Source organism: Engraulis encrasicolus, chromosome 11 (assembly GCF_034702125.1).
Source record: "Engraulis encrasicolus isolate BLACKSEA-1 chromosome 11, IST_EnEncr_1.0, whole genome shotgun sequence".
In the NCBI taxonomy this organism is placed as follows: Eukaryota; Metazoa; Chordata; class Actinopteri; order Clupeiformes; family Engraulidae; genus Engraulis; species Engraulis encrasicolus.
In genome coordinates, this window is record NC_085867.1 from 17,472,825 (window position 1) to 17,617,003 (window position 144,179).

The 144,179-nt window shown below is 43.3% G+C and overlaps 6 protein-coding genes and 2 long non-coding RNA genes across 11 annotated transcripts in view; 4 read left to right on the forward strand and 4 right to left on the reverse strand.

Annotated features, from left to right (window-relative positions):
• tprn (taperin) overlaps positions 1–7,881 on the reverse strand; it is a 52,052-nt gene extending 44,171 nt beyond the window's left edge. The window contains exon 1 of the mRNA XM_063211224.1: positions 5,482–7,881. Within this exon, the coding sequence (XP_063067294.1) occupies positions 5,482–7,791 (2,310 nt within the window). The 5' untranslated portion in view covers positions 7,792–7,881. The remainder of the gene's footprint in view (positions 1–5,481) is intronic.
• Positions 7,882–9,451: 1,570 nt separating this feature from the next.
• Positions 9,452–12,798, reverse strand: tmem203 (transmembrane protein 203). Its single transcript, XM_063210071.1, has 2 exons — positions 12,775–12,798; positions 9,452–12,125 (listed from the first exon to the last, which is right to left on the reverse strand). Exon 2 carries the CDS (start codon positions 11,840–11,842, stop codon positions 11,429–11,431), a length of 414 nt encoding a protein of 137 aa, XP_063066141.1. The 5' UTR covers positions 11,843–12,125; positions 12,775–12,798; the 3' UTR covers positions 9,452–11,428.
• A 53-nt stretch (positions 12,799–12,851) lies between these two features.
• Positions 12,852–23,700, forward strand: alad (aminolevulinate dehydratase). Its single transcript, XM_063210070.1, has 12 exons — positions 12,852–12,943; positions 13,804–13,929; positions 14,242–14,292; positions 14,940–15,036; positions 15,146–15,281; positions 16,794–16,877; positions 17,553–17,641; positions 17,791–17,846; positions 19,610–19,697; positions 20,849–20,935; positions 21,619–21,748; positions 22,937–23,700. The coding sequence occupies exons 1-12, from the start codon at positions 12,867–12,869 to the stop codon at positions 22,993–22,995; spliced, it is 1,080 nt and encodes a 359-aa protein (XP_063066140.1). The 5' UTR covers positions 12,852–12,866; the 3' UTR covers positions 22,996–23,700.
• Positions 23,701–56,759: 33,059 nt separating this feature from the next.
• On the reverse strand, positions 56,760–57,840 carry LOC134458823 (uncharacterized). Its single transcript, XR_010036652.1, has 3 exons — positions 57,658–57,840; positions 57,214–57,297; positions 56,760–57,017 (listed from the first exon to the last, which is right to left on the reverse strand). It is a non-coding gene; the product is annotated as an uncharacterized LOC134458823 (long non-coding RNA).
• A 2,701-nt stretch (positions 57,841–60,541) lies between these two features.
• Positions 60,542–81,351, forward strand: fbxw5 (F-box and WD repeat domain containing 5). 2 transcript variants are annotated; one of them, XM_063210073.1, is made up of 10 exons: positions 60,542–60,671; positions 62,201–62,396; positions 63,213–63,370; positions 66,867–67,050; positions 67,970–68,118; positions 69,911–70,243; positions 70,533–70,716; positions 71,025–71,172; positions 77,189–77,401; positions 77,964–81,351. In XM_063210073.1, exons 2-10 carry the CDS (start codon positions 62,210–62,212, stop codon positions 78,259–78,261), a joined length of 1,854 nt encoding a protein of 617 aa, XP_063066143.1. In that variant the 5' UTR covers positions 60,542–60,671; positions 62,201–62,209; the 3' UTR covers positions 78,262–81,351. The 2 variants fall into 2 exon arrangements, with proteins under 2 accessions (XP_063066143.1, XP_063066142.1); XM_063210072.1 differs by lacking the exon at positions 60,542–60,671 and having other exon boundaries at positions 62,017–62,396.
• A 3,052-nt stretch (positions 81,352–84,403) lies between these two features.
• On the reverse strand, positions 84,404–106,344 carry traf2b (Tnf receptor-associated factor 2b). Of its 2 annotated transcripts, XM_063210074.1 has the most exons (11): positions 106,272–106,344; positions 102,516–102,726; positions 99,413–99,491; positions 99,084–99,182; positions 92,910–93,071; positions 92,298–92,372; positions 91,579–91,653; positions 89,203–89,715; positions 87,399–87,576; positions 86,945–87,093; positions 84,404–86,555 (listed from the first exon to the last, which is right to left on the reverse strand). In XM_063210074.1, exons 2-11 carry the CDS (start codon positions 102,695–102,697, stop codon positions 86,334–86,336), a joined length of 1,734 nt encoding a protein of 577 aa, XP_063066144.1. In that variant the 5' UTR covers positions 102,698–102,726; positions 106,272–106,344; the 3' UTR covers positions 84,404–86,333. The 2 variants fall into 2 exon arrangements, with proteins under 2 accessions (XP_063066144.1, XP_063066145.1); XM_063210075.1 differs by lacking the exons at positions 99,413–99,491; positions 106,272–106,344 and having other exon boundaries at positions 102,516–102,650.
• coq4 (coenzyme Q4 homolog (S. cerevisiae)) lies at positions 89,904–119,468 on the forward strand. Of its 2 annotated transcripts, XM_063210076.1 has the most exons (8): positions 89,904–90,331; positions 95,259–95,323; positions 109,829–109,978; positions 110,698–110,794; positions 111,731–111,833; positions 113,058–113,187; positions 115,005–115,098; positions 118,468–119,468. In XM_063210076.1, exons 1-8 carry the CDS (start codon positions 90,141–90,143, stop codon positions 118,661–118,663), a joined length of 1,026 nt encoding a protein of 341 aa, XP_063066146.1. In that variant the 5' UTR covers positions 89,904–90,140; the 3' UTR covers positions 118,664–119,468. The 2 variants fall into 2 exon arrangements, with proteins under 2 accessions (XP_063066146.1, XP_063066147.1); XM_063210077.1 differs by lacking the exons at positions 89,904–90,331; positions 95,259–95,323 and adding an exon at positions 106,378–106,552.
• A 2,877-nt stretch (positions 119,469–122,345) lies between these two features.
• On the forward strand, positions 122,346–126,249 carry LOC134458824 (uncharacterized). Its single transcript, XR_010036653.1, has 3 exons — positions 122,346–122,814; positions 124,032–124,112; positions 126,066–126,249. It is a non-coding gene; the product is annotated as an uncharacterized LOC134458824 (long non-coding RNA).
• The last annotated feature ends 17,930 nt before the right edge of the window (positions 126,250–144,179 follow it).

Consider the following 144,179-nt stretch of genomic DNA (forward strand, 5'->3'; position numbering starts at 1 on the left):
ATTAGCTCACATTGCAGTGGGAACAACACATGTACAACAAGACTGGGCAATATAATAAAAGCAATCGTAAAGCTGCATTTTTCATCTTTGGGCACCATGCAGGTTGGAAGCGGACACTGCTCTTTATAATGTCTCCTTTGATCTGAAGATCAGAGTGGCTAACCTCTGAAGATCAGAGTGGCTAACTTCTGAAGATCAGAGTGGCTAACTTCTGTAAACCTCATAGCCCAACAGAGTGCTGCAAAGCGACTTCAGAAGTACCCCTGTTATGAGCTGATGAACCACTAAAAAAGACAGGAAACATTACTTTTTTTAACATTTTACTTTATGTTGATTTTCAAGTCTATGGCTTTAAGTAGGAATAAGGGGATCCGAACTGGGAATTTAGAGCCCAGTGCAGACAGTGGCTGGCTGCAACGTTCCCGTCTGGGCCCTGGAATTCCATGGAAAAAGAAAACTCCCCCTTGTAACCTTGCTGGCCAGTCTCAGGAACTCCGTCAGAAGTGGAGAGGCAGGGCTGGCCCACAAACATGCAAGAACGTCAGAAACGAGGGCAAGAGAGAGAAAGAGCAGAAAGTTTAAAAAAGGAAAGAGGGAGACAGGGAAAGGTCAAAATGTTTAAAAAGGAGGGGAGAGAGAGGAAGAGAACAGAACGCTTGGAAAAGAAGCAGAGAGGAAAAGGACAGAAAGAGGGAGGGATGCAAAGAGCAAGACTGATGGATGGATATACCTTACACTAGACCACAGATATGGGAAGGGGAAACATAGAATCGAGAGAGAGAGAGAGAGAGAGAGAGAGAGAGAGAGAGAGAGAGAGAGAGAGAGAGATGAGAAAATAGGCAGGCTACAGAGAAAAGCCGGATGGCAGAGAGGGACAGAAAGACAGCGATGCCGGAAAGAGAGAAAGATATGATTGGAGAGGATGGAAAGAAAGACAGCAAATGAGAGGGAGAGAGGAAGGGAGAAAGAGAAACCGATTAGAAGTGTGAAAAGGGCAGTAGTACGGCACTGTGTCGAAACAATGGAAACCCTGCGTGCATATTTCTCCAGCTGGGTATGCATACAGTGTGTGTGTGTGTGTGTGTGTGTGTGTGTGTGTGTGTGTGTGTGTGTGTGTGTGTGTGTGTGTGTGTGTGTGTGTGTCTGTTGTGCCATGTGCGCAGCCTCTGTGTCACACTGTGTAGGCAAATTCCCCGAAATCCCCCAACACCAGCCTTCTCCCTAAACATCCGTCTTTTGGCAACCCACAAACGCGCATTACACACATCCTGGAGACAGACACACACACACACTTAACAACTACATCCACTCCACCCAAGTCGATGCAGGACTTAAATTCCACACAAATTGCCCTTGATGCTTCACCAAGCCCAGTCCAACCTTTGCCACTGGGGCTGAGAAGAGAAGAGAAGAGAAGAGAAAACAAGTCTGTCTGGAATGCAAGAGCACAATAGGATATATAGCAGCTTCTTAACCAATTGTAAACGTGTTATTAATCCGAGTAATGATGCTAGAGTACTGAAAACACAATACACACAAAAGAAAAAGAAAACACTCACATTCTCTGTCCCTCACACACTCACACACACACACACACACACACACACACACACACACACACACACACACAAAAGGGCAAGAGTGTGCACGTACACACACACGATACCAGGTCTAGCTGGCGTGTGGGAGGGCAGCTCGCATGAATGCCACTATGTGTTACGCTGGCAGAAGCATCCTTCTTCTCCCCTTAGTATGTGACAAGGGCACTGCCACCGTCACTGGCTGAGGAGGGAGGGAGGGAGGACAGAGGTAGTGGCCCTTTGCAGTTGGTTTTGAGAACAGAGGGTTGCAGATTTGAATCCCAAACCTGTAGTAAGGATGTCTGTTCTGCACCATGGCTCATCCATGGCAAAAGTGCCCAAGAACAAATGCAACCCACATTTCTGCAGCGACTTTTCTCTGTATCTGTAAACAAGTTACTTTGGACAAAACCGCCAGTGATCAGAGGCAATTCTGCGGTCAGTTGGGGCCTCAAGTGAGAATTGGAAGGAATTACTCGTCAAAAGTTTGGCACTACTGAGTGGAAAACTCGAGGTTTTGTTCACCATATAGTAGTGGCTGGGTGACAAGATGTGTTGCTGGGTGCAAGTGTGATGCAAATTCTGGGTTATTATACGGCCAGGGGGTGGCACGGGCGTGAGCATGGGTGAGTGAGATATAGAGAGAGGCCCTGTAATGCCCAGAGGCTTTGGGGCACAGGGGATTAGGCTGAGAAAGTGTGCCAACGCTGCTGGCCTTCTGTCCCCACAGCCACAGGTCACCCAAACCGACCGGTTGTTGATCAGCACTGCACACTGAAAAACAGTTCAGTGAGTCGGGCAATGGTTTGCCTCAATATGTATTACCATAAACAGCCGCTTTCACCGCACAAGGAACACAATGGTCACCATTACATGGTGTTTACAGTCTAATGTGTAAGGTTATTAAAGGTCCAATGTTTAAGCTTTTCCTTCCAGCATGTGGCGAAGTGAAAATATTGTTTATGCAGCTTGTTTATGAATAAACAAGTTGATCTTGTTTGTGTGCATCAAAAAAGAAATTCAGAACCACGAGTCCCTCAACGGGTGACTGGAGTTCAAGATACGTGAATATGGAGAGTTCATCACCCTCCATGTGCGAGAGATGTCTGAGCTGGCCCAGACCTGGGATAGACTCTAAGGCGCGCGCGTGTGTGTGTGTGTGTGTGTGTGTGTGTGTGTGTGTGTGTGTGTGTGTGTGTGTGTGTGTGTGTGTGTGTGTGTGTGGCATACGAGTGTGTGTGTGTGTGTGTGTGTGTGTGTCAGTGTGTGTGGTTGACCTGGCCCTGACCCAGGGGCAGACTCCCATACATATGTGTGCGTGGCGTGTGTGTGTGTCTGCTGTAATGTCTGCTCTGTTAATGTTTATTGTCTTAAATTATGTACACTACCTGTATTATGTCTAAGCTACTTGACGTCTGAATTTCACCATGGGGATCAATAAAGTAACTCCACTCACTCTACATGAAAAATGAAAGCAAATACCTGAAGCTGATGGCGGTGGAAAGCCTTGCTGAAAAAGGAGCTAGTGAATGGGACAAAACAAACAGCCTAAAAATGCTACACAATGGAGGCGTTAAAGTGTCAGACATTCTGTGACTGTGACAGAGATTTGACTCAGGCCGTGGAGATGCTGAGTGTGTGGTGTTCCTCCCCCCTTCACCTCACGGAGAGAGGAACTGATACAAGTCCACTGTGACACAACTTGAAGTTTCGCATCCCATCCCGCCATGCCTGACCAAAACAGGGCACAGAGTTTAAAAACAGCACTTCCCCTCAGCTAGCTCTCGAAATAACTCACTTCTCTTGTCCTTCCAGACTTGCTTTGTGTCACCGACGTCAGGCAGCTACAGTACACACACCTATGTACAGCAGCTCTGCACAAAAGGCCACCAAAGCCACACTCCTGTGTGTGTGTGTGTGTGTGTGCACTCTCGCGCTTGTGTGTGTGTGTGTACGCTAGTGCTTGTGCGTGTGTGTACTCTCGTGCTTGTGTGCATGTGCGCGCGCTCGTGCGTGCGTGCGTGCGTGCGTGCGTGCGTGCGTGCGTGCGTGCGTGCGTGCGTGCGTGCGTGTCTGTCTGTGTGTGTGTGTGTTTGTGTGTGTGTGTGTGTGTGTGTGTGTGTACTCTTGTGCTTGTGGCTGTGTGTGTGTACTCTTGTGCTTTTCTGTGTGTGTGTGTGTGTGTATTTGTGTGTGTGTACGCTTGTGTGTGCGTGTGCGTTGTTATTGTTGTTGTTGGTCATGTGTTAGCCTTTGGAACCACTCCTTGCTGTGCTCAGTTGTTGTAACCACGTTAGGACTACTTAACGAGCGAGCGAACGCATGATTCTACTGTAATTGCCTCCACACCTTTCCTGTGTCACCTGAGCGCACCAGCTGCACACCTGGCTTCTGACCAGTGGAGAGAGAAAAAATTATATAACTCAAGAGAATGACTGTCTGTGGAATGTCAAATAGCCACAATGCAAACAGCAGAGGAAAAAAGGTCAACAAAAGACAGCATGTCAACTTGGCAGTTTAAACACCCGCAGACCACAATGACATTTTTTAAGGTCCGGTGTGTAATATGGTATTCGTCATCCACGTTCATGTTGCCCATTCATGAGGGTATCCTTTTTCATTAATATTCTTACCAACCTTTACATTTTTAAGTTGCTGTGAAAAGGGGTCCAGCCTCCATGTTCATGCTTGACCTATCTTGCCTTGAGAGGGACACAGGCCTATGCCCCCCAAAAATCCTTTATTTTTCTTGTTGTAATAGGATAAACAGCTATGAGTATTGTTTAGCTGCAACACATTTGAAGAGCAGCAATGGAAAAGTTACAGATTGGATTTGAAATAGAGCTGGCAGCTGCCCTCCTTCTCGGTCCCTCTGCAGTTGTGGTGGGCTTTAAGCCCTCATCAGCTAAACATGTTGTTTGGCTTATCAAGCCACTTAAAGGCATGCTACTACGGGAGACGTGGGTAAGCGGCCGAGGGACGCCGTTAAGCCCTTTAAACTCTCATGCTGACTGGACAAAATCAACCAAAACATGGGATGATGCAAACTGGCCCTGTTGCCCCGCAATAAGTCAGATTTTCACAGGTTTCCCCGCTACCTCACATCTCCCCAAAACACCCCCCCGCCCCACCATGGCCCAAAGAAAGACTCTTCGAACAAAACCAGTATGATCTGGTAACTGTTTGATGGGATTGCTTGGTCAGTAAGCCACCAGTATAGTCTAACCCAATAAGGTACAACACCACAACCACCACCAAAGACCATGCTTCATAGCGGGATACTGGTCTCACCACACACACACACAGACACACAGACACACACACACACACACAAACAAGGCACCGTCTCCACCTCCGCAGAGATAATCTAATGAGCCCCAACACAGTCAGTCTGGTGCCGGTCTCAATGCCACACGTGAGCCACACAGCTCAGCTTAGCTTCTTAGCCGTGTACGCAGCAGGCTTGGCACTCTCATCGGCATGCCAACCAAGCATGGCATGGCAGGCTGTACTGCACTTGAACCCATGGCTGGGACATGAGGTTTACCTGGTGACATTGCAGCAATTGGACAGGGGATGGTGTGAGAGTAGCTTGAAGGAGGTCACGTGTTTGCCTTGTGCGTTTTGAATTTATCAGTGGTTAAAGCATACGTTTTGTAGGCCTACTTTTTGATTGTGATGCACTCTGAACTCTGAATTTCACAGAAGATGTGAAAAATGGCTGAAGCGATAAAGAATGGCACTTGTATGTGTGTTTGTGCCAACACAACTGTCTGCGCTTCTGCCATTGTGAGTGTCGGTGTCAAGTGTAGGCATATTGATGTAATATATTACAGGTATATGTGTGCATATGTGTCATAACATGTTGTTATGTCGTTGTACAGCCCCAAGGCCACTTTACCTTCTTGCCTGTGGAGCTTGTCTTGGACAGGCAGGAGCGGCCCAGGGACAGGTAGCCCCCGATCACCTCGATCTCGTCCACCGCGGGGTAGCGCTTCTTCAGCAGGGTACCCAGCTGGGCGTAGGGCGCCTGGCCGCCAGCCCCTGCCCCCGTGACAGGAGACCCTGCAGCAGAGTCCTGGGCCTCTGGCGAGGCGGGCTGGGGCTCCGGCTTGCGAATGGGCACCACCGTGATGGTGTTGGTGGTGCGTCTCTGCATCAGCGCTGTGGGCGTGGACACCTCCACGTCATCAATGTTGGTGATGGGCAGGCGGTCTGCGGCTGACAGTGTGGGCCTCTCCGCGGGCTCGGTCTTGGACTGCGTCGGTGCCACGGGCGAGGCGGAGGGCGCGGTGGCGGCATGAGCAGGGCTGCTGGGCACGGTGGGCTGACTGGACAAGGGGGGCACCTCCTTTTTGGCAGGTCGGGGTGCCCTCTCTCCCTCCAGCTTCTTGGAGACGGGTGGCGTGGGGGGCGGCACCACCCGAGGAGTGGTGGTTGGCACTGCAGCTGCTGCTGGAGGTGAAGGCAGGGACGGAGGAGAGACTGGCTCGGACACGGGCGGAGAGGGTTGCGGCGGCGTGATGACCAGGCCAGAGGGTGGCACAGTTTTGACCGGCGATGAGGAGGCGGCAGGGGAGGGAGAGGAGGCCGCAGAGCCCTGGAGCGCCCTCTTGGGCACCACCGTGAAGGAGTTGCGAGACTGGAGGCGCAGGTTGGCGAGGGCGCGTGCCTGGACGTCGCCGTCGGGCACCAGGGAGAGGTCGGGCTTGGGGGCGGCACGGATCTCGAAGGTGGGCGAGCCGGGCGGCTGGGGGCTGCCCACGCTGGGGAGGTAGGCACGCGCACTGGAGTGTCTCTCTGGAGAGCATGGCACCTTGGCAGGCTTGGACGAGCCGTCCGTGGCGTCCCATTCACGCTCGCGGATGGGCTTGGACGAGCCGACGCGCTCGGCCTCCTCTTTAGGGTTGATTTTGATGCGCCGACCACTACGGCTGGCCTCCAAGCTGCGGAAGACCGGAGACATGGGCTGTGGGGAGGCTGGTAGGCTCTCTCCATCGGCCCGTGGAGGCAGTGCTGTGTTGCTGGAAGACTGCGGAGGCTCTGGGACCTGTGTGGTGGTCGGCACTGGTGGCTTGACGTCTGAGGCGAGAACGGGTGACAGTGGCTGCAGGGGAGAGGCTCTTGTCTTTGGCACCAGATCTGGCTTTGGTGAACGCCAGGGTCTTGGCCTCGCGGAAGCGGAATCCAAGTCCAGGAGGTTCTCTGTGCTGCGTGACTTGGGTTGCAGTTTACCATAGTTACGGTCGAATTTCTGAAGCATACGACTTACTCGGCCATGGCCATCGGCGAGGTCGACCAGGTCCGAACCTGCGTGACCCACAGTGCTTAGATTCTCCTCGCTTCTGCTGAGCGCAGAATCATAAATAACCACCTCCTTTGCGCGTATCTCAGTTACTCCACTACTCCTCCTATCTAACAGATCGTTTAGAGAACTATAGCTACTTACGCCGTTGTGGTGGAGGTTAGATGCATGTTTTATGTCGCTGCCCTCTGGAAAGTAATCGGGATCCGATTCTATGATAATGATGTTTTCTGCGCGAATAGTCCGGATACCGGGCACGCCACCATACAATTCCAAAATGTGTTGCACTGGGCGCGAGGTATCCCGATCCAGTCGCCTCTTTCGCTCTTTCTCCAATTTGATAAAAGGGTTCTCCTGTAATGGACCTAGGCTCTCCTGTAACACTAGGCTCTCATGAGCCCCTGTGTCCTTATCCCTGCCTTCCGCTGATTTCGGCTCGTAAGATTCTATGGCCGTCCACAGATCTTTTGTTTTCACCGGTGAGAGGTCCGGGGATTTGGGGGTGCTACTGCCACCACGCTTGCTACCGAAAAGCTGGCTGGCAGGGGTGATGGTGTAGCTCCCGTTAGGATTAACAATGCTGGCATCGTCCTTATGTTTTGTTCCGTTATTTCCTGTTACCTCGCCATTAAGACGCGATGTAGCTGCGCTCGAAGAAGACTCGCCGCCACCTGCACCACCAGACCCACTGCCTTTTGCTTTCCTCCGCTCGAGGATCTCTCGTTTCCAGGCCGGCATCCCCGAGCTCTCCTGCCCGGATTCTTGGAGGAGCACACGAACGTCGCCGCCCGACATTGCGGGAGAAGAAGGGGTATCTCCAGGACCCGAGGTTTTGACGTTCCAGGGGGGGCTGGAACCAAATGCGCTTTCTGCTGCCTTTCGCTGTACCCGCAGCACCGTTACCATACACGCGCACACATCTTTCAGTCGCCTTCTGTATTCTCTGCTATGTCGCCCTATCTACGGACGCTACCCCGCCCTCTGCACCTGTAAGCCACCGACGTCACCCCTGAGTCGGAAGATCTGAGCCCCAGGAAGGCACCTCATTTGGTCACAGGCGTCTGAGAAACACCCCTCTCCGCATCTCATTCCACCCAGCCACAAAAGACACTCCCATTTTCTATTGTGACCAGCGAAGAAAGACATGCCAATCAAATTACCCAAGCTCAACCCTCTTTATATCAGTTAACTATTGCAGTACTGACTGAATGTCTTGGAATACTATTTTGGTCCTAGCCTTGTTGTTAGATGCCATGAATCACTCTGTTATGAAAAGCAAAAAGGTCTGAGACATTAAGGCATTTGTCTAATGTTAAGCCATGTAGGCATACTATTTATCAAAGAAAATTGGTTTATAGCTTGTGAAGAGAAAATATGTTGCCCATTTGAATCAGAAATGTAGGCTAGTGTAGGCTATAGAGCGCTCTGTGACATTTTACGCGCCGTGGCAATGGCCACATTAATATAGTAGCCTACAATATCAGACTGCTGAAATAGGATGCCCTTATTATTGGATTTGACCCGCCTGGCTATTTATTTGCATGAAAGGCAATCTATAGCGTGAGTGGCGTCATAATAATTCCTAATGAGATTACAGCATCAGTATAAATACATATTGCGTTTCCTGTCAGCAGCAGGAAGAGGGCTTACAGCTGCTGCCTGCTTCTTCATGAAAGATTTATGACGAAGTCGTTTCTCACGAGCTGTGAATTCAAATGAAGCACGTTATACAGGCTGTTTGCTAGAGGTAGTCGAGGAAGCAGTTTCTCTACACCCAGTCGTGGCTCGAATGAGGATGGAATTTGGATTTTTTAAAATTCAATGATGCAATGGGACTAGGGATTTATTATCGGTAGACATTCTTCCTTATTGCAGCAATACAAGTGTGTGTTATTGTAGAAAACTCATAAAGATGTTGTTCCACCCGCCTTTCCATTCCTGACCTAGCCTACGTAATGCACCACAACACATCATGACATGAACAACTTGGAGATAGACATCTCAATTTCTAGTCAGGAAGAGGGCGAGACTGGACGCCATAAGGTGCGCTCAGTTCAAAGTTCAACATCCATAAAAGCAGAACAGTCCAGCCAAGCTTCAACAACTTTCTGATGTTCTTAGAATAGACCTACTGTGGGCCTACATGTTGGAGTAAGACCTATTTAGGCCTACAAGAAATGCACTCAAAGCTCTTATTACAATATTGATATGGTAGTGTAGCCTACATAAAGCACTGTTAAATAAACTTCACATTCATATAATGCCCAACCACATTTGTAAACACTAGGAAGACATCTATTAAGATTAATCAATCTTCAAGTCTGAAGCTCGTGACGTTAATGTAAATGGCCTTTTCTTTAACTCAATTAACGACGCCACAGCGACATCATGTGGTTCAAAGAAAAAAAAGCAGCAGTCAAATACATCATGATAAAGAGGACATTTCGTTTAATAATTAAATTATAGGTCAGTCATCGCAATTCAATGATGCGTGTACACATCAGATGAATAAACAGTAATGCAAATGAAAAAAAATATAGAAATAGCACAAGCACTACATAAAACAAAGGCTTAAATGTCTCATTTATTTACAATTTATACAAACATTCAGGCAAGCACTTCATGAGAAGCACAATTAAATAACAAACCAACAAGAACAGCCCAGAAAAGACTTCTGAATCCCACTTGAGAGTACAACAAAAGGACAAAAAACAAGAAATGTTTAGAGCAAACCAATTGCACAATAAAAATACAATATCCAGCTCATACAGAGACACAACACATGCATACATCTGTCCCATTCTTAACTTAAAATACCTTTCGTGTCATCCATACCACTAAGCCCTACCTCTCACAGTCAACTCATACTCTCTGCCCATGAAAACCCAGGAGTCTGAGTGGACTGCGTGTCTTCAGGACGAGGCCTATAGCTCCACATGTGGTCGGGTTAATAGTAAGTAGTGCAGACAGGGCAAAGTGGGTAGAGGTGGGAGATAGCATGAGGGTCCTTCTCACTCCATGGGTGCATCCCAATATGTGACCTTGCCTCCTCCACTTGCCTCCTCCACTTGCTTCTCGTCATGATGACATCACTGACAACAGCATTATATTTCAATATCTTGCAAAAGCTCAATTGTAAAGTCTTTTTCTCATTTGCAATTGGGATGGTGAATGAAAAACAGTCCCTCAAAAGTTGTTGTGGTGAGGCTGACAGCTGGGAAACTTTATCGTTTTCTCCACGGAGGAGGGGCCAGGAGGTGGGACGAGGAGACAAGCGCAAGTGGAGGAGGCAAGGACACATATTGGGATGCACCCTATGGCTCTGAGAGCCGTCGTTATGCATTCCCTTGCGTTGCAATGCATTACCTGACTTCTCATCAGTACCTCAAAATGGAGTGTGCATGGGCAAAGGAGAGGAAGGTGGCCAAAGACAGTCGGACTCGTAACTCATAACTGGTTTTCTAGCTGGCAAAAGTGGGCGTCGGAAAATGGCGGCCCCCAAAAGCTGCCAGGGGGAAAGAGTGGCTGATTGGTGGCTGAGAAAACTGGCCGGGGGTAAGGGGTGGGGGTGTTGTCCCTGGCTGGCCCTTGCTGGTGCCTAGTAGTTGACACAGGTGATAGCGAGGGACTACAGTAGTAGAGAGCTAGTTGGTATATAGCCGTCTGGTGCGGAGCCTAGTTGACCCAGCAGGCATTAGCAGGGGGACCACCAGAGAGGTTGTTGGTGTCTAATCATCATACCAGAGAGGTCGTTGGTGTCTACTCGCCATGCCCAGTCAACCACTATAAGCTCGCATGGCAAGCGATGACGGGAGACTGCCACTGGGCTTGTTGATGTCTAGGGGGTTGTCTGGTCTGTGTCGATGCCTAGTTGCACTGTGTGTGATGGTGGGGGACTAGTAGAGAGCTCATTGGTGTCTAGCTGTCCGGCCCGGACGGTGCTGCCTAGCCTAGTTGACACAGCAGGCTAGGAGAGGGGGGCTTGTTGGTGTATAGTTCTGTTGTCAGGGGTTGTCCTGTGCTAGGCCCAGGCCAGCCGGCAACTAGCCTAGATGCACAGTGGGTGATGGGGCATTATCAGAAAGCTTGTTGGTGTCCAGTTGACATGGGCCCATGTCCTGGTGCCTAGTTGATGTGGCAGGTGAATGGGTGGGGCAAGGGCGTTTAGGGGGCTCGTTGATGTCTTATTATCAGGGGTTGACCAAATGGTGTCTAGTCAACACAACATGTGATGGTGCGGGGCTACTAGAAAGCTCGTCAGCGCCTAGTTGACGCAGCAGGGACTGCCACAGGGTTTGTTGGTGTGTAGTTGTCAGGGGGTTGTTCTTTGTTGGGCCTGGTCGGCGCCTGGTGCAAAATGTAGTTAATGCAGAGAGTGATGGCGGACAAAGGGGGGGGGGGGTGCTATTAGAGTCAGCATGAGTTGTTGTCCCTTGCTGGCCCGGCCTGGTCAGTCGGCGACCTACCGGTTGACATGTCAAGCAATGGCGGGCGGGAGAGTGTTAAGAGAGCTGGTTGCTGCCTCGTCAGCGCCCCCTGGTGTCTAGTTGACGCGGCAGGCGCGGATCATGAGCAGCTGCAGCAGGATGAAGACGGGCGAGACGATGAGGCCGAACCAGAGCTCGCGCGCCTGCTCCTGGCCCTCCAGCTTCTGGCACAGCAGCACCTCGCACACCAGCTTCAAGCTGAGCACCGTCAGCACCCACAGCAGGCGCAGCACGGCCAGACGCCGGTCGCCCTCCTGGTACAGCCGGATGGAGACGATGGTGGTGAAGTAGGTGCTCAGGCCGTCGGCGGCGAACAGCGGCACAAAGACCAGCCACCAGCTCAGCGCCACCAGCACGTCCACGCGCAGGGCCACCAGCACACTGAAGACCAGCAGCGCGCCCAGGTGAAGGAAGAGCTCGAAGGTGGCGAAGCCCAGCCATTGGACCAGCTCTCGCAGGGAGAAGAGCATGGCGGCGAGGGGTCAGGGTGGAGGTGTCAAACTGGAGCTCGTTGCCAGTGCTGCCACTGGACTTCAGTGGTGAGGGGGCGTCAGTGTGCAGACTGGAGGGGTGGTCGGTCCGTCGCGGTCTTGGTTGTTGTGGACTCTGTGACCATCACTCAGTGGGTGTGGTGCTGAGAGGTGCTAGCTACCACAAGTGGAATCATGACTTCCCAGAGGGCCTGTCTTCCTCTGTGGTGTTGATGTCTCGGTTAGGCAACCGAGACGACCAACAACGGTTTTCAGCCCCCGGCTGAAATGAGAAGAAAACATTCAAATTTTAGAATGACAGAATTCACACACTGCACAAAAATGTTTGATGCTTGCTGTGCTTGCGCCCTCTGTTTTAGCACTGGGCCTACTTTAACATTCCTACGCCGTAACCACCTTCAACCTCTTTTACGTAAATCCATCCAAGCCCCGTGGAAACGCATAATGACATTACACATGTAAATCAAAGGATTGAAGTCCTTTAGAATGTTAAATGGCAGATGATCATAGGTTAGCACATGTCACGCATTAACATCTCCAAGACGCCAAACCGACACGGACAAAAGTTCAAACCATTAATGCCATGTCAAATGTGTTTTGTAACTCCTCACCATATTCTACCTTGTGAGGATGTGTGTCTTTATCTGTCAGAAGCTAACATCTTTTGACTGAATTGATGAAGCCTACAAATGAAAGCTTACGTCAAATAACTACACGACTAGCTAACCAGTTAGCAAGACACTTCAGTCAGAATGTAACGAAACAGACGTGTAATTTGGCATTACCAAATCGGTTTGGGGGCGATATAAGATTAACACAACTCTCAATATGAATCCAAAACTGACACAATAGTACTGCGATCGATGAAAAACAACGTATTTTGGCAGTAGCTAGCCTCATATCATATTTACCTTCTGTCAGTCACCAGTCGCTACCAGAATCACTTACCGCGAGACAAAAGCAAACGAGATTCAGATTTCTACGGTGGCCGCGATGAAAAGCCATGCTGTTCAAGTGTTCATTCGAAACACTTGAACTCAAGGGTAGCACCAGGGGAAAGGGGACAGACTTACGCCGAGGGTAAGATTGTTGCACATCTTCATTGAACAGAACTCAATCGTAGCTGTTGTCTTGTCTACTTGTAACAAACATCGTCCGACCGTGACATTGTCAGGGCTTATTCATGATTCTGCTATCAAGTTAATTCAAGAGCCTGAGCGTTACCTGTGATTAGCCAAGAGATCAAATTCTTCGCCAGATGACTTCTCTGACGTTAGCAGACTTGCTAACTGTAACTTGCAACTGGATAACTTTGTAACTAAGTTGTAACCTATTTGTAATGCCATGCTTGTAACAAACTTGCCTAACTGCACACCCACGATCAGTTTTTTGTGCAAGCGAAACAGTGCAGTCTTGCATGAAGTGGTACTATTGTCAGCATTATTATATCAGTTATGTGACGCTGTTGAGTCTGAGAGTATGTTTTATTAATTAAGCATACCTTTTGCAAACCCATGTTTGTTTTGTTTTCCTGTCTTTCATTCTGTTTGCGAAGGTCACTAGAAGCTGTCTCTAATTGTATTGGTCGAAACACGAGGCGGCAACATTTTGTTGATTTTTACGCATGCTTGCTTTCATTCAGAGACAGGATTTCTGACCAGACAGAGCTCATGTTGTCAGAGCAATTTCCCAACTTGCTTTTGATAAGGGGGTTGTATTATTAACGGTCCGGAGCTGCACTTCTCATGGAGTATCAAAACACGTCAAACCATCAGAACTTTTAAAGCAGAAATCTCACTATTTAAGACAAACACGGAACTCTCAGGTTTTTAAAAAGGTGTGTGCGGTTTTTTAAATATCAGGAATGAGGAACTGGGGAGAGAACATCCGCACAGGAGATAATAGCCATTGTCTTGTCATTTTTCTTGTCCTGTCAACAGGACAATGATGCAGCAGCCAGCAGATTCTCTCCTCCACAGTGGATACTTCCATCCCACGCTCAGATACTGGCAAACATGTGCCGCGGACCTCAGACCAGACAACCTCATCTACCCCATCTTTATCACGTAGGTTTATTCCTCTCTTCATAAACGTAGGGGCTTAGTACTATAATGACTTCAGCAACATATAGCTGTATGCAGAGACGCTGCCAGTTTTTGCTGGGCCTGGACAAAGTAAACGGAAAGGTCACCCATCAAATCATATGATGTAATAAGGACCTCATTCTGGGTCCGCATTCTCTCTGAGCCCTGGACAACTGACCCATTTGTCCCCCAGTCAGCTTCATTGGATTTACATTATGATGTATGTCTGAACTGTTAGAGGATTATATTGTTTGTGGTTATTTCACTTGAATGTGTTGATTTGCCCACCCACAGAGACAGTCCTGATGCAGTAGAACCCATCGGCAGTCTGCCTGGGCAGGCCAGGTGAGTTTCATTACACTGTCAACTTTACCCAACATGCTGTTTGTTTCACCATAACTCTGGGGAATAGGTACTGTGTCCAATTACCAGCAGACCTTTTTTGCAACAATGGTGGGAACAACATGAGTCTAGGGATGCACTGCCACTGGCTGTAGTTCATTGATAACTGTGGAAGGCCAGGGTGGACCCAGTGTTGCCCTCTCACTGCTGATAAGGAAAGGGGAGCCGTTATTTCTTTGTCCTTCATCTGATGTGCACAAGATGTTGTCCCACTGACGACTGACGTGTATGAATTTGTTTTATTGGATGGATGGATGGATGGAGTGTTGATGGAATTTGTTAGCATGCAATAGTTTTTTTTTTTTTATTTCACGTAATGGATGAATTTTGATATTGGGTTTCAGTCAGGGACATCAATGTAATATTTCTTACCAGGACTTAACCCAGGGTAGATTCATCAGCTTACTTTAATAATGCTCAGTGTATCTCAACATTTACACCTTGTCAAGATGAGCAGCCATGATTTTCCTGTCCTGAACCTCTAGAAAGCCATCATGAAGTGCAAAGTCATGGACTGACAAATGCATTTATAAGCATTTTATTGAGAACACTGTGTCCTCATTGGCCGTGCTTTTCCCCGCTCTGTCCAGATATGGCGTGAACAAAGTTGAAGAAATGCTGCGCCCTCTGGTGGAGAAAGGTCTGAAGTGCGTGCTCATTTTCGGTGTGCCTGCTAAAATAGACAAGGTGCAGTGTCCCATTGTGGGCCCATTCACAAGTGCTGTATTTTTTACTGAACTTAATTACTTACTTGTTTTGGCCATTGCTAACTGAGTAAGCGTTTTGTTCTGCCCAGGATGAGCGTGGTTCGGGGGCAGACACAGATGACACTCCTGCAGTCTTGGCGGTGAAGAAACTGAGGACAGCCTTCCCTGACCTGGTGCTGGCCTGTGATGTCTGCCTCTGTCCTTACACCTCACATGGACACTGTGGTCAGTAGCCACACACACACACACACACACACACACACACACAAATGGACACTTCCACTTCTGTTATGTTAAAACACACACACACACACACACACACACACACACACACACACACACACACACACACACACACACACACACACACACACAAATGGACACTTCCACTTCTGTTATGTTAAAACACACACACACACACACACACACACACACACACACACACACACACACACACACACACACAAATGGACACTTCCACTTCTGTTATGTTAAAACATACACACACACACACACACACTAATTGACACTTCCACTGCTGTTAAATGTGTGATGTGAACACTTAACCCGGCACTGAGATAAAATAGTTTGCTTTGGTGGGAATAAAAAAAACTCAGCTGTTAAACCAAAATCATGCATGATCTTTCTCCTGTTTAGTGTATTGTTGTGTTGGAATTTGTTCACAAAAGGACTTGTTTTCTCACGAGTGCATAATCAGAATGTCATAAAGAGTGCATTGATTTTAGTTTAACACGTCCCCTTCTGTCTCTGGTTTACTCCATATCATGACCCTCTCATTAAGATCAGCAGGATAGGCCAGGATTAACATCATTATTATTACTACTACGGTACTAGTTATGGTGGAATGCCAGTAATGTAAAGCTGTAAACGGGTTGAATGGGACGATTCAGGAGCAGCAGCTAGTCCTCCTCATCCATGCTGATTAAGGCCGTGGGGCTGATTTGCTTGGCTGATTTTCTGTAATGTATTCACACAGTGGTTCCCTAACTTTTTCTACTGGGACCCCCTTTCGAACTTCAGAATATTTTTGAACATTGCTACATTTCTTAAACATCGAAGCGATTACTATTACTAACCAATTTATGGGATGGTTATGTTATGAAATGGGTGAGTGGTTAGGGCGTCAGACTTGCATCCCAGAGGTTGCCGGTTCGACTCCCGACCCGCCAGGTTGGTGGGGGGAGTAATCAACCAGTGCTCTCCCCCATCCTCCTCCATGACTGAGGTACCCTGAGCATGGTACCGTCCCACCGCACTGCTCCCCATGGGGCGCCACTGAGGGCTGCCCCCTTGCACGGGTGAGGCATAAATGCAATTTCGTTGTGTGCAGTGTGCAGTGTTCACTTGTGTGCTGTGGAGGGCTGTGACACAATGACAATGGGAGTTGGAGTTTCCCAATGGGCTTTCACTTGAAAGCATGTACTCAAGGCTTTATGTAAATAATCCCTTCTCTCTGGGACCCCCCTGCAGTACCTCTGCGGCCCCCCGTTTTTGAAGCACGGCATTAGCTCAATAATAAAGACTTTTTAGACTGGCTGGACCGGGGATCTGTTTCATTCTGTTTTGGTACACTTTGTACCTTCCAACAGCACCAGTTGATTTGAAGGGACGTTAGCAGTGCTCTCCCCACTCTGTTGACCTGACTGAATGGTCGTATCCTTTTGCCTCCTTGTCTCCATGGCCTCTTAAGAGTTTCCTCTTTCTCTTGTGCGGTAGGAATCCTGAGGGAAGACGGCACTCTGGACAATGCGGCCAGCTGTGCCCGCCTGGCTGAGGTGGCACTCGCCTACGCCAAAGCTGGTAAATGCCCACATGCACACATGCCCTGGCCTATGCCAAAGTTGACACACATGCACGCCTTACGTAATCAGGTTTATTTCTAAAGTGCTTTCATACACAAAAGTAGTTGAGTGTGCTTAAATGAAATAAAAGGAGCATGCACACGCACACGCGCACGCACACACACACACACACACAAACAACTCTGGCCTGTGCCAAAGCGCGCAGGTGGCTACGTGGACCTGAGAGGTCAATTGGTTCTCACTATCCTAAGACTTGTGGTTTTGCAAATAACTTCCTCTTTTCAACCCACTTTACCACTCGTTTCCCGGTTTTGCAACCTCTGTATGTCTTTCTTCCCTTTCCTTTTAAAGGGTACCTTACCATGCATGTCTTCTCCTTCACCACAGTGCCATATTGTATGGCTATGGTGCTCTCTCTCTCTCTCTCTCTGTCTCTCTCTCTCTCTCTCTCTCTCTCTCTCTCTCTCTCTCTCTCTCTCTCTCTCTCTCTCTCTCTGTCTCTCTCTCCCCCTTCTTTCACCAATACACACACACACACTTTTCATTTTTTATCGTCTGAGGAGAAAAAAACTTTTTAGAATTGCACTATTTTATAACCCTATAATGACAAATGAGAAATGTTGAATCTTGAATCTTGTCCCCCTCTGCCTGCCTGTGTGTCCTCTGTCTACAGGGTGCCATATTATTGCCCCCTCTGACATGATGGACGGACGAATCGCTGCCATCAAGCAGACCCTCATTTCTCACAACATGGGCAACAAGGTCGTTATGACTCAGATTCTCTCTCACAGTGCAGCAGTTTTTGCTGTCTTCTTTGCTTTTATACACATAAGCAAAATTGTACCTGATATCCGCCAGTTATTTTCAAGTCCTATACCTATAAAGATCTGCTGTCTCTCTAATTCTAACAGGTATCAGTGCTGAGCTATAGTGCCAAGTTTGCTTCCTGCTACTACGGGCCCTTCAGGTAATAAAAACAATCACAATAATAATACACCCGTCTCCAAAAGAGTTGTCGCCTATCCATCTGTTTGGAATAACAGCTAATAACCTGACTTTCAATTAATCACTTGGCTTCAGAAGTCACTCATATGAAAGCTACAACCCTCCCGAATGAAAATGTATGTACAAAAATAAATGTCATGCACCAGAGAAAGATTGACCCTTTATTGAACACAGACAGGGCAGATTTTCACAAGACAAAAGTTTTGTCGCCTATCGAACATAATGTGAAAATGAGCAGATAAGTCACTTCAAAACACTTCAAATACGCAGATCGGGTGTCATACTTAATCACTGATTCACTCACACCTCTCCAGAAAATCAACTTTGGCCTTAGGTGTATGTTTAGGGTCATTGTAATCATGGAAAGCAACACAATGAAAATCAATGGAGTTCAATGAGAGATGGTGACATATTTGCTATTAGTAGAGCAATACATTTTTAACTTCATGATGTAATCAATGATAAAAGCCCTCAAACACCAGCAGCATGCATGCAGCTCCACATAAGAGCTGTATCCCTCCCATGTTTGACTTTAGGCACCATGTATTTTTCCAAATGCTTCACCTTTAACACCAAAGAAGTCTCTCCCACTGTCCTGTCTCAAAAAAGCCAGCCAAGAGTATGTCAGGCCTAATTCTGACAAAAATGAAGGCTAATGGGACTCATACTCTGAAGTAAAGATCCCAAGATCAACCATTTTAGAACTGATAGCATCAAAACTGTATGGTGTTGGAGATGAAGAATATGAAAAAAGAGAAATGGTGCATAAAGTGAAACATGGTACGGATACAGCTCTTATGAGGAGCTGCATGCATGCTGCAGGTGTTTGAGGGCTTTTATCATTGATTAAATCATGAAGTTAAACATGTATTGCTCTACGAATAGCGAATATGTCACCATCTCTCATTGATCTTCATTGTTTTTCATTGTGTTGCTTTCCATGATTATAATGACCCTAAACATACACCTAAGGCCAAAGTTGATTTTCTGGAGAGGTGAGAGTGATTCAGTGATTAAGTATGACACCCGATCTGCGTATTTGAAGTGTTTTGAAGTGCCTTATCTGCTCATTTTCACATTATGTTCGATAGGCGACAAAACTTTTGTCTTGTGAAAATCTGCCCTGTCTGTGTTCAATAAAGGGTCAATCTTTCTTTGGTGCATCAAATGTATTTTTTTACATACATTTTCATTCGGTAGGGTTGTAGCTTTCATATGAGTGACTTCTGAAGCCAAGTGATTAATTAAAAGTCAGGTTATTAGCTGTTATTCCAAACAGATGGATAGGCGACAACTCTTTTGGAGACGGGTGTATAATCTAGGATCATCATCATCATGATCATGAAAATCATAAACTTAATTGGTGTACCAGAATTTATACAATATGTAGTTGAAAGAGCAGCAGTAATCATTGTTTCCTTTTAAACCTCTCATGTATTCTTTCTATTATATTACTTTTGTTGAAATGTTCATTTCTAATGGACAGTATCTACTACTTACACCTTCTGTTGCTTCTGCTTTCATATTTGGAAAGTACATTGTACTTTACTTAGTGTATGAAATTACCTGCACAAGGAAACTTGTCTTGCTTCCTTGTTTGCACACACCAAGCAGACTTTATCTTTGAAATCGGCAATAGCCATTGCAGTAGTCCAATAGGTCAGTGAACCTGAAGGTGTGTGTGTTTGTGATGATATAGGTTGTGTGTTTAAACTGTGCCCTCAGAGACGCAGCCCAGTCCAAGCCAGCGTTTGGAGACCGCCGCTGCTACCAGCTGCCCCCTGGTGCCAGAGGCCTGGCATTGCGAGCATGTGTGAGCATCACTTTCCTTTTCATACCTACGGCAGAGAATCGTGTATGAGAGGGAGATAAAGCAGGCGGGTTCTTTTCCGGTATCCACTTTATGTTGGGTGAACACCCCTTTAGGAGACCTTCGATTACGAGACCTTCGGAGTCTTGAGGTTGAGAATAAATGGAGTCCCCTTAGCGCTGTAGATGGCGGTAGCGCACGTCTTGTGTAAATACCACGGAAAGAGAAGAAGAAGGAGGGACAACGGCCAGTTAGGAGACCGAATTTTGAGCACACACTTTTGCATTGAGTGGGCGTGTTTCGATTCCTCTATTATATATCCAACCTCTTTGCCTACGGTACTCTATTGAGGGTGGTGTATGGATGAATACTAGGGCTGTAACGATACACTCAACTCAAGATTCGGTTCGTATCACGATTTTTGACCTACGGTTCGATACACCCCACGATACACCCCACGATTTCACATTTGCCAATGTTATAAAATAAGATTATGAATAAAACTATGACAAGTTGTAGGTAGAATAGGTTACAAGAGGCTGCACACAATTTTAAAAAGTTTAAATTTAATAATGATGATGATTCGAAGCACCATCACTTCATATCATGTGATAGTTTTCTGGACTGATGGGTGTCAAAACTTTGAAAGGGTGTATCACGATACTGCTTCCTTGTATCACGATACAGTATCGTGAGTCTTTGTATCACGATTTTTCGGTTTGATACAATATCATTACAGCCCTAATGAATACAGTAGTATGTATCATTAGGTGTATGGGTGCATGTATCAATAGGAATGGCATAAACAGCAATTAAATAGCTAAAGTAATCCAGCAGTCCTACACTTTCACAGTACACACAGTATATGTGCATGTTATGCAGTAGCTGAAGGACAAAGATGTGATGCTGTAGGCCTATGTAAAACCCCACCATGCATTTTGACATAATGTATAGCAATGATCTATGTAAAATTTAAGTCAACTTTCAATGTATTCACATCACCAATTGAGTTCAGCCAAGATTTTTGAAAAATGTGCATAAATGAATTTCAAGGAATACTGCTACATAAAACGGAACTTTTGAAATGGTTGTGTTTGTCGTAGTCGTCAGGAATGTTGCTGACTGAAATAATCACTGGGTCTTCTTCCTTTTAGGATCGTGACGTGAGGGAGGGGGCAGACATGCTGATGGTGAAGCCGGGCATGCCCTACCTGGACATGGTGAGGGAGGTGAAGAACAAGGTCAGTAGAAATGGACTCCTGTATTCTGCTTACCTTTGCGGTTTTGATGAGTGGAGGTGCAAAACACACACCAGAAACAGAGGTGCTGGCAACTAGTAAAACACTTGCAGGAGGAGAGAAGTGCCGCACACTCTCGAGTTAAATCAACAAGTTTTTAATGTGACAAACGTTTCGGCCTCTCGGCCTTCCTCAGGTCACGTGTCTCCCTTTGCGGTTTCCCATGGATTTTTAAAAAGCATTAAATAAACCTAATAGTAATTACCCTAAATGGTATCACAATGTCTCAAGTGCGTATTTCTAGCATAGTAATGGTGAATTGGTGAAGAATGAACTTAATGAAAATCTAGTGCTCAATGATGTCCATGCAGTGATTTTGGCCACCAGTTGTGAATCGCTCATCCCTAATTGGGGCGTACTACCTTCAATGTTTTACACATTGAAATGTCAGTGCCCCACAATTTTGTCCTATTTGAAGGGGGTTATGGGGTACTAAGGTGGAGGTGTGGGTGGCAGTTTGGTACCCATAGTTTGAATGACGTTGGGTATTGTAATAAGCTAAGGTTAAAAGGTAGCTTCCCTGTCTATGGATGGCTAATTCTCTCTAACGGTATTCCCCAGTACCCTCTCTAATATTAACTGCAAGAGACAGTGACTGCCATGTGCTGTGTGTGTTCCGTCTGCAGCACCCCACCCATCCCCTGGCGGTGTACAACGTGTCGGGGGAGTTTGCCATGCTGTGGCACGGTGCCCAGGCTGGAGCCTTCGACCTCAAAGCTGCAGTGATGGAAGCCATGACGGCCTTCAGGCGCGCGGGTACGAATCGCTCTCTAAGCCCTAGATGCTCTCTCCTCACTCTCTACGCTTGTGACTGTCTGTGTTCTCTGTAATGTACTTTTTATTACCCTCTCGCTCTCTTTGCCCTCTCTGCTGTCTCTCTGCTCTCTTCTCACTGTTGTTTAATTTCCTTCCTTAAGGGGGCGCTGTGGCAAAGCGCGCTAAGCCACCCACATTTGGGCTTGCATGCCCACGGGACTAATTAATTTCCTTCCTTAATTTGGTATCTTTACTCCATTACTCTGTTACTCTATCTGCTGTAAAAACAAAGAAATGGCTGTAGCAGGTCATTCTTAGCCTCGCGCACCATCCTACGTACTTCCGCCAAGAGACTTGACTCTGCACTACGTCTGGTACCTGTTTTCTGTGGAGCGATGTTGAGCGGCAGGATTTGGCCGGTGTTCTGACAAATGGTCCTACGTTGTAATTTTATTCAGAACTTACGCCGAAACGTTGGTCTTATTAAATGTAACTGCATGAAGTTCTGAGTGTGCGACGACCATTCTTTTTCAAGTTGAGTCTAATTGTCTGCCGTACGCACCTCAAACGGTGTGCGTTTACTGAAACCCAAAGAAATACATGTTTGTTCAACAACTTATCCAGATTTTTCCAAAAATGTCCTTCCTGCAATCGCATCAGATCAAACAACCTCCAGACCATGAATATGAAATAAAATGGTAGTATTATGGGATGGGCAGGACCAGGCTAGGTCATTCTGCCCTTGGTCATTGAATTGTCTGCTTGTAAAAGTTGCACTGTGTAAGATTTGTAGTTGTTTATTTCCAGAATACATGCTACCCATTCACTAGTGTTACCTTTTTCATTAATACTTGCCGCCACCATCAAATTCTAAGTATTCATTCTGACATTTTTAGCTGCAAAAATTACTATACTTGGTCCATATTAGAAAATAATTATAATATTACTTAGCAAACTTTCATGAAAAGATCAAATTTGGCAATAGGCAACCCCGTTTCAATGAGCAGCATAGTTGCAGTACCTTTTTTGACCATTTCCTGCACAGTGCACCTTTAACAAAATAACATTATTTTGTGCATTACAGAGAAAACAAATATTTCTAATCACATACGATATGTCTGGCAAATGTGTCACGTTTCTTGTTGACTTGGAAAAACTCCTCACTGATTGGTTGTTTTGTGTCCCCAGGTGCTGACATAATCATCACCTACTACGCTCCTCAGCTGCTCACCTGGTTGACGGAGTAGATGCCAATCGGACCAAAGCTTACAGTACACATCAGTCAAGCCATGCTATTAACCTAACTGACAAAACAGGTCTAAAAACACAACTGACAGTGTCTCAAGCACGCAATCCTCTCTCAGATATGACTCTGGTGTTAGTCAGGTACTCATTCATGCCATGTTTTTTTTCCAAACTTGGTGTAATCTTTTTCAAAGTTGTCATGAAATTGTGTTGTATATACTACGTTAGGGGTGGTGGGTTGACTTTTTAAAAGTTCTCAAAGACGGACAAGTAAGAGTGTGTCAGACACAGATGGAATGTATTGTTTGTACACCCCAGACCACCTGTCTTCTCTTCACCCAGATGGACCATACGATGGCCAGATGTTATTTAATGTTATTTGGGTCATTTTTAGAGTCTATGATTGTATATGTTTCTTTTGAAGCTTTATCAGTCACTTATTGCTTTGCTGTTGCGAACCCCACTGAGTGCATTAGATTCTAACATCATTTCCATGAGCACTTAGGTTAAAATATTGTCATTTCCCTTTGCATCTGGCTTTCTTTTAGATGTGGGTTTGTTCACAGGATAACTACTCCTCACCAGATGAATTTTGTGACCTGTATTTTTCATACCTCACACTGGCACTACACAAACCAGAAACGGGCTATATTTAAGGAAACAAACACAATGTGACTGAATACAATAAAATAAATGCTGTGGCAACAAAGTTGAATTTGTTTTCAAAGTTATTTTATTTCTACATATCACCTCAGACCTGTTTGGGACATCAGGCATGCCCACCTCCAAAGCATTGGAGTTTATAGACACGCCATCATTGTTAAACAGTGCAGAGGGATGCCAGGCAGGGTGGTATGGTATGGTGCCACCTCCATTAGAAGGTCAGAGATGGCCCTTTAAGAAAGGGTGCCAGCTTCACCTGAGGAAGGGGGGCATGCTGTAACTGCACCTGACACGCAGGACACATGCTGACCTGTGGGACAAAGTCGTTTTAATCATTATTACTACTGCAATTGTAGGCTATTCATTTTAAATAGAGGTGACATTGGACATGATAAATATTAGGCTACATATGAACATGCCAATTTAGACATATTTTATTCATCATGAGTTTGCTGTGAGTCTGTTGCTGTCCAATTGCTTAATTGTTTGTCTGTTGCTCCCCATTTTCAACATACAGTAAATGGTCATGAATTGCTTCAAATTACTGCTATCTCAAAGTTATTTTCATTGTTGGCCCAGTGTTGGGGGTTTCGAGTGGGGGTGGGGGGGCGGGGGGGGGGTTCGAACGAACCCCTCGAACCCCCCCCCCCTGGCTACGGGCCTGAAAACATGGAATAGTCTGTAACCTAAAAAGTATTAGCCTACTGATTATCAGGCATTCTCAAGGGGTGTGAAAAAATGGATATTAACCAACCAGTCTTGTCAACATTAATCATATGTTTTTTAAAATATGACTCACACTGTATGCCATTTTAATGTGTGTGTGTGTGTGTGTGTGTGTGTGTGTGTGTGTGTGTTTGTGTGTGTGTGTGTGTGTGTTTGTGTGTGTGTGTGTGTGTGTGTGTGTGTGTGTGTGTGTGTGTGTGTGTGTGTGTGTGTGTGTGCGTGTGCGTGTGCGTGTGTGCGTGCTTGACCCATGGGCTATGGATGTGCTTACTTGTTTATATCTTGTTTATGTTATTGTATTCTAATATTTGTTTTACCTGTCCAGGGACTGCAGATGGAAATTAGCTAGGCCTATATAGCTATAATCTGGCACGAGCCATCTTTTTACTTCTGTAATCAATGTGTATTGTGCATGGTCCCTGTTGAACTAAACTAAATAAACTAAACTAAGCTAAACTAATATGACTCTGGAGTTAGTCGGTCATGTCATTTGTGTTCTTTTCCCCAAACTGGGTGTAATCTTTTTTGAACTCAGGGTTGGTGGGTTGACTTGTAGGCTAAGAGTGTGTCAGACAGACATGTAATGTATTTCTTATACACCCCAGGCCACTTGTCTTCTCTTCACCCGGATGGACCATACGATGGCCAGATGTTATTTAATGTTTTTTGGGGCATTTTTAGAGTCTACGATGTTATATGTTTCTTTTGAAGCCATATCAGTCACTTGTTGCTTTGTTGTTCAGAACCCCACTGAGTGCATTAGATTGTAACATCATCTCCATGAGCACTTAGATTAAAGAATGATGTCATTTTTCTTATCTGGCTTTCTTTACAGCACTTAATCGTGCTACAAAAGCATCGTTTTTATACATACTTTTCTTTATATTTTATTTTTATTTATTTTTATTATTGCTTCAACAAGGAATGCTCAATTTTGTTGTGCTCGTCATAACCAATAAAATTCTATATGTTAGGTGTGGCTTTGTTCACAGGATAACGACTCCTCACGAGATTAATTTTGTGACCTGTATTTTTCATACCTCTGGTAACCAGAAGCAGGCTGTATTTAAAGACACAAACATAATGTGATAGTAGGCTATACAATAAAATAAATGCTGTGGCAACAGAGTTGAGTTTGTTTTCAAAGTTATTTTATTCGTGCATATCACCTCAGACCTGTTTGGGACATCAGGCATGCCCACCTCCAAAGCATTGGAGTTTATAGACACGCCATCATTGTTAAACAGTGCAGAGGGATGCCAGGCAGGGTGGTATGGTATGGTGCCACCTCCATTTAGAAGGTCAGAGATGGCCCTTTAAGAAAGGGTGCCAGCTTCACCTGAGGAAGGGGGGCATGCTGTAACTGCACCTGACACGCAGGACACATGCTGACCTGTGGGACAAAGTCGTTTTTAGTCATTACTACTGCAATTGTACTCATTTTTAAATAGGTGATATTGGACATGAGCAATATTGCATAATTTACATGTCATTCAACCACAGTGAGTGTTGTAAGTGTTTGGATACAGTGGATTTCAATTTGGACATGACTTGATTAAATCCATCAGTCAGTCTTGATACTTACTGGGCTTGTCATTTGAACTAGAGCCCTGCACTCTCGCGGGACCCAAAGCAAAGCAGTGCGGCGCGGGACAAATATTGAAAGCTCATTGCGGGTGCGGGCGGGAGGGAGAGCGCACAGTGCGGGTGCGGGCGGGAGCGGTGATAAGCGGCAGTCCCGCAAACTAAAAACGTGTTTTAAAATGTAAAATAAAGTCATAAATGATCAGACTATGTCTATCATTTATATACGTATATCACAATGTGCTGGATATTGTGTTTGGTAGCCTTTCTATTAATACATTTGTTTTTGGAATATACCGTATTTGCGGATGTGTAATCTCGCATATCTGATTCTGTTCTGCTCTTCCGTGTTCTGGCTCTTCTAGTCCTGGACCAACCATGTAGACCCGTTCGCAATTTTGAGTTGGGGGCGTTTCTCACTGGAATTGAGTTAGTGGGTTCCTAGACATTAAAAATCACGGAGGTGCTCGTCCACCATAGTGCCAGATTTTTCACAATATGGCCGCCAAATATGGCCGCCATCGCCTATGACAAAAACCTGGGTTTTTTACTTTTAAAGTGTTTATACACATGCCATACATCAATTCTGACCACGTTTTGGAGAGGAAATAATTTCTGACAATTTCATGAGGAGAATGTGTGATTGTGACCTTAAAAGGTCATTGCCAAGGTCAAATTTGCTATTCTGAAGAATGTCAATAGACTTTCATTGTAAAAATGAGAAACAAATTCTCAATTATGTTATGAGGAGTTATTTGCTGATATTGCCATGATTATTTTGTGTCAGTATAGTGTCAGTATAGTCCTTAAAAGTTCAAGGTCAAGGTCATGTTCCAGGTCTTTTCCCTATTCTGAAGAACTCGGCCATGTGCTTGCCTATTAGGTCATTATTAAGAATAAGGAACAGCCACTATAAATGTAAATCTAACATTTCCACACAGTCAGAGGACAGGACAGCGCATGCATTGCAACAGTCAACACAGAGAGGAGCCCCCACTAGAAGAGGAGAAGTGTGTCAGAGATCACAAGAGTACACAACTTCACTGCCTCTTTCAAATGCTTGTGCATAACATTCAACGCGGAATAAGGCAAACACCATTGCATATGATGCTTCCCACACAGCAAAAGCCTTCACATCAAGAACCTTCTCGCAACTTTTCACAGTATTGGTTCATGTTCAAGCTACCAGACAATCAGATCTGACCAGTCTTCTTGCTAGCTATGTTGTGGAATGCTCAAAAAAACGTCAGAAAACCATACCTAGCACTTACAAGGGAGGATTATACATCCATTATACATGGGGTCATCTGTGGCCTAGTGGTTAGAGAGTTGGTCTTTCAAGCTAGGGGTTGCAGGTTCGAATCCTCCCCTGACCTCTCCCTACATCTCCATCCATGGCTGAAGTGCCCTTGAGCAAGGCACCTAACCCCACATTGCTCCAGTAACCAATACCCTGAAAAATAATAACTGTAAGTCGCTTTGAATAAATGAAAGCGTCAGCTAAGTGCAATGTAATGTAATATACATTGGCAGGCATCCAGCTCTGATTATGCTGACAAATCATCACTTTCTGGTACCAAGGGTTCACACTATGCAGCCTTATTACTGTTTCCAGATGCCTCAGTGAACAGACACCTTCAAAAGTCTCCAGTGTCAGGCACAAAATTAGGCCAAGCTGATGATATACTGCAGAGGAATTTACCATGCCAAGAGGTACCTGATCATGCAAAGCCAGTGGTTCGACCTGCCCTACCACCAGACATGCTGCTGCATCCTGAAAACAAATAAGCAACATTACTGCATGTTGCCACTGCAAAAGGTTTATCAGGAAAACATGAATTCTTGATCAGCCTGATTCGCTCTGGTGTGTCAGGAGGAGACCTTTTGATGCAGGCTGCTGTACACACACTTGTCTCATCTGCTGTTGTGCCAATGATGCGTGCTGGCTTCCTTCCTATAATACCAAGACCCATTACTGAGTGTGCCACTGTCAGACATTGCCTATCCAACTTCCAGTGTTCGCAGGCAGATGATCCAGGCATCAATGGCAATTTGGTATGATGAAACCTGCATGAGACGGAGCACTTCAAGGATCTCTTCCACTGTATTGGCCCTTTCCATTGGACGCATGTTATTCTCAGATATCAGGGAAAATTGCCTCGAGGTTCTGGCCTAGATAATGCATTGATGCATGTCTCTGCACTCACAAGGACAAGGCAGACTATCGAGTGCTTGCACAGGTACAGGCATTGCACACTTCACTGGCTTCAAATTAACGTTGCCCAGAATTTGAGTTTGAGGCCTTGATTGAGCAAGTGGAGAGCTTGAATCAAGACAAGTCAGAGCTCTGCCAATTCTTTGGAGTTTGGCTGGATTTTGCGGCCATCATTAAAAATGCTGTTGTCTCTGAAAGAGAAGGAAAATAAATCAATATATGGCTACCATAACGTCCTATGCCAATCTTTGCAGGCAATGTTAATGTTGCAGCAAAGTTTGAGTTCTTTCCATCAGATTACCATGATCACTGATGTCCTCAACTTTCTCACCAACAACACCACTTTGAAGCGGACAGAATGCCACCTCCAACATGCACTGAGCACCACTCCGTGCCTTACATTCAACCGAAATGTGTAATTGTTGCTAGACTTTGTGGTGGATCCGCAGAATCCATACTCATTGACCGTTAATGCGCCCGTTCCACTGCACAATCTGCTCAGCAACCAGGTTGTTAACAGGAGTGTCGAACCTCGCCTGCACAACCGTCTCCAAAGCTTGCTTGCAAGGACATTGCTGATGAACGGGCCATGAGTATTCAGCAGATCTCATGATGCCTGTTAGACGGTGACCTTCTGTTGGTTGTTAACAAGTCAAAGCTTGTCAGTGAAATTGAGCCTCACCTTAATCTCACCCAATGAAGCTCTGAGTCTACTTATTGCCCTCATGTTCAGGTAGACTTCATGTCAAAGATCCGTCATATGCCTCTGGCAGAATTTAGGTGCTGTCATCAATGCCATCATCAACTCAGCAGTATCCCTCTGCTGACATCCAGAGCTCATCCATCTTGTGACTGCTACATTGAGATGTCATTGAAGGAAGGTGAACGCATGCGGTGTACCAACTCAACAACAGCCGTTGACATTGGCGTGAACGGAATAACACCCATTCCTCACCAACTTGATAAGTTCCGGGCCTCTGTGGAGAACAAGTGAAATCTCCAATTGTTAGTTCCAGACATGATTTATTATCAAACCAGAGGCAATACTACTGTCATTGTCAGCCCTGTTGTTGTTGATGATGAGGTGCTACCAGCAAAGTCAGCTGATGGTGAAGAGATTCCAGAGCTCTTGAACTGCGTTAATGAGGCTTAGGCCAGGTTGCTGGTGCATGTTGAGTGGGCTGTTCGTGTGAAGCAGTGCAGAAAAGTTGTAATAGACTCAAATGATACAGACACATTTGCATAGCTTCTCCACTACAGCCCATATTTCCAAGAACTTGGTATGCAGGAGATTTGCCAGCAGTATGACACTGGCTAGATGCGGAGAATGCTTCACCTCCATCAATTAGTCTCTCATCTTGGAGCATCACTGACAAAAACTGTGATCAAAGAGACATTTCCTGTCAGGAGATGATTGCATGAGTAGGGGGGGTTGCATGAGGTTGGGACTAAACATGCAGCTATGGTTTCTGATCCAGTCCAGTACTTGCTATCTTTGGAGAGGCCAAAATATTGACAGAGCAAGATGCAACATTGGCTGGGAAGTACTTGATGCGTGTCTGGGCTGGGGCCAGATCAACCACAACAGCTGTTATATTTGATGATCACAGAGTATAAATGTACAGCAGTGGTGATGGAATCAATGCTCTTCCTCCCATCAGTAGTGCTATAAGAGGGCAAATTCAGAGAGGGGCATTTCTAATTCATAGAGTCTGCAACATACTTGCAAGAACCAAGGACCCCAAAATAAGGCATGAGCCTAAGCAACATGGGTGGCAGGAGCACACATCTTGCATACTCCTGCCATTAAAATGCCTGAAACCGTAATCATAAGGTGTGCTTAAATTATGTAAATGTGCAGGACAGTGTGAAAATCGAAAATGCTGCTGGAATTCACAGACTATATTTTGGCAAGGAAAAATGAGGAGCCATTGTAAAAACACATCCCACTAAATTGCATGCATACACAAATTCAGTACAAAAACAGAAAATACTGTGTGTACATTGTGTGTTATCTTCCACCTTAATTAATGTTACAATGTTCCACCTTAGTTAATTTATTGTGTTTTGGGCGTAATTTAAGCCTAGGCCTTTATCATGACATTTATTCATTAAATGTTCATGATATGATGGTCCCTAAAGTGTTAAGAAATATTAAATGTTAGAAATGTTAGATTTACATTTATAGTGGCAGTTCCTTATTCTTAACAATGACCTAATAGGCAAGCACATGGCTGAGTTCTTCAGAATAGGAAAAATACCTTGACCTTGACCTTTTAAGGACTATACTGACACAAATAATCAGTGTAATATCAGCAAATAACTCCTCATGCCATAATTGATCATTTGTCTCTCATTTTTACAATGGAAGTCTACTAACGTTCATCAGAATAGCAAATTTGACCTTGGCAATGACCTTTTAAGGTCAAAATCACACATCCTCCTCATGTAATTGTCAGAATTGAATTCCTCTCAGAATTGATGTATGGCATGTGTATGAACAGTTTAAAAGTAAAAAAAGACAGATATTTGTCATAGGCAATGGCGGCCATATTTGGCGGCCATATTGTGAAAACTAACTCAATTCCAGTGAGAAACGCCCCCAACTCAAAATTGCGAACGGGTCTACATGGCTGGCCCAGGGCTATTCCGCTCTGCTCTCCGATCATGGCAGAAGAGCAGAGCTCCTCTAGTGAAACAACACATAATGCTTCAGGAGTAAGTGCTGGTCTAAAGAGAGAGCCCTATCTCACGCCTTTCGTAAATTCTTCACGAAAATAATAGATTAATTTTCGTGGTGCATTCACGTTATTGCCCGCCTTTCGTAAAAATCTTCATGGAAATAATAGATTCATTTTCACGCTGCCAATTCACTTGAATTGCCCCACTGCTGCTATGGTTATCCAAACGTCTGCAGGGGCGGGGAGTAGAGGGGGTGCTGACAGAACACTGCTGATACACTCGGGACTCACTAATTCGACGCCCTTTCGGTACTTACGCCTTATGTCCCCTAAACCTAAACCTAAACCTAACCCTAACCTTAACCCTGAACCTAACCCTAACCTTAACCCTAACCTTGACCCCAAACCTAACCTTAAATTGCTTGTCTGAAATGTTTGATTACCATGTGACGGTAGGCTACCAAAAGGGCATCAAACTAGTGGGTCGCTTGGCAACAGTCGGGCAATTCAATTGAATAGGCAGCGTGAAAATTAATCTATTTTTACGAAAGGCGGGCAATAACGTGAATGCGCCACGAAAATTAATCTATTTTTTTCGTGAATACTTCACGAAATGAGTGAGATACGGTTGAAAGAGAGGAACATTCACCGTGAAAAAAATCGAAAGTTTTGAAATCAGAGTCATTCTTAAGGGTGGTTTATGCCTCGAGATCAGCGTCACTGCATCATGATGCAGTGAGCCGCGCAGTTAACGTAGTGAAGCCCCCCCCATCACGCAGGTACTCTGGGGCACCTCCCCAAAATTGTGTCTCGACGCAGGGAGCGACGGCGTGAAAGGGCGAAAATAGGTCTCTGATTGGTCCTCTCGACCAGCCTGCTCTGTCCTCGAGTCGAGAACAAGCGCTACTTCCTTGTTCTAACCTTCGTCGGTCTACGGACTGTGAACTCTTCATTAAATAAGTTGCCCGTGCTTTGTTGTTTGATTTATTTACACGAACCAAAGACAACACATGCGCTTGCAAGTTACGACGCTGAAGTTATTTGGACAGTTGAACAGTGGTTCCGAGGTCGAGGAAACATTCCGCTTCGTCCTCGACAAATGAGCCACTTCTTTGTTCCAAACTACCACTGTGGCTGCCAGTGCGATCAAACATGCACGTGATATAAAGATTTAATGTTTCATTTTCATTCTCGTCGAGTCTGTGATGCTAAAAAACAACCGACACGTCTAGTTTACTCTTTGTATCGAAGGCAGTTTCAGCGTGGAATGACATCGCGCAGACCGTGCTTCAAAACAGGGCATAAACCAAAATTAACTGCATCATGGCTGCGACAAGCTCACTCTGTGGCACAAGTAGGAAGCATAACCCGCCCTTCACTCGTGTATGACGCAGAAGGAAATCAGCTGCCCTTTGCCTGTTGTGACAAGTGCCAAAAGGTTCTCACATACAGCGGGCACAAATCAGGTAGATATACATCGGGCCTGAATCCTCATGTCTGTACTGTTTTTAAAGGACAACAATTGTTGGAATTCAGAGGGAACAAAGCAAAAGTGTCAGAGGCTTTGAAGGAAAAGACGGTGGAGAAATGCGTTGATTTCCGCGGACCTCCGTCCGATATGACAGCATCGCTGGCGCTGGTCGCATGGGCGTAATTTCCACGGGGGTTACGGGGGTTTTGACCCCCCCAGACTTCAAACCCTGACAATGTAACAACCCTTATATAATTGTACAACCCCCCCTATATAATTGCAGTACTTGTCTTGCATGAATAACTTTACCCATTTTATGTAAAATAGTGAAAAATAGTTTCGTTCAGTTATGTTTAATCATGTTGTAATGTAACCCCCCCCCCCCCCCCCCCTCCCCCCGCCCCCCCCCCCCCCCTGCCCCCCTTGGTATTTCCCAAATCTGCGTTAGTTGTGTACGTAGTAGTACGTACCATTGACAGTACTGTCAATGGGTAATCCTCTTCTCCACTATCCCAAATTCAAACTGATTAGCGATCAGCTTTCCCAAGTATTGAGCAATTGTTTTTTTCTACTTTTAACTTGCAATTGCCACATGATCATGCGTGGATGTGTCTTTGGCATAAGAGACATTATTTCCGAGTGTTTTGAGAACCTATAGTGTACCACTGCCTTTCTGCCTGTCAGTTAGTTAGCTATTTTATGCTAGGTTACGACAGACAGCTAGTTCAATAACACTGGACGTGGCTGGCTATTTTGGACTTCGTTGATGGCTAGCACTTGGGATATTTACTCCCTCAAACCAACACATTTTGTGAAACCCTAGCAATCGGACGTCTGTTTGTTTTATTTCACGTCATTTAAGTAGTTTTTGGTTACCCCCTGTCCAGTTGCCTGCGTGATTTCCTATGATAGTATCCACTTCAAATGAGAAGCTTGTTCAATGCAGCTGAACCAAAATGCCTGTAAGTTTTTTGACACCAATAGTAAACACATCCATTTTAAATAAGATGTATTGTGGCATTATATTTTGTTTTCAAAATCGCATTTGTTGACAACAGCCAAGCGATTACAGTTTGTTTCGCCAGTGAAGTATTTATTGAAGAGAGAGACACGAGAGAGGGTGGGGAGACAGGGAGTTCCCTCCTCGCGTGACACTATGCGTGGCTGTGCTTGGAGTGAGACAGAGTAGGTCCTCTCAATGTTTTTGTCGCCAGTCGCCACTGTATATTTAGTTATAAAAACAACAACAACAGTCAATTGTATAAATAATGGGTATGGGATATTATGTAGCCAGCAGGCTACTTTAATTTCTACCACAGCAACTTTCTTCTGATCATATGATTAACAACATGGCGAACAACAGACAAGAGATCCTATTTGTGCAGCATCCTGATTAGTGATTGATGGTTGGGATATGTCATTCATATTTGGCACTGCATCAAATATTTTATCAACCATCTCTGTCTGTAGCTTTCTCCTGATCATATGATAAAGCCTAATCCTAAGCAAAGGGTAGGAATGTTTTTAATTAATTAATTAACTCATCTTTGCTTTATTGCTATATGCCACATTACAAATGGAGATTTTCTGACAGCTTGACTTTAGCCTGATTGGGAAAATGCATTCTCTAAAACTCTGATGTGAGTTTGCTGCCAAGCCATTTGAACATTAACTGAGGTTTTTTTTATATCAGGTTCAAGAACTTGATTGTGCAGGTCACCAAAGAGAGATCCAAGGCCAAGGAGGTACAGGTGATGAGAGAGAGAGACGGGTGTCCAGAGAGAGAGACGAGGAAGCACAGATGAGAGGGAGAGAGAAGGAGGTGACAAAGGAGGTGAAGCAGTTCAAGAGTATGAAGGTGTCAGAGAAGGTACAGCAGTTGAAGGAGAGAGAGGCAACGGAGGAGATGTAGCAGTTGAGCAACAGAAAGGAGGTGATGGAGGAAGTGCATCAGTTGAAGACAGAGGGAGAGAACGAGGCGAAGGAGAATCGGATGACCAAAAACAGGGAGAGAGAGTACAGAGAGAGACAGCGCAGGAGGCACAAATGACCAGGTAACATACATAACTGTACATGCAAATACTGAAGAAAACTGTTTAGCCATTTAATTCATTTAGATGGAAAATCTTGACCCCCCCAATTGTCAGCATAAAGTTACGCCCTTGGCTGGTCGTGGACTAGTTCAGTTAGCGCAACAGTTGACACAGCAGCCAGCAGCATAGGCAAATTTGACGTGCGAGACATATTGCCCCATCCAACCACTGTGTCACGCCACGTTGAAGAAAGGGCACTCAAGTTTAGGAGAGCTGTCGTAGATGACATAAAAGAGACCATTGGGAAATACAGGTGTGCTGTTACAACCAGGGGCGAGTTTAGGCTATTTTTAGTGAGGCCACAGCCCCACCGTGACTTGGCTCGGCCCCACTAGCTCAGGAGCCTTTTAAAATATTATTTGTGAATTGTATTGGAAATTAATGCAATTGCGCAGTCGTCTGCCCCTGCGCAATATTCTGCTGCGGCTGCCCTGTCTGGCTAGCCGCGCGACGCCATCCTCTGTACTCCACCCAAAGATTTTGGCTCTGCACGAAGCATTCATGAGATTGCATTAGGCACAAAGTACCTCTCAGATATGAGAAGTTGACCTGTTCCACAGAAAATAATTATATTCTCTGTGGAAGGGGGGTAGAGTGTAGAAATTTAAATTATTTTGCCAAAAGAATTATAGCAGGGCTCTCAAGTCTCACTCTTTGAGAGTGTGACACACTCATCTGAGCGAGTTCACACTCTCACACTCCACACATGGTATTTCACACTCTGAAGTTTTGATAACTTATCCAATCGGCGCACATTAATTCATCCAACCTATCCACAGACGCGTCAGAAATAGGTAACAGCGCTTCTGTGTTCAGACTAGTTACCACGCTATTCAGCCAATCAGAAAATAGATTGTTCGGTTGTCGGGCAGATCAGAGCAGTGGATCAGAGTTTCATCCAATAGCGCGCGCAGCAGAGTTCAGAGAGAACTGTAAAATTTACGAATTGCAAGTAGGCGAACTGGAGACGCAGGAGCCAGGACCAGTAGTGCTGGAGATATCATGGTATTGAATGAAGAAGATTATTATTTGGGTCTGATGCCTAAAAAAAGTGATTGGACTGTTTTCATTTGGGCTGATAATGTCAATGCACAATAAAGAACATATGCCTACAGGTATTTTATAGTCAAAAATCACCTCCCTATAAAATATACATCCCTTCTTCACATTGTGTTAAAATTGCACTTTCAACTACATTTTCAAAATTTTCTCGGGGGAGAAACCCCCAAACCACCAATAATTAGAATCAATCTCTGACCATCCCTAGCTGCTTATAGACTATTTTACAACTCGAGCACTGGTTAGGATTAAGCATATTGAATACATAGTGTATTTGGTCTAATCAAACTTTTTAACTAGCTGGGTTGAAGGGAAACCTAGTGTCGATATGTCGATGGGTCGATGCCATTGCCATGCCGATTATTTATTTATCTAAATCTCACTCCAAACAATCTTCAAAACTTGAGAGCCCTGGTTATAGCCTAGGTCATGAACAAGTTCACTAGAATGCACCATACATGAAGAAACATCATATATCATCAAACATCATATAGGATTAGGAGAAGTGTATACTGATTGTTGAAAGCGGTGAAATAATTTGGGTGTGTGCTAACATTGGTTTGTAGTTACAGGTGGAAATAATGAGGTGTGGTCGAAGAGGAGAACTTACGGAGTCAACAGTCGGCTATTCGCCCAGGCAACCGTCTGGCAACCCTGTGTATGAACTTCAAGAAAGGTCTTTCTGACGAGTCTGCTACACCTCTTCTGATTGATTTGCATCTTCATGCAACTGTTTGCCGCCAGAGTTGTGTTCAGTTATGATTTTTGCGAAAGTAGTTTCTAGATTTATCATGCAGCCGAGGCAGAACCCAAATCCGTGCATATTCTTGTGATGAGAAGGTAGGCCTATGATGCACACTACACACAATAAAGTGTAGACCTACTGTAGTGCTATGTGCAGACTATGATAGCATTGATTGTCATCATAACTGACATGATTTTGTAAGCTGGTAAATGTTGGTAAAAAAAAGTGTTGCAATGATAAACCATTAAAATCGTCCATTATTAGGTTGTGGATATCCGTGAAACATGCTTAACATAGGTAGCGGTGGATAAGATTTTGTCAGGTGGTGCCTTGCGACGCACAATACTTTCACTTTCGCCAGTGTTATGGGGCTCTCTGTTGACCACTTCATGCAAGGTGAGTCAGTCAGAATCACAAAAGCTTGAGGTAGCAAGACAACGGAAAGGGGAGTCAAATAGGCCTACAGATGTAATACAATGCGTAATCAACCTAGGCCTACTGTGGAAACCATGCCATTTCTTTGCAAATGTATCAGAAAAAAATCAGAGTACAAATGATGAGGACATAGTGCTAAATAGGGGTTGTTACTACTAATAGCCTACGCTACCATCAGGACAGTCAAAATTATAGGGCCTATATCTGCCTGGCAGCGTTTAGAAGTTGTGACTCGAGGGAATGAAACATGCTTCAGCCTTGGAATAGCGAACAACAGGCAAATCTCGGCTAAAAATTACGGCGAGTCACCATTACATTGATAGTCGAGGTTGGCCCATATGCAGGGGAGGTTTATCCATATTTTGGTAATGCCAGCGCGGAGTGGCCATCGGGAGATCGGGGACTTGTCCCGTTGGGCCGCGGCCGTGAAATGTAACATTGTGGCTGTTCTGTATTTTCAGCCGGGCCTAAAGATTAATATAAGGAACTGTAAGGATCGACTCATCACTTTACGACTAGTTGTAGGAATTAAAACTGACTCGCCAGTATATATACCGTGTACCAGACGGCAATACCTCAGTGACGGTGTCAAACAGTAAATTGGCCACACCCCTTCTCTACTGATAATTTTCATACGCCGTAGATCACGGAAGTTTACTAGATCTTAGTAACACAGTTTCGTTTTCAGTATTTAAAGAACCTTTGATATTAATATTTCCATCCTTTGGTAACCAATCTAAATAAGTTATGATTTATTTTCCGATTTCCACATGACTGTTACAGTTTACAGTCTCCCAGTCCAGATTGACTTGTTCTGTGGTTATTGACTTGGGTTACGAACAGACTCCACCAAGTGGTAGGTGACCACGATTTCCTCTGGTTACTTGTTGTTGCTGGAACGACATTGCGAAGTTGGTCCTGGATCAACATCTGGTTTGAGTGGTTATCTATGTCAGATTTCGCGCCAGTAACGTCTTCTGTAGCCTATGGATTGAGATCAGTTATGCAGAAGTGCCATGCTGTTACAAAATACAATTATTCACTGACAGGTTAAGTTTAGGAATATGTTTTTGTAAAGGCATAATTTGGCATGTTGTTAGGTTGGTGCACACATTTTCACTGACAGGTTATGTTTAGGAATTAGTTTTGGTTTAGGCACAGTTCCACATAGCCACTGTAATCGCCTACCTAGCCATAACCAGAGCCGTATAGGCCTACCACCGTGACGGCGCTGGCATGCCCGTTAATTTTTGGAATCAAACCTAGAATAGGCTAACATACCAGATGTTGATCCAGGACCAACTTTGCGATGTCGTTCCAGGAACAACAGTAACCCGAGGAAATCGCGGTCACCCCAAGTGGTACGGAAGTGAACTGCAGCTAGGAATACACCACAGAAGCAGTCTTTTGTTTTGATGGATTGATTTGTTAAAACTACCGGTATATCTCTAGTCGAAATAATATTACTATCATACATATATTTGTATGTGGCACATTTAGGACGTAGCCTATGTAATGTTTGAAGAAATGGAACAAAATAATTACCACAGAAGATTCTGATGTGAGCAGTGCTGGGTGTGTAAACTGTGGATTAAAGTGGAGTAATTGCAAGAAACTAAGACATTTGCTGCAACGAAGACAGCGTTAAGGTAGGCCTACACAGTTTGGTTATTCATTTTGTTGACTTATGGTTGTGCTTTGAAGTAGCCTAGGTTTGTCCTATTTGCTGCATGGTGGGTTTATTGCACAATATAGACAGCCTTTTTGTAAGCTATAGCCTACTCTTCTAAAAATTCCCACACTAAAAACTTTGTGCCCGTGCTGTCTTCCTTAAACTATATTTCAATAGGCCTACAAACTGTCAAAATGACAGTGGAGTGCACATTTTCATGGAACAGTAGCAGAGTAGCTGTCTTCTTTCCTCTCTGACAGTAGCGTGATGTAGCCTAACCTGCAATAGGCCTAGTTCTATGGTGAATGCTTTGAACTGTGATGATGGCTGTGTATTTCATCAAGGTGTAGGCTACAATTCTCCACTTCAGGTTGATATTTTGACAACACTAAATGTCCACATGTAGTAGGCCTACGACTGCAGATTTCGTGTTTTTTGTCTTTTTGGTTAGGGAACCATGTAGTTCACGTTGGTTTTTTTTGTGGGTGGAGGGCCGCCAAGGGGAAAATTGTCCCGGTGGGAAAAGTCGTCCCACTCCGCCCCTGCACACACATCGTTCCCAGTGTGTGCCCCATTCCGGAAACCTATTTTTCGATTGCAGCACCAAAGAACATGCCCCTGCAAGGGCTCTTCCAGTCAGATTCCCAGAATTCTTTAGATACACTATCTCACTAGAGGAGGGAAGGATGAGGAGGAGAGAGAGAGGGAGAGAGAGAGAGACAGACAGACAGAGACAGAGGGGGGGGGGGGGCAGAGAGATGAATGAAAAAAAGAATCCAAGTGTGACAAACAAAGAAAAGGGAAAAAAGAGATAAAGAGAGAGAAGGAATGTCAGCCGATAGATTAAACAATGTCCTGTTGTCCTGTTTCTGTGGAACTCCATGGATGGCAGCTGGGTTAATCTTAACAGAGAGAGAGAGAGAGAGAGAGGAGTCTCAGGCAGCCATGGCCGGTCATGGGACACATCCTTCTCCAGCAGAAGGTGATGGATGACTGTGTGTGAAGAAATGGAACAAAATAATTACCACAGAAGAATCTGATGTGAGCAGTGCTGGGTGTGTAAACTGGATTAAAGTGGAGTAATTGCAAGAAACAAAGACATTTGCTGCAACGAAGACAGCGTTAAGGTAGGCCTACACAGTTTGGTTATTCATTTTGTTGACTTATGGTTGTGCTTTGAAGTAGCCTATGTTTGTCCTATTTGCTGCATGGTGGGTTTATTGCACAATATAGACAGCCTTTTTGTAAGCTATAGCCTACTCTTCTAACAAGGCCGACAGGCGGACAACAGATGCGTCCCTCTATGCCAGTTCCAACTATGCCATTTTCCCCCCCAAACGCCCCCCTGGCCTCCTCTGTCAACGCCCCCCGAGGATGTACTTTTTGTTTATTGGTCATCATGGACACTCCAAATATTGTGGCAGGCAGCAAGGCAGCAAAATGGCGAGACATGGCTTTATTTTTTGCAGTTTAGGGTATAATAAGCTTATCATCATTCTTGGATTTGGAAAAGAACCATAGGCTATGATTTGAAATTTCACATAGCCTAGATGAAGTAGGCTACATTACAAATTACCAGACATTTATTAGGCCTAACAACCTTTAGTATCACGCCATTTCAGCATTATGTGCATGTGGGAAAGAATGTAAACATCGACAAATAATAAATAAATAAATAAAACCGTTTGGGTGAATCATGCGCTTATGGGTTCACCCTTTAGGTGAATTGAAACTCAATTACCCAGAATGCTGCACGTGAGCTCTCTGGTGATTCTGGAAAACAAACATGGCGGCAACTCGCTTTACTACCTTAATAATGTGTTAATCCGACGCTAGATTTCTTAACTGATGAAAATCGAAGGCAGAAATCAACATTGTAGTGTCTAAATATGAGGTCGATTGGTCTATTTGTGGCGTACATCACGATCGGCTGAGTTGTTGGCCTCACGTTTGTCAGTTAGCCTGTGGCTAGGCTACTTTTCGCCAACGTTAGCATCCGGTTTAGTATAGAAAGGCTATGCTTGCACGCATTCGCTCCGGTCCAAAATGGCAAGTCTGCCGCCCTGTGGCCACAGGAAGGAACAATTTAAAGAAAGCGTTTCAGACACAATTGAAGGCGGACGGACGGACGGACGGACAGACAGACCCTCTTATAGAGATGCTGGGACGCATCTAAAAATTCCCACACTAAAAACTTTGTGCCCGTGCTGTCTTCCTTAAACTTTGAATGACACGTAGCCTAATCTAAAATATTATGATCAGACATGACCCGCCCCTGCTCAGTTTTCATTGCAATGGGCCTATTCCAATGATTGACAATAAGTTATTGACAAGTTGAACCCCAGATTGCACGCTATGTCTGATTCGCTGCGTAATAGGCCTAATTCCACCTGTTTGATCGAATGCAGATGTCCAGTGATAATACAATAATCCCGCGCACATCCACATCTGCGATTCTGATTGTGTGATTGCGCACAGTTTATCATTTCTGGCGAAAACGGTTGCGAGATTCAGTTGCAGTTCGCACTAAACAAAATCTAATTCCCAAAAATATTCCTTGCATGTTTGTAAGATATGCCATGGGAGGCGTTGTGCGCATGCGCGGGCGGGGCTTCAGGAGAGAGGAAGGCTGAAGCTAGCGGGAGAAGTTTTGTATGCAGTCAGGGCGGCAATCGGAGCGGTTGTGTTACGTTGTGCTGGTACAATAAACCGGTTAAAAAGGAGCCTCATGAAGTTACCCTCCCCGTGTGTTTATACTTGTAACGGTAGGGAGTTAACCCCGAAGGACACTACGGTCCTTCGGCCCTGGAGTTTCTTCTCGAGATAAAAGTAATTCCCCTGACATTCTGACTACGGTCGGGATAACATCAGGAAAGGTTAACACTGGCGACCACGAACTGGGACAGTTATTACACTGCAACTTTGGTGAGCATACTGGAAAATAGCTCAGGAAACCGGAGATGTTGGCATAGTACTGTATAAACTTTTCCCGGTACTTTATAAATCACGAAGAAGACAACATGGCGGCCTCCGGTCAGGTGCACGTGAATGAAGGTAAACATAAACGCAGCGACGTGACTAGCCACTCCAATCCACCTATGTCGATGACAATAGCGGATGAATACGAAATAAAAATGAATGTAAACCAAAATGTTCACAAGACACAGAGTTTCCCATGCAAAGGAGAAATGCCAAATGCAAGTGCAACGAGTTATATTCAAATTCAGTCACTGAAATTATCTGATACTAATCCATTTAAGGCAGATGTAGAGAGACAGCAGGCTGACGTGCGGTGCAAACAACCCTGCACCCACGTGCATCATACTGACAATGGGCAGGTGGAAACACCATTCACAGCCACTATTGCATACCCCAGCTCAAACCCCTTTGCCACTGCCCATTCAGGGAGTTTTGTCCATAGCACTCCCATTTCCTGTCATGTCCCCCAGTCAAAGCCACTGGCCCACTCTGCCCATGTTAAAGCATCCAAAGACACTGACCAAGCACATTCAGCACAAGATGACAGCCCAGCTGTACAATTAATGGCACCTTCCCCAAAATGTGAACAGCGCCAAACTAGTAGGCATGCCCGTCGCCCCCGCTCTGTGCACTACCAACCCTCCTCAGAGAGTGAGGATGATCATGATACTAGGGAAAGAATCCCCACCCTCCGTCCTGGCCAGTATGATGGCACCACGCCATGGACAGAGTTCAAGCACCGTTTTGAGAGCTGCGCCAAAGCAAATCACTGGACTGAAAAGACAAAGGCCATCCAGTTAAAGTTCTGTCTAGTGGGCGCCGCAGGGGCAATTGTGCATAAGAACCCCCGGTCCACTCAGTGGGGCTATCGCCGCCTAGTGGAGGAAGTTGAGAATGCGTATGGCCCCTCATCAGAGCATGCAGCTGCTGTAGCTATTGAATTAAGACAACGCATTCGCAGGCCTGGCGAAGCTCTCCATTCGTTAAGGGACGATATATATGGCAAAGTGTCAGTGGCATATTGCGATAGAACTGAGGAAGAGCAAGACACAATAGGTGTTGAAGTTTTCACCCATGCCATAGGGGATGCAGAGATTGTGCAAAAGCTGCTAGAAAAACGACCCCAGACCTTAGCTAAGGCCTATGACATTGCCCACCGCTATGAAACCACTAAGCGAGCAGCATCACATGTCACCGCCCTTATGCACTCAGGAGCCCGGGGCCCTCCCGAAAGAAAACCCTGTACCACCGCTATGGTCAGAGAAAGAGTGGAAGGCGGGGAGACTGATATCCTCACAGCCATTCCAGGGGCCAACAGTAGGCCTGTTAGCCATGAATTTCATCGAGCTGCCCCCCGTAAAACATTTAAAAATGCTAAATGGGAGGAGATTCGCTGCCACAACTGCTCAGGCATCGGGCACATTCAGAGACATTGTCCCTCTCCCAGGAAAACGAACCGGCCAACTCACCAGTACACAAATGCCTCCCGCGAGGGCTCCGAGCCTACTGTCCTCCATTTCAAAACCCATGGCCAAGAGATGAGCATCCATTTGATGATGTATGAGTTGGACGTCTGTGCTGTTCTGGACAGCGGGGCCCGGAGGAGTGTGCTTCCCTTGCACTGCTACAATGCCATTCACCCGGAAGTTAGACCTGCACTTCAGCCATCCACGGTGAAGACGCTGTTGGGGGTTGGGCCAGGCGATGTTCCAGTGACCGGGGAGGTTCAACTCCTTGTCCAGATCAACAACCGGCAGGTGAGCGTGAACTTCCTGGTGGCCGACATTGCTGGCGAAGAGGCCCTCCTGGGCCATCCATTCCTCACTCAAGCCCAGGCGCGCCTCGACTTTGGCACCAACCGCATCATCCTCTTTGGCGAGGAAGTGCCATATTTCAACACCGTGAGCCAGCCCAAGATCCAGGCTGTAAGAGTCTCTCGGACGGTGGTGGTGGAGGCCGGAGTGGAGTATGTCATAAGAGGCAAAATCCCTGTTAAACGGCGTGTGGAAGGGGAGGTGATGCTCACCCCTACCAGGGGTTTCGTAGGGAGACACAAAGTGCTGGTTGCTCGTGTGCTGCTCCAAGCCCAACATGCTAAAGGTGTGCCTCTCCGTGTATTCAACCCGGGCAATGCTCCTGTCACCATCAGGAAGGGTGCTATTGCTGGCGTCCTCCAGCCTGCGCACGCTCTACCACCCAGCGCCGCCATGGCCGAACTGCCAGAGCACAGCGATATCCCCCTGCACCTGAGAGAACTTTACAACCAAAGTGCAGCTGAGCTTGACCAAGAACAGCAACCCCAGCTTGCCCAACTTTTATGTTAGTACAGCACAGTGTTCTCCACAGGGCCTACTGACCTTGGCCGTACCAGCCTTGTACAACATGACATCATGGTCCGGCCAGGTGCCGCGGTGAAGCAGCAGCCCCGTCGCATGGCATGGGAGAAGCAGCGGGATGCTGACCAGCAGATAGAACAAGGCCTGGAGGCCGGTGTGGCACGCCGTAGCAACAGCAGCTGGGCCTCACCCCTCGTGATGGTACGTAAGAAGGATGGAACTTACCGCCTCTGCGTCGACTACCGGGCACTGAACGACTGCACTATTAAGGACGCCTACCCGCTGCCCCGGATCCAGGACACCCTTGACACCCTCTCCACTGCCAAGTGGTTCAGCACGCTGGACCTCGCGTCTGGATACTGGCAGGTTGAACTGACGCCACGAGCCCGTCGAGCTGCTGCTTTCTGCACCAGAAACGGCCTGTTTGAATGGAATGTCATGCCGTTCGGGTTATGCAACGCTCCGGCAACATTTCAACGTTTAATGGACCGGGTGTTAGCCGGCATGCAGTGGGAGACGTGTCTCGTCTATTTGGACGACATAATAGTGCTAGGCCGCAACGTGCCCGAGATGTTGCACCGTCTCAGTCAAGTCTTCGATAGGCTGCTACAAGCGAACTTGAAACTGAAGCCAGCGAAATGTTGCCTCTTCCGACGACAGGTAGCTTACCTGGGGCATGTAGTCTCCGAAGAAGGGGTGGCTTCGGACCCCGCCAAGGTACAGAAGGTACAGGAATGGCCTACGCCCACGTCAGTTCAGGAAGTTCGCCAGTTCGTCGGGTTAGCATCGTACTACCGACGATTTGTCCAAGATTTCGCAACAGTGGCTGGACCCCTCCATGCATTGACCAAGAAATATGCTCGATTCCATTGGACTGCTGAATGTCAACAAGCCTTCGACCAACTCAAGCGCCTACTGACCACCGCTCCGGTCTTGGGCTACCCGTTGGACCAAGGGAACATGGTCCTGGATACGGACGCGAGTGATGTTGGCATCGGTGCTGTTCTTTCTCAAGTACAGCTAGGCAGAGAGCGGGTGCTGGCCTACGGGAGTCGTCGTCTGTCCAAAACTGAGCAGAATTATTGCACCACCCGCCGAGAGTTGCTAGCAGTTGTAGAGTTCACATCACATTTCCGCCAGTACCTCCTGGGGCGGTCATTCACTGTCCGTACCGACCACAGCAGTCTCCGCTGGCTGACCAAGATGAGGGAGCCTGAGGGCCAGCTGGCTAGGTGGCTCGAGAGACTTGGTGAATATGACTTCAACATCGTCCATCGCCCGGGCCGGCTGCATTCTAATGCAGACAGTCTCTCCCGTCCACCCTGTAGGCAGTCATGCCCATGTCAACTGCCAGGCCCATCTCTCTATCCAAGAAACGTCTGCCACCAGGCCGTACAGTGCGACCTGGACTCCGCACAAATCCAAACAGTGCAAACGCCAGTGGGGGTGGGCAGGCATGTAACTGTCAGGGCGAGTGCAGTGGGGGTAGACGCAACATCTCCCGACACCCCCCAATTCGGTGGTTGGTCCGCCCAAGAGTTACAAGCCGCGCAGGAGTTTGACCCAGACATATCTCCTATCAAGGCATGGCTGGAGGCTGGTGGAGAACGGCCTCCATGGACAACCATCTCAGCACATAGCCCAGCTGCTAAAGCCTACTGGAGTCAGTGGAGACGCCTTTTTGTCCGAGGTGGCATCCTGTTTAGGCGGTTTTACTGTTTGGACGGTGCCCAGTTCTATCCTCAAGTGATACTACCACGAGTATTCTGGTCGGATGTCAAGAGACAGATGCATGAAGGGCCTGTTGGTGGACACTTTGGAACAGAGCGCATGGTGACGCGACTTCAGACACGATACTACTGGTACCAGATGCGGGCAGATGTCAGCCTCTGGTGTCTGACTTGCAAAAGCTGTGGATCCAAAGCAAGGGCCCGTAAAACACCCCAGGCTCCCATGGGAACTGTCAGAGTCGGAGCCCCGATGGAGCGGGTAGCTCTGGACATCATGGGGCCCCTGAATGAAACGGAGCGCAGAAACAGCTATGTGCTCGTGATCCAGGATTATTTTACGAAATGGGTGGAGGCTTTCCCTCTGCCCAATGAAAAAGCAGAGACTGTTGCCGAAGTACTAGCCTCCCAGTGGGTGTGCCGCTTTGGCGCCCCCCATACTATCCACAGCGACCAAGGCAGAAATTTCGAATCTGAAGTGTTCCAGAAGATGTGCGCTCTGTTTGGGGTTGAGAAGACGCGAACCACCCCGTTCCGACCACAGTCGGATGGCCAAGTGGAACGTTTCAACTCCACCCTACAGAAGATCCTAGCCACAACTGCCGAGCGTTGCCACTGGGATTGGGATCTGATGATTCCTTACGCAGTCATGGCCTACAGGGCCACCAGGCACAGTGCAACCGGACTTACCCCAAATTTCATGATGTTTGGCCGGGAGGTGTGTGAGCCGGCCGACCTGGTGACCGGCCTCCCTCCTGACCCAGAAGATGCTCCCACTGCCCCTGAGTATGTCCAGCGTCTCCGTGAGCGACTGGAGCTGGCACATCAGATAGCTAGGGATGCACTTGGGGAGTCAGTAGAGCGTGCAAAGAGACAATATGACAAAAACTGCTGCTGCACTCAATATTGCATTGGAGACGCCGTGTGGTACCTCATAAAGGGCACACGGAGAGTCAAGAACAAGGTCAGGAAGTTCCTTCCGTCCTATGAAGGACCTTACTTCGTCCTGGGACAGCTGGACGACCTAGTGTATCGCATCCAGAAAAGTCCAAAGACCAAAGTGAAAGTGGTTCACCACGATCAGCTGAAGGCCTACCGGAGTCGTGATCCACTGGATAACGCTTGGGTCATGGAGCAGGCCCAGGCATGGACGGCGGTGGAGGTTCCCCCTCCGCCTGTGGCCACAGACTCTGTGGCGCTGGATCTCACTGACCTGTTCTCCAGCGGGGACCAGGAGTCGGTCCTGGGTACAGCGGGAGACGACTCTGCGGCGGCCGGTTCACTTCCTCCTACCGGCTCACCAGAGGACGACGCTGCAGATAGTGGGGGTGAGGCCGGATTGCTTCCTCCTACCGGCTCATCAGAGGACGACGCTGCAGATAGTGGGGGTGAAGCCACGGCGCAGCTGCCGGAACAGCGCTCTCAAAGGCTAAGGCGCCGACGAAGATCTCCAGTCAGGTTTGGAGAATGGGTTGACTAGAAAGAAAGCCGTTGTGAACCAGGGCAGAATAAAACCCTACACGGCTTGGGGACCCGGGTAGTCCACCCCGACCCCTAGATTAGAAAAGTACATGAAGGACTGAATAAAAAGAAAAAGAAAATTGTTGCTGTTGACAATTTTTGTTGTTCACTTTTCATTGATGTGTTTATGCTCCGGTTGCCTAGGTAGTGTGGGGACTGTGCATCACTGCTATTGGTCGACGTACATGCATTATTACTTAAATGGTAACTGTAATGCCCTCATTTATTATGTGCCTTGCCAGGACTTTGCCTCGTGACATTTTGCTAGAAATAGTTTGCTATGTCTTTTGATTTGTATGAAGTAATGAGAACTGAAATGTTATGCTACTGTACTGGATTAGAATTGTGAGTAATTGCTATCCAGAGTGGGGGTAGTGTTGTAAGATATGCCATGGGAGGCGTTGTGCGCATGCGCGGGCGGGGCTTCAGGAGAGAGGAAGGCTGAAGCTAGCGGGAGAAGTTTTGTATGCAGTCAGGGCGGCAATCGGAGCGGTTGTGTTACGTTGTGCTGGTACAATAAACCGGTTAAAAAGGAGCCTCATGAAGTTACCCTCCCCGTGTGTTTATACTTGTAACGGTAGGGAGTTAACCCCGAAGGACACTACGGTCCTTCGGCCCTGGAGTTTCTTCTCGAGATAAAAGTAATTCCCCTGACATTCTGACTACGGTCGGGATAACATCAGGAAAGGTTAACACATGTTTGTTGTCTATGCACAACATGCTATCTGAAGTTCAAGTGGCCCATGCGCTTTCGCGTTTGTAGGATATGCCACCAACATTCTGCCAACGTGGAAAAGGTGCCTCGCTCCTCCTCTTCGCAATCTGGTGCGTCACGGGAACAAGTAGCCTATGTTCAACTGCAGTGTGCAGGGCGGGGGGCAGGTCTGGATCACATCTCCCTCCTCCCCCCTGAGCACATCGAGTGCCTCCCCCTTGTCATTCAGCGGCAGCGCTAAGCTTCTACATGGGAAGAAAAATAGCTCTGGAAGTCACTGCACCGTGCAGAGCAGAGACGCAGAGTTTTCACAAATAAAATCACTCTCTCTACTCCACTAATGTATAATGGTTTGGTGAACGGGAAGGCTGAGTTCAAGGTATCCTAGGTAAGACCACTGGAGCGCTTTGGCATCCTCGGCACTGCTCAAAATAAAAGCAGAGAATAATCTTCCTCAGATGCTCAGGAGAACTTTCCTACTTTGAAATCTGTCAACGTGCTTGCAATGTATATCTAGTCCTAAACGTCTTTGGTAGCCTATTAGGCTATAGGCTATTCAGTAAATAACGGACCTGGCTAAATGCCGTGCAAATGCGCCACTGAAAGGTAACGTTGACGTCACGCAATACCCCCCCTCCCCGAAAGAAATTCTGCCCCCCCAATGTTGACATGAAAACGGCGTAAGTAAGTATGTTGATCACGACGGACACATCACGGAGGGGAGAAGAAGCGGCCTTGAGCCAATGGACATTCCATTCCAAAAAGTATAGGCCTACTTTTTGCAGAAGTGCATGCTGTAGCTATGCAGTCACGAGGGCAGCCCAGTGCTACCTCGTGGGGGTGTATTAACCAGGGCCAGATCAGGAGAACTACCAAATGTGGCCGATGACCTCTTTCAATCCCCTCTTTGATGGTCTATTCGCATAGAAAAGGAGCATAACCATTTATCATAGACGATCCTGGTACCGACGGGCAGGTCGTTGGGTCATGGAGTCGACCATTCCGTAGAGGCGGTCCATTAGGCACCTGAGGAGGCAATAACAAAGAAAATTGAACTTAAAACGTTTCTCAATACTGCATCACACCCAGGCACGTTGGAGTGTGGAGAGGTAGCTAGCACTGGACCATCTTGGTAACTTCATCAACAATCTCATAGTGTCATTATATGCTACTGTCAACTTCTGGTAGCTGCTTTTCTTATACCGACACCATAAATGGGCAGTATACATAGGTGTACAGAAGGCTTTAAACAGAAAGCATTTGACATTGACTGAGCACGTGCTGAACTTGCGAAGTAGCATGTTGGCCTGAGCATATAGTTTACATCTCTGGCGGTATATGTCACGATCATCACTGAGATAATCTGAAATTATGTGACCAAGATATTTAACTTCCTTAGGCTACACACCATAAGAGGGCTATCACACAGATAGAAAACAGGGAATGTCATCTTTTTATCTTCTTTACTTCTCACTATCATGACATTGCTCTTTTTTGCATTGAATTTAATGTCATACACAAGACCATATTGAGTGCACACCTTAAGTAATTGTTGCAACCCAGCACTACATGGGCTCACAATGGCCAAATCATCTGCATACATGAGGTGATTAATCAGAGAATTACCCATTAAACAGCCTGTGGAACACAAACTCAACTGGACTGATAAGTCATTCATGTAAACATTAAACAAGGCAGGAGATAAAAGTCCAGCTTGGCGGACACCATTAGATACATGAAATGGGGTGGATATACCACACCCCCATTTAACCCGCATCGTCTGATGGCTGTACCAGTAGTACCGGGTTAGCTAAGTCATTCTTCTCTTCACAGAAATCTTGCACTTTATGGGCATTGGCAGCTGTGTCTGACTTGTAATAAACTTTGTGCAAGGAGAGGAATCTAGTCCAACCTGCTGAAAAAGGAAAACAATAGATAACATAGTATTGTCTTGTGTTGTCCACACAAAGGATTTAGCATTTGCCATATCTAACATATCACCCTAAAATGCACTAGATTAGAATGCAGGAAATTGTGTGCATGAAAGGAGGTACGTCACTGAGTGCATTGATACTCCCTTCATCCCTCCATGACACTTAACCCCACGTTGCTCCAGGGGCTGTAAACCAATACCCAACTGCATAAAGTCTGTATGCAATCGAGCAGTTTGCAGTACGGTGCCTCAGGCAATTGAGCCACAGCCAAGACTGACATTGTCATGTTTTGTTATGAATGTCCCTCACGCACAACGTAGTTTAATCAGGGTATGATGGGTAACCCGGATGTATTGTTTGATTATGCCGAGAAGTTAAGTAAAAGCACACGGTCGAGCATACTCCTGAGCCTTATTACTTTTTAAAAGTTATGTAAGATATAACAGGCATGGATACATTTTTTGGTGAAATCACACAATTCACCTATTCAAATACATGACAGACTAGAATCATGACAAGCATCCACTATGCGGCATTCCTGCTCTTATCTTCCTGCTGTGTGATCTTTGCATGCACTACAACAAGCACAGTCCGTTCCTCCCTTCCTCCCTTTCTCCCGAGGTTTTCGAAGGGGCAGATAAGAGGAGGGGTTAAGTAGTACTGAAGGATAGTGGGATTACCGGAAGAGTTATGTCCTTTTTACAGTGGACGTGTCCATTACGGTTAGTTTTCTCCTGTCTAACGGCTGCTGGGTGAGTTATAAATGTGTTCCTTTTATATGGTTGGGTGGGATATTGCTCAGTGTTGGTAGCAGTACTGGAATGCCTTCAGTTTAAAAACTTGATGGCAAGCGTGTGTTCCACGAGGCACGCATTGGGGAGGTGAGGGTCTAACCGCATGACTCACTAGGATACTTTCTGCGTTAGTCCAACGTATACTTGACCCCAAACTGTTGCTAAAATGAAATGTATTGTGTATTGCGGAAGACAGTCATGAGCTTAACAATTACAGACGTGGCCTAATGTTAAGGTGCTGCTTGAAGTTTGAAGTTTGTTTATTAAACACAGGGACAGCATAACAGATAGCTTACATGTATGCTACGTATGTGAATATTTTTAGCCCCCCTGTTTGGGCCTCCTTTCACCAGTTCCGACAAAGTGCTCAGCACGGCTCTGCCAACGTTCGATTCCACTATTTTCAATACAATCCCGCACACCAGCGTCGATGTCCCTGGAAGCCCATAGATGTCGGCTGCCGATTGGGGGATTTTGTCAGAGCCTCCAGTTATTTATCCAAGCACTGCTGTGATGAAATTGACCATTCATTGGTTATAGCACCTATGCACCAGTGTGCAGGGGTAACCAAATTTATCTGAAAAGATAATGCTTTCGGAACAGGTGTGCAGAGGCCCTTACCCTAACATTTTCAAACATGGGTGATGCTTGGGGTGAATTTGACCCCAGTCACATAGTAAATGTATCAAGAATCGTTAGAAACCAAATTATTTTGACATGTTTATGCTTTCTCATTTTTTACAGAGTGACCCTTATCTTGGTTGGCAGAACCATCTGACGTGACAAAGACTACCTGTGACAAAAACAGCATGTCAAACATGTTACCAGGTAATTAATTACTACTGAAAAATCAAGAAACATTGCTCAAGTTCATGGAAAGATAATTAATCTGGGTCCATGCTCCACTATTGACCAAGTCTTAATTGGTTACCTAAGACTCCTTTCATTGTCATAGGAATGTTGTTATGGTGTGAGTGTTTTCAGCAAAGAGTGAATAGGCCTGTTGAAAGGCTCATCTACAGTAAGAGGTTAATAACGTAGCTATTCCTTTTATTTGTGTGTGTGTGTGCGTGCGTGTGTGTGTGTGCGGGCATGCGTGTGTGTGTGTGTTTGCCTGTCCCTGCGTGCATGTGTGAAACTAGTTAAAGAAGAACAGCAGGCCAGGCAAGCAAACAACCCACTGCCCAGAGGAGGACAGGGGAGAGTTGTAAGCAATCCAACTATTCAACGTAACAAGAATCAAGTTTCTAACATCATCAAATGTATGAACAATTAAAAACATGGGTAATTTACAGAATTTTACTGAACATATGCTCCATGCGGTATGACCAAATCATGTAAGAAAAATGTTAATCACTCTTCCAGTTGGGGAAGGAGGACATGTTTGGAACACCCCTCAAATTGAAGACAACAACGGATTAAAAATTTCAAACAACGTAACAGCAGGTAAGGAAAAATGATGAACAATTGATATGGAGAGTTATGTCATAGCTTGATGTATGAGTTGAGTAGGACTATACTAAATAATGTCCCTGTATCAATTCAAGGAAATGGTCATGTTGAAAACAACCCAAAAATTGTTGGGAATGATGGCACTGTCATCCATGATATACAGTTTGATGCGGTAAGTAATATAAGATATTTCAAAGTTCTTAGAACTTCTGAATAAAGTAAACAGCCCAGTGCAGTGTACATTCATGAATAAAATACATCTAAGTTGTGTGCTAGACAGGAAGAGAGTGATGTTTTTTATCCCAATAATAATAGTAATAATACTTTATTAATGGATAGGCGCATGAAAGGAAGATAATTATAGATAGATAGTCCTGATAGCTCACAAGTAATGGATCATTGCTGTGTTTTTTTAATCAAATGTGTTTCCAGCAGACTGCATCAAGAGAACCAACAGTGAGCAGGGACCATGCTCAAGGTAAGTGTGATGCTTTTTTTATTTTATATCATACCCTTCCATAAGGGATTACATAGAATGTAGTATGCGCATGAATTTAGTATGTACACGCTTCCTCAACAGGACATACAAAACATCAGTCATTAATATAACTACTGCTCAGAAAAAGGCATCAGAGGCCGATCGTTTACGACTCCTAAGTTTAAGCCCTCTAAGAAGAAAAAACAAGCATCATCCATCAGATTTGTCATGCAATACAGTACACAAAGTCACCAGATTAAAAACATGATCAAGTCCGACTGGGATATCCTCAGAAGTGACCCTGCCCTAAAGGACATCTTCAAAGACCAGTCCACATTCAACAACGTTGAGTAGGCCTATACTAAATAATCTCCCTATATCTAATCGACGAAATGAAAGCTAAGGTGTCAAGTTATGCCAGGAAGATAGCACTTAGCTCAGTTACTCATTGATGTTAATCAACCAATCACTGCATTAGTTCTTCACATTCTCATTAATTTACCTGCAGCCAATAGAATGCCTGCACGCTCATTTAAAAACCCTATGTCTACCTCTGCTCTTCTGCTCTTCTACCTTCTGTCTACCTCTGCTCTTCTTCTCTACTAGAGAGTGCTGGTGTCGACGCCCCCACCTCTTCCACTTCAGCCTGCTTTGCTGGTCAGTCCCTGTCCTTTGAGGAGCCGATGGAATTTTAATTTGGTAGGCCTAATTTTATTCTACACTAGTGCAGAAACCATTGGACCTATCTACTCTATATCTGCTGTAAAAATGGCAGTAGGTAATTCTGCCCTTGGTCATCGAACTGTCTGCTTATTAACAAAACATTTATTTTTTGCACTACAAAGAAAACAAATATTTCTGATCACAATAAAATAGTTATCATTTCTTGGTATCTTTTGTGCCAAAAACTCCTCGTTGATGGGTCATTTCACGTGAAATCAGACACTTTGGGACCCGACCGACACGGATTTCAATCATACTTGGTGTGCCTTTTTAGTAGCAAGGTAGCACCCCAGAACTGCATTGGTTTGAATCTGACATGAATATTATGGGAGAAACAGACTAGCGAAGGTTTACAAATGAGGGTAGGACATTTTACATTCAGCCTTGATTATATCAGTCAGTGTTAGTCACAAAAATATGTCTGTGATGTTGTTTGAAAGCTGTTTTCTGGCTCTACATATTACACAATCAGCTTGGAATACAACAACCCTCAGAATATGAATTATGATAAATTGAAAAATTAAAAATTGAATATCTAAAAAACTCATATTTTAAAATGGCCAGTTCCTTGTCCAAACGTAGCCGGCGATGTCATGAACAACACCTGAAATGCTGATGTTTGGTTCTTTATTCAATTCAGAAATAATGGGACAAAAAAATATGGAGTCATACAGATCACCTAGTAATAATATGGTAATACCATAGTAATATCACATGACAGCTTGTCTATCGGAATATGTGAAGGATGAAGATGGTCCATGGGTATGCAGGAAGTTCAGTTTCACCTCTCCAGTGTTCGGCATACATTCCTCAACACATGCTAGCCACTAGTTGACATCTTAAACAGCTACAACAAACACTTTGATGCTTGATTTTTTTTAATCCTTAACTGAGCTTATTCTTTCAACCCTGCCTTCTCATAAAGCTGAAAATGGTCTAGCTTAAACAGTGTCAATTGTAGTTCTTGAGCACCTGGAATAGGGACCGACGAGGGTGCAGGGCCCACCAGAAAAATGTCCGTTATGCCAGATGGCCAGTCCAGTCCTGTCCCTGACACTGAATTACTACTTTATTACAACTCATTTCAACCTTAATGTCCCATTATCTCTGAAATGAATAAAGAACCAAACACCAGAATTTCAGGTGTTGTTCATGGTATTGCAGACTACGTTAAGACAAGGAATTGGCCATTTTAAAATATGAGTTTTTTAGATATTCAATTTTTCAATTTATCATCATTCATATTCTGAGGGTTGTTGTATTCCAAGCTGATTGTGTAATTTGTAGCCAGAAAAGAGCTTTCAAACAACACCACAGACAGCTTTTTGTGACTAACACTGACTGATATAATCAAGGCTGAATGTAGGCTAGTGTGTCCTACCCTCACATGTGAACCTTTCCTAGTCTGTTTCTCCCTTAATATTAGTGTCAGATTCAAACCAATGCAGTTCTGGGGTGCTACCTTGTTACTAAAAAGGCACACCAAGTATGATTGAAATCTGTGTCGGTCCGGTCTGATTTCACGTGAAATGTCCCTGATTGGTTGTTTGGTAACACTTTATTTTAGGGATAGCCTACATCTATAAGCACTAATACATACAATGCTAATGCCTGCATAAGTAACTTGTAAGGCATGTACTAAGAAAACGCTAAGGCCTACAAGGTCCTAACTAAGATTACGTTGCAATTTGGTAATAAATCCCTTATTGTGCATGAACAAGACATTTGCGAATACATGCCTAACAAATGTTTGATTTTGCTTTGTACATGCCTTACAAGTTACTTATACAGGCACATTGTATGTAGGCCTATTAGTGCTAATAGATGTATCCCTAAAATAAAGTGTTACCGGTTGTTTTGTGTCCCCAGGTGCTGACATAATCATCACCTACTACGCTGCCCAGCTGCTCACCTGGTTGACGGAGTAGATGCCAATTGGACCAAAGCTTACAGTACACAACAGTCAAGTCATGTTATTTACCTAACTGGCAAAACAGGTCTAAAAGCACAACTGACAGTTGCTACGTTTACAAGAGACATTTAATTCGAAATTAATTCACTTTAATTCTGAATGAAGCTTAATCCCGCTTTCATCATCATGTAAACACTTCACAATTTGGAATGAAATGAAAGATCAAAGTAAACTATGCAGAAATATTTAATTCGGAATTATTAATTTGGAATGGAAAATGTCATGTAAACGTAGTCACTGTCTCAAGCACACAATCCTCTTTCAGATAGAACATTTGTTCAACCCTGCTCTGAATTGATGAGCAGAACGTCAAGATCCACCATTAGGGGTGATTGTAGTCTCCCAATCCGACGAACTGCTTTTGCTCAGTCAGCCTTCTCCTTCAGGACTTCATTTGGCTCCCTATTCCAATGTCTTCAAATTCAAACATATTTTAATTTAGACATATTTTATTCATCATGAGTTTGCTGTGAGTCTGTTGCTGTCCAATTGCTTAATTGTTTGTCTGTTGCTCCCCATTGTCAACATAAATGGTCATGAATTGCTTCAAATTACTGCTATCTCAAAGTTATTTTCATTGTTGGCCCAGTGTTGGGGGTTTCGAGTGGGGGGGGTTCGAAACCCCTCGAACCCCCCCTGGCTACGGGCCTGAAAACATGGAATAGTCTACCCAGTAACCTAAAAAGTATTAGCCTACTGATTATCAGGCCTTCTCAAGGGATGTGAAAAAATGGATATTAACCAACCAGTCTTGTCAACATTAATCATATGTTTTTTCATTCAAAATATGACTCATACTGAATTCCATTTTAATGTGTGTGTGTGTGTGTGTGTGTGTGTGTGTGTGTGTGTGTGTGTGTGTGTGTGTGTGTGTGTGTGTGTGTGTGTGTGTGTGTGCTTGACCCATGGGCTATGGATGTGCTTACTTGTTTATATCTTGTTTATGTTATTGTATTCTAATATTTGTTTTACCTGTCCAGGGACTGCAGATGGAAATTAGCTATATAGCTATAATCTGGCACGAGCCATCTTTTTACTTCTGTAATCAATGTGTATTGTGCATGGTCCCTGTTGAACTAAACTAAATAAACTAAACTAAGCTAAACTAATATGACTCTGGAGTTAGTCTGTCATGTCATTTGTGTTCTTTTCCCCAAACTGGGTGTAATCTTTTTTGAACTCAGGGTTGGTGGGTTGACTTGTAAAAGACCTAGGCTAAGAGTGTGTCAGACAGACATGTAATGTATTTCTTATACACCCCACACCACTTGTCTTCTCTTCACCCGGATGGACCATACGATGGCCAGATGTTATTTAATGTTATTTGGGGCATTTTTAGAGTCTACGATGTTATGTTTCTTTTGAAGCCATATCAGTCACTTGTTGCTTTGTTGTTCAGAACCCCACTGAGTGCATTAGATTGTAACATCATCTCCATGAGCACTTAGATTAAAAAATGATGTCATTTTTCTTATCTGGCTTTCTTTACAGCACTTAATCGTGCTACAAAAGCATCGTTTTTATACATACTTTTCTTTATATTTTATTTTTATTTATTTTTATTATTGCTTCAACAAGGAATGCTCAATTTCGTTGAGCTCGTCATAACAAATAAAATTCTATATGTTAGGTGTGGCTTTGTTCACAGGATAACGACTCCTCACGAGATGAATTTTGTGACCTGTATTTTTCATACCTCTGGTAACCAGAAACAGGCTGTATTTAAAGACACAAACATAATGTGATAGTAGGCTATACAATAAAATAAATGCTGTGGCAACAGAGTTGAGTTTGTTTTCAAAGTTATTTTATTCGTGCATATCACCTCAGACCTGTTTGGGACATCAGGCATGCCCACCTCCAAAGCATTGGAGTTTATAGACACGCCATCATTGTTAAACAGTGCAGAGGGATGCCAGGCAGGGTGGTATGGTATGGTGCCACCTCCATTTAGAAGGTCAGAGATGGCCCTTTAAGAAAGGGTGCCAGCTTCACCTGAGGAAGGGGGGCATGCTGTAACTGCACCTGACACGCACGACACATGCTGACCTGTGGGACAAAGTCGTTTTAATCATTATTACTACTGCAATTGTAGGCTATTCATTTTAAATAGAGGTGACATTGGACATGATAAATATTAGGCTACATATGAACATGCCAATCACAGTGAGAGTTGTAAGTGTGGGTATACAGTGGATTTCAATTTGGTCATGATTTGATTAAATGAGTCGCTCTTGATACTTACTGGGCTTTTCATTTGAACTTGCAAGGTGCGCCTTCGCAGATGAAGTGCAACAAGCAGACAGCCTATCTCCGATGTAAGATATGGCTGCGTTTGTCACAGAAGAGGGTTTAAGACGGCATTATAGGTTTGTCGTTATAATGCAAACAACTGCTGAACGATGCCCTTCAAAAGGCCTGTCTGTAAGTGGTTGAAATTTCATTTGAAATTTTAAGTAATTGAATTGAACCTGTAAAGTGATCGGACTAGTGTCAAGTTACCAGCCATGGAGTGGCACGAATAATGTCTTGAAATGTTTAGGCTATTTGAGGAAAATACAGTAGCCTAGCTATCTAAATGCCATACCACAAATTCCATGATAAACAAGTAGCCTAGTCGGTATAAACCCATTGTGTAGTTCAGTTTTAACCGCCTGCTGGTGTTCAAAAAAGCAAAACTGTGTCTTACCACTGAATATGAGTCAGCACAACATTTCCAAATTCAGGTTGCTTCGTTGAGTCTTCACGACTCTTAGTTAGCGAGTTTCTATTTAGTACAAGATGGAAGTGCGCTGGTTGTTATTGCTTATAATAAACCCATATTCACACCGCCTAGCGCAGAAGCCTGTTATGATGTGCAACGGACGCCAATGACGACCAGCATCCAGTCGACCTATCCTCGACCAGGTCTGCAGCTCATCCATGAGGTCTGCTCATCCATGATGCACATGGGAACGTTTGGCAGCAATTTTAGTTTTGTTTTTTACTAGGTCTAAATCAAAAGTGTAGTAGGCTAATATTACACACAAACACATGGGATTTTATAAAATAAAATATAATATAGGCTACTATAATATAGGCCTATATAATAAAATATTATATTAATATTACTCTAGTAGGCTAATCACTCCATCTTGTGGACCATGTCCGGTCTATGAATGTGGGCGTGGAAATGGCCTCAGGAGACCTCCTCTAGTGTCTGCCAAGGCCCATGAGTGATGTGGAGATGTGGCCAGATGATTCCAGAGTAAGGCTGGGAATTTACAACAACCTCAATATGCAGCAGGATATACATATGGATACAGGAGTGTGATACGATACACATTGCGATACATGATGTGAAATGATTTTTCTTATGCTGATATCAATAGAATGTCAGAATGCAGTGCAGTTACAACTGTAATGCTGCCTCTAAAAGTTTAGCTCTACTGGTAATATGTTTTACTCCTAAGGGTATTGTACATCGGTGGACTTTGTTCTACTGACTAGGCTGGGTATTGGGGGGGGGAAACCCTAAATGTATCACGATACGACGTATTGTAATGGCCCAATACAATTGTCATGACAATTTTTGTGCACTCCCCTATTCCAGAATGGAGATGTGTTCAGGAAACATTGCAGTGTAAGGACGCATTACTGCACGGGCCGACCGGGCTCAGGCCCAGGGGCCCATGAGTCAAGGGGACCCTGGAGCCCCAGCCTCTATATGTATTCTCTCATACTGCATTAAAATTCCACTGTTACCAACTGTAGTTTTCAAGTTTTGGCAAAGGACGCGCTCAACTTCTTGGAAAAACGAAAGTCTTTGGGTGCGAGATAAAAAGTATCAACTTAAGGAAGAAAAATCCGCACTCACAAAACTGCGTCTCATTATTTATTTATATTACCACCATGTCCAAAAAGCAAACGCGTTTCGGCTATCAAGCCTTCATCAGTGCGTGGTCATCTACCAACTGTAGTTTCAAATCTACTCAGGGGACAAACCCCTGAACTCCCAACAACACATGGTCTCTATCATATGACCTAAAAACCCTACAGCTTTTTGTAACACCCATGAAGGGGCCTTTCTTGTTGTCTGGCCCAGGGGCCCATGGAGTAATATTCCGTCCCAGTTCGAGTGGAGGACGGAGGAAACTAGCAGGCTTACGTGGAGAATGAGGAGAAGAGAGGGAGCTGGGAGGGAGGGCTAAAGTGTATCTGGCCTCCTGCCAAAGGTGCTGGCCCTGCCTGCAGGCCTTCAAGCACATCCTAGGTGTGTGTGTGAAACTAGGTGTGTGTGTGTGTGTGTGTGTGTGTGTGTGTGTGTGTGTGTGTGTGTGTGTGTGTGTGTGTGTGTGTGTGTGTGTGTGTGTGTGTGTGTGTGTGTGTGTGTACACTGTTGACACTGTTGCTGTCGACCACTGTTGCTGTCACCTACACCTGCCAAAGACCAGACTGGTGTAAATGTTGTGTATAATACACTGGGAGCAGCAACAGTGTGCGGACGTTTTTTCTTCTTCTTTTGTTTTATCACGTTTAGTCTGGCACCTGTTTTACCTGGATGTGTGTGCATTCCAAATGCTAAATGGCACACACACACACACACACACACACACACACACACACACACACACACACACACACACACACACACACACACACACACACACACACACACACACACACACACACTAGCTACCTTTAGGTACTTGACACCTGAATTTGACACTTTTTGGTACCTACAAAGAAGAGATTTGGATGTTAAAAATCTGATGTGTTGCACATCACAACATGAGCCCCATTCTTGCCTCCTCAGCGAAAAACCACAGCCGGAACAGTCACCTATATTAGCCTACCCAAACCAATAGGCTAAAGATAACCTCTGATACCCATTTGCAACTGTGTACATTATGTTATAAGGTTACTGTTACTGTTAGTATTTTTCATACGATTTGATGCTGTACTTCCTCTTTGCATGCATTTTGAATGACAAGCATGCATGCCACCAACACAATTTGCAACAATAGGCGACCTTAAAAGTAAAGCATTATACACTTAGCCTATAGGTCTCAAAGATGCATTTGTTACTATTCTCTTCTCTCTCGCCCCCCCCTCCCCTCTGTGTGTGTGTGTGTGTGTGTGTGTGTGTGTGTGTGTGTGTGTGTGTGTGTGTGTGTGTGTGTGTGTGTGTGTGTGTGTGTGTGTGTGTGTGTGTGTGTGTGTGTGTGTGTTTGGAGCGCGCGCGCGCGCGTGTGTTTCCTTTCTTTTTTGTAATGCCCAATGTAAAACATTTCATCTCACACAGATGTGTCAGGGCGCTACTGTAATTCCTCTGATCAGCGTCTTTGTTACTGTAATCGACTTTTAGTGTCTGAATGACCTGAAATAGAGCTAATTTCAGAACCGCTGTGTGACGGAATGATGCTCATTATCACCTGTCAGGTTAAATTACAAAATAATCTTTGCTAATAGAGATTCTCCACTTTAATGATTGGTTTGTATACATTTCGTGGTCTCGAATCGGAGTGCAAAATAGGTCAACCTACTGCACTCGATGGGCATTATCCAATGTTATCCTCAATTCACACAGCCTGACCCAGTACACTCGGAGTCGTCACACCCATAGAGACAGTCGTGTAACAGATTGTTGTTGACATTTTGCAGGAGAGCTAGCCAGCCGATGCTAGCCTCTACTCCGTCTCGGTAAACACAGCAATTGGGCAGGTAGGTTACGTTTGGAGAGTTTGTTTTGTGATATCATATTATGACCAAACAGCATGGTAACCCTTCTATCTTGACCGCACACAAGGACAAAATGGCATACTTGTGTCTAAATAATGTATCTTGTTAACAGCTAACATTACCCATCATTTGAGGGGGGACCCATTAGCAATGCTAACATTAGCTGTTCTGTTAAAAGTTTGAAAGCTAACAGGTCTCACAACTCATCTCATATGCCATAATAATGGATGACAACAGGAGCACACTCAGTAGAGAAGGCTAAATGCATGGCCATTGTCATGCATTTTAAGCAATGGAACTGGTATGAACCTCCACTGTCTTAGGCAGATTGACATGTACGCTACGGTCACTAATGGCTAGCGTTGTTTTCCAGCTAGTTATCGTTGACGATGAAGCTTATGAGAAAACAACATTTGGTCCCTCAACGAAGAGGTGCTGAAATGTTAGTTGACTCGCCTGTCCAGTGGGTTGTGTTGAAGTGCACTGACAAATTGGCGACTTTGAGGACGGGCCTTTGAATCAACGTCTTTCTCTTCTTTCTTAGGATGTATGGCCAAAAATGCAATGAGCTGTGGGATTTTTGCAAAGCTGGTTAGCCAGCTAGCTAGCAGGTGAACGTGTAACTTGATAGTCAAAGCCAACTAGCCGGGTGATCAGAGGAAGATTCTTTTGAAGTTAGCAGACGTTTTGTTGGATTGACATGCTTGCATGGTGTACTTGTACACAGGCGTTGAGTAAAGAGCTTTCAACACAGCTCGAAAGAAATGTTTATTTGGTGGGATAAATAGAAGAGGGCTTTCCCCCTGCGCTGTATGTGTTTGACAGGACACACAGTTGGACCACCAACCCTCCGCTTAAATTAGCAGCGTGGTGTGGTCACAAGTTCACCACCACTCTCAGCTGTCATGGCTAATTCTGGGGAAGGGAAAAGCTACTTCAAAACCGTAGTTGAAGATTTTTTGCCAAAAGAAAGAGCGCGCGCGCGAGATAGTGAAACGCCCACATTGTCAGTAACGTCATGACTTGAAGTTAATCTAATGAAGTTAAATAAGTAGGTCAGTGCAATGTGTCAAAAACACAAGTGAAGCTGGCAAGCATGTTTAGAAATCTCCCAGTGCCTGGCCGTACTGCTGTGTTAGACAAGCTCTGTACAGATGCTGTTCCAATGCTGCCATTATGTCTGTGTACCCAGGATGTTGTACTACATTATGTAGTCAACTGAAAATGAAGTGAAAACAAATGTCAGTATCCTTTACTTTAGTGTCAACTACTTGCACAGACTTTGCGGTCTTAAAGCAGAGTACAAAATATTGTTATTACCTTACCCCGTCTGGATGTCTCTGTTTGGCTGGCTGGCTGCCTTCAGTGTTTTTGAGGTTGCCTGCGCGTGGCACCAAACAAACACCCAATATCATGTACAGCATCTAGCATTGGCCAGGGGGCCACGTTGTTGACAGCTTGCCATCTCTGATTACTCTAGTTTGTTATTGTGCCTGGTTATGTGTTGCCAGGATGCCAGGATGGCGGACATCCCTGCCCTGCCGGACAGCCTGGTGCTGGAGATCTTCCTGCATCTGCCCCACACTGCCGTGCTGAGTGCCAGCCTCGCCTGCCGTCAGTGGCTGGCCGTGTCCCGCGACGAGTTCCTGTGGAGGGAGCTCTTCTACAGCTACTACCGTATCCCCCGCGCCGTTCCCAGGCACCCAGGTACACGAGAACAAAATGATGGTCATGGGGGGTTCTTCCAAATGTAACGGATGCCAACTAGCGGAGTTTCGCCATTGAACGCGTTAGTAAACCTCCCTCTTGAAGCCTCATTCAGTATCGGTAGCATTGAGCTTTGGGTCTGGAGCTTTAGCTCAGTGGTATGGTGCTGTAGCCTCGCGAGCCATCCTACGTACTTCCGCCAAAGGATTGGCTCCACTACTGTAGTCTGGCCGTGCTTCTCTGTGGAGTGCCTGGAGCAGTAGAATTTTGATCGCAACGCCCCCCCAGAAAACAGCCAATAATCGAACACGCCCCCCACGTGGGGACGAAAGGGGGAGGACGCTCGTGACAATGACGTACACATCTGCGCCAGAGCCATTGGTCTGCGCTATGTTGCTGTTGAGTAACTGCCAGCGATTGGGTGAGAGGTGTCCAATAATTTCGAACCATAACTGAGAGCAAACTTCCTGCTTCCTACAATCGCTTCAGAGCAAACAAATGCCAGACCATAAATACGAAATGAAATGGTAGTATTATGGGATGGTCAGTACCAGGCTAATGGTGCTGTGCCTCCCATGCTCGAACTCAAGTGTTGAGTGGTAGGTGGCGGGTTCGAGCTCAGAGTGGCGAACTAGCGCAGATCACCTTGGTTACACAAGGCTATTTATTGATGGCGTCTAGGACTGTTCAACTAATGTCTAATTTTTGGGACAAATAAAGTTTTCTGAAATGAACTGTGTGTGTGTGTGTGTGTGTGTGTGTGTGTGTGTGTGTGTGTGTGTGTGTGTGTGTGTGTGTGTGTGTTGTCCCCCATAGCGGCCGTGTCCTGGTACAGGGAGTTCAAGCGCCTGTACGACTGTATTCCGTGTGTGGAGGTCCAGACACTGAGGGAACACCATGACCAGGTGCTGCACCTGGCCTTCTCCCACCGCGGACAACGCTTCTCCTCCTGCTCCAAAGACTGCACTGTCAAGGTAGGTAGCAGGGATTAAAGTTTTCCGTCGCTATGACGGATTTCCGTCAATTGGATTTTCGTTTGGACGGATTTCCGTCCTTATAGTATAATTCATGTCAATTAATTTACAATTTTTACTTTACAACTGAACTCAAATCGAGAGCACTCCTGGTCATGAGAAGGGGAGAGAGGTGCTTGGTGTACGGATTTAGTTATACACTTCACCACCGGTGGTGTCATAACAGATTCACTCAGTAGTTTTGAGCCATCCCCTGTTCTTCTTCTTCTTCTTCAAAAAAAAAAAGTAGCATACACGAGCTGTCAACAATTCGGTTGCGGCGCTGCGCGAGAGATTTAAATAAAACAAATAGCCAACATTGTTGCTGATGGCAGAAAAGAAAAGAAAATAAGTGTAATACTATGTCTTTAAACTGCAATGTCAATCATTAAACGAGTTGGACTGATATTCCAATATGGGCTAATAATGCATATGCATGGAATGCATAGCTGGAAGAAGGTAGGACGTACGTTTCCATCATCATTGCACCTGCCGTGGCAGATAGTTAGAAAAAAATAATAGTTTACTTCGACTGCGCATGATGTCCTTTTCATGAAGGGTTTTCCTTTTAAGCATTGTGACTTTTACTAACATTATTCATAGTCAATGGGACGGCTTCATTGGCAGCTAGCTAGGATATACCATGCGTAATAGGCTACCATGCTTTCATACTCCGCGTTTGACTCTAGTTGTCTTTCTGACAACGGATAATTCACAGTCTCATCTGTAATCGTAGCATATTAATTTTGTTGTTGCCGATATATATTTAAGAAATAAGTTAAAAATGGGTTGCATTTTACAGGGGTCACGGATGCTATCCCTGGCAGAGCCAATATTTTATGCCGCGTCTTGTTCTGGGAAGCAGTGTTCTGATGGGTGGACTCATGGTCAATAAATGCCGTTTCGGTGTTTGTTTCACTTTCAAGGCTTGTTGTAGGCTACTGTGTGATGCTAATTTTGCTAACTGGAATAGTGTGCAGCAACAGTTGTGTATGTGCTTGTTTTTGAGTGGCTCAACGTCTGTGCCCATCTTCTCGGACTATAGCTTCGTTTGAGTTCAGTTATTTGCGCACTGCGCACTCAGGACTGATAGGTGGGTGATTTGTCTTGATTCGAGCGGAAAGTTGCGCGACAAGCTTGGGAAAATGTGTTACATTGTTAACAACAATAGACGTATGTCTGTGACTGTGTCGTGTCTGCTTGCGTCGTGTCAGCTTGTAGGAGAGAACACGAGTGCGTGTAGGAATCGGGGACGTTTTGGTAAGCGTCTGCCTGGCACCGCACATCGAGAAGCAAAAAAAAGTACCGGACGGTAGCCATAGGTTTTCAAAACGGTAGAACACAAGGGGTAGACTACCGCACCCTGTTTGTAAACAACAACAAGTTATTTGTAACAGGGTGAATAGTGAAAAACATTAAAATAACCAACAACTAGTTTGTCCCTCTGATTGCTATGACCAGTGCATTTCTTTAAATGTCAGAAACACAACTGCAAGCAATGCGCACCAGTGCTTTCACCAGAACAGTGTTTGCCCATTCTGATGTGAAAGACAAAATATAGCTTACTACTACAAAAAAACATAACGGGATCACTGTATCAACGCATTGCAATTCCAATTCATTAATGTGATATCAGCTAGACCATTTTGAAGCAATACTCATTGTGAATCCATTCTGCATAATGTTGTGAACAATTCATAAACAATAGGTAGAAATAAGAGGAAATAACCAAAATAGACCTGCCCCCTTTCCCTCTTTCCTTTAAAAAAAATAAATAAATTAGAAATTGACATCTGTAAACATAGCATTGTAGGCCTACATCTACAGGTACATTCATACTGAGTGTGTATATAGGCCTACTGAGTGTATAATGAATATTCATTGTTAATGTGAAGTGTTAAGTTTTATGTTGGTTGAAGTTCTGATTTTGTGGCACTTTTTGGTATTACTGACGCCTTCAAGACATAGGCCTATTCTGCTCTAGGCGACTGCCCTTTCTGCCTATGCCTAGTGCTGGCTCTGGCACCATTCCTTGCATAAAACCAGTGTATGTTTTGTTATGAGGGCAGAGCCTGGCTACATTGGTTTTCGTTGGGTTACGGAGTGATACTCAATCGGGTGCATAACCGGTAAAAAAGTTCAGTCAGATGACTTTTTTTTGCTTTAATCCCTGAGGTAGTGCTGAGGCACACACACACACACACACACACACACACACACACACACACACACACACACACACACACACACACACACACACACACACAGTCTAGGAAGATAGACCACTTAAGTGACATGGTCACAATAGGTAGACTCAGCAACACTCACTTGATTAGCCAACGGCACCACCAACGTTGGTAGAGTTGACAGCACATGACTCAGTTACTACTATAAGACCAACCCAAAGATGGTAGGTCTGCCTAAATGATTACGTCTATGTGAGCCATAGTTTTTCAATGCCGCAGGGTTTGTACATAGATGAAGGGAACAGGCAATAGATGGACCAGTGGTTCCCAACCTTTTTCTTAAGAGACCCATGTTTTTACTATTGTAAGCTTTGGTGACCCAACCACGCGAGCGCCCGTAGGAGACAGTCACAAGATGCCCTCTGTTTCCTGGGAAAACTAATTTTAGTTAGGCCTATTTTATTCCTCAATTCGTCTATGGTCAAATATAGAATATATGTTTAATGTAGCACTTACAATTTGCTGCTTCTCTGCATTTATTAGTTAAATGCTTTGTCAATTCTAACTCAACATGGGCTATATATGTTTCAAATGAAACCCCTTAAAATCAAGAGGGCTCTGCGACCCCCTGTGGATCTTTGGCGACCCATAAGTTGGGTCCCGACCCATAGGTTGGGAACCACTGATATAGACCATCTGATTTCAGTCTTCTTGCAAATGAGTCATAGCACTGAGCGTTATTGAGAAGGACAGTTAATGGTAGCGCCATTTTCAAGAAATAAATGGTGTTGAACATATCCTTGGCATCGCTTGGTAAAATGCCTAGCATTAATCATGGAGGGATATGGCTTTTGGACATCAACATACAGTAACATCACTGGTCTGGAATACCTAACTGCTTATGTGTTCTATCAGCACCATCTGGATACTGCATGAAATGTCTGTAAAAATTCCACAACATTTTATAACCGTACAGCTTAGATAATCATAAACATTTGGGATGAATATTTATTCCATATATTATTTTTGACTTTGCAGTTTAGTGGGTTTTGAACCTTTTTCTTTCACCAAATGTACAGTACATTGATTGAAAAAAAAGATGAAGACCCCTCTGGAAAATTTTCTCATCATAAAACCACTCGTATCTAATTTTTGACTAGAGTATAAAATAATTATTTTCTCATTAAAATAATCTGTACCTGGTAATTTTGCCAGCACTGATGGATAATCTCTCTCTCTCTCTCTCTCCCTCTCTCTCTCCCCTCTCCAAGCTATGGGATACGGAGCGGTCAGACGGCACTATCGCCCTGGTGCACAGCTCCAGTATGCGCCAGTACAACTGGGGCTACACACAGTTCTCACAGTTCAACGCTGACGACACCCTGCTGCTGGTGTCGGGGGTCTACCTGGGCCCCCACCACTCCTCCTCGGGGGAGATCGCCGTCATAAGCCTGGGTAAGGAGCCTGCTCTCTCATGTCATTCCTACACTCTCAGCCTTGTCTGACTGGATGGGACACTTGTTATGATGGCACATCTGTGTTACGTTTTGAGTTGATTTTCTGTTGCCACAGACACACTCTCTATCTCTGTCCCTGTCCCTGTCCCTGTCTGTCTTTCTCTGTCTCTCTGTCTCTCTCTCTCTCTCTCTCTCTCTCTCTCTCTCTCTCTCTCTCTTTCTCTTTCTCTTTCTCTCTCTCTCTCTCTCTCTCTCTCTCTCTCTCTCTCTCTCTCTCTCTCTCTCTGGGCTAATCTCAATTAATTCTGTTTTTCTCGTTCTCCTCCTTTGGACTCTGTCTGTATCTCCTCTTTTATCTGCCTCTTTTATCCACTTTTCCTCATCTATGTGTGATGATGGCCTTGGTGGTATTCTATTTCATTACATGTCAAAGACTTACCAGCACATGACCCTTAATAAAGATGAGACATGGCCGGGTTCAAGCAATAAAAATATATTGCTTGAAAAAATATAACTTGTGCAGCACAAGAGTCACTGTAAATTATGATCTTTGTTCAGATTATTCCTGTAGGAACAATTCAGTATTAAAGGAATAATTTAAGAGAGGACTAATGACTGAGGCACTCTATGCTTAAGTCTTTTTAACCACATATGTAGATGTGGTTACCATACGTACTGTAGATGTAGAATGTAAATGAAGCGGTCATTCAAATAGCAGCCTTTTCTCTGATTTCATTGTCTCTTTCATGCTTGCAATAGCTAAGATATACATAATGCATCGTGTTGGATATGTTTTGAAAAGAAAGAAAGATTAAGCAGTCCTGCTGCACGCAGAATCTGAACACAGCACTGTGCATTACAAAATGTTGGTTAAGTTAATATGTCTATGTGCGTGCATATGTTCCCTCCCATTGCAGAAAATTACACACTTTTGTCCCGGGTGCGGAACAAGCCCTATGATGTTTTTGGCTGCTGGCTGAACGAGACGCATCTGATCTCTGGAAATCTACACTGGATAGGAAACCTGACCTCCTGCTCCGTCCTCTGGCTCAACAAGGCCTTCCAGGTCTGTACCTTTAGGCACACGCGCACACACACACACACACACACACACACACACACACACACACACACACACACACACACACACACACACACACACACACACACACACACACACACACACACACACACACACACAGAAATAATTGCACACATGAATACACATGTGAACAAAATCTATGTGCATCCTTAAAACGCTCCCGTAAAAAATACCAAATTGGGGTATATTTCTGTTCTTTGCACATACAGGCATTTCTGTAACTCACAAACAGCATAGTCGGCAAACGATTGAATAGCAGTCACCTACCCTAACCCTGAGTCCTATATACACTCCATACTGCCTCCCCACTTTTCAGGCCGAAAACTTAAGCACAGAGATGTACAGGGGTTAGACAAAAAAACAAACACCTGTCATTTTAGTGTGAGAGGTTTCATGGCTAAATTGGACCAGCCTGGTTGCACATAGCACCAGAGTGTGAAGATTCAATTAACAGGGTAAGAACCAGGGCTGATAGTGTTCAGGCTCCATGCCTGATTTCAGGCTTGACAGAGTTTGCAAAAATAAAAACATTGATAATAATTAGCCATTAGGTTATTCTTATATCAGAAAGTGTTACAGGTTCAGGGTTTTCTTCTAATATCAGGCTTGAATAATGGTCATACACATAACAGGCTATTAAATGTTTGAATAATGTGTCAAAATAGGCCTACGTTATTTCACTATGCAGTAACTTGTCGTCGTCGTTAGAGCAGGGAAAAAAGTTCAGGCTCAGAATTTTTTTTTACTATCACCCCTGAAGAACACAGTTTTGCTCAAAATATTACAATGCATACACTATTATGAGATGCAGATCAGAGTTCAAAAGTGGACAAATTGTAGGTGCACGTCTTGCTGTCGACCAGGTCAACAAGTCTTTGTGATGTATCAAGAGCCACAGTATCCAGGGAAATATCAGCATACCACCAAGAAGAACAAACCACATCCTACAGGATTAACTGTTGGCGTGAGAGGAAGCTATCTGAAAGAGACAAGACAGGTGCTAGCCCTGGCAGAATTAAATGTGCACCTCAACTCTCCTATTTTTACCAGAACTGTCCATTTGGAGCTCCACAGGGTCAATATACACGTCCGGGTATATATTATTGTGGTCTAAAACCAGGTGTTTCAGTTTTTTGTGTAACACCTGTAATTGGGCAATGCAGGACGTTTTTCAGCACTTCATTCAGTACAGTAGGCACTGAATTGTACAGTGCAGAGAATTTCTTCATACTCATCACTGTGCTCCATGTTTCCATGTCCTGTCCCTGAATTTGGCCATTAGAGGGCGACAGTACGTGGCGTGTTCTTGTACAGCACTTCATGTGCTTGTATTGTTCTCTCTCTTTGCTGTTCATTCACTCTCATACTGGGGGTCTTAATCGGAGCATACATGAGCTTGTGTCTATTTTTTTAATTCAAAAACCTATGCTTAAAGCAGCAGTCAAATTTCCACTGACTGTCAACAGGTCCTGTTGACTTACATTGGTGGATGCAAAATGCACTGTGAGAGGACCGCCGGCTCCGTTGCCTCGGCCAAACGTTCAGAATTTTCGACTTTGAGTTGCGGTGGATCCGTTTGCCACTCAGAGCGCATCTACATGAAAATACAACACCCGCTCTGCCAGACACTCTTTCCGACATCCGTCAGCGCAGGGTTGTAGTGAATGTAGGTTTAGTGCTGCCTCACTTGCCTATCTTATTCACACAGTGAATACAAATGATAATGTAAACAATCCTCCCTCTCCCTCATGGCCAGGATGTGGAGTCGGAGAACGTGAACGTGGTGAAGCGCCTCTTCAAGATCCAGAACATCAACGCCAGCACCATCCGCACCGTCATGGTGGCCCACTGCCGGCGGCACGACACGCCCGACCTCCTGCTGGACTACGAGGCGCAGTCGCAGGCGCGCCGCAGCCAGGCCCAGGCCGGAGGCCAGCCGGCGCAACACCACCAGCCCATGCTGTTCGACCTGGGAACCACCGACAGCGAGGAGGAGGACGAGGAGGGGTTCGAGGAGCTGGAGCTGGAGCCGCAGGTGGCTCACCTGCCCCAGGCAGCCAAGTACGGCCCGCTGGACCACGTCATCCAGGTGAGGGGGGTGGAGTGGCGAGGACTGGGGTCAGGCCAAGTAGGGCGATGGGGGATTTTAACAAATCCAGGAGGCTTCACACTGCCCATTTACGTTTGTTGATGGGAAAACGAGCATCCTCCGAGCTCAAATGTTAGACATATAAGGCAATATCTTGTACAGGACTGGGAAGAGGTCTGACCCGTACCCCAGGCCAAACACAGTGAATGTTGTGAGTTTGCAATGGAGCATCACTGTCATCTCTGTCTGTCTGTCTGTCTGTCTGTCTGTCTGTCTGTCTGTCTGTCAGGGCCGATGTGGTGTGGTGGAGGAGCGTGAGCTGGAGACGAGGATAGCCATGTTGATGGGTAAGAACCACACCAAGACCGCGGACCCCTCCTCCCTGCTCTCTACCAGTGGGGGCGGAGACACAGAGGACAAGACCTACCTGCTCTTCACCACCGGCAGCCTTACCTACTCCCCACATCAGATAGGTACGTACAATACACACACCCCCGCACTATACTCCATTTATTCTCAACCTCAGGACTCCGAAGGTCTCCTAAAGGGGCGTTCACCTGACATAAAGTGGATACCGGAAAAGAACTAGAATGACTTATCTCTGTCTATAATATCTCTGAGTTAGGTGTGTGCCCAAGGCAAACTTCCCTGTCCTCCTTCTACATCCGATAGATCTGTACCAAAGGTGCATGGTACCTACCCCCCCAATCAGAAAGGTGTGTATCTGTGTGTATCAAGATGTGCGTTTGCATTGATGTCACCCCTCTCCTCGTCTCTGCAGGCATCAAGCGCATCATGCCCGATCAGATGACGACATGTGGGCCCGTGCTGGGAGAGGAGCGCAGCACCGACGAGTTCTTTGACTCTCTGGACCACGTCATCGACATCCACGGCCACATCATTGGCATGGGGCTGTCCCCCGACCACAGGTGCGTAGCCTACCCACCGGCCCTGGGACTCACCTCTCACACCTGATGCACATCGCTGCCTATTAAAAAGTGGTTATAAATAGGTTGACTGGCTCATATACATTATATGAATAGTGCCAGTCTTAGTGGGAGTGTGGCTGCATGCATCAAATTGGGCTTCATCAAGGCCCATGCTTAGTGCTGTTAACTAAACTCAACTTTGTCACCTCAAGTTAACTTAACTCATTTCATCAACAACCTTACGATAGGGACACATAGGAGGCGAAGCGGGCGAAGCGAAGAGAGGCGAAATTCAACCGTCATCAGGACGTCGAATGGAATGGAACAGTTATGTTGTTGGTTTGATTGGCTCCTCAATTCGCTCCTCATTTGCATAACATTAAACTTTCTTTAATAATTTCGCTTCGCTTCGCTCCTGTTCGCTTGCCTTCGCCTCTCTCATAGGAATGAATGGCGAAGTTGGCTTCGCTTGGCCAAATTCGCGTCTATGTGTCCCTACTGTTAGGTGATGAACACTAACTCCTCCATCAGTGAAAGGCAGGGAAGGAAACAAAGAGATCAAATGAATTAATGATTTTATTTGTTACTCAGATCTTAATAAAGCAAGACACAGTTTTCGTCCAAGTACTGTACCTACTGCAACTGATACTGTTCAAATTAAATTGCAAGACATACACATCTGATTTATCAATTTGCAAATGCTATAAAAGTGCAAATGCATTGACTGATCTGGAAGCCACCTTGTAACTTTCTTAATGTTTCTTTTGTAGTATCAGTTGTAACTAGTTTCTAAATGAGTCCTTCCCTTTGTACTTTTGGAGGAACAAACCTGCGTTTCAACTCCCCCTTGTGGGGGAATATATTCACTCCCCAGACATGATAAAAAGTCCCGCCACAGTAGTTTCACATGCACTGGAACAGACTTGTGGTTCCATACTAGAGGTGTTTTGGTTGTGCCTTATGTGCAGATGACTCATGGCTTACACAGTGATGCTATTATGGAGCTCAAGAAGACAACACAAGAACTTCCCTCTAGGGAATTGCCTTGGCAAAGATGGTTATCAGTAACCTAAAACCGCAACTTCTGTTTGCATTACGGAGTCCTCTCTGGCTAAGTATTTGTCTTTTATTGTGGTTATCACTGTTGTATTTTTAACCTGAGGGTTTCCCCTGTCTGCAGCGAGGTACTGGTAGTCATGGTGATTGCTTGGAAAACAGCCAGGCAGGCAAGTCATTGTTTCCAGGAGGGTGGTGTAGGTTTTTGTGACTTTTGGGTTTGTCGTGGCGACATAACAACAAGGGAAATACCCTTTGACACCCATGCATGTGAGTGTTTTTTATCTATTTTTAGGACTGGCAAGAGTAGGTCTGTGTAATGACACCCATGCACCGCCCATGCACATGGCTTTGTTTATATTTATAGGACTGATGTAATGATGAGTCACCTTTTCTTGTGACTGTTGAAAGCATGGTCTTGTTTATATTTGTATGGCTTGCTGCATGTGACTAAGACTATGTAACGAGCCACGACAAAACACTGGCAGATAATGTGTCTTGTGATCTACAATAGTCATCGGTCGGTCACATGCTACTGAGGTGATAGTTTTCACTGAGTTGGATTGCCACCTGTTGAACTGTTTTGATTAGATGTCCAAAGTAGAGATGCACCGGATCCTGATTTTTAGGATCCTGCCGGATACCGGATCTACTGCTTAAGATCCTGCCGGATCCGGAACCGGATACCGGATCCTACGAAAGGGTTGAAACACATAGCCTACTCACACACGTGGACCCTTTTTATCATGTTGGCTCAAACTATTTTGACTGAAAAGCCTCGGCTACCGGATCCTGAATCCTGGAACCGGATCCGGATCCTGTGAAAAACCCTATTATCCTGCCGGATCCGGAACCGGCTCTTGAATCCGGTGCATCTCTAGTCCAAAGTAGACCAAAGATATGAAACATGGAAGAAGAATTTGATATATTTGAGTAATTTTGTTGAAAAATTGAAAAAGTGGGCATTTGACACTGAGGTCTTGAAACAAAGTTCTTCACATTCCAATTCAATGCCCATTCTTCTGAAAGTCTGCCATGTTGATGTGTTGTGAGCAAAGATTACTCAATACTCACAGAGGCATGGTAAGGCAGATTTTTTTTTTTTTTTTTGGAGGAAAGGGATTGTTGAAAACAAAGGCAAGGCAGAGAAAATCTGCCAAGGAGATTTCAAAAAGAAATCATGTTGGCTCAAACTATTTTGACTGAAAAGCCTCGGCTACCGGATCCTGAATCCTGGAACCGGATCCGGATCCTGTGAAAAACCCTATTATCCTGCCGGATCCGGAACCGGCTCTTGAATCCGGTGCATCTCTAGTCCAAAGTAGACCAAAGATATGAAACATGGAAGAAGAATTTGATATATTTGAGTAATTTTGTTGAAAAATTGAAAAAGTGGGCATTTGACACTGAGGTCTTGAAACAAAGTTCTTCACATTCCAAAGGAGGAAAAGGATTGTTGAAAACCAAGGCAAGGCATAGAAAATCTGCAAAGGAGATTTCAGAAAGAAGTATTCCAAATATAAAGTATACAGTAAATATCAATGCCAAGAGCTCTGTTTTCAAGAAAATCTTTATTTTGATCTTCATGCAGTCATGATCATTCACCAATGGGCGATTGTCCCAGAGGCTTTGCGTGCACCAATTGGCCTCAGGGGTTGCTGTTGTTGCTGTGGCGTTACCCTGAGTTCACCCCTGCACCACGGTGAGGCCCAGTCGCTACTGAGGGGAGTGCTGCCAGCAGCCGCAGCATCCCTAGGTGCTCCGACTTCGCAGGGGAACTTGGAATAGATATTTGGTCCAGGAAGACAGATGCTGAGCTGAGGCACTCAAGGTTGCAATTTTTTTACTTTTTTATTTGGCTACAATGCCTACGCGTTTCGGCCCTTATGGCCTTAGGGCGTACATCGTCATGCGCCCTGAAGAAGGCCATAAGGGCCGAAACGCGTAGGCATTGTAGCCAAATAAAAAAGTAAAAAAATTGCAACCTTGAGTGCCTCAGCATCTGTCTTCCTGCACCAAGTTTGAGAGCCCCTACACTGATGAGCACCAAGGAAAAAAGGTGAAGACCCAGAAGCACTCCAATTACCTGCGTGTGTTTGGAATAGATATTATCAGGGGGATTTGTAGCACTGTCTGTCATCTCCAGATCTAACGCTTAATTTACAGTATGTTTTCTGATCTAGCAGGATGCTGCAAGAGACAACCGTGTGCTTTTAACCAGTTTCTTAGTTGAAGTTACTAACATGATGGCCATGTTTTTATCTCGCTTAGTAACGCTTAGTAACTGGTTGTTGTAGTAGATGAGAGACTTCTGTAGGTAGCCATGTTGTTTTACTCAGGTATGGGTGAAATATTTTTTTGGGTGGGTTCAGACATTAGGTGGAGTAACGGCATTTCATAAGTAATTGGTGATTGATGTGCATGATCACTGCAGTATGTAATGTTGGTGGCAAAGTGCTTTTTCCTCAGGTACCTGTATGTAAACAACAGGGTGTGGATATTGTAGTAAGTGTATGGAGTAGCGTAGGCGGCCATGTTTGTTTCCTCAGGTCATAGCAGACCTTGTTGTATAGCCGTACATGATCGTTTCCATATAGTTATGTTGGTGTCCATGTTGTTTTTGTTTTCCTCATGTACCTGCACGTGAACAGCAGGTTGTGATTATTGTAATAAGACCATGGTCTAGGCCAGTGGTTCCCAACCAGGGGTACGTGTACCACTAGGGGTACGCGAGCACACTGCAGGGGGTACTTGGAAAAAATGTAATTTTAACAAATGCATGGAGCATAGTCATGCTGCAATAGAAAAAGTGATGTGAAACATGAGTTAGGGGGTACTCATGACGCAACAAAAAGGCTTAGGGGGTACATGACACAAAAAAGGTTGGGAAACACTGGTCTAGGCTATTGTGTATTGGCCAGCCATGGCCTAATGGTTTGGGCATTGGTATTTAGGTCAGAAGGTTGCAGGTTCAAACCTCTCCCTACACCTCCATACATGACTGAAGTGCCCTTGTGCAAGGCACCTAACCCCACATTGCTCCAGGGACTGCAACCAATACCCTGTAAATATCTGTAATTGCCTTAAAGAAGAAATGAAACGAATATTAATGGTTGGAATTTTACAGTTTGTGCTGCATATTACAAAAGTTCCAAGCTTTTTGATTAAAACAAGATATTGTGTGTGCAATAATTTATCTGGGAAATCATGTTAAAACGTGCTCAAAATGAGCAATATTTTGTCCAGTAGTGCGAATTTATTGTCTTATGCGTGACGTCATAAGGTTGACACAGTCCAACTCCGAACCCACAAAGTTATAGTAATCAATGGCGGCGTAGTAAATCAAAGCACAGGGGAAAATATTGTGTTCGTGGCGGTCCAAATGGTACAGGTTGCAACAAGTACAAGCTTCACTGAAGGCATCTCTCTGCACAAGTGTCTTTAAGTCAAAATTACTGGAACTGTTGCTGACAAGGAGAAGGCAAAACAACGCTGATCGTGTAGGAGGCATCGGCTTTTGAAGTGACCTATCAATGTTAAACTCCGGGCGTTTTCCACCCTTGTTGTTTACCTTAAAAAATCTGGAGACCGTGGACATGGTTGGAAATACACTCCTAGGCTACCACAAGCAGTGTCTATGGATAGCAGGTGTGCTGACGGATATCTCTAGCTCGAGTGCGACCACGGGTGAGTCTGGCCGACAGCCACTTAGCAGGATAGCAGCATGCTAAAGATGCTATTCCTCTCTGCCATTGTAGCACCCTAGTACTAAGGGTCCTCGGTCAATGCGCTGCGGGTCGAGGTGTTTCGTTACGACTCCATGGCCGTCGGTCGTGGAGTTATTGCTTTATATGCAACGAAATCGCCCCAGCATCCGAGCACGAACATCTGTGTTGTGTAGTTATGACTCTATCCATGGCCGGCGGTCGTGCAGTTCTTGTGTTATGCAACAACAGCCCCTACGAACATCTGTGTCAAAATATACCTACCGACTTCCAAATTGTCGCATAATGATGGGTATAACGCCATTGTTTATTAAGATTACATTAAAACCATGCTATTGAGCTACTTAAGCATACGTTTTTAAAGTAGCTGATAGTGCAATTTCGCTAGGTTTCAACATGTCAAAGACAGAGTGCAGCAGCCAAAGCATCGTCCCCCCCTTGTCACGTTGCCATAAACAAAAAAAACAAGTATGCCGCGCTGGTTGATCGATAAGTTGTCGGCATAATAATTGAGATAACGCCATTGTTTAATAAGATTTTAAAGCTGGCTTTCAAAGTGCCACTTCGGTTTCAACCTGTCAAAGACAGCGCGGAATGTCACATGATCTGAGAAACCGGCAGCTGGCTGGCACCCTAACATGCTCCCATATTTTCCAGTTTACCACAGCACATACAGCCTACACTAATAGTGTCATATGATTGATAATATCTTAATAATGATCAGCGTGTAGCCTTCGTGTAGCCTAGTAGGAGCGCGGTGCTGTTTTGTGCCCGTCGATCCTGTGCCGAATATGGCATATCTTTCCAACCCATATGGCATATGGTGGTGCATCATCAAAGAAAAGTCTACTCGGCTTATTTGTGAGGCTTATATTCAACGTGAGTTTTTTTCACATAATGTTAGAGGTGTGTTCTTTCGACATGTCGATATTTGTATCTCAATGTTGGTTCCTTTATGAGATATGGGTCCTTCAAATGTATGATATTTCCGCAGCCAACCATACTCGCAAAAAGAGGGTGTCAACCGCATGACGTCACGCCCCTGTAAATATTGTCGCACCAAAGGCACGGTTTTAAGTTGCCGTTTCAACAAGTTATGTCCGGAAAAATTATTTAAAGTTGGATTGATGATTTAGAAATAGGCCCAATATTTAATGTGAATAATAGATGAATATTCGTTTCATTTCTTCTTTAAGCATAATCCAAGTGTAATGTAATGTGTGTGTTTTCCTCAGGTACCTGTATGTGAACAGCAGGGCGTGGCCGGCGGGCTGCAAGATCTCGGACCCCATGTCGCCACCGCCCATCGCCGAGGAGATCGACCTGCACGTCATCGACCTGAAGAGCCTGCGCGAGGAGAGGCGGAGCCTCCGGGCCCACCGCGCCTTCACGCCCAACGACGAGTGCTTCTTCATCTTCCTCGACGTCAGCCGAGACTTTGTCGCCAGGTAACCGCCACTTCTCTCCCTGTGTGTGTGTTTGTCTGTTAGTGTGTGTGCTGCTATCTCTACTACCCCAGTGTGTTTGTGTGTGAGTGCTTTGGGAGTATGTGTCACATCTCCCCTGAGCCTTATTCCCTTGTTACGAGTGTGTGTTTCCTGGTAACTAAGAGGCTGGGCTGAAAATGCAGGGCTGACATCAGATGTGATGCTTAGAGGTACATTTATTCAACATTTGCTTGTCACAACTATGAAACTTTTTGATGATTTCAGATTATGTCATATAAATATTTTTACTGATTTTTGTCCTGTATGCATATGTAAATCCCTGTCTGTGTGGATGTGTCTGTTTTTGTATGTGGGTCCATGGTCAGGTCATCTAATGGCCATACATTATTTACTGTAGTAATTGGTAATACATGTACTGCAATGAATATGCTTATTAGATAATCCAGTAAAAGCAAAAGCAAAAAAACAAATCCGGTAGTGGCATTGGCTGTGGTTGCACTACACTGACGTGTGCTACTACTGAAACGTCATTGACCCATGTGTGTTTGTGTTTTCTGTGCAGCGGTGCGGAGGATAAGCACGGCTACATCTGGGACCGGCACTACAACATCTGCCTGGCCAAGCTGGCGCACACGGACGTGGTGAACTCAGTGGCCTTCAGCCCCGCCGACCAGGAGCTGCTGCTGTCGGCCAGCGACGACTCCACCATCAAGGTGTGGCGCTCGCCCCGCATGGTACGCCTGGCCGCCGCCCCACCACGCGCCTCCCGCACCGGCCGCAACCTGCTCGCCTCGCTGCTCGGCCGCCGCAGCAACCACAACAACAACAGCGCGCCCCCCAACCTCAACGGACGTCCCTGACGACCAGGCAAGACGAGATGCGCCCGTCCTGTCTCCCATCCCGGCCTGAGAGGGTGGAGGGGTGGAGTGGAGATTTAGCCCTCGCGTTACAGGACAAGGTGGGGAGAACATCACCACCACCATCTATCGCGGGGATTTGTTTGGTTCCATATGGCTGCCTTTAAACCCACCAATACCCCACCCTTCCTGGCCCTTCCCTTCCCTTCCCAGCTTCCTCTGTCAACATCTATGGGCACGTTCTTGACCACACATTCTGTGCAAATCTGTGCAGAAAGTCCTGACCAGAATGCATTATGAATTGCATTGTGGGCAGTGCATTGTATCATGGACGAAGTGAATGCCTCCCCACCCCAATTCTCTCTCAAAAGGCTCATGGGAACTTGAAGGGTCACGCAATCTTGAACTGAAGTTACTGGTGCGGGGGCCAACCAGGGGGTGGACAGGAGACATCAGTCGAAGCAACGTTGACCTAAAAATAAGCAATCCCACTGGGCTCCCTGCTAAGGAAAACGGGCCTCCATCCAGGGATGCTTTTACCCGACGGAAGGACGTTCTCATGGAGTGTTCCTCATGGAAGTACGTTCTCGTGCAAAAAGAGCATGATTTCAGAAGTACGATGTCATGGATGTTGCGTTTCCTCCGTTTTTTTTTTTTCTCTATCTTTTTTAAAAATATGCTGTCAGGAAAGGATGAATCAGGTGCTCTGTCCAAACGGCAGATCAAGTTTCCAGGCGTGAAGAGGAGGGGAGAGATGAGATGATAAACGTATGCAAAGGAGGAGCGAAATGGTAACAAAGATGAAGAAAAAGCCTGGATGGAGGCTGAACACGTGTGCCGAATCACTTAGTGTGTCTTCACGTCTGCAGGTTTGAAGCCCCCCCCCTTCACTACTATCCAGCCATCCAGTGTTGACCTCCAATTAACACGTGCACGTGTGCATGAATGTACATGACAACTGTTACTCCTTCAGGTTTGGTTTGGTTTTGTGGGCTATTGTCCCTTTTTTTTGTTTGTTTGTTTGTTTCATTTGTTTCTTATTCTGCAATTTGTGTGAGCAAAAGGAAACCACACACAGGTCTCAGGAGAGGGGAAAAGGCCAGGATACAATATAGGTGTAGCATCATAGACTACCGAGTTTTAAATGTCTTAGCTGAAAGGTACAAGAATCTACATGACCCCCAACAAGAACAAGCTACAAGAAGCTGCTCAACCCTACAAGAGTAAAGGCTCCAATTATCTACAACAATCCCTTTACCTCTGATTTCTCTTCTGAAATCTACAAAAAAATTCTACTTGATCCTACAGCATCAGTAAGCTTCAAGTGACACAAATCTACTGAACCTCACACGAGTAAGCTTACTTCTTTCAGTTTCCCCTTCACATTTGCTATGCCTCAAAGTTCTCAAAACAAGTTCTCAGCAACAGCATTCATTAGTTTTACAATCCCAGTGCCTCATATTCCAAGTATTACCTATCCAATTCAGCCAAGTGATAGCCTAGTTAAAGGGTCACTTGCTTGAATTGGACAGGCAAAAACAGGCCATTTTGGATCATGTGGCACTGGATTGTTAAGTAATGAGACCATGTTGCCCATCACTGTTGGGATAAAAGCTCACTGGTTTCAGTTTTGATTTTACTCAGTGGAAAACACAATCCATGGGCTGTGTTCTCTCTGAAAGCAATCTTTTGATGTCTTGGCCTTTATGTTTCATTGTGTGGACAGCAGAAAAACTAGCCACAGGCCACAGTGAGTGGTACACTGTTTTCTTGTCATTATAATTTATTTGTGTCTCTCTGCGAACAAGTTTACGCCTCAAAAACATTTGACAAAAGGCTTAATTTTTTCAATTTCTCTCTCATGCTAATGTTTATCATTTCTCAGTGAACGGTAAATGATCAACCCATCTGTTATCTCTCGGAAAACAATCTTGCTTGTTTCAGTTTTAACTTTTTGACTTTTACTTTGCATCATTGTTTGCCTGAATAGACAGTATAAAAGCTACAAACTCGTACTGTGACTGAGCATTACTGTGTCATTAACACTATTCTCTTAATTGCTAAGTCTGTACTTTCCAACCCCAGTCTTGTTCTTGTACTGAAAAGCCCCCTACCCATCATTTAGACGTAGCCCAGGGTAGTGAAATGGTCCTGTTTTTTTATTTTTTAAAAATAATAATTAAAGAGCATGCTGTTATTCCCTTGCTATGTACAATGGAGGCTTTTTTGGACATTGTGACCTCTGACTTCAATTATTGCTAATTTCTGTAATTTTAAACAAAAATAATCCACATGTTTAAACTTGCACAAAAGTGCATAGATTTTTGTCCTTTAAAAAAAAGGAAAAAGAATGCTGGTGTTTACAATTTCACCTTCCCCTGTCATTGGCTAGATGTTTTGTAACAGAATAAACGTTTAAAGAGAATGAAAGAAAATAAATAGAGAGGTAAACTTGACTGAAATAGCTGGGTTGTGATTGGCACTTGTGTAGTGTGTATCCTGTTGGTTCATGTTGTTGCGGAGGAGTTTGTGGCTGACAGTGCAATTATACAATTAAAAATGGACCTCTTCATTATCCCTTAATTGATTGAGCCATGATCTTTCTCCTCTGTGCTTTTTAGTGATTTCACTCTTTTGTTTGTTTCCTTTGTTTTTCCTTTTTGTGTTCTTCTGTAGCATGTCTGTGGCCATGTTTCAAAATGAAACGCTCACTCGTTCACTACACAAGTCACAGTAAAACCCTATGTGTGGAATACGGATATGTGTGGAATGTTTGTCACATTCTAACCAGTGACTATACTTGTTGATGGTTAGAATGAATGAACAGAAATGTGTATGTGCATAGTCTACCAAACATAGGGTATGAATGGTCCTATAAGTTGTGAGTCGTATTGGTTTGCTTCTTCCATGGGGCAGGACGTCTAGTGAAAGAGTGAGCATTTCAGATTCAGGCCTGTTATTAATGTCTTGCACAGAGCCCTCCCTGCTGACCTGCATCATCTTCTCCATCACTGTCCAGCAAACGGAGAGAGAGAGGCCTGTATGGTGTTGGAAATCTTTTTGGAAAAAAATAAACTTTTGACTTTTATCTCATTCCCTGTGTGACTTGTAAAATCATCGAACCATACAATAACAACAAACACGGCATACACAGAAGAGCTCATCTGGGAGAATTCATTTGTTATTTGTTGATTTTGGAGCTTTCTGGAGTTACCCACACCTTACCTATAGCAAGTCCAGGCTCGCACAAGATACTGTGACCAGAGTTTAAATTGGCCTGGGGCCCTCTGCCCTCCCTGTATTAAGTACAGTATCTTTCACCCTTTGAAAATGCATTTATTTACCCACAATCCACTCCTCACAGACATTGTTGTTGGTCTTAGCCTTTAAACCTGAACTCTGTCCAAAACCCAGGATGACCCCAAAGTCCAACATTATCCAAATGGGCCCAAGACCTTTTTTTGTCACCTTCACAGCATACACGTGGCACCATCCACCACACATGCATCCACACAACCTTTATGTCTAGTAAATGGGTAAATAGAATAGAAATTAGATAGAAATTTAATTCAATTTTAATTCAAATAAAACATAGGCAAACACAATAACTACTGTAGACACGCTGGATACATCCATTAATTTGTCTTGCAAAATATGCTGATCATGCAGTTTCATAAAGATCACAAACATCATAAAATGATCACAAGCAGCATCACAAAGATCAAACAGTTTGCTTTGAGCTGAAGTAGAGGTGGACAGCATATATTAACCCATTTTAGGGAAAAGTTGCTCTCTCCCTATTAAAACCTAAATATCTCAGCCTCCGAAGCACATAAAAACGTGACATAAGTTGAATTTAAACGCTGGAACCTTCATTTTGCACTAGAATGTGTTTATTTTTAATAAAACAGCTCAGATCTCAATAACCTTAATTCAGTGGATATGTCGCATCAGGACACACTGGGTTAAAGGCACCAGTAAATAGGTACAATACCACACCATGCATACATGTGTGTGTGTGTGTATGTGTGTGTGTTTGCACTCTCATGTGAACCCTGGATTATTGGCACCGAAAGGCATCCTGGTGTATGAATGTGGAAATGTGTGTATTTTGAAAGTGCTTTGAGTCAGCTTCACAGTTGTGATTCTGTGCTATATGAATACATGTTGTTCAAATATATTTGAAATACATTGTTCAAATAATGTAAATTCAGGTTACAATAAAATAAAACTACATGAAGAATAAAGATGAACCCTTTCTGACTATTAGCTACTATTAATTTCTGTAGCAGTTGCTACGGGAGCACATGACCAACGACTATTACTTTTTAGCTCCTCTTTTTTTAGCTCCTCTTATCAGAAGATTGCGAAAGTAGAACGCAGGACCATGGGCCATTGGCACCTCTCTCCCTCCATTCTGTCTACTATGCAACTAATACCTGTACCTATCATACTAATACACTCTGGAGGATTAATCATAAAGCATAGCCTAGTCACTGAGCTAAACATTGCCTTGTATTACACTACATTGCCTGAAGTATTCGCGGATCTGCCTTGACTCACACTTGAACATAAGTGCCATCCCATTCCTAACCCATAGGGGTCAATATGATGCCGGACCACCTTTTGCAGCTATTACTGCTTCAATTCTTCCTGGAAGGCTGTCCACAAGACTGAGAAGCGTGTTTATACTTTTTGACCATTCTTCCAAAATGACATTGGTGAGGTCACACACTGATGTTTGTTGAGAAGGCCTGACTCTCTGTCTCCATTCTAATTCGTCCCAAAGGGTGTTCTATCGAGTTCAGGGCAGGCCAGTCAAGTTCATCCACACCAGACTCTGTCATCCATGTCTTTATGGACCTTGCTCCAAACTAGGGGCCCGCTCCAAACTGTTCCCACAAGGTTGGGAGCATGGAAAGCATTCAACGTTCCTTTCACTGGAACAAAGGGGAAAGCCAAAATCCTGAAAAACAACCCCACACCATAAGTCCATCACCAAATTTCACAATCGGCACAATGCAGTCCGAAATGTGCCATTCTCCTGGCAACCTTCCAATCCACACTCATCCATCAGCTTGGCAGATGGAAAGGAGTGATTAATCAGTCCAGAGAACACATCTCCACTGCTCTCGAGTACAGAGGCAGCAAATACTCGACAAACATCAGTGTGACCTCACCAATGCACCAATGGAAGAGTGGTCAAAAACTCCTATGAACACACTTCTGAATCTTGTGGACAGCCTTCCAAGAAGAGTTGAGGCTGTAATACCTGCAAAAAGTGGACCAATATCATATTGATCCCTATGGATTAGGAATGGGAATGGATGGCACTTACGCTCATGTGTGAGTCAACGCAGGTTAGCGAATACTTTTGGAAATACAGTGTTTCTAGGAATCATGAGCGATAAAATGGCCATGTCAAGTGTCTTGGCTGCCAAGATGCCTTGTCCTTTAACCCATTGATGCCTAAAACACCTGAAAAACAGGTGGTAAATGCTTAAGCCATTTTTGGGAAAAGGTACTGTCAGCCTATAAAAACCTAAATATCTCAGCATCTGAAACACATTAAAACAAGACAATAGTTGTCTTTAAAAGCGAAGACCCCCATCTTGGATTAGAACATGTTCATTCAACTTCTACATACCAACATTTTTTATACATTTTTAGAAATCTCATGAGCTTGAATTTTGCGTCATGCAGCTCGAGGCGCTAGGGGGAATGTTGCGCTACGGAACATCCAGCATCAATGGGTTAAAACTGTATACTGGCTGGCTACAACTACTACTGCTACTGCTAAAGGTTGTTAAAATGCACGTATTAGCTAATACTACTCCTATTCCCACTATTCCTAACTACTACTACAACTAATAAAATCCCCATCCAAAAAATATTCCCAATACACTTAAGTCGCTAAGAACTCTAAAAAAACCCTACTTCCCTTTCCTCTCTGAGAGCAGATCATGAGGAAATGGTGTATTATTCACAACTTGCATTCATGTTGATTTTGAAGAAGGGTCTACGAAGCTGCAGGTAACATCAATATCATGGTCTGGTTCAGTTCAACGTTGTTAAATGTGTTAAATGTGATGGTTAAATATGGATATACACACACTACATACTTGTGTAATATAGATTATATTGAATGATTAATAGATTAGTTGACAGACTGATTTCTTAATTGACATTGGGGGTGGTGGTTAAACATGGTGGTCATAGCTATTGGGTAGAGAGCTGAGACAAGCGTTTGTTTGTATCTACACATTTTTGCAATAAATCAAAGATGGCAAAATCTTGCTGGGGCTTGGCTGCACCTAGACTCCAGCCATAAAATCCAGTTGGAGTGTTCAGAGGCCAAGCCCGGGCAAACTTAAGACCACCCTGAGATGGAACAGGGTGCTTGTCCAAAGTCTACTACACAATTTAAAATAAACAGCACATCCTCCAGTCGATCAGTCCCCTTCATCCAATCAGGTTAACTGGGCTCCTGAAAAGATCCAATTGTTGGGCCCTGCTCATGATGAACCAGACCAGTGTGATGCACATTACCCTCACAAAAAGCAAACAGCAACTAAATAATCACATTTGAATTACAAACAAAAACGTTTAACTAAACTAAACTTAACTGATAAGCTAAATTAAACTTAACTTTTTTATTTTATTGTCATTTTATTGACTTACTGCCTCGTATTATCTCTTATTGATTTTTATTATTATATTACATTTAGCTGACGCTTTTATCCAAAGCGACTTACAGTTATTAACAGGGTATACTGGTTAGTCCCTGGAGCAATGTCGGGTTAGGTGCCTGGCTCAAGATAGAAGTGTAGTGAGAGTTAAGGGTGGAATTTGAACCTGATCTTAAGTCCACCTCCCTAACCACGACAGCTGCCCGATGATTTGTCATAATTCTCAAGCCTCTTATCTTAAATTGCTTTGGTTTGCCCTCCAAATGATATTGTAAAGTGTCTTTGTGTATCTTGAAAGATGCTGTATATAAAATGTATTATTATAACTATTATTATCATTATTACTAGCACAGCTGCAAGAGCAAGTATCTCATCTTGCTCTTTGACAGTCGCACAACAATATCAAGACATTAAATAGGTAGCATGAATCAATTATGCTACTATCCACTATTATCTAGTTTATCATTACCAGCAGAACAAAACTCAGTCATGACAATCCAATGCCTAGATGCATTATTTAGTGCAGGTCATTGCAGGTCGCACAGCAGTTTACTCAAGTTAAGTAGAAATGGAGAAATATAAAAATATAAAATAAAAGATATGAGTGTAGCATAATAGAGATACATGTCAGATTATAAATATAGGATAAGCAAGGTATACTATATGAGTTTATGTGGTCATCCAAGCAGCAATTGGGTCTTTGTGAAGACCAGGCCTTACAATACAGCGTTCCTATCTATCTATAGTATAGTTATACAGATTTAGTTTAGCTCATAATGGATAATATCATGTAAGGAATAATTATGATTATGATGTTTGAGTAAAGTGCTGCCGAAAAGGGTTTTGGATGTTGTTGGCCTTGCTTCCACAGCTGGTTCTCTTGAGGGTCAAAGCTCATGCTAGCACTCTCCTCCATCCTGCCCGGTGACTAAGGTGTTCTAAGCATCGCCCCATCCCCACACAGTCCTGTCTCCATGCCAGGTGCGTGGTCGGTTCAATGCAGAGGTTACATTTTGTTGTGCTCTGTTTTGTGCCGTGTGTAACCACAATGACCAAAGGTTTTGACTTTCGCTAATGCACTAGCTAAGATTGTTGGAAAGGGAATTTGCTCTGCACAGAAATGGATGCATCTAGGCATCACCGTCTACAACCCAAATGGCAAAAAAGCAAAGTTATGATACTCTGCAATGTAGTGTAGTGTACATTGCCCAGTATCATAACCACCTTTTTTGCCATTTGAATTTGACAGTGACCACTCCATTATAATATTATGCATTAATAGTATAATGTAATATAAATTGCATATAATTATTATATTGATATCATATAAATATATTAACATCTTGTTTAGATACACCCTGGTTTCTCATGTGTTTAAATGTGTTTCTACAGGCCTGTGAGGTCAACGATGGCCTTTATGAAGATGGTGTCGTCCTTGACGTAGGAGTTCTTGGCGGATGCCAACTTGGCGAGCGGGCAGAAGAGTGGACATCCACTGGCTATATTCATGTCACTGATGGGACGCTGGAAGGAGGTGGAGCTGGTGTCAGGGCGAAACGCATCGATGATGTGCTCACGGTTATTCTGGTCCAGCAGCATCAATGTCACCTGGGGAGAGGAGACAGGAGAGGGTATAAGAGGAGATGAGAGGAGAGGAGTGGAGGGGAGTAGAGAAGAAACAGGAGGGGAGAGGAAGAAAGAAGTAAAGATGCAACAGAGGAGGGGGGGAAGGGGGGAAGTAGGAGGACAGGAGAGGAAATGAGATGAATAGGGAGGAGGAGAGGAGAGATTGGAAGAGAGGAGAGGGGAGCATAGGAAAGGATTTTCAATTGAGATAAAACAGCAATGCATTCCAATTTATAATAACTATGTAAATGCCTTGCATTTCTGCACTATATTATACCGATATCGTCCAATGATATGATTAAAAATGGCAGCTATTGACTATTTGTTGTATAGGTCGATATCTAACATGGAGTTCTAGGAGTCATACAAACCTTTTGGCTGAAGGGCCACTTGAGCAGGGCGTCATACTTGCCACGCATCACCACAAAGAAGAGGGAGAGGTGAGTGGACCTGCCTGTGCCATCGCCGTTCAGGTACAGCCTCAGACACATCTTGTAGCCATACTTACTGGAGTAGAACGCTGCACAGCAACACAAGGAAACACAAAGACGTCATCGTGAGATGGTGGGATGTGGCAAACAGTTAACATATAAACAGGACAGAGAGAATTAAGAAAAAAATATCATATATAATATCATAAGTTGTATCAGGCAAAAGTTATTAACAATTTGCAAAATACGTATGTTGAGTTACAATATACTTAAATAGCTCTGTTATTTCAATGTTTTTGATAGATTCTTAGACAACAGCAACAGAAAAACACGGTGCAAACTAAGATAGATATTTTAAAAAACATAAAGGAAATGAAGTCTTAGGTCTTCTGACCTGGAGAGAAGAGGGCGGGGGAGCGTCCAGCCAGGGCATCCTGCCTGCGGTGGCTGAAGTCGGAGATCTTCCAGATGAAGACTCCGTCGAAGGTGCAATACTGCAGCTCACGCAGCGTCTGCTCCGTCTCAGACAGCTTGATGTCCCGCATAGTCAGGTTCCTCTCCAGCTGACGAATCTGGACACACACAGGTACAGAGACAGAGACAGAGACAGAGACAGACAGACAGACAGACAGACAGACAGACAGACAGACAGACAGACAGACACATAACATTCAAAAGCAGCAGACACCCAAGACACACAAGAAAAACTTTGATTGTTAGTGAGTTTCATCATCTCAACATAGTCCACATCTAACACCCAGTACCACCCCTCCCACTCCATTGCAAATGTCAAAAGCACTTGTAGTTGAATACCCTTCTGTAGACATTGGTACATATACGCCAGGTCACTCTTCTGCAGGGCACTGTTGATACTTACTGAAGTCTAATAATGTTATGAAGCTTGACTAGAATGCCAGTCACTGACTTGGTGCATCTGATCTGCATGTGCACCAATGACCGATGATGATGATGGTAGAGAAGTGACATCAGCTCAAGCTGTTGCTGATTGGACGAGGCAGTTAAGTCCAGTCTAACCACCGAGCTGATTGGACCAGACTCCTCTGTTCTCTATCTCTTGCCCGTGTTTTCAGGGGCGACGCTACAAATGTTTGGGTCCAGTACTACTGTACAGCAGGGGATACACTGTTAGCGACGATGAGTAACGCATCAAGCACTGTGGCGAAAAGTAGTGCAGAGTACTTGGATGCATGAGGTCTTTCTTAGAGCGCAATCGCAGGTGCGCAGCATCTACAGCAGTTACTGATGTGAATTGATACAACAGCACTGCTCATTCTTTCCATTTTTCTGTACTGTTCTCCAATGTCCACATTTCAATCTGCTGCTGCATGACAAAAAAAAGACTCTAAGTCATTTATTGATGCCCATTTCGCCGGTGAAGAATGCCGGTGGTGTCCTGATTTTCATTTGTACATTTTCAAAGTCGGAATGCAGTGTGTCCCCGGAGTTTGCTCACAAAAAAATGCATTAACCTTAAAAAACATGAAAGCCTTCAATGTATGGTTCAGTTTGCTGGTCCATATTTTATATTAAGAAGGGTCAGATAAATTCATTCATTCATTCATTCATTCACCTCTTCACTTCTGGACCAAGGTGCTGGGGACATTCGCGAGGGAACTGAACAATGCCCATGCCATCGTCCTAACGGTGAGGTGAGAGGTTGTGAGCCACAGTTCCAGGTGCAAACAAAAAGTGTGATAAAACTTGACTTAACTTGACTCTGAACTTAAATATGCACATGCAAAAAATATAAAGTGAGGCAGCAGAGTAATATGAATGACAAACCTACATTAGACATTGCAGATCATCAGGAACGTTTCGTTTTGTGTCGTGAAGTGGACGATTGTTGCCATATTTGAATAAACTTTCATTGGAATGCGACGCCATCTGCGCCTATGCGACGTAGAAAAAGTAGCCCACAGCATTGGCCGTCTTGGGACCAGGTTGCCTGCTAGTTTTTTTCCACTTTATTTCATAAGGGATGACTTGTGCTTATCAGTCTGTATAATTCTATTCTTGCAAAATTCTAGTACTATTAGCCCAATTCTAACACTACCACACTACCGCTACTTTGTATTTTGAGTCTCTAGTCTAGTATGTAGTATGTTGTACATTGACTACATTCTAGTACACATCATAGGGCCTAGGTGTGTGTTTTGGTTCATGGACAGTGACTGCACCTTATTTTGAAGGCCGTCTATCTTGTCTTGATCCAGGCGATTCTGGTGCTTCTGGGCCTCCTGTGTGACAGAGCTCCTCTCCAGCTCGCGGTTCAGGACACACACGATATTCTCCAGGGCCACCACCTTCTGTTCCAGCATCACTGTACTCTTCCCGCCTCTGGCTGCCATTCCATTGGCTGCCGCAGAGCCTTCATCCACACCCTGGTACATCCCCAGCCCACTGTCCAGGCGTCCATCCCTCTCTCGTTCTCTCTCTCTTCTCCCAGCGCCTCCTCCTCCTCCTCCGTTCCCCAGGGCCTTCCCCCCGGTGGCCCCCTCCTCAGGGGCGAGGTAGAGCCCCAGCCCGTTGTCCTCCTCGCAGCTGTCTGTCTGGAGGCTGCCGTGTATGCCATTGGGTAGGCCATTGGACACGCCCTGTACAGATGACAGCACCGTCATGGCGTTGAGCACCAGGCGGAGATGCTCTGTGACGGAGGTCTGCTCATGCTCCTGATGTTTACCATTGTCCACCTAGAGGAGGAGGAGGAGGAGGGGGGAGTGGGGGGATACAGATGACAAACAATACACCAGGGTGAGAGGGGAGATTGCACAGGGCACTCAAACATACAATGACACATTTGTGATACCCATGAATGCATCCACCTAGAGGGAGGTGGGGGTGGGGTAGATACAGATGAGAGTGAGAAATGAAAGAGCACTAGACACTCAATAATACAATGGCATTTTTGTGGCATGCATAAATATATATGTTAAGTAAGTGGATATGTCAAGTACAGCATTTATTCAGTAGCTTTGCAGATTATATCATTGTCAATCAGCTACATCAGCAACAAGTGTTGTTGACATTACTCAGACTCTTAAGTAACAGATAAAAACATGATCATTAACATTCTGGTAACAACAAGCTTATAATAGAGGATCTGCATGTTAAATAAATGAATGCTTTCAATAACACAGTTTGCAGAAACGTATATATGCAACATAACAGCGCACATATGATGCTCCAGCAAGACACTCCCTTCAGATACAGAGTGGGGGCAGTACAGCAGCATAGTAGGAGTGTCATCACAAAGTTGTCAGTTCACTCCAGGGCTTTGAGGAGGCAAGATCGCTCAGCAAGTAGGTGGTGAGTAAGGGAAGCCTCTCGCTTTAACAGATAACACTAAGATTTTAACTCTGATCGATGTCAAAACGATTAATAGTCATTGCTAAGCGGTTTTACTACTCATAACCTGAAGTTTGCTTTACATGACTGAGCTGAGACGAAGCTGAAAAAGCTGAACTGAAACGCGATGACGGGACTTTTAGCACACCCTCATTTCCTTAGCATACAGCATGTGGAACGAAACCAGACATCACCAGACGGAATAATATGCTACCCTCAACAATTTGCAAACCGCTTTGGTTTCCCTAAGGTAACAATTTACATGCTGACACACCGCCTGCGTGACAATGATTCACCAAGAACCCCTTTGAAAGTCCATCTGGAAATGTTTAGGTGGGGTTCTCAGTGTAGTTAGTTTACGATAATCTTCATTGCATTTCTCAAACAGAATGAGAATCGGAAAATAAAATTACTCATGATAGAAAAAAAAACATCTTAACTCCTAATCTTCTTCCACCTTTTGAGTCAGAACGGAGTCAAAACTAGACTGGGTATCGCCAACATAAAGTGAGATTTAAAGATTTGAGGGAATAAGGGTAAAACCTAACCTCTATCAACATCTATGACTTATAACAATACTTTCAAAACACAAAAGTACAGTGGGGGGAGGGGGGCTAGGGTAGGGTCCTTCTTTCCAACACATCAAGGCTGAAGCACAGGAACAAACAGAGACAAAACGAGGAAACCAAAACAAAACCTTCTGAGTCACTTTAACCTTCAACATCTGACACCAACCTGCCACGACTTGCTGAGACAAAATGTGTCAAAGGACAAAGAACAGAGAACGAAGACACAGAAATTCTTGAAAAAAATATTGAAATTTCAGAAAGGGACACTTAAGAGTGGACACTAAGTACAGATCATTGAGGACACACTTGGAAAAAAAGAGTACAAGCAACATAAAACCGGTTCTGCAGTTTAACTTCAGTTTAACAGATGAACAGAGTACAGCATGTGCTTGAGAAGCAGTAGGCCTAAGGCATACCACAAGGGGGAAGTCCCGCCCAAATACATTTGAATTCAAACAACCTTTTACCACCACCCCTCCCCCCCTACACACACACACACTCTAACACGAGTACACTGGAAACTTTCCATTTCGTGCTTTGCACACATGCTCATTTGGTGGTAGTGAAGGATGATACAAAGTCAGTTAGGGGGAACGCAGCAAAACAAAAATACAGAAAGAAAATAACGTTCATACGTACCACTGCCTGGCATCCAACCTTGTTGAACTGGCAAGCTATCTTTGTCTTGGTGCACATCCTGACATGTTCTTGAAACTAAGAAAGAATGAAAGGGAAATTATAAGAAATACTCCCCCACAAGGTTTTACTATGACAGACTACCACATGAAAAGGGAATAATACTCTAATCCAAACAATATTCAGCTCTGTGTTGAACTTCTCAGTGAGAAAGAGACACAGAACTACAAGGGCACCGGTTCCTAGGACGACTTGTACATGCTTTGTGGTGGTGAATGTGTTTACATGATTTTACTGTATATAAAGAAATAAAAGTACAGGGCTATTCCCCAGTCCCCTTACTTCCCCTTTAAACAAAACAAATATGTGTCCAGGTGCGCACACATACAAACAGACAAAAGCAAGCAAGCGCACGCACGCACGCACGCACGCACGCACGCACGCACGCACGCACACACACACACACACACACACACACACACACACACACACACACACACACACACACACACACACACACACACACACACAGCTCTTTACAAAACATGGAAAACTAGCACACGTACAAACACATTTAGTACCAGAGTAAAGTACAGTGTTGTGAAGGAACACATAGTATTTGTAATAAAAGTATTACTCTGTATATGCCAATTCTTAAACTTCAACACACACACACACACACACACACGTCATCAAGGTCAATGAAGGCAGCAAGAACTGACCTTTTCTCGTGGGATCTTTTTCTTGCCACACTCCTTACATTGCATTGGATACTTTATACAGATCTCATCGTGGGCCTGCACACATAGAAATTATACACAGGTCAAAGCCATGTGTACACACGCACACGCACACACACTCTCTCTCTCTCTCTCTCTCTCACACACACAATCCAGACTAACTAGAACATCTAATCAGTAATCATGCTACATTCAGATGCATTTCATTCCCAGAATAGGCCGCTGATTGAGTTAGGAAGATTGCTAAGAAACACATGACTACTAAGATGTTTTTTTCCTTCAGATGCACAACTGAAATTGAAATTGTGATTTTCACTGATTACGGTTTTCGCTTCAAAAAGTACCTTCTTTTTTCAAAAGCAGGTGTTGGTTTAATTGTGTGTGTGTGTGTGTGTGTGTGTGTGTGTGTGTGTGTGTGTGTGTGTGTGTGTGTGTGTGTGTGTGTGTGTGTGTGTGTGTGTGTGTGTGTGTGTGTGTGTGAGAGTGTGTGTATGTTTTAGCAACAGTGGAATCTGCTCCTGTAGGCATTGGTGCACAACTTTAAAATGAGTCAAGTGACGACAAGAGAGGAGAGAGACAGAAAGAGTGCAACACCTTAATGTCCTTAAAGTTGAACGACACTTTGCAGTATTTGCAGTTGAGGGTCCTTGCTTCACATTCCCGCTCGTTGTGTCTGTCCTTGTCCTTAACAAGGATTTCCACCTGACAAGCACTGCATATTACCTTCTCAAACTCACACTGGCCTTCATGCTGAGTCTGGAAATGAGAACACAAAAATATGCAAAGTTGAAGAGATCCATTATTAGGGCTGGGTATCGCAGCCATGTTCCTGTATCTATTCGATTTCGATTAATAGGGCTTTGAATCGATTAATCACGATTCAACTCGATTCGATTCGATTCATTCCGAATCGATTCAATCCGTTCCCTTCTTGGTGCCAGGATTTCCCCCAAAAGATGCTGTTGCCTATTTTTATATAACTTAAGTTGTGATAGGCCACCGCTCATCTGTTTAGAAGGTGCAGGATTCAGTAGAAATTTCAGTATAAAAAGAAGACAAAAAAAGAGACCTGAAGTGTGCGGATTGCCTATTTTTATATAAAAATGTCAAAGGGCTGTGGCTTGACAGTGTTAACAGATTGCTAATTTGCAATAAGCAGGCCTTGGCCTAATTGAGTAATACCTACTAAAGCCACAAAAAAAATGATTTTGTGCCCTGTGAATCGATTATGTGAATTTTAAAAGAAATCGATCAATTATCGATTAAATCGATTATTTTACCCAACCCTATCCATTATGCTTCAAAATATTGTTTTATGTACATAAAGTTGGACGTATTGGTCAAGTTGACTGTGTTGATTTCAGATATTTGTTGGTTCTTCTTCTTCAAGTTGTCATTGTGCTTCATTGTCTCGAAAATGAGAAATTTAGGTTGTTTGTGGCAGGAATAATTTGAGGTCCGTGCTCCCTCTGAAAGGATGTACAGGTCTGCTTCAAACACTCGTCTGAAGCGCTTGTTTTTTAATTATTTCTGAAGACGCCATAGCCATGTGTGTCAGTTTTGCCTTGTTTTAAATAGATGAAAACGTAAAAAATGTCAAAGCCTCAGACCTATTAAGTCAGACTTACAGGTCAGTGACAAAAGCCTGGCCCTTTAAGAGGGACATCCCCCCAAAAGTGAAGTTGGTTGGATGGAGCCAAGTCTTGAGGAGGAGGCAAGCCTGGACTGGAGGATTTGAGGAAGACTGTTGACATGGATGGCGGAAATTACAGGCAGCAACAGTTGTGAAGATTCTTTTAATTATGAAGCCAGCAGCCTGGGATTTGGTAGGAGATTTTGAGGGCTCATATGCTCATTTATCCTTTTTTATGCAGCCCAAAGGAAGACAGAGAATGCTTCCCCCACCGTCTACCCCTTTAGCTTAGCAATGTAATACAGTCAGGTCTCCCACTGAAGTAGGGAGTTTTCCAGGGCTCGCGGAGGGATATGGTTGGAAAACAAGTGGCTGGAGTATGTCCTTTCAGATATGACAATTGTTTTATTGTCTTAAAATTAATTCACATGATGCACTTCTGCTTTGAATGCATCTTGTGAGTTTTTTCGAGAAGTTGCGATCTAAATGGTGACATTTTGCAAGCAATTACTCAAGATCTCCTAATGTTGAGTTCTTTCCTCTATCTACAACACAGCAAGAAACCGAAGCCAGACATGCCATGGAAAACCACTAACTGCCAATTATCCAACCGGTGTTCTGTGACTCATTGTTCTGCAAATACCAGTTTGACTGAGTCAATATAGAATAGGACGTGTCACTTTAAACTAACAACATTTTTATTCAAGTGTGCTATGTGAGTTTGAAAGGTTTTTTGTCCTTGACTTAAAATGATGTGACACTTGTGGGAGTGTGTTTGTTCGTGCATATCCAGATGAGTGAGGTTCAGCTGCAGGCTTTAAGCTGAAGGGTGTAGCCATGAGAATGTGTCTCATCCAAAAATTGCATAGTAGTTTGATTAATGAGTTTGAAGTCATTTTACTGGTTAGATAGCCTCACCCAGTTGCCTTTGTGGGTGAATGCTTGCTATCAGGAAGGAAAGGGTGTAGCCATAGCTTGGGGGAATTTTCCTGCATGTAATTTGACTGTCTGCATTCAACGCAGATAAGAGTGTGTCCAATGTTATCAGTCAACAGAATATAACCTTAAAATTCAGTACAAGCAAAGTAAAGCACTTATTTTCTAACCTGTAGAGGAGGGGCTTCTAAGAGTCACTGCTTGAATGCTACATGAAGTAAACAATAACAAAATCAAAAAATGAATGAATGTACTGAAGACTATATAGCTCGATATGTTTGTTCTGTATCTTTGTTCTGTTGTAACCCTGAGTTTAGCCTTAAGCCTCCAGGATAAGGCACTGGCTTGATCACTCTTTTCTTTCATCATAACAGCAGGTGGAAAGCACAAACTGCAAGCGGTCAGTCAGAAAGCCATTCTAATAGCATCAAGCTGGCAGGTAAGCATACAGCCAAAGTACACAATCTACAATGTTAAGTCTTTGTGTATACCACTAACAAACATGGGTGGTTCAGCCTGCTTGTGCAACTTAATTCTGTTTCTGAGCAACGTGGCTTTCACAAGAAGAGGCTTACACAATGTGTTCAGCTACCGTAATGGAGGCAATTCATGAACTTTGCTCTGTACAAATACTTTTCTCTAAAGTACCTCCTGAAGGTCGGGTACATATTCACAACCAATAGGCATTAATTTACAATGTTATAAACCAGTATACTCAAACTGAAACTGTGTATTCTACTCAATCTGAAACTTTGTGTAATTGTATACTTGCTGGCCGTTGGAATCTGTTTTGTTATATGTCTGAGTACCAAGCCAACAGCGACACGGAATGAATGATATGCTTGCTGTCTGGTGCCAAGTCTATTCATCTTATGATTGGCAAAGGGTTTAACGACCTTCATTATACAAAGCAGGTATCCGCTCTGCTGAATATTTACACAATATGGACGCCTACGCATGTACTGTGTACTCATAGCAGCCCCAAGGAGAGACAGGTTATGTGACTTAGACAACAATAGGTTATTTGACCTTTTCTGAGAATGTCAGAGATAAGTTTCATCTGTCAGCAAACCGGGAACTGGTTAGAACAACCCGACCTTGTGAAAGTTTCACATTCGTAGTGAAGTAAAACCAAATGGTAAGCCTTTTATTGTGCAACTTCTTCTTCACTTTTCTGCTTATAGCACTTCCTTTTTAGGCAGAGAACACTCTGAGCCATTCTCCTGTTGCTGAGAAAGCATTGCCAAGTTACTGCGACTGGTATTTGCTCAGGAAGTGTGTGTGTGTGTGTGTGTGTGTGTGTGTGTGTGTGTGTGTGTGTGTGTGTGTGTGTGTGTGTGTGTGTGTGTGTGTGTGTGTGTGTGTGTGTGTGTGTGTGTGTGTGTGCGTGCATGAGCGCGTGCGAGACCGAGAGACTTCTGGGGGGAATTCCAGTCAGCCATTTCCCTCCAAGTATGTCAACATCACCACCACAACCACCACCAACACAGCCTCCTTTTCACTCCCTTCTCACATTACTCACTGTTCACTGTGCCTCACTAACAGGGCGGATGACTAATTTGTCTACCATGTGCGACTCATATCGCAGCGCCCGGTTTCTTTATCACACTCATCTCAGTATCTACGTTGTGGTTTGCCAAGTGTTGCATGAAGACTGGCTGTACAGCAGAGGGGGTTAAAAGGCGTTGCAGTGGCCTCAGCTCTGTTTGAAAAATGCACAATGCATTCCAACCAGCTGTTGGCTAAAGGGCGTCGCGTGACTGTTTAGGCAGCAGATGTCAAAATTGCCGGGATTTTTTAATGATAGGGGTCAGACAGAGAGAAAAAAAACATGTTCTACTTTGTTTTCCCCTCCATTTTCACACTGGAGAACTTAGTCATACTCATACTCCTACTCATATACTCCCCTTATTTGCTGCAACAAGATTTTCCTGCGGTATGTCAAAACCACATTTTCGATTCAGGATAGACTGAAACTCCTCAAACAGACACTAGGGGAGCTTACACTCAATTTTCTCAGGTTTAGCATTCCTAGTGAACCTAATGAACTGTGTGAATGGGTATTATTTTTCCAGTTGGCCAAGAAGTCAAACTATGGATGATGCTGTGATTGTGCAACATAATATTTTGCTCATCATCTACCTCATCAATAAACCCAAATTTATGTTTTGAAAAAAAAACAAAACGAAAAAAAACAAAGGCGAATAAAATTTAGAAGACAACGCTAGAAAGAGCTTTACACTTAATGTTTGTCTTCAATGTATTAATGTATTTGTTTATTTGAATATTTGCCCTGAAATTCTTAGGATGCCAGACATTGTATCCATACTATCTCTTCGCATACATTCTATATATAGATTTGACAACAGCTTAGTTTATCAAGGAGTAGCGACTGGGTTCAGTTCGTAAGTACCATCAAACTATGGAGATGAAGCCAACCACTGGGCGGACCAACATAGTGAAATATCCACCTTTTATCCACATTTACAATGGCTGCACCATTACTATTTACATAGCAGTAGCTACTGCTGAATCACTAGGCTCTTACCCATAGCCCCAGTTCTAAGGGTTTTGCCTTCTACAGGGGCGTGGCTTCACTTTTTTGCATTTACCCCATCCATCTTCAGTTCTAACAGGGTCGATTTTAGAATCACCTCAGACGTAGTTCTGAGCGTGCAAGTCTAGTTCCAACTGTGATGTTGCCCTCTCTGTAACTTTTTACTGTCATGTGCAAACATCGATCCCGTTTTGGCCGATGGGACGTCTGGCTATCCATTTATTTGCTTTCTGGTTTGCAAATGCACTTTGGCTAGACCGAGGGAATTGGCTACAGTTACTACGGATAAATCCACAGTCTAACCTTAATATCCAATTCGCCTTTGGCTAAGCCCCGCCCTCTTGGGTTACAGTTGCTAGGTTGGACAGATAAGCTTTCTATGCCGTGATATCAACATGATCAATGCTGTGACTGCCTATCGCAGCAGTTGTGCACTCCTAAGAAATACAAAAACGCTCGTCCATTTTTTATTTCCTGAACTGTCATGCATCACAGTTGTTTAGCTGTTGTGGGATCTCAAATTCTCACCCTGGTATCGATAGGCATATTGTAACCAGTGGCACCATGTCCCTGGCTCAAACTGTAGTTGTTGGACGAAAAATCACCCAACGGGATGGATGTTGTCATCTTCAAAGCTACCACATCGATGTGTAAGATTAACGTTTGGCGTTTATGTCCTCAGTAGCTCAAGAAAATAACGTCCATCAGCTGCTAGTCAAAACAATCCTTGACTTTGCTAGCGCTGTTTCTTAATTAATTTAGGTCAGAAAACCAAAATCCTAACCTGAAATAGGTTCGTGTTTTGCTTACAACCTTACTGTAAAGTTACACGAGTGAGATGGTGGCATGATTGGAGCACACAAAGTAGGCTTTGTTTGTTGATCCGTGCGCTTTCTAGTCGAGTGAGGATGCCGAGACCATTCAAGCCAGACTATTCAACTGCTAGTAATTTAGTCCGGTTTTAGGTAAAGAGGAAAGCGATTACCTCCTGTTACATCGCGGGGAAACTTGCACCTGTGTCACACATACCCCAGGCACAATTTCCAATCATATTTTAATAATAATACGACCGTAATACCTTGCTAAACCCTACTACATGCGATTTCAGCATTGAGTTCAATGGAGCGCTGTCAAAACTGTCCGAGGTTTGTCCGAGGTCGTCCTTTTGCTGCGCTGTGATTGGCTAAGGCCCGCCCTAAAGTGCTTTTTGACCAAAGGTGAATTGCCTACAATTCACAAGACGACTTGCCTAGTGAGTAATGACTAACTGGTATCTTTTGATGAAGACTCCTTCGTTTGTGTTATTAGCCATGATGTGAAAGCCTGGCCATTGTGTTCACGCGGCCATTTGGTACAGAACTCTGCTATGTAAACGCGTACCAAAACCAGAACCTCAACCCCCGCGCCAACTTTCATGAATATTCATGAAGACAGAACAGAACGGACCTATTTGTACAAGACAGGAAATGTTGTAGGAGCACAACAATCGGAAATGGGTGGAGTTAATGGGCGGGGTAATAAGATGAATAATCGATACAGGCGCCTAATAAAATGTACTCCTGAGACTACTCCAGTGATGACACACAAAGAACCTAGGGGTTACACAGATGGTCGCCAGCTGGGTTCAAGAGGGCATCTTTACCTCAAACTCTTTCATAGTGCCCATCCAAGAGCAGCCCTCGTTGGGGCACTTAGCAGGGAGCCCATCAATCTCTCTCCGAGCCGCATTGTCTGGGAACGCCTGCAGAAGAAGATATGGACTATAATTATATGCAGGGAATAATTATCGTATTTACAGTAAAATATAACCAAGCAGCACACAAGAAAGAACACGAAACCACACACACGCACACGCACACGCACACACACAGACACAGACAAATATGAAGGGATGGATAGAAAAATCTCAATGTTGGAGATATTCGCCATCTAAACTAGTGCATGATTTTCCTGCAATAGCAACAAACTTACTTCTTTTTCATTCAGGATGGACTGAGGCTCCTCATATATACCCTCCATACGACATGCTTCACAGGGTTTGGGCCCCAAGCTAAATGAAAACATATAGTCATATATAGTGGCTGGAACAGTTAACACTGGGCCAGAGACCTGTGGAGCTCAGCTCCGTCTACTCACCATGGCAACACAGCCAGCGGAGCTGAACTCCCTCTCCAACAATATTCATAGCAATACAAAACAGTATAGGACAGTGTGAGTAAGGTAGAGCTCCCCTTCACAAAGCCAATTGGAACAACGACGGGAAAGTTAGGCCGGCATCACAGAGAAGACAATAGCAGAAAGACGGAATCACATAACACCACATAACCAAGTCATTTGAAAGTTTGATTTCTAAAATAACTATCCAATTCACATGTTGCTACCTGGATTAGTCACGAATCCAGAAACATTCCTCTGGGACACAAAAGTTATAGGGTTTGTGGCATTATGGTTTGCTGTAAAACCATATGACCAACGCCAATTCCAAAGGCCAACAGTCAAGCACATTAGCAGATATACTTTGTTACCAGTAGCAGTCAGCATAAAGCTTTCTAAAGACAACAACCTTGTAGAAGCCAAAAAGCCCATCACACTTTGTCCAAACCCAGCTGGCGACAATTGAGCAAAACATAAGGTTCAGATTAAAAAGCTTTAAAGGATGGTATAATGGTCATAATCCACCAAAAAACTTTGCATCGCAACACTAAATGCTACTATGGTCTCCTCAAAGACACTTTGATAGCTCTATGCTTTAGATATGTGAAACTGCTCTGTATTGTGACTGGACTACTGTAGCGCACCTTTGGGTCTTGCTTGGCTATTGGGTACTCGCCTTGCAATCAAGCCGCAAGGCAAGGTAAATTTGCATAAACTTGTATCGCTTACAGTCCCTGGAGCAATGTGGGGTTAGGTGCCTTGCTCAAGGGCACTTCAGTCACGGATTCAGGTGTAGGGAGAGGTCAGGTGGGAGTCGAACCTACAACCCCCAGATTGAAAGACCAACTCCCTAACTCTTAGGCCAAGGCAATGCGATGCAATGTTCACATCATGTACTGGTGGACCACGGCCGTAATAGCAACAAAGTAATCTAAACAAAGCTAGCTCAACTAATTACCCATGGTTATATGACGGCATTAATCTGACAATCCGGCTGTAGCAAGTTTGCATGCAACTGCAACATTTCGGGAGGAACTTTCGGGAGGGATTAAAATCACAATAACCAGTCTATATTTTTTTGAGAAGGGCTGTCATTGTTCCGTTTTTTTTTTCTAACAATGTCAAAGTTCCAGAAAACAAGAGCGAAAACTTGCAAAGATCCTATTGCGGCGTAGCGGTTTGGTTTCATGAGTCATGAGCCAGATGTAAACCACTAGAAGATATCCACCCAATACAATGCAAAAAGTATAGGCCTAACATTAACAGTTACTCATGGTCAAAATGCAGGTGACGCAGTGTGACCACACGATGGCATCACAGCCAGTCGCGGCATTGAAGGAGATGTTTGAATAATTCCCAACCCTTTCCATTATCCTCTCACCCCATGTCTGCTGTTGAGTGACAACAGTACAACATCCAAGCAATAACTGACTAGTCAACACTGAAATTCGTAGAATGACCCTAAAGGATAACAAACGTGAAAGCCTGAAGGCAGAGCAGAAGGTTATTTGGTTCTCATGACTGTATGTTCCCATGATTCTTTGTTAGCAAGAACCTGTTATCCAGGTCAAAGTCCGAGAACCTTATAACCAGTGGTATTCTGTAGCCTATTATGTACACATGGCCACCTTAGATGCTTGCTTCACATGAGCAGTCAGGTGTTGACTTATCCAACCCAATTAAGAGTAATAAGTCTTCTGTATGTGTTATAAGAGATTTCCTTAGTATTCCCTGTAATATAAAGAAATATGCAGACATATGTTACAGCTCATCAATGCAAAAGCAGCCGAATCCAAACACTGTACAACAACACACTTGGCTTGTTCTGGCACGGGCTTGGGTTTCTTCTGCAACACAGCACATTTGAGTCTGTTGTCTGAACACAAGGCTAAGACCAAATTTGCTGATCAAATAGCTTGTAATAAAATGCAAACATGCACACCACTTAGGTTTTCCCAATACGTTATTACACAGTGTAACCTCAGTGATGTGTTCCAATAACATTGTGGGCAATTCTCATCAGACATTTCAAATTGTTATTGCTTTAAGTTCTCTTTCATCAGAAAATGTTTGTTTCAGCAAGAATAAACAAAGTTATATTTTGCTTACTGCAGTGAAAGGGGCTGTTAATAAAAATAATGAAATATAGGTACACTGTGCAAGATTTTAAGTTGTTTATTTTCAGAATTCATGCTACCCATTCACTAATGTTACCTTTTTCCATGAATACTTGAATACATGAATACCACCACCATCAAATTCAAGTATTCATTATGACTGGAAAATGTGCACTTTTCATACATGAAAAGGGGGATCTTCTCAATGGTCCGCCGTTTTGAATTTCCAGAAATAGCCATTTTTTGTTGCAAAAATGACTGTACTTGGACCATACTAGAAAATATTACCTTATAACTCAGTAAACTTTCATGAAAATATCAAATTTGGCAATAGGCACCCCAGTTTCAATGAGCAGCATAGTTGCAGTACCCATTTCCTGCACAGTGTACCTTTAATACTGTGTTTCAGTTGCATTTCTCAAATGGTTACGTGGTGAGCAGCACAAGACTCAACAGCCACAGCCACACAGGCATACATGTTTTGCAAGACTTCCAGCTTTGCTGCAGCAGGCATCAAGGAAAATGTTAACTGCAGGTAGGTATCACTGGGTGCATCTCTGCAAACATCCTGCCTTGAGTGACATAGGGTGAAGTGACATAGCCACAATCAAACAAGCCCAAAGATGTTGTCACATCAGGTACATTATGACAAGGAGGAAAGCAGCTGTTTCCAACATGCCCAATGCAGGAGAGATGATTGAAAGGCTGATCAGTTGATGAGGAGGAGGAGGTGGGCAGGAGACAGGGAGAAGAGTAGGGGAGGGGTTGCAGGCTGAAGGAAGCTGTCTGGCCAGCATCTCTACCTGGTGAGTTGGTTGAAGCAAAAGGAGCAGAAGCGATGTCCACATTTCGCCTGCACCGGCCTCCTGAGGATGTCCTGGCAGTCCTGGCACTGGTACTTAATCTCCATTTGCCCAGAGAGCACCGACCGGCGTATCCCCGGTAACGAGTCCAGGGAGGACGGCAACGAGGTGCGGGCCATCATTGTCCAGCTTCCCACTCTGCACTGTCGTTCTATGGGCCAAAAAGGGACATTAACCCCATGGATTTAACAAAACACACCAATATAATGTCTACGTAGGTTACAGTATAAGGTGCAGGTGTAATTGAGTTTGTATGCATTTACAAAAATTTGAGCGTTTTAGCGTTCTGGCCAGGCCATGGTAGTCATGAGCTGCTGCTTATTATTTGTCTCAGGTGTACTAGATCAGCCAATCAACTCTCCTTGTTCCTCATTGGTCAGTTTCAAATGTGGCACCTTTTAAAGTTCTCTGTTGGCTTCTTCGCAACCCACTGCCTCCCCAACTCCTCCTTGTTGTGTATGACATGGCATGGGCTACTCCTTGTCATGTTGGCTGCTCTGTTCATGAGGGAATTACTGCTCTCCCAATCTTACTTTGATTGATCATTCCCTACGCTGCTACATTCCCTGAATCCCTCCTTTCCTTGCTGCTCATGGAGATACAGGGGACTCCTCTGAACAGAGCCATACGGCAAATCTAATTCATAACTATTCAATACAGAAATCGCATTTTGAATTCTTTTCCTGTGTTTCTTGACTGTAATCGTCCTAACATAAATCATGTATTGTTTTAGTTAAGTGTAAATAGCACAACAAATACAGTAGGCCTATGCTCCTCTATATTCACACAATTTTAAAGTTAAAAGGTACACTGTGTGAGATTTTTAGTTGTTTATTTCCAGAATTCATGCTACCCATTGTAACGGAGGCTAACTAGCACAGAGTTGGCGTGGAACGTTGGTAAACCTCCCTCCGATAGCCTCATACAGTCTCGTGCCGTTGGGCCGAGAGACTAGTCTCTTGGCCCAGCGGTATCGTACTGTGTCTTCCATTGCCGAACCGTTGTAGTTGACGAGGTCGCACGTTCGATCCCCGAGGGGGGTGAACAGGTGCAAGATGACCTCCGTCACAGTGGTGCCGTGACCCGGATGGGAGTGAGGTTTAAGGGGGAGAGTGTAACGGAGGCTAACTAGCACAGAGTTGGCGTGGAACGTTGGTAAACCTCCCTCCGATAGCCTCATACAGTCTCGTGCCGTTGGGCCGAGAGACTAGTCTCTTGGCCCAGCGGTATCGTACTGTGTCTTCCATTGCCGAACCGTTGTAGTTGACGAGGTCGCACGTTCGATCCCCGAGGGGGGTGAACAGGTGCAAGATGACCTCCGTCACACAATGCACTAACGTTACCTTTTTCGTGCATACTTACCACCACCATCAAATTCTAAATATTCATTATGAAAACTGGAAATGACTGGAAAACTTGCACTTTTCTTACATAAAAAAGGGGATCTTCACCATGGTCCGCCATTTTGAATTTCCAGAAATAGCCATTTTAAGCTGCAAAAATTAATTTACTTGGGCCATACTAGAAACTATTTGTTTATTACTTTGTAAACTTTCATAAAAAGATCAAATTTGGCAATAGGCAACCCAGTTTCAATTATCAGCATAGTTGCAGTACCTTTTTTGACCATTTCTGCACAGTGTACCTTTAATGTCAGAGTATCTTTTGATATATACTATGCTTATGACCAGATGTTTAATTGGACCAGGGTGTAAGCCCATGTTGCATTATGATGACTCCTCCCCCCAATTAAACCCTGGTTTATGACTTTATATTACTCTCTCCTCTGAGTTGCTTGCTAATTGTTCTGGCTACAATTTCATAAAAGAACTGAGGAAATATTTATTTGTTCATTTTTGTTGTTGTTCATGAGCTGTGTTGAGCTGTGTTTTAGTACACTGAAGAGGAACACACAATACATCCATCAAGAGCACTGTTCCTAACAGTTCAATTTATTAATAACCTAACCATAGAGATTGTGTATTTTGTCTTACTGGCTCCACCCATCATTGTAGGTTCAAATCAATCAACAATATTAGTAATATCAGTATTTAAGTGTGTTATTTTTTCATTTATTTTAGTGTATTCTACAAGAAAACACACACCATTGTTATGAAGGCAGGTGTTTATTGAGACATACAGTAAACATGTCGAAGAAAAACACCATTAAGCCAATTATTTAATAAAGCAATGGTTGGATACTGTAACAGAACAACACCAGTCTAAAAGTTAATTAGTGGGAAACTTCATTTTGTATGATCATTAACTGTAGGCCTATTTGTATTGTTATTATTATTAGTAGTAGTAGTAGCAGCAGTAGCAGCAACTTATTTGGCCACACGAGTCAATTCCAATAGAGTTATGAGTTAAATAAGAGTTTCCAACTAAGCCCCACACACACACACACACACACACACACACACACACACACACACACACACACACACACACACACACACACACACACACACACACACACACACACACACTACAATAGACCATACTGGACTGCACAGTGTGTAGTACAGCACAGCCTTGACTTTTTGTATTCCACTTTGGACTGTACCTGCACTACCCCACAAGAACACACACACACACACACACACACACACACACACACACACACACACACACACACACACACACACACACACACACACACACTGTACCATGGGACTGCACCTTACCTGCACTACCTCAGTCCTGGAACATAAGACAATACAACATGCTGCTTACAATGCTGCTACCCCAATCTACTACTTTATATAACTATTGTTATTATACTGTTACTATTGCTACTGTCACTGTTATTATTTATATTATTACAATGTCTACATTCTATAGCTTATGTATCTTCTGTTTACATATTCATTGTTGAATGTTAAATGTTAAATGTTCATTTGTACTGTATTTATTATTGACCACTTATTGTTACCAGTCCATCACTGTTACCTGTCCTGTCTTGCCCTTTATGTCAGTCTGTAAAATGTCAGTCTTGTATGTCTATGTCCTGGCATGGTATAGAGAGAAGACATAATTTCATATTCCTTGTATGACAATAAGCTGACTTGACTTGACTTAGGTTGAACAATCTTTCCAGGTACATTTGCAGGCTATTTAACTAATTCTATACACAATGGAAAATAGAAAAGATTAATTAAGTCTGTGCTCAGTTCTTCGATTTTAAAATTTACCAAGATTTCATAAAAAGTTGTTGCGGGTCACTGTTGCCCTGTGTGTAAACTTAACATATGGCAGACCTGGCAACCAACATATGGCAACCCATGATGACGTTTGTTTGCACCCAAAATTATTCTGAACAAGTTGTGAAAGACGTAAAAGTGCGATTTAACGAAAATAACTGCAGTTCTAGAAGGGCGGGACGTTTGCAATGCATTAAATGGTCTATTTGTTGTCCTGAGTCTGACAAGTCAACTCCATGCATTTCGCCGTAGGCCTAAAAGGCTATGAAATCCACACAAATTGATATCCACACAAATAGTCTTACACTAGCCTACATTGGCTTGCACCGATTATTGAAACTGTTATGGAACACAATAGGCTACGCAGCATAGCCTGCTCGGGGCCTGTAAAAACAAACTACGCCAGACCACGAATCCTACAGCAAAACACGAACTGTCACGCAATTGCCCGACTCATGTCATAAACGTGGTACTTGCCAGCCAGGACACTTACCAGACGTGCATTTATATCCTCATGATGTGTAGAACTACAGCTACCTAAGAAAAGTCAGACTATTCACTATATATAGGAGGAGTCATCTCGCTAAGTACGAGTAGGATCAGGCTGGTGGTGTGGGTGGCCAGTAGAAACAACGCTTCGCTCTAGAGCTCTATAAAAATCCGACATCATCACACCGAGGGGCAGAGCTATATCTCGAAGAATGTTTCTACTTTCACGCGGAATTGTAGTGTCGAATGCACTGTGTGCTAGCACTGTCCAGGTAATCAATCGAGGTATGCTTTGTGCTTGAAAGGGATTTCAGTAAATCTTTAGGCTGCGTCGCATAATTACTGTCTGTTCTGAAGTTAGCATAACTTGGGTTCGTTTGGCTAGCACTGCATTCATTCACTGTCAGCGGTCAGTGGGCTACATGACATTGGGCAGTGATAAAGCAGTTGGATTCGGTATCTTTAACTATTGCAAAGAGAATGTTTCATGTTCCACCCACGTTGATATAATCGATGCATCACTGATTACTGGTCATGCTAATAGGCTGATGTTGTTCTCCGTCCAAGGATTTTCTCGCCCCACAATATTGACATTGGATGTTGTTTGCTTTGGCAACACAACTTACCTCACACATGCTTGGGTCTTATTGACCTAATGTAGAAAGTAAAGCCATCGCATGCAACCACATCACAGGTGCCACTATGAATAATGCATTCTAGTAGTAATCATGTAATGCGTGTTTCACTGTGTGTGTGTGTGTGTGCGCGCGCCGCGCCTGCGTGTGTGTTCAAATCAGACCAGGGATTCTTGAGACAAAACATGTCCGGGATATAAAACACATGTTTGTGCCTAAAATGTAATTAAAAATTGCAACAAAATTATCTGGAATGATAGAAGAAGAATTTTTGTACCATAAAATATGATTTCATGTTTATATAGTTTTATTTGTTTAATCGTATGTTGTAGTGTGTCATCAGTAGGCATACCTTCAAAACCCCATGTCCGAAAGCAGGATTTAGAATTTGACAATACCATAATAATTGGTTAAAATGAAATGTAACAAACATCATAGCTTCTGTCATCAAGTATTTTGGATAATTAATCAAACTACATGTATGTACAATGTTTTATAAACCTTTTTATATAGTTTTTAAACTATTGAACATGTGTCCGGACTTTTTTTTTTTTAAAATACAAAAAAATCTACCTTTATTGTGGTCAGCTCACACTCTGGTACTACTTCCTGTTTGGTATACATGCCATGGAGACCTGTTAAGGCCTGTTAAGGTCTCATTTAACATTTGATTTTATCAATGCATCTTTAGGAAGACTATACCTATGTCACAATCATATTGTGTCAACACCATAATGCATAAAAATGAAGGTTATTTCAGTATTTTGTATAATAAAAGCTTAGAATAACTTTATTGGCAAGTCCTTAAGCAACTGCTGATGTACCAGATGATTTCTGTTAGAAAATCACGTGTTATTATGAAAAGTATTGATTTGTCAACTCCGTAAGAGACATGCAAAATCTTATGGAGTTGACAAATTCACCAAAAACTGCTCAATGTGCTAATATGATATTCTTTTCAAACATAGAAACAGGAGGAAATGTTATTTTAGGATAAGTTATTATATGTAGATTAATGTGCATATAATGCATATAACTACATAATTTTTTCGATATATGGACAAAAAAGTTTAATTCAAAACAAATAAACTTTTTAAAAAGAGAAGCTGAATAATGTAACAAAACTACAAAATAAACTGTGAAAAAACATTTTGCACTAGGCCTAAATAGGCTCCAAAAATCAGACCAGTTTGTCAACTCCGTCAGTTTTTCTGTCAACTCCGTAAGATTTTTCTCAACACTTTCAGGTGTTTTTGTAATATTTTTGGGGAAAAGCTAATTCTTTAATCATATTTTTTTGTTTAGGCAATAACGGGTCATTAGATCTATACCACCATGTATCTTAACCACTTAAGGTGTTTTCCTCATGGTTGCAAACTCGAACTCTGTGTGTTAATAACAGTCTTAAATTAAAATTTAAATATATATATTACATATTATTGTACATCAAAGTAACTAAGTATCATTACAATACAAATCAGAGCTAAAGATTCTTGTTGGACTATTATGATAATTAAATTATGTACTTTTCTTGTGTCTGACGGAGTTGGCGAAAATCTAGGTGTGAAGGTAAACGTGTTAATTTGTTAAAAATTTACCTGGAGCCTGTATTTTTACTAGAGATGCACCGGATCCTGATTTTTAAGGATCCTGCCAGATACCGGATCCACTGCTTAAGATCCTGCCGGATCTGGAACCGGATACCGGATCTTACGAAAGGGTTGAAACACATAGCCTACTCGCACACGTGGGCCCTTTTTATCATGTTGGCTCAAACTATTTTGACTGAAAAGCCTCGGCCACCGGATCCTGGATCCTGGAATCGGATCCGGATCCTGTGAAAAACCCCATTACCCTGCCGGATCCGGAACCGGATCTTGGATCCGGTGCATCTCTAATTTTTACATGCCTGAAAACTACACATATTTATCTACATGAATATATAACCATCAACAACATATTCTGCCTTTTCAAAATCAGGTTTTCAAAACGTGCTTTGTCCCATCTCTCAAGAATCCCTGAGAACCTTAAATCAATGTAGGCCCTCATAATTCAGACAAGAATTGCCGGTAGCTATGGTACTCCACCTGACCTCTGCTGTATGGTTTGTTTCACATTTGACAAGCCTCCTGACTGTCCGACCAAAATTTCATTTGAGCATTGTTAGATGGGCTACTCATGCTCAATACTACTTACTTTAATACTTTTCCCCTTTAAAGTCAACTCATCTCTGGAATGGTTCATATGTATCATTTTGAGATTCAAGAGTTTATTGTCATTGAATGCAATGAATGTGTAAGGAGAAACACTGTGTTTCAAGTAGTAGTAGGCTACCCTATTCAAAGTGCTTGACCCCCTTATAAATTGTTAAGTAAATTAATAAAGAAAAACAATAAGTGAGATCCTCTCCCCACAATTCAAGGTTAATTCCAGTGCTGTTATTTTTCTTTTAAAGGTAACAATTCCCATCATTTGAAGTAACCTAATTTAAGAATATGACATCACCATGATATAAACGTGTGTTATTGGTTATTTATGGAGTACAATTTAATTCAGTCATATTCTTATGCTTTGACACATCATATATTGTGTTTTATGTACAACTGGAGTCATCTGACTTTGCATCGTAAAAAGAAATGAACCACACACATTCACCTGGATACTTTACTTTGCTTACTTACCGTTATTTTTCAGGACATTTATTTACATTCATACATGTAAATATGACAGATTATAACACAGAGACTGATTTCCATCTGGTGTCCTAAATAGGGCACATTATGGACACAATAGGATATTATACTCAAAAAGACTGTTAGAATAGGCAGGCCTTCTTTATTATTCTGTTGCTCAGTTATTAAAACCAAAACTGATATGAGTGTATAACTTCTCATGAGAATTGTCATTGTCCTCCTTTTTTCTTAAGCACCCTTCAGGCAGCTGTATGGCTCTGGCTCCCCCCTTGAGAGTGACTATGACAGGTTGTACCCCGGCCACATCCCCACCAGCCCTGTCCAGAAGGCCCTGTTAGCAGTGGGGTCTGGAGTGGCGGCTCTACAGGACCCTTACAGACATGGTAACACCAAAGATCTTAGATTCAACACTCTCTGGTAACATAGTGGTGATGTGAGCTTATGAAGTTTTGTATTCATAGGGATCCTTAATCACAAGTGTAAAGGCTTACTGCATTCATTATAATAATAATAATAAACTTTATTTAACATACTCAGAGTCCAGATAAGTTACATTGAAAGACATACACACACACACACACACGGTACACTAAAAATGTGTAAACGAGTTTTAAAACATTCAAACATGAAGCTTGCTACCAACGCAGTCAGAGTTTGGCCAACACGGTATGTCATATTAAAACAGATGATATGAGCTTCTCTATTTCACTTGTTCAGACATGAAAGCGAACGAACCTGCATGCATCATTTTTCAAGCTGCATCGCTTTCAAGTCTCTTGATTTTCATTTTCCATTCGTTGCCCATGGCCATCATCTTGAATTTCAGGTACCATGTGTTATTCATGTGGCAACTATTCATTTGGCCTTATCCACTAAGTCTAGTCGTTGACTCGTGGTGTTGTCAGTAATGGCTCGGTTTTCACAGCTGGGAGTACACTAGTATATGTCGTAGTATTTTACTCAAACACAAAAATCACATATTTGTAAAATCGTAGTGACAACTTACAAATTTTGCTGAAGTTATAAAACACAATTTTGTGTGGTCAAAATCTTCAAATAGGAGGGTTGTGTGTTAAATTGTCTCTTTGACAACCCTTTTTAGACATGGTTGCGGTTCTGGGTGAGACAACAGGCCACCTGGCTCTGGTCCGGTTACGTGATCGCATGAGGAATGACCCCGAGGGATACACCATCCTCACGTATGAACCTGCTGCCTCTACTCTGTTATTCCTGTGAATGGACAACATGTTTTTTTAACTAGGGATGCACCAATGTGAAAATGTTGGTCGATACTGATATTCATATTACTGTTATGGCCGATAATCAATATAAACCGATATGTAATTTATTTATTTTTAAATTTGAGAACACCGACTGAAAATATTCACCTAATATTTTTTTTTTAATCTCTTCTTTTATTCTCAAAACATGTTTCAACTCATGAATAAAACAAAACTAGCCAACAATGTTACTTAAGAGCCTTCACAACAGAGGCCAGATTGGAACCAGAGTAGTGCGCCATTGTGCCCCCAGCAATGGATAGTATATTTTGTTAAACAAAGCATTTGGAAATCAATATTCGCATTTCCGAATATCATTTTATATCATCGGTTTCAGTCAGGCGCATTAAAGGGTCAAAAATGGAGACTGTGGGTCATAATTTCAGCTTAATACCCGATATAATACTCACATTTACACTGCAAATGATAAAGGAAGGCAGGTGGTGAAAAAAAGACAACACTCAAAAGAATGAAAAGATAGTTGAGTGTCTACATATTTTGGGTAATTTTATTGCTCTTTATGAGCAAATATGCTGTTTAAATGTTGTCAAAAGTCGAAAACAACAACTTAGATTCATTCCTCAGGTCAATATTGTATGGGAGAATGTGTTAATTTGTCTCTATATGTAGTTTACTTCAAAAGTTATGACCTATTCTCTGTCATTGTTTCAATCTGTTGGGTTCCTGCAATAAATGGTTAAAAATGAAGGTCAAGGGATATTATTTCAGCTTGGCACCTGTCAAATTACACTTCAAACACTTCAAAGATACAAAAAAATTAGGTGGAGTAAAAAAAGCCGGGGGGTGCGCGTGGACCCCCCTTTCCAACCCTACTATTATGTTTTTGTTCTTCAGAGAGCGACCCCGCATCCGCCTCTCCACCCTGGACCTGGCCCACATGGCTGCTCTTCCGGATGGCTCCTTTGGGCGGGAGTACCTCCGTTTCTTGGAGGAAAATGTAAGTGGCGGAGAAAACTGGGGAACTTTTTTCATTCAAGGGGCCACTTGAAATTCATCCTATAGGGCCGTAAAAGTCCTCCAAGGGTTGTACTATGAACACAAACCAGGATTTCTCCCTGCACTTTAGGCCTATATTGAAGGCAGCCTCCTTTAAAACAGACCCCACCTTCTCTAGGTCCCTGGAAATATTTTAATTGTATTGCAAAAGTAATTTATAAGATTCCTTTACAAAACATTTCATATTTCATGTGAAGCTGAATAACATTCAAATTGTATCCGGGGCCAGATAAACAGCCCTCAAGACATAGGCTCCACACCCCTGGTATACATGCCTCCTCACTCAATGCGGCCTTTAGATAAAACAGTGGGCCTAATTAAGAGAATAATGACCATGTTTTTTAAAACAACTACTGAATCAATCTGTTGCAATTATGTTGTTGGTCAATGGAGTATTGAGTATAGAGTATTCTATTCCTTCCAAACAATATGGGCAGTCAGTGAGCAACCAACTGCATCTCTAACTCTGCGAATTGGGAGTCAGATCCGTGGTCATGTGGTCCTCCGATTGTGGCGATGAAAAAACGTGGCCCTCCTCATCATAAAAGTTGCCCATCCCTGCGTTATATGAATGCAGACATTGTTGTCCTTTGACAGAGCAATGTACGTATGCTGTGGAGCAGCTCAATCAGCAGATCACCAGTCATCTTGCAGTGTTACCTTTCACTCGATAGCGGATGCAAATAAACTGTACAGTAGTTTTTTTTCCTGTAGTCTTTTTTATGGTCTATACCTGTTTACCTATACCTGTCTAAATATAGACTTAATTTGCATCCGCTATCGAGTGACGAGTGTGCCTGTGTTTTCATTAGTTAGCAGTAGCACGCTTATACTTTTTAGTTGATGCTGAAACACCATCTTCTACTGAAGATGCAGAAGCCTGCATTATTTTTGTGTACAGTTGCTATGGAAGCAGTAACCCAGCTTCTAGCTCCAAATAGACATCCAGTTGCCTGGAGATTAGCGTTCACACAAAGCATAAAACACAAAACAATTTTCATACCGGCTGAAAAATCGGCTTGTTAAGAGTAAACGGCTTGGCTTCAAGCTCCAGAAAGATTTTCAGTTTGTTACAACATCACTATGCTTTTTCAAACTCAACTCAGTGATTAACTAGAAAACTCATGTGGACAATTGTGCTTCTTTTTTATTGTTATTACTTCAGAGAGTAACTCCAGACACCAGAGCAGATGTGAAGTTTGTGGACAACGAGGAGCTAGCATATGTCATGCAGCGCTACCGTGAAGTCCACGACCTCCTGCACACACTCCTAGGGATGCCCACCAACATGCTGGGTAAGACTGGACTGAGGACACTACAGTAGAAGAGGCTGTGGAGTGTATATTGCCACCAATTCCCCACAGTTTTTGGATAAGTACCAAAAATTTGTAATTACTGTACGTACAGTCCAGAAGCAGGCAGAGCGACGGAAGTCGGGGGCTGAAGGAAACTACAACCTGAGTGAATTTCAGGGGCTTAAGTAAATTGACTTGAGGGCAATGACACAATGTCCATATCTGGAATGTCCCAGATTAACAAACCAGAGCCAGAGCTAAATTAAACATGCCAATATCACATTGAGCATGAATGTGCTTTATTCGCACTCAATGTGATATTGGCACGTTTGATTCATGGCAAAACCTCTTCAGCAACTAAAGCTAACTAGCTAGCTTCGGTCATTTTCAGATGATATACAGTTAGGCTGTTAACACTGAAACAAACCAACAAGATAAAAACTATTAAAACACAGTTATTAAAAAAGGTGTTAAAAAAGTACTGTAGTGTCACCCAAAGCAAACAGTATAAACGTAAGATTGTGCAGATCAGTTTTGATTTTACAAATCATAATTAAGATATTTGGATACACTGTATAGTTTTTCCTGTCTTCAGCATTCCTGCAGTGTTTTTCAAGTGTGAGGACTCTTGGACTGGAAACTTGACGGTTTTCTCCCTAGCAATCTGTACGGCAACCATTGTTTTCTGCTTTGCTATGATGGCTCATAGTTTCTCCACCGTGATGTATGACTAAGGGGGAAAAAAGCAAGAAAGAATCTGTCACATACTTAGGTGACAGACAATGACTTCAATGTCACAATGACTTCACCATACAAGGCCATTTGCATAGCAACATATCAAGCATGGCCAATATAACAGCCAAGTTCCTGTAAGTATGTGCAATACAGTAGATACCAAACCCTTTAGAGAAGGCTTTGCCACAACATGTCACCCCATGAAAGGTGCGAGTTTGTCAGTGCGTTTACAGATAATACTTCGAAAACCGCAACGAATTGTCTTGAAATGAATAGATGAAATATGGTTGAAGATGTCGTTAAATACATGGCAACCCACAAAGTTCTAGTTGACTCATCTTGCGGCCAAGTGGTCTTTTTTGGTGTTTCATCTTGCAGCCTCCAGCATGCAAAGGTGGTCTTCAAGTAGTGGTGCTTCATGTCCTTAGCCCGCCTTCAAAATCGACTACATTGTTAAAATTTGGACCACACTTACGAAATGGTAGAAATAGAAGTCCAAAGTTCTAAGTTTTGTCTGCAACAAATCCAATGTGTTAAAAACAATAAGATTTGCAGTCAGAAATACTTAAAACTCTTTTCTCCCAAAAGTACTCTCATCCTAGCTGCACTAGAATCTGGTGTTTCTCAAAGAAATTACCCGTTGATTGTGTATGTTTTTGTAACTCTACAGTATTTTACAGAGTATGTATATCCCAAATGCGTATCGAAGTAGAAGTAGTCTGCACTGAAACTCCAATCGAGCACATGCCTGAAAAGAGGCCAACTGAGAACCGTGTTGTAACCCGTTCCCGCACCTAATGGCGAACCATCTGGCGTGTTCAGGCCTTAGATCTTATTTCAAGAAATAGACATTTTTAGCTGCAAAAATTGCTGTACTTTGGTCATACTAGTAAATATTGGTTCATTACTTTGATTACTTACATGTTGATGAAAAGATCGTATTTGGCAATAAGCAGCACAGGTGCAATGAACATGGTAGTTGCAATACCTACTCTGGCCACATCCTACACAGTACACCTTTAAAGAAAGTGTGCAGACTTATATTTCCTCATGCGTTTCTATATCTGCCATCTGTGCTCCAGGAGAGGTAGCGGTGAAGTGGTTCGAAGCAGCTCAGACGGGGCTGCCCATGTGCATCCTGGGAGCAGCCCTCGGCCCACTGCGGCTCTCCTCCAGGTGGGTCCCCTACTAGTGTATGGACACTATATATGTGCAAGTCATTTCTCCACATTCACATGCTTTCCTCCGTCTTTTGTCCTCTTTGACTTGGGTGAAGTCAGTTTTATATTGGACATTCATCTAACATTTGAGATAAAAATGTGGGGGGTGCTGTCGAGCAGCACACCAAGGCCCCGACCATGAATGAGCCCATCTACGTGTACTGTATGGGTCAATAATGTGTTTGTAGTAGCAGACGTCAGGTTGGTGCGTGCAACCATAGCTAGTGCCACCATTGTATGGATTAAATGATTGTTTTTGTTTTTACTGGATAATCTAACAAACATATTCATTGTTTGTACATTAATGACCAATTACTAATTAATTTATGGGCATTAGCTGTGCTTGTACGACCTGATGCTTCTACTAAAAAAAAATGTCATTGACCCGTATATGTGTATACGCTATGGGGAACAAAGTGTGAAACAGATGTGCAGATACAGGTGGGAAATCCAAAATAGTGATGAATACTGAACAGGAAGACAACATTTGTATTTAAAAACAATAGAGAGAAACAAAAAGGAGGAAGAGAGGCGGGCAAGGGCTATAAACACACTACGATGGGAAGAAGTAGAGATGCACAGCTGCTGTTATATTTTAACACCAACGCACATGAGTAGCAGTCATTTCTCAGCAGGCCTATTTATGATACGTCGCTCACTTTTATAATTAGCGTCCCAGACATGCACATTCACACATGCGCACACGCAGATACAAATGCACACACACACACACACACACTCCACATGCATGCACGTTCACACACATGCATGTACACAGAGTAATTCTTAACACACACACAGATTATACACAGACACATACACGTCCACCCACACAAATGCACACAGACAAAGGTGTATTATAGCTGAGATCCACCAGCTGTCATACAATCCCATTGTAGGTAGGACAAAAGGGAGGACAACCATGAGTGCAATATCATCTGCTCTGAGGCAACTAGGGAAAATGATCTAATTCTTCAGTGTCTACATCAACAGGAACAAAAAATGGTTTACAGCACATGACCTCCTTGCTTTTCTGTTAATAATTTAGGGGTAAAACGTATTTTCATAAAACAAATATGGCATCAGACAACTACATATCCACCTAAATGTTTTGAATAGTTAAATGATGCTTAAATAGTTGTGAATTATTCATGTAGAAAGGGGATACTGTCTCTCTCCGAGCTTGGGTGGAGCACAGAAGACATACAGTATACATAAGTCTTCACTGAGCGTAAATGTACAGGTACTTTCCCCATCTTTTTGTGTTTGTCAATTTTGCTCCATTTTCTACCATCCGTCTCCTGTTTGTCTGCTACATACATTTCCCTTTCCTGCTCGTAACACTTTCCTGCTCGTAACACTTTCCTGCTCGTAACACTTTCCTGCTCGTAACACTTTCCTGCTCGTAACACTTTCCTGCTCGTAACACTTTCCTGCTCGTAACACTTTCCTGCTCGTAACACTTTCCTGCTCGTAACACTTTCCTGCTCGTAACACTTTCCTGCTCGTAACACTTTCCTGCTCGTAACACTTTCCTGCTCGTAACACTTTCCTGCTCGTAACACTTTCCTGCTCGTAACACTTTCCTGCTCGTAACACTTTCCTGCTTTATCGAACACACACACCATAATGTCCTCCTTTATCGAACACACACACACACCATAACGTCCTGCTTTATCGAACACACACACACACCATAACGTCCTGCTTTATCGAACACACACACCATAATGTCCTCCTTTATCGAACACACACACACACCATAACGTCCTGCTTTATCGAACACACACACCATAACGTCCTGCTTTATCGAACACACACACACCATAACGTCCTGCTTTATCGAACACACACACCATAACGTCCTGCTTTATCGAACACACACACCATAACGTCCTGCTTTATCGAACACACACACCATAACGTCCTGCTTTATCGAACACACACACCATAACGTCCTGCTTTATCGAACACACACACCATAACGTCCTGCTTTATCGAACACACACACCATAACGTCCTGCTTTATCGAACACACACACCATAACGTCCTGCTTTATCGAACACACACACCATAACGTCCTGCTTTATCGAACACACACACCATAACGTCCTGCTTTATCGAACACACACACCATAACGTCCTGCTTTATCGAACACACACACCATAACGTCCTGCTTTATGGAACACACACACCATAACGTCCTGCTTTATCGAACACACACTCACACCATAACGTCCTGCTTTATCGAACACACACACACACCATAACGTCCTGCTTTATCGAACACACACACACACCATAACGTCCTGCTTTATCGAACACACACACACACCATAACTTCCTGCTTTATCGAACACACACACCATAATGTCCTGCTTTATCGAACACACACACCATAATGTCCTGCTTTATCGAACACACACACCATCGTCCTGCTTTATCGAACACACACACCATAACGTCCTGCTTTATCGAACACACACCATAACGTCCTGCTTTATCGAACACACACACACCATAACGTCTTGCTTTATCGAACACACACACCATAACGTCCTGCTTTATCGAACACACACACACACCATAACGTCCTGCTTTATCGAACACACACACACACCATAACGTCCTGCTTTATCGAACACAAACACCATAACGTCCTGCTTTATCGAACACACACACCATAACGTCCTGCTTTATCGAACACACACACCATTACGTCCTGCTTTATCGAACACACACACACACCATAACGTCCTGCTTTATCGAACACACACACCATAACGTCCTGCTTTATCGAACACACACACCATAACGTCCTGCTTTATCGAACACACACACACACACCATAACGTCCTGCTTTATCGAACACACACACCATAACGTCCTGCTTTATGGAACACACACACCATAACGTCCTGCTTTATCGAACACACACACCATGCAACATGACGTCCTCCACCTGTGCTTGTAGCCTTGTGCTTCGCTGACGCCACACCTCCGTGGAGACAACAGTAAAGTTTCCCCGCTGTCAGCCTAGCCACAACAACTTTTGGGGGACTTTTGCCCATTCAGCATTCCAACTGCAAATGAGAAAATGACTTTTGAATCACGCTTTTCTGAGATATTGAATTAAAGATCTGTCGTTGACGTCACCACAAGCACAAGGGAGGACGGGATTGAAGTTAATGGAAAGAACTCTCTCTCTCTCTCTCTCTCTCTCTCTCTCTCTCTCTCTCTCTCTCTCTCTCTTCCCATCTCTCTCTCTCTCTCTCTCTCTCTCTCTCTCTCTTCCCATCTCTCTCTCTCCCTCTGTCCATCAGTCGTCTGCAGACGTTGGCGATGTCTCTGGGTCCGTGGGCGCTGCGTAGTGGCAGCAGGTCTCGCTGTGTGTTGAGCATCTTCTACGAGAGGCGCTGGGACCAGAGTCTAGAGGAGCTGAGAGAGGAGCTGGGCATCGAACCACCGCCCATCTCCCTCACCACCACAGCTAAGAGCACGGACAGCACACTCAGTTGATGCTGGACTAGAATGAATATAAAGTTTAAGTGTATGTAAATATACTGTATGATAAGTCATGGGTGCGTCCTTCTGCGAGCAATGCTGACCTTAGCGTCTAGAGGAGCTGGGAGGCAATTTGGGAATGGAGCCACCGCCCATCACCCTTATCACCATGACTAAGAGGGAGAGTGTGTGTTTGAATACTTTATACTGTGTAAGCAAATGCATGTGTGTGCAATATGAGTTATGGATATCTTTTTAAGTCCAGTTGTCTGTGCCGGACGTCACTTACCACAGAATGATGTCTTTGCACTGAGTGGATGGAGATGAATCAATCTTCTACTCTACCTGACTGTGCGTGCGTGGGAGTTGATTAAAAGAAAAGCCACAGTGCGTCACAGCTAAAGGATGCTGTCTACCTGATGAAAACTACTGTACACCTGGCACATTGCCTGTCTGATTTGTTTGTCCCTATTGTTTTCCTTCCTTGTTCTTTGTTCCATCCTGTTGGGGGGAGAAGGGGTTTTCACACATTGACTGCCCGTCTGTTCCATTTCTAGTCTGTAGTTTACAGCTGTTGGACAACGTTATTGTGCTTGTTTTACGGTGCTTGGCCTTTGGGCTTAAAATGCATTCTCATCTAGTCACATGTATACAGGAAATACCGAATGACCCAGATGATGACAACCACATGACAAGTCACAATGGGCTCATTGCATGTGCTCTTAAAGAACTTGTTTGTTAAAACTTGTTTGTCAGTATGTGTGTGGGCCTTCAGGATATCTGGAACAAATTGTCATTTAATAAAAGGACATTTCAGCCATTGACTCTATTCTTGTCATTTACGCAACATTTTAATATCGTCGTTTCTTGGTCTCGATAACATATTCACTGAAAACTTGTCAGTTGGGTAAATTATTGTAAATAATCTATGATTCACTGATGTCATTGAAATTCATTCAAGAAAATCAGGTCAGGTTAGGTAGACCTATGAGGAAGGCCTCCTCCTCAGAACAATACATTACTCATGCTAAGATCTTTTCCTTGACAAAGGTTCCAGGATATTGATTTACCATGAGGATATGGAGATACAGTAATGAGTACAGTAGGATAAAGAGTGACTTTGCAGTTGGTCTGCCAACACTGAGATAGCAGTGCTAACGTCTGTTGTGTGGAGATTGGGGATGCCAGTTACCGGAAGGGAAGGGCAGAGATGTAATGGTTGATGGCGGGATAATAGAGTGCAAGGTGCTGTTAGGGTGCAGTTACTGGAGGAAGAATATGGTTGGTTTCTTGATTTGGTTATGACTAGGCTGTACCACTATTTCCGGGCGCCACCAACAGTCGCTGTATTGTGTGAAGATGTCTTGGCAAAGCTATTGGTTCTAATAAGGCCATTTTTAACCAGACCTACCCTATAGTCTTCGGTCACCTTAGCGTACATGGGCAAAGACAACAAAAGCGTAACTTCCGCTTGGACAAATTTTATTTTTTGGAACAATTAGCAGCGGTTTTATCATGTTGTTGAAAAAGCATGCAACATGTTCAAACCCCCAATTTGTATAGTTTCATTCTGTTCTGTGTTCTAGTCTTTTACCTTCCAATAGGTCAGAAAGGGAGGCTATATCCAGGATTTTAGACATGGTAACACTCTTCGCCCTAATCCACATGATGCAATGCAGATAGTCAACCATGTAACATAGAGGGCAAAGAAACAGAGATCAGTCTGTGACTAGGGGAAAGGGTGTAGCTGACGTTGGCTGGCACATGCTAGTAGTTGTGTTTATATGGGCAATAGGGCACAGGGCCTTTCCAGATCCCTTACTCAGTCTCTGAGCCGCATTAGGTAGCCTACTTAAGTAGATCCAACAGAAGAATTTCAGTGTAAGCTGCTTTCTGGCACATCACCCACAGCAGTAACACTTTGAAAATGTGAGCAATGCATATAGTTAAGGATACTGTATGGATATGATGTATATTGTTTGACAATGCTGTATATATCATAGATGCTTGGATTAGTGAGGTACTGATAAAAGCAAATGAAAGCATGTTTGAAACTTGACTTACAGTAGCTGCTAGTTATTTGCCTAGTGATTCTCTTCAACCTTTAGTCCCTATGACCTCAGTAACAAACATACTGAAACCGATAGCAACACATGCCAGACATCTGCTCTGCTGTTAACTTCGGGTATTTCCATGGGAAACTGTAGACACAGCTTGAATAATTGCTGTGATAGATAGATAAATAGATTTTGCGTGTGGGTGATCAACCCCTGCAGATTTACAGTTATTCTGTGTTGGTTGCCAGATGTGACTAAGGATTTCCAGCACAAAACATGCTCAAAACCCGCCCGGAGGTACTAAATCCTGCCCAATTTGAAATAAATTCTATTGATTTCTATGGCCATAAATCCACAGAAAACCTAGCCCGATACGCCTCTATTTTAGCTGCAGACTGGCGGGCATCCGAAACAGCTCAATCTGGCAACACCTGTTGCAGTCCCCCTATAGAGAGCCCATGCCCTTTCCTTTCCCACGCTGGAATGCATTCCAAACCATGTACTAAACTGAAATCTTGCTAGATACTGTGAACACTAATTGAAATGTTTTCTTTTTGAGAGATGATCATAATCTTTTTGGTTTTGGTCTTCTTGAAACAAGAATAGTTGAGGTTACTCACTACCCCAATATCTCAAAAACACACGCCAGATTTTGCTTTAGGTATGGGACCATTTGTGATGGTATAAAAACTAATCACTGTTATTTAATTTAAATGCCCAGCCCAGCCACTACCAATGAAAGGATTTGGATCATTTGGATTATCCTGAAAGACTTGTGAAGTGTTATTGTCAAACTGTATGTTACAGGACAATGCAGGGGAAAAAAAGAAGGTTCTGTCTGTAAAGTCCTCAGTCCGATGGCAAGACAATAGTCTCCAAATGGGTGGTCGGGACCCCTAGGGGGCTCGCAGATGTACTGCAGGGGGGGTTCCAGAAAGAAGGAACCTTTCGTCAATGTACTTACCATAATTCCATAAATTGGTTTGTAACATGCTCACTCATGCCTATATGACTAATAAATGTATTTCTTTCGTTGTGAATCTGACATTAAACTTGAGCACTATTAGCAAATGGTGTTTACCATTTGGAATATAGGAGGGTGGGGGTTGTGAAAATATACTTTGGGCCAAAAGACGGTCGTCAAAAAAGGTTTGTGAACCACTGCTGTAGTAGATGTTTACATATTTAAAGGGGTATGCCACTATTTTGGGGCTTACTACAGTTTCGTTAAGCTAGTGAAAGTCAATGTATCCATGTAGCATTGTAGCATGCTACATGGATACATTGACTTTCACTAGCTTAGCGACATATTCCCTCTTTTAACTTGTCTTAAAGCAAGGCAACGGCTTACATGAAAAATAAGACACTTTACCACCATTATAAACCCCAGCCAACGATTTTAACTGTATTAAGCCCCAAAATAGTGGCATACCCCTTTAAGTGATGATAGAAGCCATTCCATGCTGCTCAACAATGGGATATAGGCCCACTAAGAAGCTGGTTCAGGAGTAAAGGAGTAAAGTTAAGAGGTAAATCATCTAATAGAAGATCCTGGAGTCCTCATTTACTCATTTTCTAAGAAAAGGAGGACTCCACCCTTACGGAAGGAAAATATACTGCAATATACTACAATTTATACTGCAATACATTAGAAAATATATCACAATATATCACAAACACGCTCATATATTTGAAAATATATAGCAATATATTATTGAACAACATATTACTATATATTGATCAATATATTTTAAAATATATGGCTGGCAAAACAAAACTGTATTCCACTATTCAGTCTGTATTTCTTGATGTTTTTAGTTCAGCAAGCACATTTTGCACGACATTGGACATTTACTCGACATTATAAAGTCATTTTAGGTGGACCATATATGGCCATATATAATAATATATTGATCAATATACAGGAGTCTCTGATTGAATCATCTCAGCTCTCATATCACGTATGACGCGCCTACGTCACGTCGTCACAACCTGAAGCTAAAGTGGCGAGAGAGCCGTCTCGGCTCGAGCGCGGTCCGGATTTTAGCTCCACACTGTCGCCAGCCAGACTCCCCACCACAGTGACACAAACCAACCAGCCGCCTCGAGGTAAGTTATAAAGAGAAGTTTGTTAATTTGTTAACATAAATATACAAGCATATAGTCTGAAACGTCTACAGTGGTTGATGTGCAAAGTTTAGCCAAGTGGTTATCGAAGTTGGATGTTTGTTCATTTTTTCCCCCAAGGACTAGAAATACGTTATTTTTTTTGAATTTCCCGCGCTACCAAGCTGTTGTACTACTAGCGATATTTGCGTTGTCGAAATGGTGTGTAGTTCTCATTGACAGTAGGTCTGGTTCTACACATCTTGAAAACGTAAACGTAATACTTGGGTCGATATTATATGGTTGTAGTGGTCAATTTCAGGTGAGCCCACTTTATTTGGCTTGTCAGAGAACGTTAGCAACATCTATCTGGCTAATACTGCTGAGCCCCAACGTCAGCCTATAAGCCAGGCCTCAATTAATAGCCGCCTAGCTTACTCGGCTAACGCAAGGGAATCAAAGCAGAAGTGAAGTGCGACAAGATCTAAATGCACATCGCTAACTTGCTTAAAAAATGGGCACTTCAGTAAAATAAAACGAGGCAATGTCCTGCATTATTTTTGGTAAAGCATAGCTGTTGCTGCTTCGGTTTTCCCATTGTGGTAACATCAATAGGTTTTTTGAGTAACTTGCTCACGAACTAACTGCACTGTACCGTTCTTGTAGAGCTATTGTTAGAGGTTAACGAAGCCTTGTCGTCAAATTGGTGAATTTCAAAACGGTAGCCTACACGTCGTTGTCTTCAGCTACTCTGTGATAGTTCGGAGTTTGCTTTGCTCACAGCAATTGCATTCATTGAGTCATGTTGGTGTTCATGTTTACTCTTAAACGAATGCGCGAGTCATTCTTGTTCATCGGAATTCATTCTCGCCAGTTACATGCATGAGTTTAAGTCTTCCTTCGCTTCATCATCTTCATAAAAGAGTGCCTTCGTGCCAAGAACAGACGTGCAACTGTTAACGATGCTGGCTGCTGCGATTTCAATGTCTTGTCTTCCCTGTTGTCGGGACGAGACACAGAGTGCCACTACGACGCTCTGCGACTGCGAGCTAGAATGCTGTAGTTCCACCAGTCTACCGAACTTCCCCCCCCCCAGATTTAGCTCACAATTCTGACAATGATATAGAAGTGATGAGCTTGGTGGGTATCCTTGTGCCTATTTAAGGTTAAGTGTGTGAGTGAATGTTAATTTTCTGTTGCTCTTTTAACTTTTTTTGCAGAGGTTGCTGGAGAGGTATGCAGCGATGGTCTGGAGGAAAAAATAGTCACATGGACTGGTGTGCATTCCAGTACTTGAAATGGTAAGCAATACTGTGCCTTTACTATGCTCACTCACTGGTGATCATGCACTAAATGGGGAATACATCTATCTGAACTTTGGGAGGAGGTTCAGACTCCCTTGGTGCAAATATAATCGTTTCAAAAAATCCTTTATACCTCATTCAATCAAGCTACTGAATAAACCGGGAATAAGAGAGATTGAGTGGGACAAAATGGACCTCTGCAGCTAGTGTTGGTACTGCTGGTGGGGATGGAAGCTAGGGTAAAAGTTGGGAGGGGGATATGTAGACATGAATGTATCCCTGTTTTTATTATTTTTATGTTAATTATGGAATGGATGTAACCTAGTTATTTATTGCAGGGTGAAGGTGTGGTTGGTTGTAGGACGGTGTGTGTGTGTGTGGGGGGGGGGGGGTACTGAGACTGGATGGGTCAGGGGCAGTGGGTTAGGACATCCAGATTTAGAGTTTACTTGAGCTACATTATTAACTGCACATTGAATGTGTGAAACTTGCTGATGTAACATGTTACATTCAAGGGTTCATTGGGCTAAATGTGGTTAAAATCATTGACCTGGGTTTACAAAGCTGGGCAATGTTGGGCACTTGTTTCAGACTATTGAAAGGAAGGAGTATGAGAATGTAACACAATGCTTAACATGAAAAATAAAACCCTTCATGAACCAACGGTGTATTTGGCCCCAAACTAGTGGCATACCCTTCAAGTTTCAACTGCACATTGGTCAAACACAATTTCAGCGTTCTGTGCACCTGTTCCATTTTTTCTAACAAGAAGTACACTTGTTACATTACATTTAGCTGACACTTTAATCCAGAGTGACTTGAAAGAGGTCATAGAGCATGAACTACTATTTGGCGGCAAATCACTGCTGAAAACCTGGGTCTGTGAAGGAGGGGAATGGACTTACTTTTCATTGTAGGTGGTGTGGTGTTTTATACTCCCTCTTGCCCTCTGGCTTTTCACTTGCTATGTGGACTCTGTATGAGCATTGGTAGTCAGTCAAGAGACAAAATAAATGTTTCCCAAATCATTTACAGGACTTTGGTCCATATATTCTCGCTAGCTTAGCAACATTCTTCCTCTGAGGATATGTAAAACAAAACAAAAAATGAATAATAAGATATTTTACACACCCAGGTCAACAATTTTAAGTGTTACCCCTAAATAGTTGCCTGCCCTTTTAAAGATGCACTGTTTAGGATTGTTCCCAGATTAGTTATTGTGACTATGCTGCTCATTGAAACTACTACTACCTAATGTACTGCACAGCCATGGAGAAGATTAATCTTTCATGATTGAATGGTGTAATATTCCCAGCCATAGTGAATACTCTGTCTGAAATTGATGGTTATGGTAAGCATGTAAGCAGGTGGGGGTTGGGCGTGTCGAGCAATGTTGTTTGTCCAGTTAAATAGTTGGCGTAAAGGGCAGAATGAATCCTCGTGCATTTCCTCCCGACAATTATATGTTCTCATATACTGTTTTATGGACATGCATGGCTCTGCTGTCAAGTGTTTACCTACAAGTACAATGTTGTAACATAACTCCATGAAATAACTTTCATTTGAAACCTCTCCCACTTGCTACCGCTTCATGGGACAAAGTTCAGTTTTAGTTACAATCCAGTTCCACATATTCCAGGTGACCTATTTTTACCTGTCCAATTCAGCCTGGTGATTCGATGGTGGAACGATCACATGGTTGAATTAGACAGGTAAAACAAGGCCATTTGGAATGTGTGGCCCTAGATTGTAACTGAAACTGAACTTTTTCCCATCACTACGTTTCATTAGCATATCTTTCAGCCGAGCCCAACTTTCCCGCCCGCTCGCCTCGCTTGTTTACGTCACCAGCCTCTGCTTCCTTGTCGCTTCCCAACGGAAAAAGAAATGGAACGTCTCGCCTGCACAATGGGTTAGAGAGTTAACATTCTTTTTACTTTACTTTTGCAGATGCTGTTGCTCAGGCACATCCAGGTGCGAGGATGGGGGAGATCCGGATGTCGCTAAATAAAAGAATCTGTGAACTGCTTCACCAAGAGAAAAAGAAGTCCATGGACAGGCCTATGAGCCCTCTTGTTGACCTTGAGTGACTGAGGCTGCGGGCGGTCTGCCCCTGAATTCACCTTCACTTTTTTTTTTTTTTTTTTATAAATATATCTGAAGGTGTGTGTGTGTGTGTGCGCGCGCGCGCGCGCGTGTGTGTGTGTGGGCGCGGGCACGCGTATGTGTTTGTGTGTGCCAGTGCTTTATGTGAGGTGTTTCGCTTACCGGCCACAGTTTTTGTTTTGTTTTCTTTTTGTTTTATTTGGGGTTTTTTGTTTTGTTTTATTTGGGTTTTTTTTTTAGAATATTTCTGCATTTACATTAAGTACAAATTACTGGCCAAAGTGGGAGACTGAAATTGTTACTGGCCACAGGCAAGTTTCACCAGCATTTGGCCTGTTGGCCGGTGTCGTTGTCAAGTCGTTTCCCTGCCTGTCTGCCCCTCTGTCTCTGCATGTGTGAGCGGTGGTGTTAAAGGGTCGGTTGGTTTCATGTTTTTAATAAACCAATGTCAACAGTTGAATGAATTGAATTGATGTTTGGTCTACTTCATAAATGCCTTGTATAAAGTACGTTACAGTATATTGTGTAGTGTAATGCAATACATAAGTCAATATATGATTTAATTAATAAGCCATATACTATGGGATATAATCCAATATATGCAACAGTATACTTTACAGTATAATGCAATACATAAATCAATATATGATTCATCAATAAGCCATATATTATGGGATATAATTCAATATATGCAGTAATATACTGTACAGTATAATGCAATACATTAATCAATATATGATTCATCAATAAGCCATATATTATGGGGTATAATTCCATATATGCAGTAATATACTGTACAGTATAATGCAATACATTATTCAATATATGATTCATCAGTAAGCCATATATTATGGGGTATAATTCAATATATGCAGTAATATACTGTACAGTATAATGCAATACATAAATCAATATATGATTCATCAAGAAGCCATATACTATGGGGTATAATTCAATATATGCAACAATATATTGTAGTATAATACAAGTCATATACTATATGGGATATAATTCCATATATGCAACAATATATTTCACAGTATAATGCAATACATAAGTCAATATACGAAAACGGCAATAATGTCTATATTCTCGTATACCGCAAAATATATCACTTTATATTGTGCAATATACTGCTGTACAATATAAAATGATATATTGGCAAACAATATATTGTAGTATATTATAATATATTTTCATTTCATATATTCAAAAATATATTTTCCTTCCGTAAGGGCAGGCTCTTCTATTAGATGATTTACCAGGTGCTGATTGATGAGTGCTGTCCATGGTCCTATTTGTTTCTTCTGGGCCACACATGGAGGTAGGGGCCACACATCACAAGCAGTGACACATCCCCATGTGACACCCACAGCACGTGCTCGTCTGGTGACTCTGCATCTCTCTGGTGGCATGACTCTGCATATCTTACCTAAAATGGAGGAGTAGGCCAGCTGACTCACTGGGTCTTAATCCGGTTTCATTCTGATTTCAGCATCCTATCCATTAAGAGATGTGGTATCTAGGACTACTTTGGTATCAACTATTCCTCTCAGCATGACTCAGCTCAACGAGGAGGAGATGAAGAAACTTCCAGAATTCTCGGGGCATTTTCACACTTAGTCCCTTTCAATCATTTAAGTAAACTCAGACCTGTGACTCATTTTCTGTGCATATGTGAATGCACCGAAGCGCACCCAGACCCCTCATAAGTGAACCAGTCTGAGATATTTGTTGACTTGGTCTCAGACGGTGCGCTAAATAGTCCTGACAAGTTACACCTGTGACTAGGTGTACACATTTTTAGAGAGCTCTAGAGGGCCAGGTGTGATCAAAAAGAGGACTGACTATAAAAGCTTAATGGGACAAGAAAAAGAGCACCTGGTCCTTTTTGTAATGCAAACACATTGTGAAAACAAATAGAACGGAGTTATTTTCTGTTGGTCCACTTTTGAAAGGACTAAGTTCAGGACCAGCCGTGGCTTAGTTGGCTGGGCACTGGACTGCTACGTCACGTAGGTGACCCGGGTTCGAATCCCCACCCGGGTCATTTCACAACCCTCCCCCATCTCTCTCATCCACTCATTTCCTGTCCCACTCTTCACTGTACTGTCTAAATAAAAACTGCCCCCCCCCCAAAAAAAAAACATTTAAAAAGAGAGAGAGGACTGAGTTTGGTCTACATACTGTAACCTCTTGAGACACTACCCCTATTATAAATTAGCTGTGCCAAAGGCACTGTGCACTGTCATGGTGGTGTAGTACTAGTTACATTTTTTTAGTGACTATTACAACGTCCTAGTGGCTATATGTGAAAATCCACTTACATGTACATTCTCTTAGTCATTGTGACTAACCATTCAAAGGTGTCAGGCAGGCAGGCTTATCCACTTAGTTAGTATAGGAGCCCAGATCACCATCTATGTAGGCCTACCCCTCCCCCAAACACCAAAATACAGTATAATAATAACTAAATTAATACTTGTGAAAACGTTTGATAGACAAATTTAAGAATCAAATTGTGAGCTTTAATGCATTTATGTGAATTCATGACAGTAAGTAAAGCAATTTTTTTTTCACAGATTTGTACGGCACTCAGTTCGGCCTGTAGACAAAACATCTTTTTAAAAAATAATGACCAGATTTTTCTAAACCACTAGTGAATCAATTCAGTTGTAATTATACTGTTGGCTTCTATTCAACAGCATCTCACACTCTCACACAGTTGTTGTCAGATCCGTGGTCATGTGGCCAGTGCTTAATTTGAGCCGGATCATGCCGGAACAGGATCCCCCACCTCGTAATTTTGACCCCCCTGTGTTCCGGGACTTATTATGGCTGATCCGGAACCTCTCGTGAATGAATAAAAAAATATATAGAGGCTATAGGCCTATCTGCCTCCTCAGGAGTGAGGCCAATTACTCTCAACACTTGGAGATAAACCCTTCACATATATGGCAACATGAAGCTCTGCTATAAAAGCATAAACATTGCCATAAAAACCTTACAATCTTTTGTCAAAACCTCACTTTCATGTCAAAAGACACACAAAAGCGCCAAATGAGAAAACAAATTAGATCAACTTTAAAACAGTTGTCTGCTTTATACAAAACACAGCAGTCTTTCTTTTTGGAGCAGTCTATTCAGTCTCACAGAATGTACATTTTCACAAGACCCCAAAATTCAATACTGTACATTACAAAACTTCACCTTACAGTACATGACATTAAACCGAAGCAAAATATATCTCAAACAGTACATCACTCTAAATACAGCAGTGTGTAGGTGAGCTTATGTACCTTTTTTGTGTATTGGTTATGTTCACAAATTTTCAAACATCTAAATATGATATAAATATGGGGTTACGTCAACATGCTGTAATGACAATCATCAATGACAATCAAGTCAATATAGGCTACTTTGTTTGGTTATGAGGTATGAGGTATTCACGAAATACAATACATTTTCACAGACACACTATGCAGCTGACATATACATGACATCATCAACATTATATCATGTTCAGTCAGTTTGCTCAAGTGGTCTTGCTTGGTTGTGTTCTGAAAATGACACTATTTCTACAAACTAGCATGTTCACATTACCTAACATGTGATGATGAAGACAAAAGGCTACTCTTGGCGGCATCAGGCTAGGTTTTACAGTATGTGAGTCAGTCAATGCCATACTCCATATTCTACACTTTAGTACCATTGTGCTATTCGCCTTGTTTAGCATACAAGCAATCAAAGTAAAACAAATAAATGCAAAATAAAACAAATGCAATGTAATATAAAGCATGCAACTTTGTAACATGGCAGAATAGTGTTAAATTTTCAAAGCATGTGTTTTATTGTCTGTGTCTAAATCTTGTCATACATCAGTGTGTTTTGTTTTTTTAACAGATGTGTTTTCACAATGACACGCTGAGATTTTACTTTTGAACAAAGTATATCGCGCGACAAAGACGATTGTGGAGAAAATAGGCGATTTACGCGACGAGAGCTACAGTTTGAAGTTGAAATCCTTTCAACTTTCTATGACACGGTTTGGCGACCAGCCGCGACAGCCAATGACTGTATAGAGGTCAGTGACCACAGCCAATGGGAATGTTTGAATGCTTTGCCTTCTGCTTGTAACGGACATACTGTAGTCGCTTCAATCACTCGTATCGCTCTGTCGCTTCAATCGCGTCACGCTAGGTGTATTTGTGCGGTAATTTCTTACTCTCCATTCATTGTGCAAGCAGCGACTAATGCAGACCCATGCATGATGGTACAAACATAGTATTTTGTTAATCAAAATGGAAAGTTACTTGTCTCCAAGAACATAGCATTCTCTGTCTCAGATACACACTCACACAACGAGGTACATCAATAATATTCCAAATTTCGTGATAACTCCTTAATCACAGAACGTCCTCCTGTTTCATGAAAAACTTCTGACTAGAACTTCTTCACATTCAGTGATATGGTTAGGGTTAATTAAACTGACCTAGAATATACGGCTGTGTGTGTGTGTGTGTGTGTGTGTGTGGGGGGGGGGGGGTGTCAGTTGTCACTTCCTCTTTGATAAAAAAAAAAAATACGAGGACAAACCACTCACTGAGACGGTTCATGATGAACTTTACTGCTATTTCAGGATGCGGCTCACTTTGAAAATGTTTTACATGGATGTATAATGCTTTAGTTTCCTTATTGATGTGATAGTTGGTTTAACTTTATTGATGTGAGAGTTGAAGTTTAACATGAAATTGTTCATAATGTTTTGGTATACCAAATTGAGAGCCAGGCCTTCTCGACCAACATTAGTGTGTGACCTCACCAAATGGTCAAAAATTCCTATAAACACTCCTCAACCTTATGGACAGCCTTCTCAGATGAATTGAAGCTGTACGTATAAGTGAATATTTTTGGTAATATAATGTATATCTATGGTGTGGGGTTACTTCTAGACCTCTGGATATCTATGATGTGTGCTGATGTATTTGGTTTCTACACAGTAAATATAGTAAGCCCATGTATGTTACAGGGTGTTGCTACGCTTTTTATGAAAGTATATATGTAGTAGTAGTACGTAGTATGTTTATACTCACCAAGAGACCGTGGGATTGGTAGGTTGTGTACTTTCCTAGTCAGAGTTTCATGGCTCATATCCGTCTGTTCAGACAGGACCGGTTCTAGTCAATTTGTTGCGTAGGCAAGCAAACATTTTTGATCATTTAGAAATTGGCATTGTAAACATAACGTCGTACATCTTATCAAGAGCATATGATCTAGTACCTATCTATTACACTGAGTGCCCTTGAATAATAAGCCAATGTAAAGTATACAGTTTTATTTCTATTTAATTTTCATTTTTCTAATTTTGTGACACTTTTAAGTGTTTCTGGCACCCCAAGACATATGGCGTCCTAGGCGACCACTTTGCCTATGCCTAGCGCCGGCCCTGTGTTCAGATCTGATTGTACCTGTCTCATAGTAACATCATTGCTCTTGGATCAATCACCTTTTTGTGAGTGTCAAAGCGTTGAGTCATCTTTTTCACAAGAACCCACAGCAATAAACCTCATGGTATCTTGTTTAATTCCTGTGAAGACAGGACACAAATTACCCAACTATCAACTATCTATCCCACCTTTTTTCCAACTTCCTCGTACCTTGTATACAGTGAGTCCAATATGTATTTGATCCCTTGCTGATTTTGTTGGTTTGCCTACTAAAAAAGACATGATCAGTCAATAAATGTTATGATAATATGTATTCTAATATGGAGAGACAGAATATCAAAAAGAAAATCCAGAAATTAACTGAAGAGAATATATATTAATTTATTTCCATTTCATCGAGCAAAATAAGTATTTGATCCCCTGCCAACTGATTACAGTTCCGGGCCCACAGACCAGATGGACACTTCCGATCAACTTGTCATCTGAATTAAAGACACCTGTACATACTAACATGCATAAAAGACACATTGAAACAGCAGAATCAGTTAGTATGAGTGAATCAGTCACACTCCAACCTCACCAGCATGGGAAAGGCCAAAGAGTGGTCAAATGATATCAGGGACACGATTTTAGACCTGAACAAACATTAAATGGACTGCAAAGCCAGAAGAAAGAGACTGGGTATTAATGACCCAGCTGTGGATGCATTTCTTCCAAAATGTGAGGAATACAAAATGACTATCCATCAGCCTGTCAGGGGTTCTATACAAGATTTGACCTTTTGTAGGGATTTGATAATCATGAGAACAGAGAGAAATAACCCTAGAGCTGTACGGGATGAACTAGGCAATGATATCAAAGTTACTGGGACCAAAATCACTGAAAAAACTACTGGTAGCACTTAGTGCCACAGAGGTTTAAAATCCTGTAGTGCACACATGGTACCTCTACTTCAGAAGGAACCTGCACAGTCCCACTTGAGGTTTGCCAACAGACATCAGACTGGTTTAGGATATGATAAGGAGGTGCTGTAGTCAGATGAAACCAAAATCATCTGTTTGGCATTATCACAATTCAATGTGTTTTGAGAAAGAGTACTGCTGTCTATGATCCCAAGAACACCCTCCTCACCATCATGCATGAAAGTGGTATCATTATGGTTTGAGGGTGCTTGTCTGGTCAAGGCACAGGACAACTTCGCATCGTCAATGAATGGATGGAGGGAGACATGTAATGTGCAATCCTGAGTGCAAACGTCCTTCCCTCCACCACTACACTGAAGGGTGGGCCATTTTTGGATCTCCCAACATGACAATAATACACAACATACAGTCAAAGCAACGAAGGAGTGGCTCAATAAGAAGCATATTAAAGTCGTGAAGTGGCCGAGACAGTCTCCAAATATTAACCCTATAGTAATTCTATGGAGAGAACTGAACCTCCCATTTGCCAAGCTACAGCCACAAACTATTAATGTTTTAGAGATAATATGCAAAGAAAAATGGGCAAAAAATATGTTCTACTATATGCACAAACATTGTCATTAACTAAAAGAAGAATCTAACCTCAGTGCTAGACAACTAGGGCTTTGCCACAAAGCACTTTATCCTCTTTAGCTAGAGGGGTCAAATACTTATTGGCCTAAATTAAATACAAATAAATTAAAATATATTATTTTAAGTTATTTTCTGGAATTTCTTTTTGATATTCTGTCTCTCCATGTTTGAATACATATTATCATAAATTTATAGACTGATCATGTCTTTATTAGTGGGCAAACCGGCAAAATCAGCAAGGGATCAAATACATATTGGACTCACTGTATCCACTTCAGCCTCTTGTAGCTAATGCAAATATTAGGTGTGCTATTTGCAGAGTAAATCAATATATCACATGAACAAATACAACGTAACAGATACTAACTAGGGCGGCCAGGACTAACCTGGTTCTCACGCGATTGATCTGGAACATTGTCAATCGCTTAGCTCTGGAAAGGCGTGGGTGTGTTTAAAGGATCTCGAACCTCATTGAAGAATTCACGTGGCTTTTTTTAAAATCACATACTACTTGAACCACTGACTTGTACTATATATCCCACCCCGCTATTCTGATTGGACTGAAATTTCTGATTCCGTTCGGTCTCGTCTAAGATTTCCAGACCCTCGTGCAAGCTCAAAAAGTTGAGCTGAAATGCACGTAGGCTCTGCATGAGAGCCAGGCTAGGCCAGGACAGCAATCGGGGGACATTGGAGGAGAGCCCTGGTTATTCGCCGTCCACCTGAAACCTCTCTCCAGCTCTCTTACTGCAAGTGTCCTTGGACACTGTCGACCGTGACATAGTACTACTGCATCGACTCGAAAACTGGGTTGTTTTTTTCCGGTACAGTTATCAAGTCTTACTTACAACAAAGAAGTTTCTCTGTTGCCATTGGAACCATATCTCACCAATGTTTTTGAACTGTGGGATCCCCCAGGGCTCCATCTTAGGACCACTGCTATTACAACCTTTATGCTGCCACCTGGACAAATTATGGAGAAAATGCAACACATTACCATAGCTATGCTGATGACACCTAGCCATGTAACCATTGACTATGCCCCTTCAATCTCTCTGACCAAATTAGCAACTGGATGTCTGAAAAATGTCTTCAACTGAACACAGACAAAACAAAGTAATTATATTTGGGAAAAGATGGAAAGGCTAAAGATTGCCATTATGGTTGAAACTTAAGACTACAAAGCAAAGGATACTATAAAAAATATCTCGGTGTCACTATCAACTACTGTCAATCACAACTGTCAATTTCTTTACATGCGCTGGTCATACAGAGAATTGAAATTATGCTTCTTATTTCCCATTCAGACATAGACATAGACTTTGGGTGTGGGCATAGACAATTAGACATAGCACATACATTACACATAGAGTACAACACACAACATACATATACAACACACATACAGACATATAAAGTGCAAGATTGGGCAACAGAAAAAATACATAGAATATATATTAAAAAGAGTAATTCATCCTTGGTAACACGGAACAAAAGCATGCACAATGAATACAGTGAAGGTGGTATGAGGCTTTAATAATGGTTGTCATTCAGTGTAATTAATGAAATCTTCACGTAAATAGAAAAAAACATGTCATGCTTGTTAGGGCATCTGTCTCTCTTGTGTACGGTAGACACCCTCATTTACAGTCCCAGGAAAAAGTTTGTACACCCTTTGAAATGTCTTACCTTTCTGTCAAAATTGGTCATAAAACATGGTCTGATCTTTCTGGAAATCACAGGAAGGAACAACCAGAGTCTGCTTTAACTAATTCAACCCAAACATTTACAAGTTTTCATATTTTCATTGGCCATAAGATGTAAACAGTCACAGGACAGCAAGGCATAAGTAAGTACACCCTTGCATTCAATAGGTTTTAACCCTAAGTTAGTCACAATAACCTCAACCAGATGTATCCTGTAGTTGCAGATCAGATTAACAAAACAATCTGGATGCATTTTGTCTCCCTCTTCTTTAGAAAACTGCCCTTCTTCAGCAAGGTTTCAGGGATGTCTGGAGTGATGTCATGTCTTGACCTCATGCCATATTGTCTCAAATGTTTTTTGTCAGAGCTTTGACTGGGCTATTCCAGAATGTGTATTTCATTGTTATGAAGCAATTCTAAAGTCAATTGCCTCTAAAATATGGGTTGTTGTCCCATTTCAGCACCCATCCTCCTGTGTGCTTCAACTGTGTGACAGACTAACTCACATGTTTTCTGTAAAATATCTCAATAAACTTCTGAGTTCGTTGTTCCACTGATAATAGCAAACTGACAAGGGCCTGATGCACCAAGGTAACTTTATATAATGATGTTCCTGCTACCATACTCAAAAGTGGAGATGATGTTTTGGTGAAGGTGTGGTTCTCCAGTTCTCCTCCAAACATGACATTGTGTGTTCCCCTGAACAATTCAACTTTGGTTTCAACGTTGGTCTCCAGAATATTTAGCAGTAATTATGAAGCATATAAATGCTTTTTTGCAAACCTCAAAGGTGCAGCAATATTTTTTTGGTCAGAAACCCCATTAATTTTAGATTGGCAGAATGAACCCCATTTTTAGCTATTCTTGGTTACATCTCCACTTCTGAGTATGGTGGCGGGAGCATCATTATATGCAGCTACCTTGCTGCCTCAGGCCCTTGACAGTTTGCTATTATCAGTGGAACAATGAACTCAAGTTTATTGTGATATTTTACAGAAAAAAATGTGAGTAAGTCTGTCACACAGTTGAAGCACACAAGAGGATGGGTGCTGAAATGTGACAACAACCCATACTTTAGAAGCAAATTGACTTTAGAATGGCTTCATAACAATGAAATACACATTCTGGAATAGCCCAGTCAAAGCTCTGACAAAAAAACATTTGAGATTATATGGCATGAAGTCAAGAAAGCTATGCACTCCAGACATCCCAGAAACCTTGCTGACGAGAGGCAGTTCTCTAAAGAAGAGGGAGAGAAGACACATGCAGATTGTTTTGTTAATCTGATCTGCAACTACAGGACAAGTCTGGTCGCAGATATCGCAACTAATTTAGGGTTAAAACCTATTTAATGCAGGGGTGTACTTACTTATGCCTTGCTCTCCTGTGAATGTTATAGTCTTATGGCCAATGAAACTATGATAACATGTAAATGTTTGTGTGGAATTAGTTAAAGCTGACTCTAATTGTTCCTTCTTGAGAGTTCCGGGAAGATCAGACCATGTTTTACGATCAATTTTGACAGAAATGTAAGAAATTTCAAAGGGTGTGCACATTTTTTCCTGGGACTGTAAAATGTAACACAAATGAGTGTAAAGTCATCTGTTTACCAAAAGGGAAAATCCTTGAGCAGCATGTTTTTTCCAGTCAGTGTTATGGTTTGATTCATATTTTCAAGAAACGGCCCATGCCAAAATGGTGTGTTTTTACTCAATGTTACTGCTTAAAGGGCCACGGTGTAGTTGTAGGTATTTCCAACATGTATGCTGTCCATTCACAAATCTTTCCCATAAATAATTACTATTTACTGTAAATAATCTAATATTTACTGGTCTGAGCAGAGGAGTTATTTTGCGGTCAAAGCTGTGTACAGTATGACTGCTAATTCGAAATGGTGAATTTACATGGAGAGGATCCACCTATGAAAAGTATAAATCTTCAAGTCATAATAAATACTGAGAAATGGATGGTCGTCACAAATATTCATGAAAAGGATGATAGTCGTCAGCAGCATAAACTATGAAAAAAAACCCACTCTGGACCTTTGACAGCGAACTAGCACAATATGAACAATGAATCGTATTGAGAACCAAAAATTATTTTTAATGCATATTGTGTCAGTGATTCTTGAGAATGTGGCTAAAGAAGGTTTTAATTTCGAAAGAAAGAAGTATTTCAAATCCAAAAAATATAGAAGAATATTATCATCATACACAAAGGTCTTGGCTGTGCTGCGTGGATATTGTTTGGATATGTTGTATGTCGGTTGATTGACAACATGCACTGTATATATTTATAGATGCCTGAATTAGTGAGGACCTTGGTACTGATAAAAGCAAATTAACGCAGGTTTTAAACTTGACTTAGCTGCTAGTTATTTGCCTAAAGAACCTATACAACCTTTCCAGTCCCTAGTGTATAACCTCGGTAACATACTGAAACCGATAGCAACACATGCCAGTATGACATCTGCTCTGCTGTTATCTTCGGGTATTTCCATGGGAAACGGTGTAAAAAGTGGAGAAGACGCGCTCACACTATTGCCTAAATAGGCTGCTTAACAATTCTTAACCACTTATCCCTGTGGTGACAGGGATAGTTATTACAGAGAGAAGCTTATTGGATTCACCAGCTCGATACACTTATTCCAAAAGGCATGAATGAGGAATTGGTTCTGAGTTGTTTCTTGTAAGATGTGTTTGTGTAAGATGTTTTGTAAATATTTTGTAAATAGGGATAAAAAATATTATGACTCTTTTCGGTTAGAAGAATGGCATTATGTAGCCTTCTCCAAATAATTATCTTTATGATTAAGTTTTTTGTTTTTGTTTTTCAATTATTCAAAATTAGTTATGTATTTAAGTTTACTTATCCATTCTGGGATATTTGATATCAGATTTTGTAACACATTGTGGTATGATTTCACTGCCCCTAGGGGAAGTAATATGTAACTTGGTTTGGGTGTCAATCATGGGGTCACAGGTGTACACCCTATTTCAGGGCACACATACCACCTATGGGTGCAAACGCCATTACACGCTGAAGAAGGGCTCTGCCCGAAACATTCGTGGGCGAATAAACAAAGAACAAACCTGAAGAGTGCTGTCCTTCGCTTCATTTATTCATGGGAAACGGTGTAGACACAGCTTGGATAACTGCTGTGATAGATAGATAAATAGATTTTATGTGTGGGTGAGGAACCCCCCCCTCCCTGCAGCTTTCCGGTTACCCTCGGTTGCACTCAGGGTTGTCAGATGTGACTGATTTTCAGCATGAAACATGCTCAAAACCCGCATCAAGGCACTGAATTCTGCCCAATCACAACTAAATTCTTTGCCCATTAATCTACAGAAAAACCTGCCCGACTTCTCTTTTTTAGCCGCAGACGGTCATCCTAAACAGATCAATTTGGCAACACTGGCTGCAACCCCCCTGGGAGCCCATGCCCCTTCCTTTCCCATGACATTCTAAATGTATAGAGCATAGGATAATAGTGATTTGGATAATTTGGATTCTACTGAAAGACTTGTGAAGTGTTATGTCAAATTGGACAACACGAAAAAAGAAGGTTCTGTCTGTAGAGTCTTCAGTCCCATTGCACAAACTGTAGTACAGTGGTTCCCAAACTGGGGGCCAGGACCCCTTGAGGCCTCACGGAGGTAGCAGCAGGGTGACAAAAAGAAAGGACTTCTCACAAAAACAGGGGAAAAACATGGTTAATACATACCACAATAATATAAATTGGTTTGTAACAGTACTCACTTATTAGGACTAATAAATGTATTTCTGTTTTTGTTGATCTGAAATTAAAGCAAATGGTGTTTTCCATTTGTAATATGGGATGATGGGGGTCGTGAGAATATACTGCTAAAAGGGGTGTCCGGCTAAAAAGGTTTGTGAACCACTGCTGTAGAAGACATTTAGGCCTCCATATTTAGGCCATTCCATGCTGTTCTACAATGACCAGGTGGTGATTGATGAGCGCTGTCCATGGTCCTATACACATCACAAGCTGTGACACATCCCCATGTGACATCCACAGCACGTGCTCACCTGGTGACTCTGCATCTCTCTGGTGGCATGACTCTGCATATCTTTCTTGAAAAGGAGGAGTAGGCCAGCTGACTCACTGGGTCTTTACCTATTTCACTCTGATTTCAGCATCCTATCCATTAAGAGATGTGGTATCTAGGACTACTTTGGTATCAACTGTTCCTCTCAGCATGACTCAGCTGAACAAGGAGGAGATCAAGAAACTTCCAGAATTCCTAGAGCATTTTCACACTTTCCCTTTCAACCATTTAAGCAAACTTAGACTTATGACTCAACATTTTCTGTGCATATGTGGATGCACCCAGACCCCTCAGAAGTGACTCACCAAGCCTTAATCCTGTTTTACATGAGTCGGCTCAACATGGAGGAGCTCAAGAAACTTCCAGAATTCTACACCCTAGACCTGTGACTTACCATTCAAAGGTGTCTGGCAGGCCGGCTTTCCACTTCATCATCCATGTACCCCTCCCCCAACAATAAAATAGATAATAATAACTCAAATAAATAGATAATAATAACTAAACTAATACACTTGCAAGGCAACTTAAAACATCAAACTCTGAACTGTAATATGCTGTTTTTATCTAAATTCATGACAGAAGTAAAGCATAATTTTTCCCCTAAAATTTTGCCTATCAGCTGTTGAATGCCTGTTTGACTATTGTTTTCATTTGGACTCTGTCAGAGGAGGTACTCACATCTGGCTGGCAAAGGGAATGCTGTATCATGGTGAGATTGCTCCTATCAGGTCCAGCCCAAGGTCATCTCCCCTTAAACATTTTTTTTATTGTGCAGGTCATTTGGAATATGTGGCACTGGATAGCAGCTTAAAAGAAAGTAAAGGTCCGCAACACTGTTGAATACTCCCAAAGCCTCATACAGTGTCGATGCCGTTGGGCGGGAGACTAGTCTCTTGGTCCAGCGGTATTGTACTGTGTCTCCCATTGCCGGACCGTTGTAGTTGGCGAGGTCGCACATTCGATCCCCAAGGGGTGTGAACAGGTACAAGATGACCTCCGTCACAGTGGTGCCGCTGACCCGGGATGGGCGTGAGGTTTAAGGGGGAGAGTGTACGGATGCTAACTAACAGAGTTGGCGTGGAACGTTTGTAATCCTCCCTCCCAAAGCCTCATACACTGTCGATGCCGTTGGGCCGGGAGACTAGTTTCTTGGTCCAGCGGTATTGTGCTGTGTGTCCCATTGCCGGACTGTTGTAGTTGATGAGGTCGCACGTTCGCAGCCCAGAGGGGGCGAACAGGTGCAGTAGTTCCAGAGCTGGACCACGCAGATGGAAACCAATCAATGCTCCCAAGCATTTCTTTTCATATGTAGTCATATGCCACATTGACAGCGTAGGGGCATGTCTACTAGAGTCTGATTATGATTGACTTTCAAATCTCTTTGAGACTTGGTCTGACCAAGAGCATAACAATTGACATTTCCCAAACGACATGGTTGACCCGCCTCCCTTGGTTTGCTAATGGTTGTTTGCTTCCTGACAAAGTGGGAGGAGTTGCCGATTTTTCAGGAGCTCAGAAACTTGCATTGCATTGCACGGCCTGGCTAATGTCTACAGCCCCTGTATCTTCATTTCATTACTGTTTGCACTGTCAATATAGATCACCTTTGGACTCACCCACTTAATGTAGGCCTACACGAAGGCCTACGCAATTAGCAAAATAAAAGTATGGTTTAGGAAGGTGAAGAATGTATTGCATTTACAGTACATGCTTAGCGTCTTTCCACTCCTTTGAGCACTCAAAGCACTTTACATTGTATGCCTCACATTCACTCATTCACACTCACATTCACACACTGGTGGCAGTGGCTTCCATGCAGGGTATCACCATGCCACCAGGAGCAACATTGGGTTAAGTCTTGATCATCAATGGGGTCAGGTAGAGCGGGGCTCGAACCTGCAACCTCCAACCTCCTCTACTACCTGGGTTACGTGGCGCTATTCCGACATGTCGCTATTCCGACATTGATGTCTATTGTCGGCATACCGGCGCGAGTTATGCAATTTCTTTGGTTTGTGCTACGTTGCTCAGCTTTTACTAAGTTTAGGGAGAGTGCATACAGTTACCCTAACCCTAACCCTAACCCTGACCCTAACCCTAACCCTAACCCTACGGTATGTCGGCTGTCTGAATAGCGGTATGTCGGAATAGCGGTATGTCGGAATAGCGATTGCCCCCCACTACCTGAGCCACCACCATAACTTTTTATTACCAGGCTTTTTATTCTATCACAGGAGTATGTAATGCTCCATGAATGATTTTAAACTGTCTATTTTTGTTCATACACAGCTTAAAAGGCATTTTCTTCTCTGAACTGCTTCCTCAAGCTTCACAAGACAAGCTGCTGACTGCCATCAGTGAAACAAACAGTTCAGCCATTAAGACTCAGAGAGAGGAATTCATTTTTAAGAAATTAATCTTAACATAGTTGACAATGGAATTGGCAGACAGACAGTATTTGGCGTAGGTCCAATCATCAGCCCGGGTCTTGCGCCGGCGGATCCAGTAGAGCCTGCCGTAGCTGTGCAGCAGGAACTGGACCTTTAACCCCCCGGACAGGAAGACTGGACCCAACTGGTGGCGGTGGGGATGGAGGAGGAGATTTCGGACCGGCCATGCCTCGGCCAGCAAGAAGTTAGGAGACTTAGACACGTCACTATAAAGGAAATGGCAGCGGCTGATTGGCTCTGCAAAATGTACGCGTGACTTGAGTCTTCCTGGCAGAACTAACGCCGGCTACATTTCACAAAACTCCAAACTGTCAAGAAAGATATGTACACTATGCAACAAAGAAATGCGGAAGCAAGGCATCCTTTCTTTTCTCTATTTCAGCATTCTCTAACAGTAAATGAGTATCTTCTTCCCCACAGGGAAATTCGGAGGGGCAGAATAGTTAGAGGCGACAGGAAACAAGTGTGGGGAGAGTCAGGGAAGGTCAAGGGAAGAAAGGAGTCGCACACTGGAGCTGGATGCAAAATCAAAAAATGTATTAAACAAAGCCGAAAAAATGGACCCGAAACGTTTGTCCCCTGTCTGTCGGTTTTATTTACATTTTTTCGGCTTTGTTTAATACATTTTTTGATTTTGCATCCAGCTCCAGTGTGCGACTCCTTTCTTCCCTTTATCATACTGCTCTTGGAATTACGCACCGAGCGATACGCACAGGATAAGACATTTGGCGCGGACGCCACCCCACCATTACTATGAGAGTCAGGGAAGGCTTGGCAAATGACCTCAGGCTGGAATGGAACCTGAGTTGCCGGAGTGCAGTGCAGTGCCCAGCCGGTTAAGCCACGGATGGGCCGACATGGTGTTTAAAAAAAAAAAAAAATGAAAACTTGAACTTTAAAACTTTCTCACAGGTCAAATTGAGTTTTGCTCCTCTCCTAAGCCTTTCTTGAGAATTACATTAAACCCCTTTGCACAGAGCCTATATGTTACCTTCCTATTAAGTGTGATTATCAAGTCGTAATATGTTTTAAGGCTCTCGGTAATGTCATACCAATGTTATGATGTAGTTGAGTCTTTTCCGTAATGAGTGAACGGGCCCCCCAGTGGGCCCATCTTCGAAAAGAGACTACTGTTGGACTCTCCCTTCAGAATTTGAGAGAGGATCGTTCCCAGACATAATTGAGCCCGCATTTGACACTGTGCTATTTTGGCGTGCTTCCTGAGGTCCAACACCATTTCTTCCACAGACTTTGCTGTGTTGACTGCACCACATTGAGTGCCACCTTGTCAATCTTACTGATACATAGACTTATCCCCATGCTGGATGTAGTCTGCAAATTTTAGGAGCTTGGCTGATGGGTTGTTAAAGAGTTGTTTGCGAAGACAAGTCATTTGAAAAGAGGGACATTAGCAATGGGGATAGGACACAGCCCTGGGGAGTAGTATTGGTCTATGTTTCATTATGCTCCTGTCAGAATACCAGAATACCAGTCCTTATGCCTACTATGAAATTAAGTTAATGATATACTGCACTGTATCTGAATGGTGAGAAATAACCCTATGACTCTGTCTCAAATCCACAACCACAACACATAGCATTTGGACATCCTCAGGCAATACTATGCACATTAACGAATATGGAACACCTAAATAATTGTTACATGTAATTTTACAAAGAGGCTTAATTGATTCCCATGTCATGCTATTAAGATGCTTAGTACAGAGATGAGCTTCAGGGAATTCAACACAAAAAAGAAACATAGGCTACTGTAGATGTGGCTGGAAATAACACTGAAAGAATGTTCAGCTAATCAGAGTTAGTTGTTTATTTCTAGAATTGATCCTACCCATTCACTAATTTTCCCTTTTTCATGACAACTTACCACCACCATCAAATTCAAAGTATTCATTATGACTGGAAAAATGGCATTTTACATACATGGAAAGGGGAATCTTCTCCATGGTCCGCCATTTTGAATTTCCAGAAATAGACATTTTAGCTGCAAACATGACTGTACTTGGGCCATAGGCCTACTAGAAAATATGAGTTTAGTAAACTTTCATGAAAATATCAAATTTGGCAATAGGCAACCCAGTTTCATTGAGCAGCTTAGTTGCAGTACATTTTTGACCATTTCCTGCACAGTGCATCTTTAACATACTGGTAGAACAGCATTGCATGCATTTATTAAATGCAAATGCTAATCTCTGGTGACAAGAGGAAACTGAAAAGGAATGCTGCTTAAGAAGTCTCAGTGACATGTCTTATTTCGAGGCAATGAGGTACTTTCTTAACATGTATTGAGAAGGTTACTGAGAAGTACCTGTAAGGCTGATCTTGGCTATTAATTAAACCTCTAACCTCAACCTCTAATTATACCTCTGTGGGGGGTTTTCAGTAGTCACTTCCTCTAATAGATACAAGGGCAAACCACTCACCGATACTGTTCACAATGAACTTTACTATTTCAGGAGGCGACTCACTTTGAAAATGTTTTAAATGGAAGCTTCATATTGGTGTCAGAGTTGAAGTTTAACTTTATTGATGTGAGAGTTGAAGTTTAACATGGAAGTATCTAAAAAACAAAAAGATATGGTATCCTACCAAAACATTTTGGACAATTCCATGTGCCCAACGTTGTGGGAACAGTTTAGAGCATGCCCCTTCCTCTTTCAACATGGCTGTACACCAGTGGACAAACCAAGGTCCTAACCTGAACCCAGT

What these genes read in the sequence shown, in the direction of transcription:
- traf2b (XM_063210074.1), bottom strand. Translation starts at nt 102,697, where the DNA reads ATGATGGCCCGCACCTCGTTGCCGTCCTCCCTGGACTCGTTACCGGGG. An exon ending in AAAAGATCCCACGAGAAAAG is followed by an intron (nt 91,654 to 92,297) that starts GTCAGTTCTTGC and finishes ATTCTTTCTTAG; the next exon opens with TTTCAAGAACATGTCAGGAT. An exon ending in CCCCGCCCTCTTCTCTCCAG is followed by an intron (nt 87,094 to 87,398) that starts GTCAGAAGACCT and finishes GTTGCTGTGCAG; the next exon opens with CGTTCTACTCCAGTAAGTAT.
- alad (XM_063210070.1), top strand. Translation starts at nt 12,867, where the DNA reads ATGCTGTTCAAGTGTTCATTCGAAACACTTGAACTCAAGGGTAGCACC. An exon ending in GCCTGGCATTGCGAGCATGT is followed by an intron (nt 19,698 to 20,848) that starts GTGAGCATCACT and finishes TCTTCCTTTTAG; the next exon opens with GATCGTGACGTGAGGGAGGG. An exon ending in TGAGGGAGGTGAAGAACAAG is followed by an intron (nt 20,936 to 21,618) that starts GTCAGTAGAAAT and finishes TTCCGTCTGCAG; the next exon opens with CACCCCACCCATCCCCTGGC.
- tmem203 (XM_063210071.1), bottom strand. Translation starts at nt 11,842, where the DNA reads ATGCTCTTCTCCCTGCGAGAGCTGGTCCAATGGCTGGGCTTCGCCACC.
- fbxw5 (XM_063210072.1), top strand. Translation starts at nt 62,189, where the DNA reads ATGTGTTGCCAGGATGCCAGGATGGCGGACATCCCTGCCCTGCCGGAC. An exon ending in CGCCGTTCCCAGGCACCCAG is followed by an intron (nt 62,397 to 63,212) that starts GTACACGAGAAC and finishes TGTCCCCCATAG; the next exon opens with CGGCCGTGTCCTGGTACAGG. An exon ending in AGCCGAGACTTTGTCGCCAG is followed by an intron (nt 77,402 to 77,963) that starts GTAACCGCCACT and finishes TTTTCTGTGCAG; the next exon opens with CGGTGCGGAGGATAAGCACG.
- coq4 (XM_063210076.1), top strand. Translation starts at nt 90,141, where the DNA reads ATGAATGCTTTCAATAACACAGTTTGCAGAAACGTATATATGCAACAT. An exon ending in ACAGGACCCTTACAGACATG is followed by an intron (nt 109,979 to 110,697) that starts GTAACACCAAAG and finishes AACCCTTTTTAG; the next exon opens with ACATGGTTGCGGTTCTGGGT. An exon ending in TCCGTTTCTTGGAGGAAAAT is followed by an intron (nt 111,834 to 113,057) that starts GTAAGTGGCGGA and finishes TTATTACTTCAG; the next exon opens with AGAGTAACTCCAGACACCAG.